This window comes from Somniosus microcephalus, unplaced genomic scaffold (assembly GCF_052327205.1).
Source record: "Somniosus microcephalus isolate GS21.2 unplaced genomic scaffold, FLI_Smic_1.0 unresolved_chr4, whole genome shotgun sequence".
Classification (NCBI taxonomy): domain Eukaryota; kingdom Metazoa; phylum Chordata; class Chondrichthyes; order Squaliformes; family Somniosidae; genus Somniosus; species Somniosus microcephalus.
In genome coordinates this window covers 43,522,885-43,661,834 of record NW_028225182.1, presented here as the reverse complement: position 1 = coordinate 43,661,834, position 138,950 = coordinate 43,522,885, and the positions used below count along the sequence as shown (strand labels likewise).

Here is a 138,950-nt window from a genome sequence, read left to right as displayed (position 1 = left end):
TGAGGGGTGGAGATCGGCGAGGAGTGACGCTCAGTGAGGAGTGGAGTTCAGTGAGGAGTGGAGCTCAGTGAGGAGTGATGCTCAGTGAGGAGTGACGCTCAGTGAGGAGTGACGCTCAGAGAGGAGTGGAGCTCAGTGTGGAATGATGCTCAGTGAAGGGTGACGCTCAGTGAGGAGTGGAGCTCAGTGAGGTGTCATGTTCATTGTGGAGTGAAGCTCGGTGAGGAGTGACGCTCAGCGAGGCGTGGTGCTCCATGAGGAGTGGCGCTCAGTGATGCTTGACGCTCAATGAGAAGTGGAGCTCAATGAGGAGTGACGCTCAATGAGAAGCGGAGCTCAGTGAGGAGTGACGCTCAGTGAGAAGTGGAGCTCAGTGTTGAGTGGAGCTCAGTGAGGAGTGACGCTCAGTGAGGAGTGGAGCTCGGTGAGAGGAGTTGCTCAGTGAGGAGCGGAGCTCAGTGAGGAGTGACGCTCAGTGAGGCGTGGAGCTCGGTGAGAGGAGTTGCTCAGTGAGGAGTGAAGCTCAGTGAGGAGTGGGGCTCAGAGAGTAGCGGAGCTCAGTGAGGAGTGGAGCTCAGTGAGGGGGGGAGCTCAGTGAGGAGTGGAGCTCAGTGAGGAGTGACGCTCAGTGAGAAGTGGAGCTCGATGAGAAGTGGAGCTCGGTGAGGAGTGGAGCTGTGAGGAGTGACGCTCAGTGAGGAGTGACGCTCAGTGAGGAGTGACGCTCAGTGAGGAGTGGAGCTCAGTGAGGAGTGGAGCTCAGTGAGGAATGACGCTCAGTGCGTAGTGACGCTCAGTGAGGAGTGGGGCTCAGTGAGTAGTGACGCTCAGTGCGGAGTGACGCTCATTGAGGAGTGATGCTCAGTGTGATAAAAATGATAACTTCCGGGAAGTTATGTCATCACTTCCTGTGAACTATGAACTATGAACTGTGTACATACCTCACTTCCTGTCATATGTCACTTCCTGTTGGACTGGTATAAATACTGGTCTGTTCAGTATTGTAAGAGGCTTCTACCAGAGGCATGGTAAAGACCTCTCTTGTGTATATAGTGTGTTTATAAGTTACTTAAAGCTTACTTTAAAGTTACTTGATCGTAAGTCTCCTTTTTCTTACATCAATTTAAGTAACTTAATATTTACACTGACAAATACTAGACCTTCAGACAAACTCGGAAGTTAAGGATCCAGGGAACCACCCATCATGGAGAAAATCCTTAGACCTATTCGTCTGGACTTGGACCCGAATACACCAGCAGCTGGCAGGGTATGGAAGCATTGGTATCGTACTTTTGAGAATTTTCTGGATGAATGTAAAGCGGATGCTCCTGCTAAATTGAAGATACTTGTCAATTATGTGACCCCAAAAGTGTTCGAATATGTTGATGACTGGGATAATTACGAAGAGGTGATTCGGGCACTTAAGAAACTGTATGCGAAGACCCCAAATGAGGTCTATGCTAGACATCTACTGGCCACAGCCCGACAAGGGCCAGGGGAATCAATTGACGAACTCCTGCAAGAACTTCTCAGGCTCAGCGTAGATTGTAACTTTCAGGCAGCCTCAGCTGAGCTGTACCGCCAAGAAATGATTCGTGATGCTTTCATCTGCGGGATTGCCTCTCCATTTATACGCCAGCGTCTACTAGAAAGTAAAACACTTGAGCTACAAAAAGCTTTTGACCTAGCTTGTTCGCTGGATTTGGCAAAGAGAAATGCAGACCTCTATCAGCTGCCCAGATCTCGATCTGCTGCTGTAGCTGCAACCAGACAATTCAAGCGGTCTCAGGTGAACCCTATCATGGGGGAATCTAATTCTGATAATTCTGATGAAGAAGAGGAGGACGACCCCACTTTAGCAGCCTCTTGGCAATCTAGGAAGGAATGCTTCTTTTGTGGAGATGCTTTTCACCCTAGGAAAACCTGCCCTGCTCGCAATGCAATCTGCAGTTATTGCGGGAAAAAAGGACACTTTGCTAAAGTTTGCCTATCAAGGGCCTCTACGAGGGCCAATCCAGCTAAGGCCTACAGAACTGCCCCAATTAGGGCCTATCAAGATGCTCCAGCTAGGACCTATCAAGCTTCCTCTCGAGCTCTCTCCCGAAGAAGCACACCGAGAGTTTTAGCCACTCTCTGTGCAACGACACCAATTACAGCTGCTTGCCCACAGAACCTGTCTCATGCAGCCACAAAAATTTCAATTAAAGGGCATACCTTAGATGCCTTAATTGACTCAGGAAGTACTGATAGTTTCATTAAGGAACAGATTGTTGCGAAATTGAAACTACATGTCTTCCCATCGGACCAGGCAATTGCGATGGCCCAGTCATCACTTAATACCAGAATCTCCGGCTTTTGTGTTGTTGATATGACACTTCATGGTCGTATGTATCCCTCCACCCGACTTTCGGTGCTCAAGGACTTATGTAGTGATCTCCTCTTAGGGCTGGACTTCCAAAAACAGCATAAGAAACTCACCATTGAGTTTGGTGGATCCAAACCCGGACTTACTATTTCTAATATACCGTCTAAATTACCATTTTGTGCATTATCAGCAGCTTCACTTGATGAACCCTCATTATTTGCCAATATTCCGCCTCCATGCCAACCGATAATAACGAAATCGCGGTGCTTTAATCAGGAAGACCAATCTTTTATTGCGGCTGAAATCTCTCGACTTCTAGCAGAGGATATCATTGAACCATATTCGTCGCCCTGGCGGGCTCAAGTCGTCATTGTCAAGAACCCTCTAAAACCTCACAAACAACGACTATGCATCGATTATTCGCAAACCATCAATCAATATACCGACTTGGACGCCTACCCATTGCCACGCATTGATGATATGGTTAATAAACTGGCCGAATACAAAGTGTTCTCAACTTACGATTTAAAAAGTGCCTATCATCAGTTACCCTTGAAGGTCTCAGATAAGCAGTACACAGCCTTTGAGGCTAATGGACGGCTGTACCAATTTCGTCGCCTCCCATTCGGGGTTACTAATGGAGTGGCTGTCTTTCAACGGGCAATGGATGGCCTGGTTAAGCAGGAAAACCTAAGGGACACTTTTCCCTATCTTGATAACATTACCATTGCAGGTCACGATCAACAGGAACACGACTCCAACCTCCAAAAATTTCGGGATGCCCTCCATCGCCGTAATTTGACCCTGAATGAATCCAAATCTGTTGAGTCGCAACCGACCATCAACATCCTTGGCTACTGCGTAGGCAATGGTATCATTAAGCCAGACCCAGAAAGACTTCGCCCGCTCCAAGAGCTCCCGTCACCTAAGAATCCGGCTTCTTTACGTCGGGCTCTCGGTCTGTTTGCATACTACGCTAAATGGATTCCTCATTTTTCGGACAAAATCCAACCCTTGCTGCATGCTAGATCATTTCCACTGGGAACAGCGGCTGTTGCAGCCTTTAACCTTCTCAAAAAACAGTTGGAGAAAGCGGCTCTTCACTCCATTGATGAGAATCTCCCTTTCGTGGTTGAATGTGATGCCTCGGAGGTGGCGATCTCGGCTACTCTGAATCAGGAAGGTCGTCCTGTAGCATTTATGTCCAGGACCTTACAAGGTGCCGAGCTACATTATCCTCCGGTTGAGAAAGAAGCCACAGCCATCATAGAGGCAGTACGGAAGTGGAACCATTTTCTAGCTCGCCAGCACTTTACATTGATCACGGACCAACAATCAGTCGCCTTCATGCTCGATAATCGAAAACGAACCAAAATTAAGAATAATAAAATACAACTTTGGAGGATGGAACTGGCCTCTTTTGGTTATACCATTCTCTATCGGCCTGGCAAGGAGAATGTGGCCCCGGACACCCTCACACGGGCATTCTGCTCCACTATGTCATCCTCCACTCTCATGGATGTCCACAATGGTTTGTGTCATCCTGGCGTTACGCGCATGCTACATTTCGTACGATCACGGAATCTCCCTTTTTCCACTGGAGATGTAAAGAAAATATGCTCAGAATGCCGGCTTTGTGCGGAATTAAAACCTCAGTTCTTCCGCCCCTCAGATGGTATACTCATACATGCAACCCAACCGATGCAACGACTTAGCATCGATTTTAAGGGCCCAGTGCCCTCTTCAACTCGGAACACATATTTGCTCACCATGATCGACGAATATTCACATTTTCCGTTTGCCTTCCCCTGCTCCAATATGCTGGCGTCCACAGTAATCTGCTGCCTTGAGCAGGTATTTTCTCTCTGTGGCATGCCGGCTTATATTCACTCAGATCGGGGTCCATCCTTTATGTCAAGGGAACTCAAGGACTACCTCTCAGAACGGGGAATTGCTACAAGCAAAACAACACCATACCATCCCATCGGAAATGGGCAGGTAGAGAGGTATAACGGTATCATCTGGAATTCCGTACGTCTCGCTTTAAGATCTCAGGGCCTACCAGACCAGCAATGGGAAACAGTGCTTCCGGATGCATTGCACTCTATACGGTCCCTGCTTTCTACAGCCACAAATACTACACCTCATGAGCGGTTCTTTGGATTCCAGCGTCGCTCATCTCATGGGACATCACTCCCGTCATGGCTAACTACTCCTGGACCTGTATTACTCCGAAGATACGTTCGGACGTCTAAAAATGACCCTCTCGTAGACGAGGTCGAACTAACCGATGCCAACCCCACCTATGCAAACATACAATATTCCGACGGCCGAGAATCTACCGTATCATTACGGGATCTGGCTCCCTGCCCACCAGGACCTAGTGGGACATCGGGTGATGGCATTTCACCAGGAAACTCTTGGGACCTATCGGGTACCCTTCTCCAGGATCCTGATCGGACACCAACTAGCTTGGTGCCGGTAGAACCCCGTGCTCAAGGTTGCGACCCTCCCAGTACCGCGCATGAAAGTACTGATCCACCACAGACCAGCTCTGCACCTCCCTCTGAACAGAGGCAGTCCGACTTTGAACCTATTGGGGCTCGTACTCGAAGCCATGATCTCCCCGACCCTTCACAGGGCAATCCAGGCCACACAGACTCTGACCAATGGCCAACCGCATGTAAGCGGACCAGCGACCCTCTACGACGGGAATCCAAACGGGTGCGACTCTTCCTTGTTCGGCGGCTGCGGACCAAAAGGTAGACCACAGCCTCCTAATCCTGCAGGAGGGAAGAATGTGATAAAAATGATAACTTCCGGGAAGTTATGTCATCACTTCCTGTGAACTATGAACTATGAACTGTGTACATACCTCACTTCCTGTCATATGTCACTTCCTGTTGGACTGGTATAAATACTGGTCTGTTCAGTATTGTAAGAGGCTTCTACCAGAGGCATGGTAAAGACCTCTCTTGTGTATATAGTGTGTTTATAAGTTACTTAAAGCTTACTTTAAAGTTACTTGATCGTAAGTCTCCTTTTTCTTACATCACTCAGTGAGGAGTGACGCTCAGCGAGGAGTGGAGCTCGGTGAGGAGTGATGCTCAGTGAGGAGTGACGCTAAGTGTGGAGTGGAGCTCAGTGAGGAGTGATGCTCAGTGAGGAGTGACGCTAAGTGTGGAGTGTTGCTCAGTGAGGAGTGACGCTCAGTGATGAGTGACGCTCAGTGAGGAGTGACGCTCATTGAGGAGTGGAGCTCAGTGATGAGTAAAGCTCGGTGAGAAGTGGAGCTCAGTGATGAGTGACGCTCAGTGAGGAGTGGAGCTCGGTGAGAGGAGTTGTTCAGTGAGGAGTGGAGCTCAGTGAGGAGTGGGGTCAGTGAGGAGTGAAGCTCAGTGAGGAGTGGAGCTCAGTGAGGGGTGGAGCTCAGTGAGGAGTGGAGCTCGATGAGAAGTGGAGCTCAGTGAGGAGTGACGCTCAGTGAGGAGTGATGCACAGTGAGGAGTGTAGCTCAGTGAGGAGTAGAGCTCAGTGAGTGGTGACGCTAAGTGAGGAGTGGAGCTCAGTGAGGAGTGATGCACAGTGAGGAGTGGAGCTCGATGAGGAGTGACACTCAGTGAGGAGTGAAGCTCAGTGAGGAGTGACGCTCAGTGAGGAGTGACGCTCAGTGAGGAGTGGAGCTCAGTGTGGAATGATGCTCAGTGAAGGGTGACGCTCAGTGAGGAGTGGAACTCAGTGTGGTGTGATGCTCATTGTGGAGTGAAGCTCGGTGAGGAGTGACGCTCAGCGAGGCGTGGAGCTCCATGAGGAGTGACGCTCAGTGATGCTTGACACTCAATGAGACGTGGAGCTCAATGAGGAGTGACGCTCAATGAGGAGTGACGTTCAGTGAGGAGTGGAGCTCAGTGAGAGGAGTAGCTCAGTGCTGAGTGGAGCTCAGTGAGGAGTGACGCTCAGTGAGGCGTGGAGCTCGGTGAGAGGAGTTGCTCAGTGAGGAGTGGAGCTCAGTGAGGAGTGACGCTCAGTGAGGAGTGAAGCTCAGTGAGGAGTGGAGCTCAGTGAGGAGTGGAGCTCAGTGAGGGGGGAGCTCAGTGAGGAGTGGAGCTCAGTGAGGAGTGGAGCTCAATGTGGAGTGGAGCTCCGTGAGGAGTGACGCTCAGTGAGGAGTGGAGCTCAGTGAGGAGTGATGCTCAGTGAGAAGTGGAGCTCGATGAGAAGTGGAGCTCGGTGCGGAGTGACGCTCAGTGAGTAGTGACGCTCAGTGCGGAGTGACGCTCAGTGAGGAGTGATGCTCAGTGAGGAGTGATGCTCAGCGAGGAGTGGAGCTCGGTGAGGAGTGATGCTCAGTGAGGAGTGACGCTAAGCGTGGAGTGGAGCTCAGTGAGGAGTGTTGCTCAGTGAGGAGTGACGCTCAGTGATGATTGACGCTCAGTGAGGAGTGACGCTCATTGAGGAGTGGAGCTCAGTGATGAGTAAAGCTCGGTGAGGAGTGACGGTCAGCAAGGAGTGGAGCTCAGTGATGAGTGACGCTCAGTGAGAAGTGGAGCACAGTGAGGAGTGACGCACAGTGAGGAGTGACGCTCAGTGAGGAGTGGAGCTCAGCAAGGACTGACGCTCAGTGAGGAGTGATGCTCAGTGAGGAGTGGAGCTCAGTGAGGAGTGACGCACAGTGAGGAGTGACATTCAGTGAGGAGTGGAGCTCAGTGAAGAGTGGAGCTCAGTGAGGATTGACGCTCAGTGTGGAGTGGAGCTCGGTGAGGAGTGGAGCTCAGTGAGGAGTGATGCTCAGTGAGGAGTGACGCTCGGTGTGGAGTGGAGCTCAGTGAGGAGTGTTGCTCAGTGAGGAGTGACGCTCAGTGAGGAGTGGAGCTCGGTGAGAATTGGAGCTTGATGAGGAGTGACACACAGTGACGAGTGAAGCTCAGTGAGGAGTGACGCTCAGTGAGGAGTGACGCTCATTGAGGAGTGGAGCTCAGTGATGAGTAAAGCTCGGTGAGAAGTGGAGCTCAGTGATGAGTGACGCTCAGTGAGGAGTGGAGCTCGGTGAGAGGAGTTGTTCAGTGAGGAGTGGAGCTCAGTGAGGAGTGGGGTCAGTGAGGAGTGAAGCTCAGTGAGGAGTGGAGCTCAGTGAGGGGTGGAGCTCAGTGAGGGGTGGAGCTCAGTGAGGAGTGGAGCTCGATGAGAAGTGGAGCTCAGTGAGGAGTGACGCTCAGTGAGGAGTGATGCACAGTGAGGAGTGTAGCTCAGTGAGGAGTAGAGCTCAGTGAGTGGTGACGCTAAGTGAGGAGTGGAGCTCAGTGAGGAGTGATGCACAGTGAGGAGTGGAGCTCGATGAGGAGTGACACTCAGTGAGGAGTGAAGCTCAGTGAGGAGTGACGCTCAGTGAGGAGTGTAGCTCAGTGAGGAGTGGAGCTCGGTGAGGAGTGATGCTCAGTGAGGAGTGGAGATCGGTGAGGAGTGACGCTCAGTGAGGAGTGGAGTTCAGTGAGGAGTGGAGCTCAGTGAGGAGTGATGCTCAGTGAAGAGTGACGCTCAGTGAGGAGTGGAGCTCAGTGTGGAATGATGCTCAGTGAAGGGTGACGCTCAGTGAGGAGTGGAACTCAGTGTGGTGTGATGCTCATTGTGGAGTGAAGCTCGGTGAGGAGTGACGCTCAGCGAGGCGTGGAGCTCCATGAGGAGTGACGCTCAGTGATGCTTGACACTCAATGAGACGTGGAGCTCAATGAGGAGTGACGCTCAATGAGGAGTGACGCTCAGTGAGGAGTGGAGCTCAGTGAGAGGAGTAGCTCAGTGCTGAGTGGAGCTCAGTGAGGAGTGACGCTCAGTGAGGCGTGGAGCTCGGTGAGAGGAGTTGCTCAGTGAGGAGTGGAGCTCAGTGAGGAGTGACGCTCAGTGAGGAGTGAAGCTCAGTGAGGAGTGGAGCTCAGTGAGGAGTGGAGCTCAGTGAGGGGGGAGCTCAGTGAGGAGTGGAGCTCAGTGAGGAGTGGAGCTCAATGTGGAGTGGAGCTCCGTGAGGAGTGACGCTCAGTGAGGAGTGGAGCTCAGTGAGGAGTGATGCTCAGTGAGAAGTGGAGCTCGATGAGAAGTGGAGCTCGGTGCGGAGTGACGCTCAGTGAGTAGTGACGCTCAGTGCGGAGTGACGCTCAGTGAGGAGTGATGCTCAGTGAGGAGTGACGCTCAGCGAGGAGTGGAGCTCGGTGAGGAGTGATGCTCAGTGAGGAGTGACGCTAAGCGTGGAGTGGAGCTCAGTGAGGAGTGTTGCTCAGTGAGGAGTGACGCTCAGTGATGATTGACGCTCAGTGAGGAGTGACGCTCATTGAGGAGTGGAGCTCAGTGATGAGTAAAGCTCGGTGAGGAGTGACGGTCAGCAAGGAGTGGAGCTCAGTGATGAGTGACGCTCAGTGAGAAGTGGAGCACAGTGAGGAGTGACGCACAGTGAGGAGTGACGCTCAGTGAGGAGTGGAGCTCAGCAAGGACTGACGCTCAGTGAGGAGTGATGCTCAGTGAGGAGTGGAGCTCAGTGAGGAGTGACGCACAGTGAGGAGTGACATTCAGTGAGGAGTGGAGCTCAGTGAAGAGTGGAGCTCAGTGAGGATTGACGCTCAGTGTGGAGTGGAGCTCGGTGAGGAGTGGAGCTCAGTGAGGAGTGATGCTCAGTGAGGAGTGACGCTCGGTGTGGAGTGGAGCTCAGTGAGGAGTGTTGCTCAGTGAGGAGTGACGCTCAGTGAGGAGTGGAGCTCGGTGAGAATTGGAGCTTGATGAGGAGTGACACACAGTGACGAGTGAAGCTCAGTGAGGAGTGACGCTCAGTGAGGAGTGACGCTCAGTGAGGAGTGGAGCTCAGTGAGGTGTGACGCTCAGTGAGGAGTGGAGCTCGGTGAGAGGAGGAGCTCAGTGATGAGTGGAGCTCAGTGAGGAGTGGGGCTCAGTGAGTTGTGGAGCTCAGTGAGGAAGGGAGCTCAGTGAGGAGTGACGCTGGGTGAGGAGTGACGCTCAGTGAGGGGTGGAGCTCGGTGAGGGGTGGAGCTCAGTGAGGAGTGACGCTCAGTGAGGAGTGGTGTTCTCTGTGGAGTGATGCTCAGTGAGGAGTGACGCTCTCGGAGGAGCGATGCTCTGTTAGGAGTGACGCTCAGTGAGGAGTGGCGCTCAGCGAGGAGTGATGCTCAGTGAGGAGTGGAGCTCTGTGTGGAGTGATGCTCAGTGTGGAGTGACGCTCTCGGAGGATTGATACTCTGTGAGGAGTGACGCTCAGTGAGGAGTGATGCTCAGTGAGGAGTGACGCTCAGTGAGGAGTGGAGCTCAGTGAGAGGTTAGGCTCAGTGAGGAGTGGAGCTCAGTGAGGAGTGGAGCTCAGTGAGGAGTAAAGCTCAGTGAGGAGTGGAGCTCAGTGAGGAGTGGAGCTCATTGAGGACTGACGCTCAGTGAGGAGTGGAGCTCAGTGAGGAGTGGGGCTCAGTGGGGTGTGAAGCTCAGTGAGGAGTGGAGCTCAGTGAGGAGCGGAGCTCAGTGAGGAGTGGAGCTCAGTGAGGAGTGGAACTCAGTGAGGAGTGGAGATCAGTGAGGAGTGGAGCTCAGTGTGGAGTGATGCTCAGTGAGGAGTGACGCTCTCTGAGGAGTGATGCTCTGTGAGGAGTGACGCTCAGTGAGGAGTGGAGCTCGATGAGGAGTGGAGCTCAGTGAGGTGTGGAGCTCAGTGAGGAGTGGAGCTCAGTGTGGAGTGACGCTCTCGGAGGATTGATACTCTGTGAGGAGTGACGCTCAGTGAGGAGTGATGCTCAGTGAGGAGTGACGCTCAGTGAGGAGTGGAGCTCAGTGAGAGGTTAGGCTCAGTGAGGAGTGGAGCTTAGTGAGGAGTGGAGCTCAGTGAGGAGTGGAGCTCAGTGAGGAGTGATGCTCAGTGAGGAGTGGAGCTCGATGAGAAGTGGAGCTCGGTGAGAAGTGACGCTCAGTGTGGAGTGGAGCTCAATGAGGAGTGGAGCTCAGTGCGGAGTGACGCTCAGTGATGAGTGACGCTCAGTAAGGAGGGACGCTCAGTGAGGAGTGACGCTCAGTGAGGAGTGGAGCTCAGTGAGGAGTGGAGCTCAGTGAGGAGTGACGCTCAGTGTGGAGTGGGGCTCAGTGAGTAGTGACGCTCAGTGAGAAGTGACGCTTAGTGAGGAGTGATGCTCAATGAGGAGCGACGCTCAGTGAGGAGTGGAGCTCGTTGAGGTGTGGAATCAGTGAGGAGCGAAGCTCGGTGAGGAGTGACGCTCAGTGACGAGTGAAGCTCGGTTAAGAGTGACGGTCAGCGAGGAATGGAGATCAGTGAGGAGTGACGCTCAGTGAGAAGTGGAGCTCAGTGCGGAATGACGTTCAGTGAGAAGTGGAGATCAGTGTGGAGTTGAGCTCAGTGAGGAGTGACGCTCAGTGAGGAGTGGAGCTCGGTGAGAGGAGGAGCTCAGTGATGAGTGGAGAACAGTGAGGAGTGGGGCTCAGTGAGGAGTGAGGCTCAGTGTGGAGTGACACTCAGTGAGTTGTGGAGCTCAGTGAGGAAGGGAGCTCAGTGAGGAGTGACGCTGGGTGAGGAGTGATGCTCAGTGAGGAGTGGAGCTCGGTGAGGAGTGGAGCTCAGTGAGGAGTGATGCTCAGTGAGGAGTGGTGTTCTGTGTGGAGTGATGCTCAGTGAGGAGTGACGCTCTTGGAGGAGTGATGCTCTGTGTGGAGTGACGCTCAGTGAGGAGTGGATCTGAGTGAGGAGTGGAGCTCAGTGAGGACTGACACTCAGTGAGGAGTGGAGCTGAGTGAGGAATGGAGCTCAGTGAGGAGTGGAGATCAGTGAGGAGTGGAGCTCAGTGTGGAGTGATGCTCAGTGAGGAGTGATGCTCTCTGAGGAGTGATGCTCTGTGAGGAGTGACGCTCAGTGAGGAGTGGAGCTCGATGAGGAGTGGAGCTCAGTGAGGTGTGGAGCTCAGTGAGGAGTGGAGCTCAGTGAGGAGTAAAGCTCAGTGAGGAGTGGAGCTCAGTGAGGAGTGATGCTCAGTGAGGAGTGGAGCTCAGTGAGGAGTGACGCTCATTGAGGAGTGGAGCCCAGTGAGGAGTGATGCTCAGTGATGAGTGGAGTTTTGTGAGGCGTGACGCTCAGTGATGTGTGATGCTCAATGAGAAGTGGAGCTCAGTGAGGAGTGAGGCTTAGTGAGAAGTGCAGCTCAGTGAGGAGTGGGGCTCAGTGAGGAGTGAAGCTTAGTGAGGAGTGGAGCTCAGTGAGGAGCGGAGGTCAATGAGGAGTGGGGCTCAGTGAGGAGTGGGGCTCAGTTAGGAGTGAAGCTCAGTGAGGAGTGGAGCGCAGTGAGGAGTGGAGCTCAGTGAGGAGTGGAGCTCGATGAGACGTGGAGATCGGTGAGGAGTGACGCTCAGTGAGGAGTGTAGCTCAGTGAGGAGGGACGCTCAGCGAGGAGTGGGGTTCAGTGAGTAATGACGCTCAGTGAGGAGTGGGGCTCAGTGAGTAGTGACGCACAGTGAGGAGTGACGCTCAGTGAGGAGTGACGCTCAGTGAGGAGTGGAGCTCGGTGAGGAGTGGAGATCAGTGAGGAGTGAAGCTCGGTGAGGTGTGATGCTCAGCGAGGAATGGAGCTCAGTGAGGAGTGGAGCTCAGTGAGGAGTGACGCTCAGTGGGAAGTGGAGCTCAGTGCGGAATGACGCTCAGTGAGAAGTGGAGATCAGTGTGGAGTTGAGCTCAGTGAGGAGTGACGCTCAGTGAGGAGTGGAGCTCGGTGAGAGGAGGAGCTCAGTGATGAGTGGAGCTCAGTGAGGAGTGTCGCTCAGTGAGTTGTGGAGCTCAGTGAGGAAGGGAGCTCAGTGAGGAGTGACGCTCAGTGAGGAGTGACGCTCTCGGAGGAGTGATGCTCTGTGAGGAGTGACGCTCAGTGAGGAGTGGAGCTCAGTGAGGAGTGACGCTCAGTGAGGAGTGTAGCTCAGTGAGGAGTGGAGCTCAGTGAGGAATGGAGCTCAGTGAGGAGTGGAGCTCAGTGAGGAGTGGAGCTCAGTGAGTTGTGGAGCTCAGTGAGGAAGGGAGCTCAGTGAGGAGTGACGCTCAGTGAGGAGTGACGCTCAGTGAGGAGTGATGCTCTGTGAGGAGTGACGCTCAGTGAGGAGTGGAGCTCAGTGAGGAGTGGAGCTCAGTGAGGAGTGGAGCTCAGTGAGGAGTGACGCTCAGTGAGTCATGGAGCTCAGTAAGAAGTGGAGCTCAGTGAGTAGTGACGCTCAGTGAGGAGTGGGGCTCAGTGAGGAGTGACGCTCAGTGAGGAGTGACGCTCAGTGAGGAGTGACGCTCAGTGAAGAGTGTAGCTCAGTGAGGAGTGTAGCTCAGATGGAGTGACGCTCAGTGAGTTGTGGAGCTCGGTGAGGAGTGGAGCTCAGTGAGGAGTGACACTCAGTGAGGTGTGGAGCTCGGTGAGGAGTGGAGCTCAGTGAGGAGTGACACTCAGTGAGGAGTGACGCTCAGTGAGGAGTGGAGCACGATGAGGATTGGAGCTCAGTGAGGAGTGACGCTCAGTGAGGAGTGACACACAGTGAGGAGTGACGCTCAGTGAGGAGTGACGCTCAGTGAGGAGTGGAGCTCAGTGAGGAGTGGAGCTCAGTGAGGAGTGACGCTCAGTGTGGAGTGGGGCTCAGTGAGTAGTGACGCTCAGTGAGGAGTGATGCTCAGTGAGGAGTGACGCTCAGTGAGGAGTGGAGCTCGGTGAGGCGTGGAGCTCAGTGAGGAGTGGAGCTCAGTGAGGAGTGACGCTCAGTGAGGAGTGACGCTCAGTGAGGAATGACGTTCAGTGAGGAGTGGAGCTCAGTGAGGAGTGAAGCTCGGTGAGGAGTGACGCTCAGCGAGGAATGGAGCACAGTGAGGAGTGACGCTCAGTGAGGAGTGACGATCAATGAAATGTGGAGCTCAGTGAGGAATGACGCTCAGTGAGGAGTGACGCTCATTGAGGAGTGGCGCTCAGTGAGGAGTGGAGCTCGGTGAGGAGTGGACATCAGTGAGGAGTGAAACTCACTGAGGAGTGACGCTCATTGAGGAGTGGAGCTCATTGAGGAGTGGAGCTCGATGAGGAGTGGAGCTCAGTGAGTAGTGAAGCTCGGTGAGGAGTGACGCTCAGTGAGGAGTGGCGCTCAGTGAGGAGTGGAGCTCGATGAGTAGTGGAGCTCGGTGAGGAGTGACGCTCAGTGAGGAGTGGCGCTCGGTGAGGAATGGAGCTCGATGAGGAGTGGAGCTCGGGAGCAGTGATGCTCAGTGAGCAGTGGAGCTCGATGAGGAGTGACACGCAGTGAGGAGTGACACTCAGTGAGGAGTGACACTCAGGAGTGGAGCTCAGTGAGGAGTGACGCTCATTGAGGAGTGGAACTCAGTGTGGAGTGGAGCTCGGTGAGGAGTAACGCTCAGTGATGATTGGAGCTCGGTGAGGAGTGGAGCTCACTGAGGATTGACGCTCAGTGAGGAGTGGAGCTCGGTGAGGAGTGACGCTCAGTGAGGAGTGGGGCTCAGTGAGGAGTGATGCTCAGTGAGGAGAGGAGCTCAGTGAGGAGTGACGCTCAGTGAGTTGTGGAGCTCAGTGAGGAATGGAGCTCAGTGAGGAGTGACGCTCGGTGAGGAGTGACGCTCAGTGAGGAGTGAAGCTCAGTGAGGAGTGGAGCTCAGTGAGGAATGGAGCTCAGTGTGGAGTGATGCTCAGTGAGGTGTGACACTCTCTGAGGAGTGATGCTCTGTGAGGAGTAACGCTCAGTGAGGAGTGGAGCTGAGTGAGGAGTGGAGCTCAGTGAGGAGTGACGCTCAGTGAGGAGTGTAGCTCAGTGAGGAGTAGAGCTCAGTGAGGAATGGAGCTCAGTGAGGAGTGGAGCTGAGTGAGGAATGACGCTCAGTGAGGAGTGACGCTCAGTGAGGAGCAAAGCTCAGTGAGGAGTGGAGCTCAGTGAGGAGTGACACTCAGTGAGGAATGACGCTCATTGACGAGTGGAGCTCAGTGAGCAGTGACGCACAGTGAGGAGTGGGGCTCAGTGAGGAGTGACGCTCGGTGAGTAGTGGAGCTCAGTGAGGTGTGACGCTCAGTGAGGAGCGACGCTCAGTGAAGAGCGAAGCTCAGTGAGGAGTGATGCTCAGTGAGGAGTGAAGCTCGGTGAGGAGTGACGCTCAGTGAGAAGTGGAGCTCTGAGGAGTGATGCTCAGTTAGAAGTGAATATCAGTGTTGAGTGGAGCTCAGTGGGGAGTGACGCTCAGTGAGGAGTGGAGCTCGGTGAGCGGAGTTGCTCAGTGAGGAGTGGAGCTCAGTGAGGTGTGGGGCTCAGTGAGGTGTGGGGCTCAGTGAGGAGTGAAGCTCAGTGAGGAGTGGAGCTCAGTGAGGAGCGGAGCTCATTGAGTAGTGGAGCTCAGTGAGGAGTGGAGCTCAGTGAGGAGTGACGCTCAGTGAGGAGTTGAGCTCGATGAGAAGTGGAGCTCGGTGAGGAGTGACGCTCAGTGAGGAGTGGAGCTCGAGGAGGAGTGGAGCTCAGTGAGGAGTGGACCTCAGTGAGAAGTGGAGTTCAGTGATGAGTGACGCTCAGTGAGGAGTGGAGCGCGATGAGAAGTGGAGCTCGGTGAGGAGTGACGCTCAGTGAGGAGTGACGCTCAGTGAGGAGTGACACTCAGTGAGGAGTGACGCTCAGTGAGGAGTGGAGCTCGGTGATGAGTGGAGCTCAGTGAGGAGTGACGCACAGTGAGGAGTGGAGCTCAGTGAGGAGTGGCGCACAGTGAGGAGTGGAGCTCAGTGAGGAGTGGAGCTAATTGAGGAGTGATGCTCAGTGAGAAGTGACGCTCAGTGAGGAGTGATACTCAGTGAGGTTGGACGCTCAGTGAGGAGTGGAGCTCGGTGAGTGGTGACGCTCAGTGAGGAGTGGGCTCAGTGAGTAGAGACGCTCAGTGAGGAGTGATGCTCGGTGAGGAGTGATGCTCAGTGAGGAGTGACGCTCAGTGAGGATTGATGCTGAGTGAGGAGAGACGCTCAGTGAGGAGTGATGCTCAGTGAGGAGTAACGCTCAGCGATGAGTGGAGCTCAGTGAGTAGTGAAGCTCGGTGAGGAGTGACTCTCAGTGAGGAGTGGAGCTCAGTGAGGAGTGACGCTCAGTGAGGAGTGACACTCAGTGAGGAGTGACACTCAGTGAAGAGTGACACTCAGTGAGGAGTGACACTCCATGAGGAGTGGAGCTCAGTGAGGAGTGACGCTCAGTGAGGAGTGGAGCTCAGTGAGGAGTGGAGCTCGGTGAGGAGTAACGCTCAGTGATAATTGGAGCTCGGTGAGGAGTGGAGCTCACTGAGGAGTGACGCTCAGTGAGGAGTGGAGCTCGGTGAGGAGTGACGCTCAGTGAGGAGTGGGGCACAGTAAGGAGTGATGCTCAGTGAGGAGTGGAGCACAGTGAGGAGTGACGCTCAGTGAGTTGTGGAGCTCAGTGAGGAAGGGAGCTCAGTGAGGAGTGACGCTCATTGAGGAGTGCAGCTCGGTGAGGAGTGGAGCTCAGTGAGGAGTGATGCTCAGTGAGGAGTGGAGCTCTGTGTGGAGTGATGCTCAGTGAGGAGTGACGCTCATTGAGGAGTGCAGCTCGGTGAGGAGTGGAGCTCTGTGTGGAGTGATGCTCAGTGAGGAGTGACGCTCTCGGAGGAGTGATACTCTGTGAGGAGTGATGCTCAGTGAGGAGTGGAGATCAGCGACGAGTGGAGCTCAGTGAAGAGTGGAGCTCAGTGAGGAGTGACGCTAATTAAGGAGTGGAGCTCAGTCAGGAGTGATGCTCAGTGAGGAGTGAAGCTCTGTGAGGAGAGACGCTCAGCGAGGAGTGGAGCTCCGTGAGGAGTGGCGCTCAGTGATGCGTGACGCTCAATGTTAAGTGGAGCTCAGTAAGGAGTGATGCTCAGTGAGGAGTGGAGCTCGGTGAGAGGAGTTGCTGAGTGAGGAGTGGAGCTCAGTGAGGAGTGGGGCTCAGTGAGGAGTGGAGCTTAGTGAGGAGTGGAGCTCAGTGAGGAGTGGAGCTCAGTGAGGAGTGGAGCTCGATGAGAAGTGGAGCTCGGTGAGTAGTGACGCTCAGTGAGGAGTGGAGCTCAATGAGGAGTGGAGCTCAGTGCGGAGTGACGCTCAGTGAGGAGTGACACTCAGTGAGGAGTGACGCTCAGTGAGGAGTGGAGCTCAGTGAGGAGTGTAGCTCAGTGAGGAGTGACGCTCAGTGTGGAGTGGGGCTCAGTGAGTAGTGACGCTCAGTGAGAAGTGGGGCTCAGTGAGTAGTGATGCTCAGTGTGGAGTTACGCTCAGTGAGGAGTGACGCTCAGTGAGGAGTGATGCTCAGTGAGGAGTGGAGCTCAGTGAGTAGTGACGCTCAGTGAGGATTGACCCTCAGTGAGGAGTGATGCTCAGTGAGGAGTGGCGCTCAGTGAGGAGTGGCGCACAGTGAGGAGTGGAGCTCAGTGAGGAGTGGAGCTAATTGAGGAGTGATGCTCAGTGAGAAGTGACGCTCAGTGAGGAGTGATACTCAGTGAGGTTTGACGCTCAGTGAGGAGTGGAGCTCGGTGAGTGGTGACGCTCAGTGAGGAGTGGGCTCAGTGAGTAGAGACGCTCAGTGAGGAGTGATGCTCGGTGAGGAGTGATGCTCAGTGAGGAGTGACGCTCAGTGAGGATTGATGCTGAGTGAGGAGAGACGCTCAGTGAGGAGTGATGCTCAGTGAGGAGCAACGCTCAGCGATGAGTGGAGCTCAGTGAGTAGTGAAGCTCGGTGAGGAGTGACTCTCAGTGAGGAGTGGAGCTCAGTGAGGAGTGACGCTCAGTGAGGAGTGACACTCAGTGAGGAGTGACACTCAGTGAAGAGTGACACTCAGTGAGGAGTGACACTCCATGAGGAGTGGAGCTCAGTGAGGAGTGACGCTCAGTGAGGAGTGGAGCTCAGTGAGGAGTGGAGCTCGGTGAGGAGTAACGCTCAGTGATAATTGGAGCTCGGTGAGGAGTGGAGCTCACTGAGGAGTGACGCTCAGTGAGGAGTGGAGCTCTGTGTGGAGTGATGCTCAGTGAGGAGTGACGCTCTCGGAGGAGTGATACTCTGTGAGGAGTGATGCTCAGTGAGGAGTGGAGATCAGCGACGAGTGGAGCTCAGTGAAGAGTGGAGCTCAGTGAGGAGTGACGCTAATTAAGGAGTGGAGCTCAGTCAGGAGTGATGCTCAGTGAGGAGTGAAGCTCTGTGAGGAGAGACGCTCAGCGAGGAGTGGAGCTCCGTGAGGAGTGGCGCTCAGTGATGCGTGACGCTCAATGTTAAGTGGAGCTCAGTAAGGAGTGATGCTCAGTGAGGAGTGGAGCTCGGTGAGAGGAGTTGCTGAGTGAGGAGTGGAGCTCAGTGAGGAGTGGGGCTCAGTGAGGAGTGGAGCTTAGTGAGGAGTGGAGCTCAGTGAGGAGTGGAGCTCAGTGAGGAGTGGAGCTCGATGAGAAGTGGAGCTCGGTGAGTAGTGACGCTCAGTGAGGAGTGGAGCTCAATGAGGAGTGGAGCTCAGTGCGGAGTGACGCTCAGTGAGGAGTGACACTCAGTGAGGAGTGACGCTCAGTGAGGAGTGGAGCTCAGTGAGGAGTGTAGCTCAGTGAGGAGTGACGCTCAGTGTGGAGTGGGGCTCAGTGAGTAGTGACGCTCAGTGAGAAGTGGGGCTCAGTGAGTAGTGATGCTCAGTGTGGAGTTACGCTCAGTGAGGAGTGACGCTCAGTGAGGAGTGACGCTCAGTGAGGAGTGGAGCTCAGTGAGTAGTGACGCTCAGTGAGGATTGACCCTCAGTGAGGAGTGATGCTCAGTGAGGAGTGGCGCTCAGTGAGGAGTGTAGCTAGGTGAGGAGTGGAGCTCAGTGAGGAGTGAAGCTCGGTGAGGAGTGACGCTCAGCGAGGAATGGAGCTCAGTCAGGAGTGACGCTCAGTGAGGAGTGACGCTCAATGAAGAGTGATGCTCAGTGAGTCGTGGAGCTCAGTGAGGAGTGATGCTCAGTGAGAAGTGGAGCTCAGTGAGGAATGACGCTCAGTGAGAAGTGGAGATCCGTGTGGATTGGAGCTCAGTGAGGAGTGACGCTCAGTGAGGAGTGGAGCTCGGTGAGAGGAGGAGCTCAGTGATGAGTGGAGCTCGATGAGGAGTGGAGCTCAGTGAGGAGTGACGCTCAGTGTGGAGTGACGCTCAGTGAGGAGTGGAGGTCAGTGCGGAGTGACGCTCATTGAGGAGTGGAGCTCAGTGAGGAGTGGGGCCCAGTGAGTAGTGACGGTCAGTGAGGAGTGATGCTCAGTGAGGAGTGGCGCTCAGTGAGGATTGGAGCTCGGTGAAGAGTGGAGCTCAGTGAGGAGTGACGCTCAGTGAGGAGTGGAGCTCGGTGAGGAGTGACGCTCAGTGAGGAGTGACGCCCAGTGAGGAGTGGAGCTCGGTGAGGAGTGATGCTCAGTTAGGAGTGGAGCTCGATGAGGAGTGGAGCTCGATGAGGAGTGACGCTCAGTGAGGAGTGGAGCTTGGTGAGGAGTGGAGCTCGGTGAGGAGTGACGCTCAGTGAGGAGTGGGGCTCATTGTGGAGTGATGCTCAGTGAGGAGTGGAGCTCAGTGAGGAATGGAGCTCAGAGAGGATTGACGCGCAGTGAGGAGTGAAGCTCAATGAGGAGTGGAGCTCAGTGAGGAATGGAGCTCAGTGAGGAGTGCAGCTCAGTGAGGAATGACGCTCAGTGAGGAATGACGCTCAGTGAGGAGGGACGCTCAGTGAGGAGTGACGCTCAGTGAGGAGTGGAGCTCAGTGAGAAGTGGAGCTCAGCGAGGAGTAAATCACAGCGAGGAGTGGAGCTCAGTGAAGAGTGACACTCAGTGAGGAATGACGCTCATTGAGTAGTGGAGCTCAGTGAGGTGTGACGCTCAGTGAAGAGTGACGCTCAGTGGGAAGTGGAGCTCAGTGCGGAATGACGCTCAGTGAGAAGTGGAGATCAGTGTGGAGTTGAGCTCAGTGAGGAGTGACGCTCAGTGAGGAGTGGAGCTCGGCGAGAGGAGGAGCTCAGTGATGAGTGGAGCTCAGTGAGGAGTGTCGCTCAGTGAGTTGTGGAGCTCAGTGAGGAAGGGAGCTCAGTGAGCAGTGACGCTCAGTGAGGAGTGACGCTCTCGGAGGAGTGATGCTCTGTGAGGAGTGACGCTCAGTGAGGAGTGGAGCTCAGTGAGGAGTGACGCTCAGTGAGGAGTGTAGCTCAGTGAGGAGTGGAGCTCAGTGAGGAATGGAGCACAGTGAGGAGTGGAGCTCAGTGAGGAGTGGAGCTCAGTGAGTTGTGGAGCTCAGTGAGGAAGGGAGCTCAGTGAGGAGTGACGCTCAGTGAGGAGTGACGCTCAGTGAGGAGTGATGCTCTGTGAGGAGTGACGCTCAGTGAGGAGTGGAGCTCAGTGAGGAGTGGAGCTCAGTGAGGAGTGACGCTCAGTGAGTCATGGAGCTCAGTAAGAAGTGGAGCTCAGTGAGTAGTGACGCTCAGTGAGGAGTGGGGCTCAGTGAGGAGTGACGCTCAGTGAGGAGTGACGCTCAGTGAGGAGTGACGCTCAGTGAGGAGTGTAGCTCAGTGAGGAGTGTAGCTCAGATGGAGTGACGCTCAGTGAGGTGTGGAGCTCGGTGAGGAGTGGAGCTCAGTGAGGAGAGACACTCAGTGAGGAGTGACGCTCAGTGAGGAGTGGAGCACGATGAGGATTGGCGCTCAGTGAGGGGTGATGCTCAGTGAGGAGTGACACACAGTGAGGAGTGACGCTCAGTGAGGAGTGACGCTCAGTGAGGAGTGGAGCTCGGTGAGGCGTGGAGCTCAGTGAGGAGTGGAGCTCAGTGAGGAGTGACGCTCAGTGAGGAGTGATGCTCAGTGAGGAATGACGTTCAGTGAGGAGTGGAGCTCAGTGAGGAGTGAAGCTCGGTGAGGAGTGACGCTCAGCGAGGAATGGAGCACAGTGAGGAGTGACGCTCAGTGAGGAGTGACGATCAATGAAATGTGGAGCTCAGTGAGGAATGACGCTCAGTGAGGAGTGACGCTCATTGAGGAGTGGCGCTCAGTGAGGAGTGGAGCTCGGTGAGGAGCGGACATCAGTGAGGAGTGAAACTCAGTGAGGAGTGACGCTCATTGAGGAGTGGAGCTCATTGAGGAGTGGAGCTCGATGAGGAGTGGAGCTCAGTGAGTAGTGGAGCTCGGTGAGGAGTGACGCTCAGTGAGGAGTGGCGCTCGGTGAGGAATGGAGCTCGATGAGGAGTGGAGCTCGGGAGCAGTGATGCTCAGTGAGCAGTGGAGCTCGATGAGGAGTGACACGCAGTGAGGAGGGACACTCAGAGGAGTGGAGTTCGGTGAGGAGTGACGCTCATTGAGGAGTGGAACTCAGTGTGGAGTGGAGCTCGGTGAGGATTAACGCTCAGTGACGATTGGAGCTCGGTGAGGAGTGGAGCTCACTGAGGATTGATGCTCAGTGAGGAGTGGAGCTCGGTGAGGAGTGACGCTCAGTGAGGAGTGGGGCTCAGTGAGGAGTGATGCTCAGTGAGGAGAGGAGCTCAGTGAGGAGTGACGCTCAGTGAGTTGTGGAGCTCAGTGAGGAATGGAGCTCAGTGAGGAGTGACGCTCGGTGAGGAGTGACGCTCAGTGAGGAGTGAAGCTCAGTGAGGAGTGGAGCTCAGTGAGGAGAGGAGGTCAGTGTGGAGTGATGCTCAGTGAGGTGTGACACTCTCTGAGGAGTGATGCTCTGTGAGGAGTAACGCTCAGTGAGGAGTGGAGCTGAGTGAGGAGTGGAGCTCAGTGAGGAGTGACGCTCAGTGAGGAGTGTAGCTCAGTGAGGAGTAGAGCTCAGTGAGGAATGGAGCTCAGTGAGGAGTGGAGCTCAGTGAGGAATGACGCTTAGTGAGGAGTGATGCTCAGTGAGGAGCAAAGCTCAGTGAGGAGTGGAGCTCAGTGAGGAGCGACACTCAGTGAGGAATGACGCTCATTGACGAGTGGAGCTCATTGAGGAGTGGAGCTCGATGAGGAGTGGAGCTCAGTGAGTAGTGAAGCTCGGTGAGGAGTGACGCACAGTGAGGAGTGGGGCTCAGTGAGGAGTGACGCTCAGTGAGGAGTGGAGCTCGGTGAGTAGTGGAGCTCAGTGAGGTGTGACGCTCAGTGAGGAGCGACGCTCAGTGAAGAGCGAAGCTCAGTGAGGAGTGATGCTCAGTGAGGAGTGAAGCTCGGTGAGGAGTGACGCTCAGTGAGAAGTGGAGCTCTGAGGAGTGATGCTCAGTTAGAAGTGAATATCAGTGTTGAGTGGAGCTCAGTGGGGAGTGACGCTCAGTGAGGAGTGGAGCTCGGTGAGCGGAGTTGCTCAGTGAGGAGTGGAGCTCAGTGAGGTGTGGGGCTCAGTGAGGTGTGGGGCTCAGTGAGGAGTGAAGCTCAGTGAGGAGTGGAGCTCAGTGAGGAGCGGAGCTCATTGAGTAGTGGAGTTCAGTGAGGAGTGGAGCTCAGTGAGGAGTGACGCTCAGTGAGGAGTTGAGCTCGATGAGAAGTGGAGCTCGGTGAGGAGTGACGCTCAGTGAGGAGTGGAGCTCGAGGAGGAGTGGAGCTCAGTGAGGAGTGGACCTCAGTGAGAAGTGGAGTTCAGTGATGAGTGACGCTCAGTGAGGAGTGGAGCGCGATGAGAAGTGGAGCTCGGTGAGGAGTGACGCTCAGTGAGGAGTGACGCTCAGTGAGGAGTGACACTCAGTGAGGAGTGACGCTCAGTGAGGAGTGGAGCTCGGTGATGAGTGGAGCTCAGTGAGGAGTGACGCACAGTGAGGAGTGGAGCTCAGTGAGGAGTGGAGCTAATTGAGGAGTGATGCTCAGTGAGGAGTGATACTCAGTGAGGTTTGACGCTCAGTGAGGAGTGGAGCTCGGTGAGTGGTGGCGCTCAGTGAGGAGTGGGCTCAGTGAGTAGAGACGCTCAGTGAGGAGTGATGCTCGGTGAGGTGTGATGCTCAGTGAGGAGTGACGCTCAGTGAGGATTGATGCTGAGTGAGGAGAGACGCTCAGTGAGGAGTGATGCTCAGTGAGGAGTAACGCTCAGTGATGAGTGGAGCTCAGTGAGTAGTGAAGCTCGGTGAGGAGTGACTCTCAGTGAGGAGTGACACTCAGTGAGGAGTGACACTCAGTGAGGAGTGACACTCAGTGAGGAGTGACACTCCATGAGGAGTGGAGCTCAGTGAGGAGTGACGCCCAGTGAGGAGTGGAGCTCGGTGAGGAGTGATGCTCAGTTAGGAGTGGAGCTCGATGAGGAGTGGAGCTCGATGAGGAGTGACGCTCAGTGAGGAGTGGAGCTCGGTGAGGAGTGGAGCTCGGTGAGGAGTGACGCTCAGTGAGGAGTGGGGCTCATTGTGGAGTGATGCTCAGTGAGGAGTGGAGCTCAGTGAGGAATGGAGCTCAGAGAGGATTGACGCGCAGTGAGGAGTGAAGCTCAATGAGGAGTGGAGCTCAGTGAGGAATGGAGCTCAGTGAGGAGTGCAGCTCAGTGAGGAATGACGCTCAGTGAGGAATGACGCTCAGTGAGGAGGGACGCTCAGTGAGGAGTGACGCTCAGTGAGGAGTGGAGCTCAGTGAGAAGTGGAGCTCAGCGAGGAGTAAATCACAGCGAGGAGTGGAGCTCAGTGAAGAGTGACACTCAGTGAGGAATGACGCTCATTGAGTAGTGGAGCTCAGTGAGGTGTGACGCTCAGTGAAGAGTGACGCTCAGTGGGAAGTGGAGCTCAGTGCGGAATGACGCTCAGTGAGAAGTGGAGATCAGTGTGGAGTTGAGCTCAGTGAGGAGTGACGCTCAGTGAGGAGTGGAGCTCGGCGAGAGGAGGAGCTCAGTGATGAGTGGAGCTCAGTGAGGAGTGTCGCTCAGTGAGTTGTGGAGCTCAGTGAGGAAGGGAGCTCAGTGAGCAGTGACGCTCAGTGAGGTGTGACGCTCTCGGAGGAGTGATGCTCTGTGAGGAGTGACGCTCAGTGAGGAGTGGAGCTCAGTGAGGAGTGACGCTCAGTGAGGAGTGTAGCTCAGTGAGGAGTGGAGCTCAGTGAGGAATGGAGCACAGTGAGGAGTGGAGCTCAGTGAGGAGTGGAGCTCAGTGAGTTGTGGAGCTCAGTGAGGAAGGGAGCTCAGTGAGGAGTGACGCTCAGTGAGGAGTGACGCTCAGTGAGGAGTGATGCTCTGTGAGGAGTGACGCTCAGTGAGGAGTGGAGCTCAGTGAGGAGTGGAGCTCAGTGAGGAGTGGAGCTCAGTGAGGAGTGACGCTCAGTGAGTCATGGAGCTCAGTAAGAAGTGGAGCTCAGTGAGTAGTGACGCTCAGTGAGGAGTGGGGCTCAGTGAGGAGTGACGCTCAGTGAGGAGTGACGCTCAGTGAGGAGTGACGCTCAGTGAGGAGTGGAGCACGATGAGGATTGGCGCTCAGTGAGGGGTGACGCTCAGTGAGGAGTGACACACAGTGAGGAGTGACGCTCAGTGAGGAGTGACGCTCAGTGAGGAGTGGAGCTCGGTGAGGCGTGGAGCTCAGTGAGGAGTGGAGCTCAGTGAGGAGTGACGCTCAGTGAGGAGTGATGCTCAGTGAGGAATGACGTTCAGTGAGGAGTGGAGCTCAGTGAGGAGTGAAGCTCGGTGAGGAGTGACGCTCAGCGAGGAATGGAGCACAGTGAGGAGTGACGCTCAGTGAGGAGTGACGATCAATGAAATGTGGAGCTCAGTGAGGAATGACGCTCAGTGAGGAGTGACGCTCATTGAGGAGTGGCGCTCAGTGAGGAGTGGAGCTCGGTGAGGAGCGGACATCAGTGAGGAGTGAAACTCAGTGAGGAGTGACGCTCATTGAGGAGTGGAGCTCATTGAGGAGTGGAGCTCGATGAGGAGTGGAGCTCAGTGAGTAGTGGAGCTCGGTGAGGAGTGACGCTCAGTGAGGAGTGGCGCTCGGTGAGGAATGGAGCTCGATGAGGAGTGGAGCTCGGGAGCAGTGATGCTCAGTGAGCAGTGGAGCTCGATGAGGAGTGACACGCAGTGAGGAGGGACACTCAGAGGAGTGGAGTTCAGTGAGGAGTGACGCTCATTGAGGAGTGGAACTCAGTGTGGAGTGGAGCTCGGTGAGGATTAACGCTCAGTGACGATTGGAGCTCGGTGAGGAGTGGAGCTCACTGAGGATTGATGCTCAGTGAGGAGTGGAGCTCGGTGAGGAGTGACGCTCAGTGAGGAGTGGGGCTCAGTGAGGAGTGATGCTCAGTGAGGAGAGGAGCTCAGTGAGGAGTGACGCTCAGTGAGTTGTGGAGCTCAGTGAGGAATGGAGCTCAGTGAGGAGTGACGCTCGGTGAGGAGTGACGCTCAGTGAGGAGTGAAGCTCAGTGAGGAGTGGAGCTCAGTGAGGAGAGGAGGTCAGTGTGGAGTGATGCTCAGTGAGGTGTGACACTCTCTGAGGAGTGATGCTCTGTGAGGAGTAACGCTCAGTGAGGAGTGGAGCTGAGTGAGGAGTGGAGCTCAGTGAGGAGTGACGCTCAGTGAGGAGTGTAGCTCAGTGAGGAGTAGAGCTCAGTGAGGAATGGAGCTCAGTGAGGAGTGGAGCTCAGTGAGGAATGACGCTCAGTGAGGAGTGATGCTCAGTGAGGAGCAAAGCTCAGTGAGGAGTGGAGCTCAGTGAGGAGCGACACTCAGTGAGGAATGACGCTCATTGACGAGTGGAGCTCATTGAGGAGTGGAGCTCGATGAGGAGTGGAGCTCAGTGAGTAGTGAAGCTCGGTGAGGAGTGACGCACAGTGAGGAGTGGGGCTCAGTGAAGAGCGAAGCTCAGTGAGGAGTGATGCTCAGTGAGGAGTGAAGCTCGGTGAGGAGTGACGCTCAGTGAGAAGTGGAGCTCTGAGGAGTGATGCTCAGTTAGAAGTGAATATCAGTGTTGAGTGGAGCTCAGTGGGGAGTGACGCTCAGTGAGGAGTGGAGCTCGGTGAGCGGAGTTGCTCAGTGAGGAGTGGAGCTCAGTGAGGTGTGGGGCTCAGTGAGGTGTGGGGCTCAGTGAGGAGTGAAGCTCAGTGAGGAGTGGAGCTCAGTGAGGAGCGGAGCTCATTGAGTAGTGGAGTTCAGTGAGAAGTGGAGCTCGGTGAGGAGTGACGCTCAGTGAGGAGTGGAGCTCGAGGAGGAGTGGAGCTCAGTGAGGAGTGGACCTCAGTGAGAAGTGGAGTTCAGTGATGAGTGACGCTCAGTGAGGAGTGGAGCGCGATGAGAAGTGGAGCTCGGTGAGGAGTGACGCTCAGTGAGGAGTGACGCTCAGTGAGGAGTGACACTCAGTGAGGAGTGACGCTCAGTGAGGAGTGGAGCTCGGTGATGAGTGGAGCTCAGTGAGGAGTGACGCACAGTGAGGAGTGGAGCTCAGTGAGGAGTGGAGCTAATTGAGGAGTGATGCTCAGTGAGGAGTGACGCTCAGTGAGGAGTTATACTCAGTGAGGTTTGACGCTCAGTGAGGAGTGGAGCTCGGTGAGTGGTGGCGCTCAGTGAGGAGTGGGCTCAGTGAGTAGAGACGCTCAGTGAGGAGTGATGCTCGGTGAGGTGTGATGCTCAGTGAGGAGTGACGCTCAGTGAGGATTGATGCTGAGTGAGGAGAGACGCTCAGTGAGGAGTGATGCTCAGTGAGGAGTAACGCTCAGTGATGAGTGGAGCTCAGTGAGTAGTGAAGTTCGGTGAGGAGTGACTCTCAGTGAGGAGTGACACTCAGTGAGGAGTGACACTCAGTGAGGAGTGACACTCAGTGAGGAGTGACACTCCATGAGGAGTGGAGCTCAGTGAGGAGTGATGCTCAGTGAGGAGTGGAGCTCAGTGAGGAGTGGAGCTCGGTGAGGAGTAACGCTCAGTGATAATTGGAGCTCGGTGAGGAGTGGAGCTCACTGAGGAGTGACGCTCAGTGAGGAGTGGAGCTCGGTGAGGAGTGACGCTCAGTGAGTTGTGGAGCTCAGTGAGGAAGGGAGCTCAGTGAGGAGTGACGCTCATTGAGGAGTGCAGCTCGGTGAGGAGTGGAGATCAGTGAGGAGTGATGCTCAGTGAGGAGTGGAGCTCTGTGTGGAGTGATGCTCAGTGAGGAGTGACGCTCTCGGAGGAGTGATACTCTGTGAGGAGTGATGCTCAGTGAGGAGTGGAGATCAGCGACGAGTGGAGCTCAGTGAGGAGTGGAGCTCAGTGAGGAGTGACGCTAATTAAGGAGTGGAGCTCAGTCAGGAGTGATGCTCAGTGAGGAGTGAAGCTCTGTGAGGAGAGACGCTCAGCGAGGAGTGGAGCTCCGTGAGGAGTGGCGCTCAGTGATGCGTGACGCTCAATGTTAAGTGGAGCTCAGTAAGGAGTGATGCTCAGTGAGGAGTGGAGCTCGGTGAGAGGAGTTGCTGAGTGAGGAGTGGAGCTCAGTGAGGAGTGGGGCTCAGTGAGGAGTGGAGCTCAGTGAGGAGCGGAGCTTAGTGAGGAGTGGAGCTCAGTGAGGAGTGGAGCTCAGTGAGGAGTGATGCTCAGTGAGGAGTGGAGCTCGATGAGAAGTGGAGCTCGGTGAGTAGTGACGCTCAGTGAGGAGTGGAGCTCAATGAGGAGTGGAGCTCAGTGCGGAGTGACGCTCAGTGAGGAGTGACACTCAGTGAGGAGTGACGCACAGTGAGGAGTGGAGCTCAGTGAGGAGTGTAGCTCAGTGAGGAGTGACGCTCAGTGTGGAGTGGGGCTCAGTGAGTAGTGACGCTCAGTGAGGAGTGGGGCTCAGTGAGTAGTGACGCTCAGTGAGGAGTTACGCTCAGTGAGGAGTGACGCTCAGTGAGGAGTGGAGCTCAGTGAGGAGTGACGCTCAGTGAGGAGTGACCCTCAGTGAGGAGTGATGCTCAGTGAGGAGTGGCGCTCAGTGAGGAGTGGAGCTAGGTGAGGAGTGGAGCTCAGTGAGGAGTGAAGCTCGTTGAGGAGTGACGCTCAGCGAGGAATGGAGCTCAGTCAGGAGTGACGCTCAGTGAGGAGTGACGCTCAATGAAGAGTGATGCTCAGTGAGCCGTGGAGCTCAGTGAGGAGTGACGCTCAGTGAGAAGTGGAGCTCAGTGAGGAATGACGCTCAGTGAGAAGTGGAGATCCGTGTGGATTGGAGCTCAGTGAGGAGTGACGCTCAGTGAGGAGTGGAGCTCGGTGAGAGGAGGAGCTCAGTGATGAGTGGAGCTCGATGAGGAGTGGAGCTCAGTGAGGAGTGACGCTCAGTGTGGAGTGACGCTCAGTGAGGAGTGGAGGTCAGTGCGGAGTGACGCTCATTGAGGAGTGGAGCTCAGTGAGGAGTGGGGCCCAGTGAGTAGTGACGCTCAGTGAGGAGTGATGCTCAGTGAGGAGTGGCGCTCAGTGAGGATTGGAGCTCGGTGAAGAGTGGAGCTCAGTGAGGAGTGACGCTCAGTGAGGAGTGGAGCTCGGTGACGAGTGTAGCTCAGTGAGTAGTGAAGCTCGGTGAGGAGTGACGCTCAGTGAGGAGTGACGCTCAGTGAGGAGTGGAGCTCGGTGAGGAGTGATGCTCAGTTAGGAGTGGAGCTCGATGAGGAGTGGAGCTCACTGAGGAGTGACGCTCAGTGAGGAATGGAGCTCGGTGAGGAGTGGAGCTCGGTGAGGAGTGACGCTCAGTGAGGAGTGGGGCTCATTGTGGAGTGATGCTCAGTGAGGAGTGGAGCTCAGTGAGGATTGACGCGCAGTGAGGAGTGAAGCTCAATGAGGAGTGGAGCTCAGTGAGGAATGTAGCTCAGTGAGGAGTGTTGCTCAGTGAGGAGTGACGCTCAGTGAGGAGTGACGCACAGTGGGGAGTGACACTCATTGAGGGGTGGAGCTCATTGAGGAGTGGTGCTCAGTGAGTAGTGAAGCTCGGTGAGGAGTGATGCTCAGTGAGGAGTGGAGCTCGGTGACGAGTGGAGCTCAGTGAGGAGTGACGCTCAGTGAGGAGTGGAGCTCGGTGAGGAGTAACGCTCAGTGACAATTGGAGCTCGGTGAGGAGTGGAGCTCACTGAGGAGTGACGCTCAGTGAGGAGTGGAGCTCGGTGAGGAGTGGAGCTCGGTGAGGAGTGACGCTCTCGGAGGAGTGATACTCTGTGAGGAGTGACGCTCAGTGAGGAGTGTAGCTCAGTGAGGAGTGGAGCTCAGTGAGGAGTGGAGCGCAGTGAGGAATGACGGTCAGTGAGGAGTGACGCTCATTGATGCGTGACGCTCTGAGGAGTGACACTCAGTGAGGAGTGGAGCTCAGTGAGGAGTAAAGGTCAGTGAGGAGTGGAGCTCAGTGAGGAATGGAGCTCAGTGAGGAGTGGAGCGCAGTGAGGAATGATGCTCAGTGAGGAGTGACGCTCAGTGAGGAGTGGAGCTCAGTGAGGAGTAAAGGTCAGTGAGGAGTGGAGCTCAGTGAGGAATGGAGCTCAGTGAGGAGTGGAGCGCAGTGAGGAATGACGCTCAGTGAGGAGTGACGCTCAGTGATGAGTGACGCTCAGTGAGGAGAGCAGCTCAGTGAGGAGTGGAGCTCAGTGAGGAGTGACACTCAGTGTGGATTGACGCTCATTGAGGAGTGGAGCTCAGTGTGGAGTGACGCTCAGTGAGGAGTGGAGCTCAGTGAGGAGTAAAGGTCAGTGAGGAGTGGAGCTCAGTGAGGAGTGACACTCAGTGTGGATTGACGCTCAGTGAGGAGTGGAGCTCTGTGAGGAGTGACGCTCAGTGAGGAGTGGAGCTCCGTGAGGAGTGATGCTCAGTGATGCGTGACGCTCAATGTGAAGTGGAGCTCAGTGAGGAGTGACGCTCAGTGAGAAGTGGAGCTCAGTGAGGAGTGACGTTCAGTGAGAAGTGGAGCTCAGTGTTGAGTAGAGCTCAGTGATGAGTGATGCTCAGTGAGGAGTGGTGCTCGGTGAGGAGTGGAGCTCAGTGAGGAGCGGAGCTCAGTGAGGAGTGGAGCTCAGTGAGGAGTGGAGCTCAGTGAGGAGTGACGCTCAGTGAGGAGTGGAGCTCGATGAGAAGTGGAGCTCGGTGAGGAGTGACGCTCAGTGAGGAGTGGAGCTCAATGAGGAGTGGAGCTCAGTGCGGAGTGACGTTCAGTGAGGAGTGACACTCAGTGAGGAGTGACGCTCAGTGAGGAGTGACGCTCAGTGAGGAGTGGAGCTCAGTGAGGAGTGGAGCTCAGTGAGGAGTGACGCTCAGTGTGGAGTGGGGCTCAGTGAGTAGTGACGCTCAGTGAGGAGTGGGGCTCAGTGAAAAGTGACGCTCAGTGAGGAGTGACGCTCAGTGAGGAGTGGAGCTCGGTGAGGAGTGGAACTCAGTGAGGAGTGAAGCTCGGTGAGGAGTGACGCTCAGTGAGGAGTGAAGTTCGGTTGGAAGTGACGCTCAGCGTAGGAATGGAGATCAGTGAGGAGTGACGCTCAGTGAGAAGTGGAGCTCAGTGCGGAATGACGCTCAGTGAGAAGTGGAGATCAGTGTGGATTTGAGCTGAGTGAGGAGTGACGCTCAGTGAGGAGTGGAGCTCGGTGAGAGGAGGAGCTCAGTGATGAGTGGAGCTCAGTGAGTAGTGGGGCTCAGTGAGGAGTGAAACTCAGTGAGGAGTGGAGCTCAGTGAGGAGTGACGCTCAGTGAGTTGTGGAGCTCAGTGAGGAAGGGAGCTCAGTGAGGAGTGACGCTGGGTGAGGAGTGACGCTCAGTGAGGAGTGGAGCTCGGTGAGGAGTGGAGCTCAGTGAGGAGTGATGCTCAGTGAGGGGTGGAGCTCTGTGTGGAGTGATGCTCAGTGAGGAGTGACGCTCTCGGAGGAGTGATGCTCTGTGAGGAGTGACGCTCAGTGAGGAGTGGGGCTCGGTGAGGAGTGGAGCTCAGTGAGGAGTGAAGCTCGGTGAAGAGTGACGCTCAGCGAGGAATGGATCTCAGTGAGGAGTGACGCTCAGTGAGGAGTGACCCTCAATGAAGAGTGATGCTCAGTGAGTCGTGGAGGTCAGTGAGGAGTGACGCTCAGTGGGAAGTGGAGCTCAGTGAGGAATGACGCTCAGTGAGAAGTGGAGCTCAGTGAGGAGTGAGGCTCAGTGAGGAGTGGAGCTCGGTGAGAGGAGGAGACCAGTGATGAGTGGAGCTCGGTGAGTAGTGACGCTCAGTGAGGAGTGGGGCCCAGTGAGTAGTGACGCTCAGTGAGGAGTGATGCTCAGTGAGGAGTGGCGCTCATTGAGGAGTGGAGCTCGATGAGGAGTGGAGCTCAGTGAGTAGTGGAGCTCGGTGAGGAGCGGACATCAGTGAGGAGTGAAACTCAGTGAGGAGTGACGCTCATTGAGGAGTGGAGCTCATTGAGGAGTGGAGCTCGATGAGGAGTGGAGCTCAGTGAGTAGTGGAGCTCGGTGAGGAGTGACGCTCAGTGAGGAGTGGCGCTCGGTGAGGAATGGAGCTCGATGAGGAGTGGAGCTCGGGAGCAGTGATGCTCAGTGAGCAGTGGAGCTCGATGAGGAGTGACACGCAGTGAGGAGGGACACTCAGAGGAGTGGAGTTCAGTGAGGAGTGACGCTCATTGAGGAGTGGAACTCAGTGTGGAGTGGAGCTCGGTGAGGATTAACGCTCAGTGACGATTGGAGCTCGGTGAGGAGTGGAGCTCACTGAGGATTGATGCTCAGTGAGGAGTGGAGCTCGGTGAGGAGTGACGCTCAGTGAGGAGTGGGGCTCAGTGAGGAGTGATGCTCAGTGAGGAGAGGAGCTCAGTGAGGAGTGACGCTCAGTGAGTTGTGGAGCTCAGTGAGGAATGGAGCTCAGTGAGGAGTGACGCTCGGTGAGGAGTGACGCTCAGTGAGGAGTGAAGCTCAGTGAGGAGTGGAGCTCAGTGAGGAGAGGAGGTCAGTGTGGAGTGATGCTCAGTGAGGTGTGACACTCTCTGAGGAGTGATGCTCTGTGAGGAGTAACGCTCAGTGAGGAGTGGAGCTGAGTGAGGAGTGGAGCTCAGTGAGGAGTGACGCTCAGTGAGGAGTGTAGCTCAGTGAGGAGTAGAGCTCAGTGAGGAATGGAGCTCAGTGAGGAGTGGAGCTCAGTGAGGAATGACGCTCAGTGAGGAGTGATGCTCAGTGAGGAGCAAAGCTCAGTGAGGAGTGGAGCTCAGTGAGGAGCGACACTCAGTGAGGAATGACGCTCATTGACGAGTGGAGCTCATTGAGGAGTGGAGCTCGATGAGGAGTGGAGCTCAGTGAGTAGTGAAGCTCGGTGAGGAGTGACGCACAGTGAGGAGTGGGGCTCAGTGAGGAGTGGAGCTCGGTGAGTAGTGGAGCTCAGTGAGGTGTGACGCTCAGTGAGGAGCGACGCTCAGTGAAGAGCGAAGCTCAGTGAGGAGTGATGCTCAGTGAGGAGTGAAGCTCGGTGAGGAGTGACGCTCAGTGAGAAGTGGAGCTCTGAGGAGTGATGCTCAGTTAGAAGTGAATATCAGTGTTGAGTGGAGCTCAGTGGGGAGTGACGCTCAGTGAGGAGTGGAGCTCGGTGAGCGGAGTTGCTCAGTGAGGAGTGGAGCTCAGTGAGGTGTGGGGCTCAGTGAGGTGTGGGGCTCAGTGAGGAGTGAAGCTCAGTGAGGAGTGGAGCTCAGTGAGGAGCGGAGCTCATTGAGTAGTGGAGTTCAGTGAGGAGTGGAGCTCAGTGAGGAGTGACGCTCAGTGAGGAGTTGAGCTCGATGAGAAGTGGAGCTCGGTGAGGAGTGACGCTCAGTGAGGAGTGGAGCTCGAGGAGGAGTGGAGCTCAGTGAGGAGTGGACCTCAGTGAGAAGTGGAGTTCAGTGATGAGTGACGCTCAGTGAGGAGTGGAGCGCGATGAGAAGTGGAGCTCGGTGAGGAGTGACGCTCAGTGAGGAGTGACGCTCAGTGAGGAGTGACACTCAGTGAGGAGTGACGCTCAGTGAGGAGTGGAGCTCGGTGATGAGTGGAGCTCAGTGAGGAGTGACGCACAGTGAGGAGTGGAGCTCAGTGAGGAGTGGAGCTAATTGAGGAGTGATGCTCAGTGAGGAGTGACGCTCAGTGAGGAGTTATACTCAGTGAGGTTTGACGCTCAGTGAGGAGTGGAGCTCGGTGAGTGGTGGCGCTCAGTGAGGAGTGGGCTCAGTGAGTAGAGACGCTCAGTGAGGAGTGATGCTCGGTGAGGTGTGATGCTCAGTGAGGAGTGACGCTCAGTGAGGATTGATGCTGAGTGAGGAGAGACGCTCAGTGAGGAGTGATGCTCAGTGAGGAGTAACGCTCAGTGATGAGTGGAGCTCAGTGAGTAGTGAAGTTCGGTGAGGAGTGACTCTCAGTGAGGAGTGACACTCAGTGAGGAGTGACACTCAGTGAGGAGTGACACTCAGTGAGGAGTGACACTCCATGAGGAGTGGAGCTCAGTGAGGAGTGATGCTCAGTGAGGAGTGGAGCTCAGTGAGGAGTGGAGCTCGGTGAGGAGTAACGCTCAGTGATAATTGGAGCTCGGTGAGGAGTGGAGCTCACTGAGGAGTGACGCTCAGTGAGGAGTGGAGCTCGGTGAGGAGTGACGCTCAGTGAGTTGTGGAGCTCAGTGAGGAAGGGAGCTCAGTGAGGAGTGACGCTCATTGAGGAGTGCAGCTCGGTGAGGAGTGGAGATCAGTGAGGAGTGATGCTCAGTGAGGAGTGGAGCTCTGTGTGGAGTGATGCTCAGTGAGGAGTGACGCTCTCGGAGGAGTGATACTCTGTGAGGAGTGATGCTCAGTGAGGAGTGGAGATCAGCGACGAGTGGAGCTCAGTGAGGAGTGGAGCTCAGTGAGGAGTGACGCTAATTAAGGAGTGGAGCTCAGTCAGGAGTGATGCTCAGTGAGGAGTGAAGCTCTGTGAGGAGAGACGCTCAGCGAGGAGTGGAGCTCCGTGAGGAGTGGCGCTCAGTGATGCGTGACGCTCAATGTTAAGTGGAGCTCAGTAAGGAGTGATGCTCAGTGAGGAGTGGAGCTCGGTGAGAGGAGTTGCTGAGTGAGGAGTGGAGCTCAGTGAGGAGTGGGGCTCAGTGAGGAGTGGAGCTCAGTGAGGAGCGGAGCTTAGTGAGGAGTGGAGCTCAGTGAGGAGTGGAGCTCAGTGAGGAGTGATGCTCAGTGAGGAGTGGAGCTCGATGAGAAGTGGAGCTCGGTGAGTAGTGACGCTCAGTGAGGAGTGGAGCTCAATGAGGAGTGGAGCTCAGTGCGGAGTGACGCTCAGTGAGGAGTGACACTCAGTGAGGAGTGACGCACAGTGAGGAGTGGAGCTCAGTGAGGAGTGTAGCTCAGTGAGGAGTGACGCTCAGTGTGGAGTGGGGCTCAGTGAGTAGTGACGCTCAGTGAGGAGTGGGGCTCAGTGAGTAGTGACGCTCAGTGAGGAGTTACGCTCAGTGAGGAGTGACGCTCAGTGAGGAGTGGAGCTCAGTGAGGAGTGACGCTCAGTGAGGAGTGACCCTCAGTGAGGAGTGATGCTCAGTGAGGAGTGGCGCTCAGTGAGGAGTGGAGCTAGGTGAGGAGTGGAGCTCAGTGAGGAGTGAAGCTCGTTGAGGAGTGACGCTCAGCGAGGAATGGAGCTCAGTCAGGAGTGACGCTCAGTGAGGAGTGACGCTCAATGAAGAGTGATGCTCAGTGAGCCGTGGAGCTCAGTGAGGAGTGACGCTCAGTGAGAAGTGGAGCTCAGTGAGGAATGACGCTCAGTGAGAAGTGGAGATCCGTGTGGATTGGAGCTCAGTGAGGAGTGACGCTCAGTGAGGAGTGGAGCTCGGTGAGAGGAGGAGCTCAGTGATGAGTGGAGCTCGATGAGGAGTGGAGCTCAGTGAGGAGTGACGCTCAGTGTGGAGTGACGCTCAGTGAGGAGTGGAGGTCAGTGCGGAGTGACGCTCATTGAGGAGTGGAGCTCAGTGAGGAGTGGGGCCCAGTGAGTAGTGACGCTCAGTGAGGAGTGATGCTCAGTGAGGAGTGGCGCTCAGTGAGGATTGGAGCTCGGTGAAGAGTGGAGCTCAGTGAGGAGTGACGCTCAGTGAGGAGTGGAGCTCGGTGACGAGTGTAGCTCAGTGAGTAGTGAAGCTCGGTGAGGAGTGACGCTCAGTGAGGAGTGACGCTCAGTGAGGAGTGGAGCTCGGTGAGGAGTGATGCTCAGTTAGGAGTGGAGCTCGATGAGGAGTGGAGCTCACTGAGGAGTGACGCTCAGTGAGGAATGGAGCTCGGTGAGGAGTGGAGCTCGGTGAGGAGTGACGCTCAGTGAGGAGTGGGGCTCATTGTGGAGTGATGCTCAGTGAGGAGTGGAGCTCAGTGAGGATTGACGCGCAGTGAGGAGTGAAGCTCAATGAGGAGTGGAGCTCAGTGAGGAATGTAGCTCAGTGAGGAGTGTTGCTCAGTGAGGAGTGACGCTCAGTGAGGAGTGACGCACAGTGGGGAGTGACACTCATTGAGGGGTGGAGCTCATTGAGGAGTGGTGCTCAGTGAGTAGTGAAGCTCGGTGAGGAGTGATGCTCAGTGAGGAGTGGAGCTCGGTGACGAGTGGAGCTCAGTGAGGAGTGACGCTCAGTGAGGAGTGGAGCTCGGTGAGGAGTAACGCTCAGTGACAATTGGAGCTCGGTGAGGAGTGGAGCTCACTGAGGAGTGACGCTCAGTGAGGAGTGGAGCTCGGTGAGGAGTGGAGCTCGGTGAGGAGTGACGCTCTCGGAGGAGTGATACTCTGTGAGGAGTGACGCTCAGTGAGGAGTGTAGCTCAGTGAGGAGTGGAGCTCAGTGAGGAGTGGAGCGCAGTGAGGAATGACGGTCAGTGAGGAGTGACGCTCATTGATGCGTGACGCTCTGAGGAGTGACACTCAGTGAGGAGTGGAGCTCAGTGAGGAGTAAAGGTCAGTGAGGAGTGGAGCTCAGTGAGGAATGGAGCTCAGTGAGGAGTGGAGCGCAGTGAGGAATGATGCTCAGTGAGGAGTGACGCTCAGTGAGGAGTGGAGCTCAGTGAGGAGTAAAGGTCAGTGAGGAGTGGAGCTCAGTGAGGAATGGAGCTCAGTGAGGAGTGGAGCGCAGTGAGGAATGACGCTCAGTGAGGAGTGACGCTCAGTGATGAGTGACGCTCAGTGAGGAGAGCAGCTCAGTGAGGAGTGGAGCTCAGTGAGGAGTGACACTCAGTGTGGATTGACGCTCATTGAGGAGTGGAGCTCAGTGTGGAGTGACGCTCAGTGAGGAGTGGAGCTCAGTGAGGAGTAAAGGTCAGTGAGGAGTGGAGCTCAGTGAGGAGTGACACTCAGTGTGGATTGACGCTCAGTGAGGAGTGGAGCTCTGTGAGGAGTGACGCTCAGTGAGGAGTGGAGCTCCGTGAGGAGTGATGCTCAGTGATGCGTGACGCTCAATGTGAAGTGGAGCTCAGTGAGGAGTGACGCTCAGTGAGAAGTGGAGCTCAGTGAGGAGTGACGTTCAGTGAGAAGTGGAGCTCAGTGTTGAGTAGAGCTCAGTGATGAGTGATGCTCAGTGAGGAGTGGTGCTCGGTGAGGAGTGGAGCTCAGTGAGGAGCGGAGCTCAGTGAGGAGTGGAGCTCAGTGAGGAGTGGAGCTCAGTGAGGAGTGACGCTCAGTGAGGAGTGGAGCTCGATGAGAAGTGGAGCTCGGTGAGGAGTGACGCTCAGTGAGGAGTGGAGCTCAATGAGGAGTGGAGCTCAGTGCGGAGTGACGTTCAGTGAGGAGTGACACTCAGTGAGGAGTGACGCTCAGTGAGGAGTGACGCTCAGTGAGGAGTGGAGCTCAGTGAGGAGTGGAGCTCAGTGAGGAGTGACGCTCAGTGTGGAGTGGGGCTCAGTGAGTAGTGACGCTCAGTGAGGAGTGGGGCTCAGTGAAAAGTGACGCTCAGTGAGGAGTGACGCTCAGTGAGGAGTGGAGCTCGGTGAGGAGTGGAACTCAGTGAGGAGTGAAGCTCGGTGAGGAGTGACGCTCAGTGAGGAGTGAAGTTCGGTTGGAAGTGACGCTCAGCGTAGGAATGGAGATCAGTGAGGAGTGACGCTCAGTGAGAAGTGGAGCTCAGTGCGGAATGACGCTCAGTGAGAAGTGGAGATCAGTGTGGATTTGAGCTGAGTGAGGAGTGACGCTCAGTGAGGAGTGGAGCTCGGTGAGAGGAGGAGCTCAGTGATGAGTGGAGCTCAGTGAGTAGTGGGGCTCAGTGAGGAGTGAAACTCAGTGAGGAGTGGAGCTCAGTGAGGAGTGACGCTCAGTGAGTTGTGGAGCTCAGTGAGGAAGGGAGCTCAGTGAGGAGTGACGCTGGGTGAGGAGTGACGCTCAGTGAGGAGTGGAGCTCGGTGAGGAGTGGAGCTCAGTGAGGAGTGATGCTCAGTGAGGGGTGGAGCTCTGTGTGGAGTGATGCTCAGTGAGGAGTGACGCTCTCGGAGGAGTGATGCTCTGTGAGGAGTGACGCTCAGTGAGGAGTGGGGCTCGGTGAGGAGTGGAGCTCAGTGAGGAGTGAAGCTCGGTGAAGAGTGACGCTCAGCGAGGAATGGATCTCAGTGAGGAGTGACGCTCAGTGAGGAGTGACCCTCAATGAAGAGTGATGCTCAGTGAGTCGTGGAGGTCAGTGAGGAGTGACGCTCAGTGGGAAGTGGAGCTCAGTGAGGAATGACGCTCAGTGAGAAGTGGAGCTCAGTGAGGAGTGAGGCTCAGTGAGGAGTGGAGCTCGGTGAGAGGAGGAGACCAGTGATGAGTGGAGCTCGGTGAGTAGTGACGCTCAGTGAGGAGTGGGGCCCAGTGAGTAGTGACGCTCAGTGAGGAGTGATGCTCAGTGAGGAGTGGCGCTCAGTAAGGAGTGGAGCTCGGTGAGGAGTGGAGCTCAGTGAGGAGAGACGCTCATTGAGGAGTGGAGCTCAGTGAGCAGTGGAGCTCAGTGAGCAGTGGAGCTCAGTATGGAGTGGAGCTCGTTGAGGAGTGGAGCTCAGTGAGGAGTGGGGCTCAGTGAGGAGTGTAGCTCAGTGAGTAGTGAAGCTCAGTGAGGAGAGACACTCATTGAGGAGTGGAGGTCAATGAGGAGTGACGCTCAGTGAGGAGTGGAGCTCGCTGAGGAGTAACGCTCAGTGACGATTGGAGCTCGGTGAGGAGTGGAGCTCACTGAGGAGTGACGCTCAGTGAGGAGTGGAGCTCGGTGAGGAGTGATGCTCAGTGAGGAGTGGAGATCAGTGAGGACTAACGCTCAGTGAGTTGTGGAGCTCAGTGAGGAATGGAGCTCAGTGAGGAGTGACGCTCAGTGAGGAGTGACGCTCAGTGAGGAGTGGAGCTCGGTGAGGAGTGACGCTCATTGAGGAGCGCAGCTCGGTGAGGAGTGGAGCTCAGTGAGGAGTGATGCTCAGTGAGGAGTGGAGCTCAGTGAGGAGTGACGCTCATTGAGGAGTGGCGCTCAGTGAGGAGTGGAGCTCAGTGACGAGTGGAGCTCAGTGAAGAGTGACGCTCAGTGAGGAGTGTAGCTCAGTGAGGAGTGGAGCTCAGTGAGGAATGGAGCTCAGTGAGGAGTGGAGCGCAGTGAGGAATGACGCTCACTGAGCAGTGACGCTCAGTGAGGAGTGACGCTCAGTGAGGAGTGGAGCTCAGTGAGGAGTGGAGCTCAGTGAGGAGTGGAGCTCAGTGAGGAGTGACGCTCAGTGAGGAGTGCTGCTCAGTGAGGAGTGGAGCTCAGTGAGGCGTGGAGCTCAGTAAGAAGTGGAGCTCAGTGATTAGTGACGCTCAGTAAGGAGTGGATCTCAGTGAGGAGTGACACTCTGTGAGGAGTGATGCTCAGTGAGGAGAGACGCTCATTGAGGAATGACGCTCAGTGAGGTGTGGAGCTCGGTGAGCAGTGGAGCTCAGTGAGGAGTGACGCTCAGTGAGGAGTGGAGCTCGGTGAGGAGTGACGCTCAGTGAGGAGTGGAGCTCAGTGAGGAGTGACACTCAGTGTGGAGTGACGCTCAGTGAGGAATGGAGGTCAGTGCGGAGTGACGCTCAATGAGGAGTGGAGCTCAGTGAGGAGTGGGGCCCAGTGAGTAGTGACGCTCAGTGAGGAGTGATGCTCAGTGAGGAGTGGCGCTCAGTGAGGAGTGGAGCTCGGTGAAGAGTGGAGCTCAGTGAGGAGTGACGCTCAGTGAGGAGTGGAGCTCGGTGACGAGTGAAGCTCAGTGAGTAGTGAAGCTCGGTGAGGAGTGACGCTCAGTGAGGAGTGACGCTCAGTGAGGAGTGGAGCTCGGTGAGGAGTGATGCTAAGTTAGGAGTGGAGCTCGATGAGGAGTGGAGCTCACTGAGGAGTGACGCTCAGTGAGGAGTGGAGCTCGGTGAGGAGTAGAGCTCGGTGAGGAGTGACGCTCAGTGAGGTGTGGGGCTCATTGTGGAGTGATGCTCAGTGAGGAGTGGAGCTCAGTGAGGATTGACGCGCAGTGAGGAGTGAAGCTCAATGAGGAGTGGAGCTCAGTGAGGAATGTAGCTCAGTGAGGAGTGGAGCTCAGTGAGGAATGACGCTCAGTGAGGAATGACGCTCAGTGAGGAGGGACGCTCAGTGAGGAGTGACGTTCAGTGAGGAGTGGAGCTCAGTGAGGAGTGGAGCTCAGTGAGAAGTGGAGCTCAGCGAGGAGTAAATCTCAGTGAGGAGTGGAGCTCAGTGAGGAGTGACACTCAGTGAGGAATGACGCTCATTGAGTAGTGGAGCTCAGTGAGGTGTGACGCTCAGTGAGGAGTGATGCTCAGTGAGGAGTGGAGCTCAGTGAGGAGTGATGCTCAGTGAGTTGTGGAGCTCAGTGAGGAAGGGAGCTCAGTGAGGAGTGACGCTGGGTGAGGAGTGACGCTCAATGAGGAGTGGAGCTCGGTGAGGAGTGGAGCTCAGTGAGGAGTGATGCTCAGTGAGGGGTGGAGTTCTGTGTGCAGTGATGCTCAGTGAGGAGTGACGCTCTTGGAGGAGTGATGCTCTGTGAGGAGTGACGTTCAGTGAGGAGTGGAGCTCAGTGAGGAGTGGAGCTCAGTGAGGACTGATGCTCAGTGAGGAGTGGAGCTCAGTGAGGAATGGAGCTCAGTGAGGAGTGGAGCTCGATGAGGAGTGGAGCTCAGTGAGGAGTGACGCTCAGTGAGGAGTGACACTCAGTGAGGAGTGACGCTCAGTGAGGAGTGATGCTCAGTGAGGAGTGACGCTCAGTGAGGAGTGGAGCTCAGTGAGGAGTGGAGCTCAGTGAGGAGTGATGCTCAATGAGGAGTGACACTCAGTGAGGAGTGATGCTCCGTGAGGAGTGACGCTCAGTGAGGAGTGGAGCTCAGTGAGGAGTGGAGCTCAATGAGGAGTGATGCTCAGTGAGGAGTGGGGCTCAGTGTGTAGTGACGCTCAGTGAGGAGTGGGGCTCAGTGAGTAGTGATGCTCAGTGAGGAGTGACGCTCAGTGAGGAGTGATGCTCAGTGAGGAGTGACGCTCAGTGAGGAGTGGAGCTCGGTGAGGAGTGGAGCTCAGTGAGGAGTGAAGCTCGGTGAGGAGTGACGCTCAGCGAGGAATGGAGCTCAGTGAGGAGTGACGCTCAGTGAGGAGTGACGCTCAATGAAGAGTGATGCTCAGTGAGTCGTGGAGCTCAGTGAGGAGTGACGCTCAGTGAGAAGTGGAGGTCAGTGAGGAGTGACGCTCAGTGAGGAGTGGCGCTCAGTGAGGTGTGACGCTCAGTGAGGAGTGGGGCTCCATGAGTAGTGACGTTCAGTGAGGAGTGGGGCCCAGTGAGGAGTGTTGCTCAGTGAGGAGTGGCGCTCATTGAGGAGTGGAACTCGGTGAGGAGGGTAGCTCAGTGAGGAGTGTTGCTCAGTGAGGAGTGACGCTCAGTGAGGAGTGACGCTCAGTGGGGAGTGACACTCATTGTGGAGTGGAGCTCATTGAGGAGTGGAGCTCCGTGACGAGTGGAGCTCAGTGAGGAGTGACGCTCAGTGAGGAGTGGAGCTCGGTGAGGAGTGGAGCTCACTGAGGAGTGACGCTCAGTGAGGAGTGGAGCTCGGTGAGGAGTGGAGCTCGGTGAGAAGTGACGCTCTCGGAGGAGTGATACTCTGTGAGGAGTGACGCTCAGTGAGGGGTGGAGCTCAGTGAGGAGTGACACTCAGTGAGAAGTGGAGCTCAGTGAGGAGTAAAGGTCAGTGAGGAGTGGAGCTCAGTGAGGAATGGAGCTCAGTGAGGAGTGGAGCGCAGTGAGGAATGATGCTCAGTGAGGAGTGATGCTCAGTGAGGAGTGGAGCTCAGTGAGGAGTAAAGGTCAGTGAGGAGTGGAGCTCAGTGAGGAGTGGAGCTCAGTGAGGAGTGACACTCAGTGTGGATTGACGCTCATTGAGGAGTGGAGCTCAGTGTGGAGTGATGCTCAGTGAGGAGTGGAGCTCAGTGAGGAGTAAAGGTCAGTGAGGAGTGGAGCTCAGTGAGGAGTGACACTCAGTGTGGATCGACGCTCAGTGAGGAGTGGAGCTCTGTGAGGAGTGACGCTCAGTGAGGAGTGCTGCTCAGTGAGGAGTGGAGCTCAGTGAGTAGTGATGCTCAGTGAGGAGTGATGCTCAGTGAGGAGTGACGCTCAGTGAGGCATGACGCTCAGTGAGGTGTGGTGCTCAGTGAGTAGTGATGCTCAGTGAGGAGTGATGCTCAGTGAGGAGTGACGCTCAGTGAGGTGTGGAGCTCAGTGAGGAGTGGATCTCAGTGAGGAGTGATGCTCAGTGAGGAGTGGAGCTCATTGAGGAATGACGCTCAGTGAGGAATGTAGCTCAGTGAGGAGTGGAGCTCGGTGAGGAGTGGAGCTCGGTGAGGAGTGGAGCTCAGTGAGGAGTGGAGCTCAGTGAGGAGTGATGCTCAGTGAGGAGTGACGCTCAGTGTGGTGTGGAGCACAGTGAGGAGTGGATCTCAGTGAGGAGTGATGCTCAGTGAGGAGTGACGCTCAGTGAGGTGTGGAGCTCAGTGAGTAGTGGATCTCAGTGAGGAGTGATGCTCAGTGAGGAGTAGAGCTCATTGAGGAATGACGCTCAGTGAGGAATGTAGCTCAGTGAGGAGTGGAGCTCGGTGAGGAGTGGAGCTCAGTGAGGAATGACGCTCAGTGAGGAGTGGAGCTCAGTGAGGAGTGATGCTCAGTGAGGAGTGGAGCTCAGTGAGGAGTGCTGCTCAGTGATGAGTGACGCTCAGTGAGGTGTGGAGCTCAGTGAGGAGTGGAGCTCAGTGAGGAGTGAGGCTCAGAGAGGAGTGAAGCTCTGTGAGGAGAGACGCTCAGCGAGGAGTGGAGCTCCGTGAGGAGTGACGCTCAGTGATGCGTGACGCTCAATGGGAAGTGGAGCTCAGTGAGGAGTGACGCTCAGTGAGAAGTGGAGCTCCGTGAGGAGTGACGTTCAGTGAGAAGTGGAGCTCAGTGTTGAGTAGAGCTCAGTGATGAGTGATGCTCAGTGAGGAGTGGTGCTCGGTGAGGAGTGAAGCTCAGTGAGGAGTGAAGCTCAGTGAGGAGTGGAGCTCAGTGAGGAGCGGAGCTCAGTGAGGAGTGGAGCTCAGTGAGGAGTGACGCTCAGTGAGGAGTGGAGCTCGATGAGAAGTGGAGCTCGGTGAGGAGTGACGCTCAGTGAGGAGTGGAGCTCAATGAGGAGTGGAGCTCAGTGCGGAGTGACGCTCAGTGAGGAGTGGGGCTCAGTGAGTAGTGACGCTCAGTGAGGAGTGACGCTCAGTGAGGAGTGGAGCTCGGTGAGGAGTGGAACTCAGTGAGGAGTGAAGCTCGGTGAGGAGTGACGCTCAGTGAGGAGTGAAGCTCGGTTGGAAGTGACGCTCAGCGTAGGAATGGAGATCAGTGAGGCGTGACGCACAGTGAGAAGTGGAGCTCAGTGCGGAATGACGCTCAGTGAGAAGTGGAGATCAGTGTGGATTTGAGCTGAGTGAGGAGTGACGCTCAGTGAGGAGTGGAGCTCGGTGAGAGGAGGAGCTCAGTGATGAGTGGAGCTCAGTGAGGAGTGGGGCTCAGTGAGGAGTGAAGCTCAGTGAGAAGTGGAGTTCAGTGAGGAGTGACGCTCAGTGAGTTGTGGAGCTCAGTGAGAAAGGGAGCTCAGTGAGGAGTGACGCTGGGTGAGGAGTGACGCTCAGTGAGGAGTGGTGCTCAGTGAGGAGTGATGCTCAGTGAGGGGTGGAGCTCTGTGTGGAGTGATGCTCAGTGAGGAGTGACGCTCTCGGAGGAGTGATGCTCTGTGAGGAGTGACGCTCAGTGAGGAGTGGGGCTCAGTGAGGAGTGGAGCTCAGTGAGGAGTGAAGCTCGGTGAAGAGTGATGCTCAGCGAGGAATGGATCTCAGTGAGGAGTGATGCTCAGTGAGGAGTGACGCTCAATGAAGAGTGATGCTCAGTGAGTCGTGGAGGTCAGTGAGGAGTGACGCTCAGTGGGAAGTGGAGCTCAGTGAGGAATGACGCTCAGTGAGAAGTGGAGCTCAGTGAGGAGTGACGCTCAGTGAGGAGTGGAGCTCGGTGAGAGGAGGAGACCAGTGATGAGTGGAGCTCGGTGAGGAGTGACGCTCAGTGAGGAGTGGGGCCCAGTGAGTAGTGACGCTCAGTGAGGGGTGATGCTCAGTGAGGAGTGGTGCTCAGTAAGGAGTGGAGCTCGGTGAGGAGTGGAGCTCAGTGAGGAGAGACGCTCAGTGAGGAGTGGAGCTCAGTGAGGAGTGGAGCTCAGTAAGGAGTGGAGCTCAGTAAGGAGTGGAGCTCGTTGAGGAGTGGAGCTCGTTGAGGAGTGGAGCTCGTTGAAGAGTGGAGCTCGTAGAGGAGTGGAGCTCGTTGAGGAGTGGAGCTCAGTGAGGAGTGGGGCTCAGTGAGGAGTGTAGCTCAGTGAGTAGTGAAGCTCAGTGAGGAGAGACACTCATTGAGGAGTGGAGGTCAATGAGGAGTGACGCTCAGTGAGGAGTGGAGCTCGCTGAGGAGTAATGCTCAGTGACGATTGGAGCTCGGTGAGGAGTGGAGCTCACTGAGGAGTGACGCTCAGCGAGGAGTGGAGCTCGGTGAGGAGTGATGCTTAGTGAGGAGTGGAGATCAGTGAGGAGTGACGCTCAGTGAGTTGTGGAGCTCAGTGAGGAATGGAGCTCAGTGAGGAGTGACGCGCAGTGAGGAGTGACGCTCATTGAGGAGCGCAGCTCGCTGAGGAGTGGAGCTCAGTGAGGAGTGATGATCAGTGAGGAGTGGAGCTCAGTGAGGAGTGACGCTCATTGAGGAGTGGCGCTCAGTGAGGAGTGACGCTCATTGAGGAGTGGAGCTCGGTGAGGAGTGGAGATCAGTGAGGAGTGGAGCTCAGTGAGGAGAGATGCTCAGCGAGGAGTGACGCTCAGTGAGGAGTGACGTTCGGTCAGGAATGGAGCTCAGTGAGGAGTGACGCTCAGTAAAGAGTGGAGCTCAATGAGGAGTGGAGCTCACTGAGGAGTGGCGCTCAGTGAGGATTGACGCTCGGTGAGGAGTGGAGCTCAGTGAGGAGTGGAGCTCAGTGAGGACTGGAGCTCAGTGAGGAGTGGAGCTCAGTGAGGAGTGATGCTCAGTGAGGCGTGGAGCTCAGTGAAGAGTGATGCTCAGTGAGGAGTGGAGCTCAGTGAGGAGTGGAGCTCAGTTAGGAGTGATGCTCAGTGAGGAGTGTCGCTCTGTGAGGAGTGGAGCTCAGTGAGGAGTGACGCTCACTGAGGAGTGGAGCTCAGTGAGGACTGGAGCTCAGTGAGGAGCGGAGCTGTGAGGAGTGACGCTCAGTGAGGAGTGGAGCTCAGTGAGCACTGGAGCTCAGTGAGGAGTGATGGTCAGTGAGGAGTGGAACTCAGTGAGGAGTGAAACTCAGTGAGGAATGGAGCTCAGTGAGGAGTGGAGATTAGTGAGGAGTGGAGCTCGGTGAGGAATGGAGCTCAGTGAGAAGTGGAGCTCAGTGAGGAGTGGAGATCAGTGAAGAGTGACGCTCATTGAGGAGTGGAGCTCAGTGAGGAGTGGAGCTCAGTGACGAGTGGAGCTCAGTGAAGAGTGACGCTCAGTGAGGAGTGTAGCTCAGTGAGGAGTGGAGCTCAGTGAGGAATGGAGCTCAGTGAGGAGTGGAGCGCAGTGAGGAATGACGCTCAGTGAGGAGTGGAGCTCAGTGAGGAGTGGAGCTCAGTGAGGAGTGACGCTCATTGAGGAGTGGCGCTCAGTGAGGAGTGGAGCTCAGTGACGAGTGGAGCTCAGTGAAGAGTGACGCTCAGTGAGAAGTGTAGCTCAGTGAGGAGTGGAGCTCAGTGAGGAGTGGCGCTCAGTGAGGAGTGACGCTCAGTGAGGAGTGACGCTCAGTGAGGAGTGGAGCTCAGTGAGGAGTGGAGCTCAGTGAGGAGTGACGCTCAGTGAGGAGTGCTGCTCAGTGAGGAGTGGAGCTCAGTGAGGTGTGGAGCTCAGTAAGAAGTGGAGCTCAGTGAGGAGTGGATCTCAGTGAGGAGTGACACTCTGTGAGGAGTGATGCTCATTGAGGAGAGACGCTCATTGAGGAATGACGCTCAGTGAGGTGTGGAGCTCGGTGAGGAGTGGAGCTCAGTGAGGAGTGACGCTCAGTGAGGAGTGGAGCTCGGTGAGGAGTGACGCTCAGTGAGGAGTGTTGCTCAGTGAGGATTGGAGCTCAGTGAGGAGTGACACTCAGTGAGGAGTGACGCTCAGTGAGGAGTGACGCTCAGTGAGGAGCGGATCTCCGTGAGGAGTGGAGCTCAGTGAGGATTGACACTCAGTGAGGAGTGATGCTCAGTGAGGAGTGACGCTCAGTGCGAAGTGGAGCTCAGTCAGGAGTGACGCTCAGTGAGGAGTGGAGCTCAGTGAGGAGTGGAGCTCAGTGAGGACTGGAGCTCAGTGAGGAGTGATGGTCAGTGAGGAGTGGAGCTCAGTGAGGAGTAACGCTCAGTGAGGAATGGAGCTCAGTGAGGAGTGGAGATTAGTGAGGAGTGGAGCTCGGTGAGGAATGGAGCTCAGTGAGAAGTGGAGCTCAGTGAGGAGTGGAGATCAGTGAGGAGTGACACTAAGTGAGGAGTGGAGCTCAGTGCGGAGTGGAGCTCGGTGAGGAGTGATGCTCAGTGAGGCGTGGAGCTCGGTGAGGAGTGAGGCTCAGTGAGGAGTGGAGCTCGGTGAGGAGTAACGCTCACTGAGGAGTGGAGCTCAGTGAGGAGAGACGCTCAGTGAGGAGTGGAGCCCGGTGAGGAGTGGAGGTCAGTGAGGAGTGAGGCTCAGTGAGGAGTGGAGCTCGGTGAGGAGTGACGCTCAGTGAGGATTGGAGCTCAGTGAGGAGAGACGCTCAGTGAGGAGTGGAGCTCAGTGAGGAGTGGAGCTCAGTGAAGAGTGACGCTCAGTGAAGAGTGGAGCTCGGTGAGGAGTGGCGCTCAGTGAGGATTTATGCTCGGTGAGGAGTGGAGCTCGGTGAGGAGTGAAGCTCAGTGAGGAGTGGAGCTCAGTGAGGAGTGACGCTCAGTGAGGAGTGACGCTCAGTGAGGAATGGAGCTCAGTGAAGACTGGAGCTCAGTGAGGAGTGACGCTCAGTGAGGAGTAGAGTTTGGTGAGGAGTGGAGCTCAGTGAGGAGTGATGCTCAGTGAGGAGTGGAGCTCGGTGCGGAGTGACGCTCAGTGAGGAGTGGAGCTCAATGAAGACTGGAGCTCAGTGAGGAGTGACGCTCAGTGAGGAGTAGAGCTCGGTGAGGAGTGGAGCTCAGTGAGGAGTGACGCTCAGTGAGGAGTGGAGCTCGGTGCGGAGTGACGCTCAGTGAGGAGTGGAGCTCAATGAGGAGTGACGCTCAGTGAGGAGTGACGCTCATTGAGGAGTGACGCTCTGTGAGGAGTGGAGCTCAGTGAGGAGTGGAGTTCAGTGATGAGTGATGCTCAGTGAGGACTGGAGCTCAGTGAGGAGTGGCGTACAGTGAGGAGTGACGCTCAGTGAGGAGTGTCTCTCATTGAGGAGCGACGCTCATTGAGGAGTGACGCTCTGTGAGGAGTGGAGCTCAGTGAGGAGTGGAGTTCAGTGATGAGTGATGCTCAGTGAGGACTGGAGCTCAGTGAGGAGTGGCGTACAGTGAGGAGTGATGCTCAGTGAGGAGTGGAGCTCAGCGAGGAGTGGAGCTCAATGAGGAGTGACGCTCAGTGAGGAGTCGAGCTCGTTGAGGAGTGGAGCTCAGTGAGGAGTAGAGCTCGGTGAGGAGTGGAGCTCGGTGAGGAGTGGAGATCAGTGAGGAGTGGAGCTCAGTGAGGAGAGATGCTCAGCGAGGAGTGACGCTCAGTGAGGAGTGACGTTCGGTCAGGAATGGAGCTCAGTGAGGAGTGACGCTCAATGAGGATTGGAGCTCACTGAGGAGTGGCGCTCAGTGAGGATTGACGCTCGGTGAGGAGTGGAGCTCAGTGAGGAGTGGAGCTCAGTGAGGAGTGGAGCTCGGTGAGGAGTGATGCTCAGTGAGGCGTGGAGCTCAGTGAAGAGTGATGCTCAGTGAGGAGTGGAGCTCAGTGAGGAGTGGAGCTCAGTTAGGAGTGATGCTCAGTGAGGAGTGTCGCTCAGTGAGGAGTGGAGCTCGGTGAGGAGTGACGCTCACTGAGGAGTGGAGCTCAGTGAGGACTGGAGCTCAGTGAGGAGCGGACCTGTGAGGAGTGGAGCTCAGTGAGGAATGACGCTCAGTGCGAAGTGGAGCTCAATGAGGAGTGACGCTCAGTGATGAGTGGAGCTCAGTGAGCACTGGAGCTCAGTGAGGAGTGATGGTCAGTGAGGAGTGGAACTCAGTGAGGAGTGACACTCAGTGAGGAATGGAGCTCAGTGAGGAATGGAGCTCAGTGAGAAGTGGATCTCAGTGAGAAGTGACGCTAAGTGAGGAGTGGAGCTCAGTGAGGAGTGGAGCTCGGTGAGGAGTGGAGCTCGGTGAGGAGTGGAGCTCAGTGAGGAGAGACGCTCAGTGAGGAGTGGAGCTCAGTGAGGAGTGGAGCTCGGAGAAGAGTGACGCTCAGTGAGGAGTGGAGCTCAGTGAGGAGAGCAGCTCAGTGAGGAGTGGAGCTCAGTGAGGAGTGGAGCTCAGTGAAGAGTGACGCTCAGTGAGGAGTGGAGCTCGGTGAAGACTGGAGCTCAGTGAGGAGTGACGCTCAGTGAGGAGTAGAGTTTGGTGAGGAGTGGAGCTCGGTGAGGAGTGGAGCTCAGTGAGGAGTGGAGCTCGGTGAGGAGTGGAGCTCGGTGAGTAGTGAAGCTCAGTGAGGAGTGGAGCTCAGTGAGGAGTGACGCTCAGTGAGGAGTGGAGCTCAGTGAGGAATGGAGCTCAGTGAAGAGTGGAGCTCAGTGAGGAGTGGAACTCAATGAGGAGTGAAGCTCAGTGAGGAGTGACGCTCTGTGAGGAGTGGAGCTCAGTAAGGAGTGACGCTCAGTGAGGAGTGGAGCTCAGTGCGGAGTGACACTCAGTGAGGAGTGGAGCTCAATGAGGAGTGAAGCTCAGTGAGGAGTGGAGCTCAGTGAGGAGTGACGCTCAGTGAGGAATGGAGCTCAGTGAGGAGTGACGCTCAGTGAGGAATGGAGCTCAGTGAAGAGTGGAGCTCAGTGAGGAGTGACGCTCTGAGGAGTGGAGCTCAGTGAGGAGTGACGCTCAGTGAGGAGTGGAGCTCGGTGCGGAGTGACACTCAGTGAGGAGTGGAGCTCAATGAGGAGTGACGCTCAGTGAGGAGTGACGCTCTGTGAGGAGTGGAGCTCAGTGAGGAGTGGAGCTCAGTGAGGAGTGACGCTCAGTGAGGAGTGACACACAGTGAGGAGTGAAGCTCGGTGAGGAGTGACGCTCAGTGAGGGGTGGAGCTCAGTGAGGAGTGGAGCTCAGTGAGGAGTGGCGCTCAGTGAGGAGCGACGCTCAGTGAGGAGTGACACTCAGTGAGGAGTGGAGCTCGGTGAGGAGTGACGCTTAGTGAGGAGTGGAGCTCGGTGAGGAGTGACGCTCAGTGAGGAGTGTTGCTCAGTGAGGAGTGGAGCTCAGTGAGGAGTGACACTCAGTGAGGAGTGACGCTCAGTGAGGAGTGACGCTCAGTGAGGAGCGGATCTCCGTGAGGAGTGGAGCTCAGTGAGGATTGACACTCAGTGAGGAGTGATGCTCAGTGAGGAGTGACGCTCAGTGCGAAGTGGAGCTCAGTCAGGAGTGACGCTCAGTGAGGAGTGGAGCTCAGTGAGGAGTGGAGCTCAGTGAGGACTGGAGCTCAGTGAGGAGTGATGGTCAGTGAGGAGTGGAGCTCAGTGAGGAGTAACGCTCAGTGAGGAATGGAGCTCAGTGAGGAGTGGAGATTAGTGAGGAGTGGAGCTCGGTGAGGAATGGAGCTCAGTGAGAAGTGGAGCTCAGTGAGGAGTGGAGATCAGTGAGGAGTGACACTAAGTGAGGAGTGGAGCTCAGTGCGGAGTGGAGCTCGGTGAGGAGTGATGCTCAGTGAGGAATGGAGCTCGGTGAGGAGTGAGGCTCAGTGAGGAGTGGAGCTCGGTGAGGAGTAACGCTCACTGAGGAGTGGAGCTCAGTGAGGAGAGACGCTCAGTGAGGAGTGGAGCTCGGTGAGGAGTGGAGGTCAGTGAGGAGTGAGGCTCAGTGAGGAGTGGAGCTCGGTGAGGAGTGACGCTCAGTGAGGATTGGAGCTCAGTGAGGAGAGACGCTCAGTGAGGAGTCGAGCTCAGTGAGGAGTGGAGCTCAGTGAAGAGTGACGCTCAGTGAAGAGTGGAGCTCGGTGAGGAGTGGCGCTCAGTGAGGATTTACGCTCGGTGAGGAGTGGAGCTCGGTGAGGAGTGAAGCTCAGTGAGGAGTGGAGCTCAGTGAGGAGTGACGCTCAGTGAGGAGTGACGCTCAGTGAGGAATGGAGCTCAGTGAAGACTGGAGCTCAGTGAGGAGTGACGCTCAGTGAGGAGTAGAGTTTGGTGAGGAGTGGAGCTCAGTGAGGAGTGATGCTCAGTGAGGAGTGGAGCTCGGTGCGGAGTGACGCTCAGTGAGGAGTGGAGCTCAATGAAGACTGGAGCTCAGTGAGGAGTGACGCTCAGTGAGGAGTAGAGCTCGGTGAGGAGTGGAGCTCAGTGAGGAGTGACGCTCAGTGAGGAGTGGAGCTCGGTGCGGAGTAACGCTCAGTGAGGAGTGGAGCTCAATGAGGAGTGACGCTCAGTGAGGAATGACGCTCATTGAGGAGTGACGCTCTGTGAGGAGTGGAGCTCAGTGAGGAGTGGAGTTCAGTGATGAGTGATGCTCAGTGAGGACTGGAGCTCAGTGAGGAGTGGCGTACAGTGAGGAGTGACGCTCAGTGAGGAGTGTCGCTCATTGAGGAGTGACGCTCATTGAGGAGTGACGCTCTGTGAGGAGTGGAGCTCAGTGAGGAGTGGAGTTCAGTGATGAGTGATGCTCAGTGAGGACTGGAGCTCAGTGAGGAGTGGCGTACAGTGAGGAGTGATGCTCAGTGAGGAGTGGAGCTCAGCGAGGAGTGGAGCTCAATGAGGAGTGATGCTCAGTGAGGAGTCGAGCTCGTTGAGGAGTGGAGTTCAGTGAGGAGTCGAGCTCGGTGAGGAGTGGAGCTCGGTGAGGAGTGGAGATCAGTGAGGAGTGGAGCTCAGTGAGGAGAGATGCTCAGCGAGGAGTGACGCTCAGTGAGGAGTGACGTTCGGTCAGGAATGGAGCTCAGTGAAGAGTGACGCTCAATGAGGATTGGAGCTAACTGAGGAGTGGCGCTCAGTGAGGATTGACGCTCGGTGAGGAGTGGAGCTCAGTGAGGAGTGGAGCTCAGTGAGGAGTGGAGCTCGGTGAGGAGTGGAGCTCAGTGAGGAGTGGAGCTCAGTGATGAGTGGAGCTCGGTGAGGAGTGATGCTCAGTGAGGCGTGGAGCTCAGTGAAGAGTGATGCTCAGTGAGGAGTGGAGCTCAGTGAGGAGTGGAGCTCAGTTAGGAGTGATGCTCAGTGAGGAGTGTCGCTCAGTGAGGAGTGGAGCTCGGTGAGGAGTGACGCTCACTGAGGAGTGGAGCTCAGTGAGGACTGGAGCTCAGTGAGGAGCGGAGCTGTGAGGAATGGAGCTCAGTGAGGAATGACGCTCAGTGCGAAGTGGAGCTCAGTGAGGAGTGACGCTCAGTGATGAGTGGAGCTCAGTGAGCACTGGAGCTCAGTGAGGAGTGATGGTCAGTGAGGAGTGGAACTCAGTGAGGAGTGACACTCAGTGAGGAATGGAGCTCAGTGAGGAATGGAGCTCAGTGAGAAGTGGATCTCAGTGAGGAGTGACGCTAAGTGAGGAGTGGAGCTCAGTGAGGAGTGGAGCTCGGTGAGGAGTGGAGCTCGGTGAAGAGTGGAGCTCAGTGAGGAGAGACGCTCAGTGAGGAGTGGAGCTCAGTGAGGAGAGCAGCTCAGTGAGGAGTGGAGCTCAGTGAGGAGTGGAGCTCAGTGAAGAGTGACGCTCAGTGAGGAGTGGAGCTCGGTGAAGAGTGATGCTCAGTGCGGAGTGGAGCTCAGTGAGGATAGCAGCTCAGTGAGGAGTGGAGCTCAGTGAGGAGTGGAGCTCGGTGAGGAGTGGAGCTCGGTGAGTAGTGAAGCTCAGTGAGGAGTGGAGCTCAGTGAGGAGTGACGCTCAGTGAGGAGTGGAGCTCAGTGAGGAATGGAGCTCAGTGAAGAGTGGAGCTCAGTGAGGAGTGGAGCTCAATGAGGAGTGAAGCTCAGTGGGGAGTGACGCTCTGTGAGGAGTGGAGCTCAGTAAGGAGTGACGCTCAGTGAGGAGTGGAGCTCGGTGCGGAGTGACACTCAGTGAGGAGTGGAGCTCAATGAGGAGTGAAGCTCAGTGAGGAGTGGAGCTCAGTGAGGAGTGACGCTCAGTGAGGAATGGAGCTCAGTGAGGAGTGACGCTCAGTGAGGCATGGAGCTCAGTGAAGAGTGGAGCTCAGTGAGGAGTGACGCTCTGAGGAGTGGAGCTCAGTGAGGAGTGACGCTCAGTGAGGAGTGGAGCTCGGTGCGGAGTGACACTCAGTGAGGAGTGGAGCTCAATGAGGAGTGACGCTCAGTGAGGAGTGACGCTCTGTGAGGAGTGGAGCTCAGTGAGGAGTGGAGCTCAGTGAGGAGTGACGCTCAGTGAGGAGTGACACACAGTGAGGAGTGAAGCTCGGTGAGGAGTGACGCTCAGTGAGGAGTGGAGCTCAGTGAGGAGTGGAGCTCAGTGAGGAGTGGAGCTCAGTGAGGAGCGACGCTCAGTGAGGAGTGACACTCAGTGAGGAGTGGAGCTCGGTGAGGAGTGACGCTTAGTGAGGAGTGGAGCTCAGTGAGGAGTGACGCTCAGTGAGGAGTGGAGCTCAGTGAGGAGTGACGCTCAGTGAGGAGTGACACACAGTGAGGAGTGGAGCTCGGTGAGGAGTGACGCTCAGTGAGGAGTGGAGCTCAGTGAGGAGTGGAGCTCAGTGAGGAGTGAAGCTCAGTGAGGAGTGATGCTCAGTGAGGAGTGGAGCTCAGTGAGGAGTGGAGCTCAGTGAGCTCAGTGAGGAGTGGTGCTCAGTGAGCTCAGTGAGGAGTGGAGCTCAGTGAGGAGTGACGCTCAGTGAGGAGTGAAGCTCAGTGAGGAGTGGAGCTCGGTGAGGAGTGACGCTCAGTGAGGAGTGACGCTCAGTGAGGAGTGGAGCTCGGTGAGGAGTGACGCTCACTGAGGAGTGGAGCTCAGTGAGGACTGGAGCTCAGTGAGGAGCGGAGCTGTGAGGAGTGGAGCTCAGTGAGGAATGACGCTCAGTGCGAAGTGGAGCTCAGTGAGGAGTGACGCTCAGTGAGGAGTGGAGCTCAGTGATGAGTGGAGCTCAGTGAGCACTGGAGCTCAGTGAGGAGTGTTGGTCAGTGAGGAGTGGAACTCAGTGAGGAGTGACACTCAGTGAGGAATGGAGCTCAGTGAGGAATGGAGCTCAGTGAGAAGTGGATCTCAGTGAGGAGTGACGCTAAGTGAGGAGTGGAGCTCAGTGAGGAGTGGAGCTCGGTGAGGAGTGGAGCTCGGTGAGGAGTGGAGCTCAGTGAGGAGAGACGCTCAGTGAGGAGTGGAGCTCAGTGAGGAGTGGAGCTCGGAGAAGAGTGACGCTCAGTGAGGAGTGGAGCTCAGTGAGGAGAGCAGCTCAGTGAGGAGTGGAGCTCAGTGAGGAGTGGAGCTCAGTGAAGAGTGACGCTCAGTGAGGAGTGGAGCTCGGTGAAGAGTGATGCTCAGTGCGGAGTGGAGCTCAGTGAGGATAGCAGCTCGGTGAGTAGTGAAGCTCAGTGAGGAGTGGAGCTCAGTGAGGAGTGACGCTCAGTGAGGAGTGGAGCTCAGTGAGGAATGGAGCTCAGTGAAGAGTGGAGCTCAGTGAGGAGTGGAGCTCAATGAGGAGTGAAGCTCAGTGAGGAGTGACGCTCTGTGAGGAGTGGAGCTCAGTAAGGAGTGACGCTCAGTGAGGAGTGGAGCTCGGTGCGGAGTGACACTCAGTGAGGATTGGAGCTCAATGAGGAGTGAAGCTCAGTGAGGAGTGGAGCTCAGTGAGGAGTGACGCTCAGTGAGGAATGGAGCTCAGTGAGGAGTGACGCTCAGTGAGGAATGGAGCTCAGTGAAGAGTGGAGCTCAGTGAGGAGTGACGCTCTGAGGAGTGGAGCTCAGTGAGGAGTGACGCTCAGTGAGGAGTGGAGCTCGGTGCGGAGTGACACTCAGTGAGGAGTGGAGCTCAATGAGGAGTGACGCTCAGTGAGGAGTGACGCTCTGTGAGGAGTGGAGCTCAGTGAGGAGTGGAGCTCAGTGAGGAGTGACTCTCAGTGAGGAGTGACACACAGTGAGGAGTGAAGCTCGGTGAGGAGTGACACACAGTGAGGAGTGAAGCTCAGTGAGGAGTGGAGCTCAGTGAGGAGTGGAGCTCAGTGAGGAGCGACGCTCAGTGAGGAGTGACACTCAGTGAGGAGTGGAGCTCGGTGAGGAGTGACGCTTCGTGAGGAGTGGAGCTCAGTGAGGAGTGACGCTCAGTGAGGAGTGGAGCTCAGTGAGGAGTGACGCTCAGTGAGGAGTGAAGCTCAGTGAGGAGTGGAGCTCGGTGAGGAGTGACGCTCAGTGAGGAGTGACGCTCAGTGAGGAGTGGAGCTCGGTGAGGAGTGACGCTCAGTGAGGAGTGGAGCTCGGTGAGGAGTGATGCTCAGTGAGGAGTGGAGCTCGGTGAGGAGTGGAGCTCAGTCCGGAGACTGATCTCTTTGTGGAGACGGAGCTCAGTGCAACTGGTCTGTGAGGCGGCAGATTAACATTCATCCTACAGCAAATTATAATTTGTAATTAATTTATTATAATTAGATGTTGGTGTGCAGCTGAAGGAGTAACCTAATTCATATTAAAATTGGAAATTATAATTCCCTTGTTGGGTGCCTGTGCCTCTAATATTCTTCATTATTTATTTCTGTTCAGGTTTTTAGAAATAATCCTGATTTTAAAATAAAGCGAAGCCAACTTTAAAATGATTGCTCACCATCCTTTTAAATTATAACAAGTGGCCTGTGCTTGATCTAATAGTTACTGAGCCTTAGCAACCAGGGGCTCCCTACATTTCATCCCGGGTCCCTGCTGGTAGGTGGTTCTCAGGAGGTGCAGCTCAGGCTATTCAATGTGCCTCAGTGCCAACTAGAGAGAGGGCAAAATCAGCCTGGTTTCCCCACTTAATTGCTGCCTTCCATGGTCGAATAGCTGAAAACTGCCATTGTGCTGGGTCACCCATGAAAAATGAACATTTGGGTGATGTTTTGACACCGCCTGAATTTTAAAATCCTCATCTTTGTTTTCAAGTCCCTCCACGGCCATCAGCCCCCCTCCCTATCTCTGTAACCTCCTCCAGCCCTGCAAGCCTCGGAGATCTCTGCGCTCCTCCAATTCTGGCTTCTTGCGCATCCCCCCAGTTTTAATCGCTGCACCATTGACGGCCGTGCGTTCTCCTGCCAGGGCCCTAAGCTCTGGAATTGCATCCCTAAACCTCTCCGCCTCTCCTCCTTTAAGATGCTCCTTAAAACCGACCTCTTTGACCAAGCTTTTGGTCATCTGCCTTAATATCTCCTTATGTGGCTCGGTGTCAAATTTTGTTTGATAATCGCTCCTGTGAAGTTGCTTGGGGAGCGTTTTACTACGTTAGAGGTGGTGTATAAGTACAACTTGAGGTCTTGAAAGGTGCTGTATACACGTGAGTCCTTCCTTCTAGGTGCTGTTGGAACTCCCTTCCGAGCGTTGACCGCTCCGTATCCTGGTTCCTTATTACACGGGGAGGTTGGCATCTGTCAAACTCCTTTTCCCAGCTCAGCTCAGATGTTAAGATAGACTTGTGGACGACCAACTGCCACTGAAGACCGTGGCAGCGAAAGTCCGCATTACCTGAGCACCTCAAAAGTTCTTGCTGGGCAGTCTGTGGGATTGGCACATGATGATTTCAAACAGCTTTGTGATGAGCATGTGTTGTAAATTGTGTAAACAGGACTAAAAGCAAGGCTATCATCACCGGAAAGTAAAATAGTCGAATGCGTAAGAGTCATTCAGCCGTACCTGTAACGGTCTGGAAGATGTCGGCTTGGTCACTTATGTTTAGGGGAATGGGAAGTTTATGACGGCAATAAAATAATTAGAACAGTTAAGTTAATGTTTGTCGGGCTTATTCTGTTGTCACGGGTAGGCATCTTTGATGTACTATGGTTTATTGGTGGTGCGCATGGCATGCAGCGATCAAAGGTGAAATTTGGCATAAGAGATGTGAGCGGACCACCGTTTAACAGCTCGCACGGGAACCGTGAAGTGTGGTGTCTCATAGAGCTCTGGTACTGGTTGGACGGAGTTTCAATTAAATCCTGATCCTGCATTTCTACAACTGAGTGTGTATGCGATCTGGCGTTTAAGGCAACGAGATGAAAAAAGAACAAGAAAGTGGCCCAACATGGACGCACTCGGGATGAGAAAACAGGAGCTGGAGGTATGACGGGGAATAATAAAAGAACACCCACACACTGAGCCACTGAACCAGCAGCGACGCCTCCCCTCTGAATTTCCATTATGATTTTATTGATGCTGAGCAGAATGATTCACTCAGTTGGAATTTGGATGCTGAGAAATACATATTTTTTTCTGAATGAGTAACATAAGAGCAGAGCAGGCCTTGAGGCAGAAGGAGGTCCTTAGCTCACCTCAACACATCTCTTGGTAACGTCGCAAAGCGCCTCATGCAGAGGGCTACATTTTCGCAACCCCCCGACCCGCTCAGAGTTCCTTGCGCCAAGAATTCATTGGCCGATACCAGGGGATGGTCGCCCCACCCCCTCAGAGCTAACGAGGGGAGGGGAAATCAGCCAGGGTTCCCACTCCATCCAGGGCCGCCTCCCCTCCCCCTCCCCCCCCCCACCCCCCCGCCTTGCGGGTAAGTGACATGTGTCAGCATCGAGCGAGATCAGAAACATAGAAACAAAGAAGATAGGAGCAGGTGTAGGCCATTCGGCCCCTCGAGCCTGCTCCGCCATTCAATGCGATCATGGCTGATCATCCAAATTCAGTACCCTGTCCCTGCCTTCTCCCCATATCCCTTGATCCCTTTAGCCTTAAGAAATATATCCAACTCCTTCTTGAATATATTTAATGAATTGGCCTCTACTGCCTTCTGTGGTAGAGAATTCCACAGGTTCACCACTCTCTGGGTGAAGAAATTCCTCCTCATTTCTGTCCTAAAAGGCCTACCCCTTATCCTTAGACTGTGACCCCTGGTTCTGGACACCCCGACCATCGGGAACATCCTCCCTGCATCTAGTCTGTCCAGTCCTGCCAGTATTTTATAAGTTTCAATGAGATCCCCTCTCATTCTTCTAACTCCAATGAGTATAAGCCCAATCGACCCAATCTCTCCTCATACGTCATTCCTGCCATCCCAGGTATCAGCCTGGTGAATCTTCTCTGAACTCCTTCCATGGCAAGAACATCCTTCCTCAGGGTCGGGCTCGGCTGTAATGCCCCCCATGGTCGACAGCTCTTCTTCCAATAGTGACCCGTCCACCTGAACAGGGCAGATCAGTTTTTACCAAGTATTACAAGGTATTTACTGCACAGAAACAGGCCATTCGGCCCAACTAATCCATGCTGGTGTTTATGCTCCCAACGAACCTCCTCCCACCCCTCTTTTTGAGGATGTAACTGGTAAAATAGATAAGGGAGAACCAGTGGATGTGGTGTATTTGGACTTTCAGAAGGCTTTCGATAAGGTCCCACATAAGAGATTAGCATGCAAAATTAAGGCACATGGGATTGGGGCCAAGGTATTGACTTGGATAGAGAACTGGTTGGCAGACAGAAAGCAAAGAGTTGGAATAAACGGGTCATTTTCCAAGTGGCAGGCAGTGACTAGTGGGGTACCGCAAGGATCGGTCCTAGGACCCCAGCTGTTCACAATATATATTAATGATCTGGGCGAGGGAATTGGATGTAATATCTCCAAATTTGCAGACGACACAAAGCTGGGTGGGAAGGTATGCTGTGAGGAGGATGTCGTGAAACTCCAGTACGATTTGGACAGGTTGGGTGATTGGGCAGAAACATGGCAAATGCACTATAATGTGGATAAATGTGAGGTTATCTACTTTGGTGGCAAAAACAGGAAGGCAGATTATTATTTGAATGGCAATAGATTGGGAGAAGGGGAAGTGCAAAGAGACCTGGGTGTTCTTGTGCACCAGTCGCTGAAGGTAAGCATGCAGGTGCAGCAGGCGGTTAAGAAGGCAAATGGTATGTTGGCCTTCGTAGCAAGAGGGTTCGAGTACAGGAACAAGGATGTCTTGCTACAGCTGTACAGGGCCTTGGTGAGACCACACCTTGAGTATTGTGTGCAGTTTTGGTCGCCTTACCTGAGGAAGGACATTCTTGCCATGGAGGGAGTGCAGCGAAGATTCACCAGACTGATACCTGGGATGGCAGGAATGACGTATGAGGAGAGATTGTGTCGATTGGGCTTATACTCACTGGAGTTTAGAAGATTGAGAGGGGATCTCATCGAAACCTATAAAATTCTGTCAGGCCTGGACAGACTAGATGCAGGAAGGATGTTTCTGATGGCCGGGGAGTCCAGAACCAGGGGTCATAGTCTAAGGGTAAGGGGTAAGCCATTTAGGACTGAAATGAGGAGGAATTTCTTCACCCAGAGAGTGGTGAACCTGTGGAATTCTCTACCACAGAGGGCGGTGGAGACCAGTTCATTAAATATATTCAAGACGGAGTTGGATATATTTCTTAAGGCTAAAGGGATCAAGGGATATGGGGAGAAGGCAGGGACAGGGGACTGAATGTGAATGATCAGCCATGATCTCATTGAATGGCGGAGCAGGCTTGAGGGGCCGAATGGCCTACTCCTGCTCCTATCATCTATGTTTCTATGTTTCATCTCACCACATCAACGTAACCTTCTATTCCTTTCTCCCTCATACGTTTATCTCGCTTCCTCTTAACTGCATCTCTGCTATTCACCTCAACCACTCCCTGTGGCAGCGAGCTCCACATTCTCACCACTCTCTGGGTAAAGAAGTTACTCCTGAATGCCCTATTGGATTTATTAGTGACTATCTTAATTTTAAGGCCCCTAGTTCTGGTGGAAATATCTTGTTTACATCTACCCTAACAAACCCCTTCATCATTTTAAAGCCCTCTATCAGGTCACCCCTCAGCCTTCTCCCTGCCTGTTCAATCTTTCCTGGTATCATTCTAGTAAAACTTTTTTGCACCTTCTCCAGTGCCTCGATATCCTTTCTATAATAATTAACATCTCACCCGAAAGACGGCACCTGCGACAGTGCGGCACTCCCTCCGTGCTGCACTGGGAGCGTCAGCCTGGATTATGTGGTTGGAGTCCTGAGGTGGGACTTGAACCCACGACCTACTGACTCAGAGGCGAGAGTGCGATCCACCAAGAGGCAGAGAGGGAAATTGAAACAGAGATAGTGAGATAAAGGAAGTGAGAGGGAAGCAGGAGTCACACACCACTGAGGGAGGAGGATAGTAAGATTTACGCAGCGAGTTATGCCTGAAAGGGCGGTGGAAGCAGATTCAAGAGTAACTTTCAAAAGGGAATTGGATAAATACTTGAAAAGGAAAAATTTGTAGGGCTCTGGGGAAAGAGCAGGGGGGGAGTGGGACTAATTGGAGAGCTCTCTCAAAGAGCCGGAACAGGCACGATGGGCCGAATGGCCTCCTTCTGCGCTGTATCATTCTATGAAAGAGAGCGAGAGATAGAGAGAACTAGGCAGATACCCACTGATAATAAACATCCAAAAACGAGCACTAAACTTCCTAAATCACCTCAAATCTAGCTCCCCAGACACCCTTCATTTCAAAGCCTTTCAGACCCAAGAGCTAAACCCAGAAAAGAGTCCCCTGAGTCAGCTGCTACTGAAACTAAGTACTCAGCCGGACCCTGACCAGCCCCAGACCAACACAGCCGTCCAAACACCAATCCGAGTGAACCAAATCATTAAACAATGCAAAGAAACCTACCTGGAACATTGGAACAAAATAACCGAAAGCCAAAGCAGATTAGAATGTTACCGGGCCCTAAAAAGAGAATATAAACTGGCAGACTACCTCACGACCATCAGAGACACAAAACAGAGACAGACCCTCACCAGGTACAGACTAAGCGACCACCAACTGGAAATTGAAAAAGGCAGATACAAGAAATCCTGGCAGCCTAGAGAGAATAGAATATGCGATCAATGTCTGGCCGGCGAGGTTGAAACAGAAATGCATTTCCTCCTAAAATGCGAAAAATTCAACACATCAAGAAACATATTATTCAACAAGCTAAGCCAAACAACCCCAGATTTCAAGGAATTGGATGACCTGTCAAAATTGAGATTAGTCCTGGGAGAAGGAGACAGACCATACCTTGGGGCCAAATATGTAACAACATGTCACAACCTGAGGACTGTTTAAAATTAAGACTGTTTAAAATTAATATTGAACGTACCAAATGAAGTACAAAGACTGTTTAAAATTAATATTGTTTAAAAGTAATATTGTATGTACCCAACAAATGTCAAATCGATTGACACCTACAGAATGTTTGAAAATGTACCTTTTTGCTATGTAAACTTTGGCAATATGGTTCTCTGTAAACTTTCATGCCAATAAAGCATTTGAATTTGAATTTGAATTTGAAATTTGAGTGAGATAGAAAGAAAGAGGTAGATAGAAAGAGAGCGAGAAATAGAGAGATAGAGTTAGAGAGAGAGGGAGAAAGAGGTAGAGAGAAAGAGAGCGAGAAATAGAGAGATAGAGTTAGAGAGAGAGGGAGAAAGAGGTAGAGAGAAAGAGAGCGAGAAATAGAGAGATAGAGTTAGAGAGAGAGGGAGAAAGAGGTAGATAGAAAGAGAGAAAGAGAGCGAGAAATAGTGAGAAAGAATTGAAAGAGATTGATAAAGGGTGATAAGGAAAGAGATAGAGAGATAGCAAAAGAAAGAGAAAGTAAGAGATAGAATGAGCAAGAGAGTAAGAGAGATAGAAAGAGGTAGATAGAAAGAGAAAGAGAGAAAGTAAAGCGAGAGATTGGTAAAGAAATTGGGAGAGTTAGAGAGATAGGTAGGGAGAGAGGGAAAGAGTAGAAAGAGAGATTAACAAAGAGAGATAGAGCAATAGATAGGGAGAGAGGGAAAGCGAAAGGAGATATAGAGAGAGGGACAGGGGAAACAGAGAGAGAAAAGTGCTCAATGAAAATGCAAATCCACTGGACGGAGGCTGCAGTGCCTGGTCTGATTGATGTCTGTGGAGGAGAAAGATAGAGAGAGGAGGGGAGCGCCTCCGCACTCATTGTCCAAGATACAGACCAAAGCTTTGAAGAGGTAATGAAGGTTTGAATGGGTTTTGATTTTTCGAAGTGGCGGGGGGGGGGGGGGGGGGGGGGGTGGGGGAGCTCATCTGTATTCAGGATCCATCGGCTCCGGGTTATATTTGGGAGAGATACGGTCTCCTGAGGCTGGTGACTCACCCACTGCAAACCTCTCTGTGCGTCAGTACTGCTACACGTAGAGGGGGGGCAATTGAAAGGTCTTCACAACATTAATTGCACCAGCTTATGGGAATAGACAGAAAGTGAGAGAGAATTTCTAATGCACCTCAATGCAGCAGGGCTTTGAATGCAAGATGCGGACCACCCCTCAGGGTATAGTTTCCCTCTTTGCAAAATAAATCAAAACTCTTCCACCTCAAATGTTTTTTTTAAAGACGAGGGAGACGGATTCGCGGGTTGCAAGGCGTGTGAATTACATTGAAACTGAGCCGATCAAAAATAGCAATTGCACACACACACACACACACCCCGTATAAAGCAAGAATTGAAACCGACCGGGGCAATTGTTTCGGTCACGTTTTGCAAAATTGATTGAAATGCATCCATTCAATTGCAACCCGTCAGCCCTGAGCTCCTGCCCCCCTCCCCCTGATAGCAGTGGCTGGGTGGGCAAATTCTGCTTGCAAAATATAGATTATGTCCCCCCCCCCCCCCACTCCTCCCCACCACGCCCTGAAAATATGACACAGCCACTGGGGACCCCCTTTCAGCTATTGAGACATTTATGGGGACTCCAACCTCTGCACATAAGAACATAAGAAATAGGAGCAGGAGTAGGCCATCCGGCCCCTCGAGCCCACTCCACTATTCAATAGCATAGTGGTTAGCACTGTTGCCTCACAGCGCCAGGGACCCGGGTTCGAATCCGGCCTCGGGCGACTGTCTGTGTGGAGTTTGCACATTCTCCCCGTGTTTGCGTGGGTTTCCTCCGGGTGCTCCGGTTTCCTCCCACAGTCCAAAGATGTGCGGGTTAGGTTGATTGGCCATGATAAAAATTGGCCCTTAGTGTTAGGGGGAATTAAATACGTGGGGTTACGGGGTTACGGGGATAGAGCTTGGCTGGGATGGCTGTCGGTGTAGGGACCGGGTGCTAGGGTTTGGATGATCAGCCATGATCTCGTTGAATGGCGGAGCAGGCTCGAAGGGCCGAATGGCCTACTCCTGCTCCTATCTTCTATGTTTCTATGTAACTCCACTTTCCCGCCCGCTCCCCATAACCCTTGACTCCCCCGTAGCTCAAATATTGACACGCTTCCAGTGACGCCTCCATAAATACTTCCAGGATCCCCCCCCCCACCCTGAATAGAATGCATTTAAAGGGAAGCTAGATAAACGCATGAGGGAGGAAGGAGTGGAAGGTTACGTTGATGGGGTTGAGATGAAGAGGGGTGGGAGGAGGCTCATGTGGAGCAGAAACACCGGCACAGAAGGGATATGAGGATCGGGCGGGAAATTGGAGTTGAGGTAGAAGATCAACCATGAGCTTGTTGAATGGCGGAGCAGGCTCGAGGGGCCGAATGGCCTGTTTCTCTGCTGTAAATTCTAATGTAATACAACGCATTCCTGGGGACCCCTTGCAAACCCTGACACATTTAAAGGGATCCCCTGCAAATACTAATATACTCCAGGGGGGAGCCATTTAACGGAGACACTGGCCCAAGTTAGATGAGCGGGTGAACGCCCCGGGCGAGAGGAATGTGGCGCTGACCCGTTGAGTGTGTCCGTTTATATAGCGCCTTTCACCACCTCAGGACGTGACGTCCCAAAGCGCTTCACAGCCAATGAAGTACTTTCGAAGTGTTGCAATGTAGGAAACGCAGCAGCCAAGTTGCGCACAGCAAGCTCCCACAAACTTCTTAGGCAGTCCCTCGGAACCGAGGATGACTTGCTTCCACACTAAAAATGAGTTCTCAGGTGACTGATGAGTCCAATGCGGGACCTACAGTCTCTGTCACAGGTGGGGCAGACGGTGGTTGAAGTGGGTGGGGTGCTTGGGTTGACGTGCGCCCCTTGCGCTGCATGCGCTTGGCTTCCGCTTGCTCCCGGCGAAGAGACTCGAGGTGTTCGGCGCCTTCCTGGATGCTTCGCCTCCACTTTGTGCGGTCTTGGGCCAGGGATTCCCAGGTGTCGGTGGGGGATGTTGCACTTTTTCAAGGAGGATTTGAGGGTGTCCTTGAAGCGTTTCCTCTGCCCACCTGGGGCTGTCTTGCCATGTCGGAGCTCTGAGTAGAGCGCTTGTTTTGGGAGTCTCGTATCGGGCATGCGGACAATGTGGTCCATCGGAGCTGATCAAGCGTGGTCAAAGCTTCGATGCTGGGGATGTTGGCCTGAGCGAGAACACTGACGTTGGTGCACCTATCCTGCCAATGGATTTGCAGGATCTTGCGGAGGCAGCGTTGGTGGTACCTCTCCCGTGCTTTGAGGTGCCTGCGTATATGGTCCATGTCTCTGAGACATATGGGAGGGCGGATATCACTACTGCTCTGTAGACCATGAGCTTGGTGCTGCTTGGCCCACAAACAGCAATGTGATAATGACCGGATAATCATTTTTTAGTTGAGGGATAGATATTGGCCCCTGGACACCGAGGAGAACTCCCCTGCTCTTCTACGAAATAGTGGCCGTGGGATCTTTTTCGTCCACCTGAGAGGGCAGACGGGGCCTCGCCTTAATGTCTCATCTGAAAGACAGCACCTCCGACAATGAAATGTCAGCCTGGATGGATGGGGTGCACAGTGGTTCCTCAACCCCATTCTAGCCGGCTTCCAGTCCTCCAATACCTTAAACTTAAAATCACTCATCATTGTGTTTAAATCCGTCCATGGCCTCGTTAATGAAATGTTGGCCTGTATCACAAGGGGACTGGAGTACGGCCGAGACGGTCCGGTGCTGAGCGCGCTCTCCCTGCTTCGGGCGGCCAGCTCTCGCCGCTCGATCCCGCAACCGGAGCGAAGTGCTCGGCGAGTCGGGCAGAGGCAGCGCAGCGCGACAAGCAGCAGCAGCAGCCACGCCGACCCGCTGGAGCACGTCGGCCGGCAGCTCCTCGGCGGGAAGGAATTCCGACTGGGAGGAGGGGAGCCGAGCATGGCGGCCAGAGGCCGGACCGTGAGAGGGAGAAGCAGGCCCCGGGCCGTCGGACCGTGGAGCCGGCGACGGTGAGGAGGAGGCCGCGGCGACCGGGGCATTCACATCCCGATGATGTGTTCGGCGAGTCGGGCGGAGGCAGCGCAGCGCAACGAGTAACAGCAGCAGCCACGACAACCCGTTGCAGCACGTCGGCCGGCAGCTCCTTGGCGGGAAGCTCGCAGTCCGACTGGGAGGAGGGGAGCCGGGCATGGCAGCCAGAGGTCGGATCGTGAGCGGGAAAGCAGGCCACCACTTGGAGCCGGCAACAGTGAGGAGGGGGCCGCGGTGACGAGGAGGATGAAGCGGCTGAGGGACATCGTGCTCCCACTGCCACGGGAAGCCATTGTATTGACTTTCTGAACGCGGCGCTGTATGTATAGCTGACGCGTCCCAACGGGGAGTAAGCATTCTATTGTAATTGTACTTGTACTGGTTACACATGGCAAATAAAATTGAATTGAATTGAACTAAGGGACGGAGCTATGCTACAGTTGTATAAAGTTTTGGTCAGACCCCATCTGAAGTCACTGCGTTCAGTTCTGGGCTCCGCACCACAGGAAGGATATACTGGCCTTGGAGGGAGAGCAGCGTAGATTCACCAGAATGATACCGGGGCTAAAAGGGTTAAATTCCGAGGACAGATTGCACAGACTGGGCTTGTATTCCTTCGAGTTTAGAAGATTAAGGGGTGATCTAATCGAGGTATTTAAGATAATTAAAGGGTTATGACGTAATAAAGACTCACTACGCACTTGGTTGAACATAAAGCAAGGCTTTAATCGACTTGTAACAAAACATGGAGGTCTAGTTAGTAGTCACTAGCTTCCTCTTTCCAGATTGTCTCCGGTCAAGCTGGGCCCACGCCCGAGTATTTATACTCCTCGGGCGCCGCCCTCAGCTGGCCGTTCAGTAGTACTTCCTGAGTTACTTCTTGTAGAAGTTGCGATTTATGACAGGTTAGATAGGGTAGGATGGATGAGATAGAGAGAAACTATTTCCTCTGGTGGGGAGAGTCCAGAACAAGTCCTTAAAATTAGAGCCAGGCCGTTCAGGGGTGATGTCAGGAAGCACGTCTTCACACAAAGGGTACTGGGAATCTGGAACTCTCTCCCCCAAGATGCTGTTGAGGCTGGGGGTCAGTTGAAAATTTCAAGTTCAGAGATAGATTTTTGTTGGGTAAAGGTATGAAGGGATATGGAGCAAAAGGCAGGTAAATGGAGTTGAGGTCACAGATCAGCCACGATCTAGTCCAATGGTGGGACAGGCTCGAGGGGCTGAATGGCCTCCACTTGTTCTATGTTCCCTCCCTATCTCTTCAGCACTACAACCCCACCCCTCTTCCAAATTCTCGGCTCCTCTAACTCTGGCCGCTTGTGCAGCCCCCCCACCTCCACCTCTTCTTGTCTGATTTCTGCTCCCGTGAAGCGCCTTGGGACATTATGCTATGTGAAAGGCGCTGTATAAATGCGTTATGAGCACAAAAGTCTAGGCTGACGCTCCCAGTGCCAGTACTGAGGGAGTGCCGCACTGTCGGAGGTGCCGTCTCTCGGATGAGCCGTTGAACCGAGGCCCCGTCTGCTCTCTCAGGTGGACGTAAAAAAATCCCACGGCCACTATTTCAAAGAAGAGCAGGGGGGGAGTTCTCCCCGGCGTCCTGGGGTCAATATTTATCCCTCAATCGACATCACTGAAAAAACAGATTATCTGGTCATGATTACACATTGCTGTTTGTGGGAGCTTGCTGTGCGCAAATTGGCTGCTGCGTTTCCTACATTACAACAGTGAGTGACTCCACTTCAAACAGTACTTCATTGGCTGTAAAGCGCTTTGAGATGTCCGGTGGTCGTGGAAGGCGCTATATAAATGCAAGTCTTTCTTTTTAGCATTTCAAATGGTTGGCATAGAAATACACGGAAACTGACAAGGCAGAGGGATTATGAATAATTAACAGCAGAACATAGCCATGGGACAATGGACAGGATGAGGGACACAATCCACAAAAAGCAAAGATCAAAATCCCGGAATCGCGCGAGATGAAAACAGATCTTTGATTTATTCGCTCGCCATGAGCTGGGAGCATTAACCATTAACCCATCCCAGTGACGCTGATCTGTTGCAACAGGTCTGTCGGCACTTTGTAAAGGATTACTGCGCCGAAATTAACTCCGAAACTGACCCAGATGCACAGGGCTTCCTCTGCCAGAGTAGCTGCGCACTCCGTGCCTGGGCAAGATCATCCCTGCCCGTCAGAGCTGTAAACAGATGAGTCATGGGTCCAAGGTCTGATTAGAATACAGAAGAGCCCCAGGAATGAGATTGTGCGAGGTCCCTGATCGGACGTGAGATGCATTGTGTGTTGTGTCTGGTGTCTGTCTCACTCTACAGTCCCTGTGTCTGGTGTCTGTCTCACTCTACAGCCCCTTTGTCTGGTGTCTGTCTCACTCTACAGTCCCTTTGTCTGGTGTCTGTCTCACTCTACAGTCCCTTTGTCTGGTGTCTGTCTCACTCTACAGCCCCTTTGTCTGGTGTCTGTCTCACTCTACAGCCCCTGTGTCTGGTGTTAGTCTCGCTCTACAGCCCGTGTTTGCTGTCTCTGGGATCTGGAGTCTGTCTCACTCCCCAGCCACTGCGTCTGGTGTCTGTCTGCAGCCCCTGTGTGGTAGGTCTGGGGTCTGTCTCACTCTACAGCCACTGTGTCTGATGTCTGTCTCGCTCTACAGCCCCTGTGGGTTGGGTCTAGGGTCTGTCTCCATCTACAGCCACTGTGTCTGGTGTCTGTCTCGCTCTACAGCCCGTGTTTGCTGTCTCTGGGGTCTGGAGTCTGTCTCACTCCTCAGCCACTGCGTCTGGTGTTTGTCTGCAGCCCCTGTGTGGTAGGTCTGGAGTCTGTCTCACTCCGCAGCAACTGGGGTCTGGGGTCTGGAGTCTGTCTCACTCCCCAGCCACTGCGTCTGGTGTCTGTCTGCAGCCCCTGTGTGGTAGGTCTGGGGTCTGTCTCACTCTACAGCCACTGTGTCTGGTGTCTGTCTTGCTCTACAGCCCCTGTGGGTTGGGTCTGGGGTCTGTCTCTCTCCCCAGCCCCTGAGGTCTGGGTATCTGGGGACTCGGGTCTGTCTCACTCCCCAGCCCCTGAGGTCTGGGGTCTGGGGACTCGGGTCTGTCTCACTCCACAGCCCCTGAGGTCTGGGGTCTGGGGCCTCGGGTCTGTCTCACTCCCCAGCCCCTGAGGTCTGGGGTCTGGAGTCTGTCTCACTCCCCAGCCCCTGCATCTGGTGTTTGTCTACAGCCCCTGTGTGTTGGGTCTGGGGTCTGTCTCACTCCCCAGCTCCTGATGTCTGGGGTCTGTCTCACTCCCCAGCCCCTGGGGTCCGGGGACTGGTGTCTGTCTCACTCCCCAGCTGCTGGGGTTTAGGGTCTGTCTACAGCCCCTGTCTGTTGGGTCTGCTGTCTGTCTCACTCTACAGTCCCTGTGTCTGGTGTCTGACTCACTCTACAGCCCCTGTGTGTTGGGTCTGGGGTCTGTCTCAATCTACAGCCACTGAGTCTGGTGTCTGTCTCACTCTACAGCCACTGTGTCTGGTGTCTGACTCACTCTACAGCCCCTGTGTGATGGGTCTGGTGTCTGTCTCACTCTACAGCCACTGTGTCTGGTGTCTGACTCACTCTACAGCCATTGTGTGTTGGGTCTGGGATCTGTCTCTCTCCCCAGCCACTGTGTCTGAGGTCTGGGGTCTGTCTCACTCCCCAGCCCCTGAGGTCTGGGGTCTGGGGACTCGGGTCTGTCTCACTCCCCAGCCCCTGAGGTCTGGGGTCTGGAGTCTGTCTCACTCCCCAGCCCCTGCACCTGGTGTTTGTCTACAGCCCCTGTGTGTTGGGTCTGGGGTCTGTCTCACTCCCCAGCTCCTGATGTCTGGGGTCTGTCTCACTCCCCAGCCCCTGAGGTCTGGGGTCTGGGGACTGGTGTCTGTCTCACTCCCCAGCTGCTGGGGTTTAGGGTCTGTCTACAGCCCCTGTCTTTTGGGTCTGCTGTCTGTCTCACTCGACAGTCCCTGTGTCTGGTGTCTGACTCACTCTACAGCCCCTGTGTGATGGGTCTGGTGTCTGTCTCACTCTACAGCCACTGTGTCTGGTGTCTGCCTCACTCTACAGCCATTGTGTGTTGGGTCTGGGATCTGTCTCTCTCCCCAGCCACTGTGTCTGAGGTCTGGGGTCTGTCTCAATCTACAGCCCCTGCGTCTGGTGTCTGTCTACAGCCTCTGTGTGTTGGGTCTGGGGTCGGTCTCACTCCCCAGCTCCTGAGGTCTGGGGTCTGGAGACTGTCTCACTCCCCAGTCCCTGCGTCTGGTGTATGTCTACAGCCCCTGTATGTTGGGTCTGGGGTCTGTCTCACTCCCCAGCCCCTGTGTCTGGTGTCTGTCTCACTCTATAGCCCCTGTGTGCTGTCTCTGGAGTCTGGGGTCTGTCTCACTCCCCAGCCCCTGTGTCTGGCGTCTGTCTCGCTCTATAGCCCCTGTGTGCTGTCTCTGGAGTCTGGGGTCTGTCTCACTCCCCAGCCCCTGGGGTTTGGGGTCTGTCTACAGCCCCGTGTGTTGGGTCTAGGGTCTGTCTCACTCCCCAGCCCCTGAGGTCTGGGGACTGGGGTCTGTCTCACTCTACAACCACTGTGTCTGGTGTCTGTCTCGCTCTGTAGCCCCTGTGTGCTGTCTCTGGAGTTTGGGGTCTGTCTCACTCCCCAGCCCCTGAGGTCTGGGAACTGGGGTCTGTCTCACTCTACAGCCACTGTGTCTGGTGTCTGTCTCGCTCTATAGCCCCTGTGTGCTGTCTCTGGAGTCTGGGGTCTGTCTCACTCCCCAGCCCCTGGGGTTTGGGGTCTGTCTACAGCCCCGTGTGTTGGGTCTAGGGTCTGTCTCACTCCCCAGCCCCTGAGGTCTGGGAACTGGGGTCTGCCTCACTCTACAGCCACTGTGTCTGGTGTCTGTCTCACTCTACAGCCCCTGTGTGCTGTCTCTGGAGTCTGGGGTCTGTCTCGCTCCCCAGCCCCTGAGGTCTGGGGTCTTGGGACTGGTATCTGTCTCACTCCCCAGCTCCTGGGATTTAGGGTCTGTCTACAGCCCCTGTGTGTTGGGTCTAGGGTCTGTCTCACTCTACAGCCACTGTGTCTGGTGTCTGTCTCGCTCTATAGCCCCTGTGTGCTGAGACTGGAGTCTGGAGTCTGTCTCACTCCCCAGCTCCCCTTTTATTGGAACTGTTGCCCTCTTTATATGTTCCATGTAAACAGCGCTATTTCTCTCCTTCTCTGTGCAAAGGTTAATGCAAGTCTGTGTTGGAAATAATGTTTGTTGTATTTTCCATAAAGGTCACCATGTGATTAAAATAAAGACTGGCACATCCCATAAATTTCACATTTATTGTGCTGAACTTTATCTTAAAGCATGTCTGTTTTTAATGATTTGATTAGAAGCCCATGCAGCACATTAAACACCCACTTCCTCCACCACCACCGACACACCGTGGCTGCAGTATGTACTATTCAAAGGATCATCCCCGCTCCTCTTCGGATAGTGCTGTGGAATCTTTCACGTCCATCTGAGAGGGCAGATGGGGCTCTTGGTTTAACATCTCATCCGAAAGACGGCACCTCCGACACTGCAGCACTCCCTCAATGGTAGGCACTGGGAGTATCAGCCTAGTCAAGTTCCATGGGGCGGGACTTGAACCCACGACCTATCTGACTCAAAGGCGAGGGTTCGGCCCACTGAGCCATGGCCAGAGTAGAGAGATCAAGGGGAAGGGTTGGCAGGGTGTGACGGAGAGCGGAGGAGGCCGTGGGTATTGTAGTGTATGTACCTTTAAGGGGAGAACTACTTTTTACAGCTCCTGTATACTGTAGTACCGGCAGTGACCACACCTGTATATAATAATAATAATTCAACGTTATTGTCATTGTACAATGCACAAGTACATGAACAATGAAATGTGATCTTGCAAGCTCCCATGAGTCCAGTACAAATAACATTAACATTAAACGTAAATAGCACCATCCTGGGAGAAGCAAAGCTGCTGCGTCTGTGCGCGCTGCCTTTCCATTTCCACCATTCCTCCTGTCTGACAATCTTCAGCCCAACGCCCAGGCCTGCTCACCAGCCGCCCCTCCCGGGGCTCCTTCCGTGACCTTCTCACCAACCGCCCCTCCTCGGGGCTTCTTCCGTGCCTGGTCTTCCCTGATGGTCACCCCTCCAGGTACTTAACCAGGCCTGGCTCTAGCTTAGCTTCCAAGCCTTGCCAGTGACCCTGTCCCTAGTCCCATATAACCCTGAGTAGGGATCTGTACAGTTAGTTTTAGCGTAACCCTCATCCAGTAAACACCTGTTGATTGTTCTCTGCAGTCTCTTGTCTAGTTATTGAAGGACGCACAACATCAAAATACACGGATTTAACAGGTATGGCAAAGGGAAAGAGGACAGAGCCCGCAGTGAGTTTATCGGGAGCAGAACCTCAGCGTGAACCAGTGAGTGTTCTTCCGAGACTCTTCCAGGATGGGGTTCAAATGGACCGGACCCCTCTTCAAAATGACTGAACTAGGGGAGAGCACTGGATCATGAAGGGTTAAAATCATGAAGGGTTTTGATGGAGTAAATAAGGAGAATCTGTTTCCAACGGCTGAGGGGTCGATAACCAGAGGGCACAGATATAAGGGCAGCACGGTGGCATAGTGGTTAGCACTGTTGCCTCACAGCGCCAGGGACCCGGGTTCGAATCTGGCCTCGGGCGACTGTCTGTGTGGAGTTTGCACATTCTCCCCGTGTTTGCGTGGGGGTGCTCCGGTTTCCTCCCACAGTCCAAAGATGTGCGGGGTTAGGTTGATTGGCCATGATAAAAATTGACCCTTAGTGTTAGGGGCATTAAATACGTGGGGTTACGGGGGTAGGGTGGGATATGTGTTGGTGTAGGCTCGATGGGCCGAAATGGCCTCTATCTGTACTGTGTGATTTCTGTGATAAGGTGACTGGCATAAGAACCAGCAGCAACATGAGGAAAATCTTTTTTACGCAGTGAGTGGTGAGGATTTGGAACGCGCTGCCTGATAGGGTGGTGGATACAGATTCAATAGTAGCCTTCGAAAGGGAATTGGATAAATACTTGAAGGAGAAAAAATTGCAGGGATATGAAGAAAGAACGGGGGAGTGGGACTGACTGGATCGCTCTTCAAAAGAGCCGGTGCAGACTCGACGGGCCAAATGGCCTCCTCCCGCGCTGTGCTATTCAATGATTCTGGTAAAGCTGACTCAAGCATGAAATAAGCAGCCACTTTCTAACACTCAGCTCCTGAAACCCAGCCAACCCTCTCCCACATATCACCTTGGAACAACGGCAGCCTTAGTCGTGGCTGACTAGCATAAATCCTTTTTATAAAGTGTTTACTGTTATTTGTTTTCTGTTAAGGTTGGTCTGCTGAGTGGATGACTCACCGGAGCTGTGGTACAGAGATAGGCATATTTTCAGTCCCTGTTTCCCGAACTGCGGGATCGTGCGGGATGCTTTTTTTGGTCATGTAGTGAACGAATTTATAATTGATAGCCCTGAGCGACTAATTTTCTTCCCTCCCGCCAGTCGTCTCTCGCGAGCATTACGACGTGCAAGATGAGGGAGAACAGTCAAGCCATCATGATCCTCATCTTATTTGGATCAATACTTCAAGGGGAAAAATTGACAGGGCTATGGGGAAAGAGCGGGGGGAGGGGCGCGGGGAGTGGGACTAATTGGGTCGCTCTGCCAAAGAGCCGGCACAGGCACGATGGGCTGAATGGCCTCCTTGGAGGTGGTGCAACGAAGGTTCACTAGATTGATTCCTGGGACACAAAGCTGGGTGGGCGTGTGTGCTGTGAGGAGGATGCCGAGAAACTCCAGGATGATTTGGACAGGTTGGGTGATTGGGCAAAAGCATGGCAGATGCAATATAATGTGGATAAAATGTGAGGTTATCCACTTTGGTGGCAAAAACAGGAAGGCAGATTATTATCTGAATGGCAATAGATTGGGAGAAGGGGAAGTGCAACGAGACCTGGGTGTCCTTGTGCACCAGTCGCTGAAGGTAAGCATGCAGGTGCAGCAGGCGGTTAAGAAGGCAAATGGTCTGTTGGCCTTCGTAGCGAGAGGGTTTGAGTACAGGAACAAGGATGTCTTGCTGCAGTTATACAGGGCCTTGGTGAGACCACATCTTGAGTATTGTGTGCAGTTTTGGTCACCTTATCTGAGGAAGGATGTTCTTGCCATGGAGGGAGTTCAGCGAAGATTCACCAGACTGATACCTGGGATGGCAGGAATGACGTATGAGGAGAGAGTGGGTCGATTGGGCTTATACTCGCTGGAGTTTAGAAGAATGAGAGGGGAATCTCATTGAAACTTATAAAATTCTAACAGGACTGGACAGACTTGATGCAGGAAGGATGTTCCCGATGGTCGGGGAGCCCAGAACCAGGGGTCACAGTCTAAGGATAAGGGGTAGGCCATTTAGGACAAAAATGAGGAGGAATTTCTTCACCCAGAGTGGTGAACCTGTGGAATTCTCTACCACAGAAGGCAGTAGAGGCCAATTCATTAAATATATTCAAGAAGGAGTTGGATATATTTCTTAAGGCTAAAGGGATCAAGGGATATGGGGAGAAAGCAGGGACCGGGTACTGAACTTGGATGATCAGCCATGATCGCATTGAATGGCGGAGCAGGCTCGAGGGGCCGAATGGCCTACTCCTGCTCCTATCTTCTATGTTTCTATGGATGAGAGGGCTGTCCTATGAGGAGAGATTGTGTAGAATGGGCCTGTACTCTCTGGAGTTTAGAAGAATGAGAGATGATCTCATTGAAACATATAAGATTCTGAAGGGGATTGACAGGGTCGATGCTGAGAGGTTGTTTCCCCCTGGCTAGAGTGTCTAGAACTAGGGGGCATAGTCTCAGGATAAGGGGTCGGCCATTTAAGACTGAGATGAGGAAGAATTTCTTCATTCAGAGGGTTGTGAATCTTTGGAATTCTCTGCCCCAGAGGGCTGTGAATGCTGAGTCTTTGAGTGTATTCAAGGCTGAGATCGATAGATTTTTGGACTCTAGGGGAATCAAGGGATATGGGGATCGGGCGGGAAAGTGGAATTGAGGTCGATGATCAGCCATGATCTTACTGAATGGCGGAGCAGGCTCGAGGGGCCGTATGGCCGACTCCTGCTCTTACTCCTTATGTTCTGTGCTGTATCATTCTTTGACACCGGGTAACTCTCCAATTGTCCCCATCACTATGTCTAACTGCCCCTTTGTGGTATTGTACTGGTTAAATTTCTGGACTAATAATCTAGAGAGCGTGACTTTGAATTTAGTTTAAAAACAAATATGAAAGTTAAAAAAAAACTAGTTTCAATTCAAGTGAAGCTGTCGGAATGGGGTAAAAACCTAACTGTTTACTGTCCTTTAGGGAAGGAAGCCTGTCATCTTTACTTGGTCTGGGCCTGTCTGTGACTCCAGTCCCCACACCAACATGGTTGACTCTTAATTGCCTTCTGAAGTGGCCTAGCAAGCCACTCTACGTAGAAGGCCCACCACCACCTTCTCAGTGCTACTAGAGATAGGCAATAAATTAGCCCGCTTGATTGGCACCCCATCCACCACCTTAAACACTCACTCCCTCCACCACTGGCGTACCGTGGCTGCAGTGTGTACCGTCTACAAGATGCACTGCAGCAACTCGCCAAGGCTTCTTCGGCAGCACCTCCCAAACCCCCGACCTCTACTACCTTGAAGGACAAGAGCAGCAGGCGCATGGGAACACCGCCACCTCCAAGTTCCCCTCCCAAGTCACACACACCATCCTGACTTGGACGTATATCGCAGTTCCTTCATCGTCACTGGGTCAAAATCCTGGAACTCCCCCCCCCGACAGCACTGTGGGAGTACCTTCACCACACGGACTGCAGCGGTTCAAGAAGGCGACTCACCACCACCTTCTCGAGGGCAATTAGGGAACGGGCAATAAATGCTGGCCCTGCCAGCGACGCCCACATCCCAGGAACGAATTTAAAAATGCCAGCCTCGCCAACAACACCCGTATCCTGAGAACGATGTTTATTTAAATCTCTCTTTCCAGCAAATATGGCAAATATTATGGTCTCCGTGTTATAAAAAGGACTGGAGAAGGTGCAAAACAGATTTAAAAGTATGATACTACAACTGAGATGTTAGAACTATCAGGAAAGGCTGAACAGGCGGGGGCTCTTTTCTCTAGAAAAGACAAGGCTGAGGGGTGACCTGATAGAAATCATTAAAAATTGTGAAGGGGTTCGATAGGGTAGACATAGAGGAGATGTTTCTACTTGTGGGGGCGTCGCAGGGGCCGTAAATATAAGCTAGTCACCAATAAATCCAATCGGGAATTCAGGAGAAACGTCTTTACCCAGAGAGAGTGGTGAGAATGTGGAACTCGCTCCCGCAGGGAGTGGTTGAGGCGAATAACAGAGATGCATTCAAGGGGAAGCTGTATAAACACACAAGGGAGAAAGGAATAGAAGGTTAAGTTGATGTGGTGAGAGGAAGAAGGGGTGGGAGGAGGCTCGTGTGGAGCATCGATGCTGGTAGGGACACAATGGTCTGTTTCTGTGCTGCAGATTCTGTGTAAAAACAATCGGGACGCTTGCCGAGATTTGACACACGGCCAGCTGCTTCGCAGGGCCGACAGATGGAGAAGTTCACAGAGTGAGCAAATATTCGCAGCACACAGCAAGTGTTGGCCAAACAAGTCGAGGGTCCCTCATTGCGCGCCGCGCGGGCAAGTGCCAGCTGCTCTGGTTGTTATGGCAACCGGCTATTGGTGAGCAGCGACCAGAGAGAGTGTCGGGGCTGGTAATGGAACCAGCTGGCGAGCTTCTCGCCTCCAGCTCAGTGAAGACCCCCCCCCCCGCCCCCCCCGCCCCCCGCTTACCTCCGCCACGACTATCTCGGCCCAGTTTTTCATTTCTCTCCCGAAGGTCCCGGCTCTTGCTGAGACCCCAGTCCTGCAGGAACGTTAGGAACAGGAGGAGGTCATTCAGCCCCTCGAGCCTGCTGCGCCATTCAGTTAGAACACGGCTGATCTGTACCTCAACCCCATTCTTTTTCATACGGCCTCCCTTACCTAACAAAATTCTATCAGTCTCGAAAGCTCCAGTTGACTCCCAGCATCCACAGCCTTTTGGGAGGAGAGAGTTCCCGATTTCCACCACTCTTTGTGTGAAGAAGTGCATCCTGACATCACCCCTGACTGAACGGCCTCGTTCTAATCTTAAGATTATGCCCCCTTGTTCTGGACTTCCCCACCAGAGGAAATAGTTTCTCTCGATCTACCTTATCGAATCTTTTAATCAACTTAAACACCTTGATTAGATCACCCGTTAATCTTCTATACTCAAGTGACTACAGGCCCAGTCTATACAACCTGCCTGGGGTTTACGTTCCAATGGGGCTCAATTTACGCTCTTATGCCTGTATGTTTTCCCGGAACTTATCATTTTCAGGAAAGGCTCTTTATCCTTGTTTTCAAATCGCTCCCCTTCCCTCACCCCTCCCTATCTCTGTAACCTCCTCCAGCCCTACAACCCTCTGAGATCTCTGCTCTCTTCCGATTCTGGCCTCTTTCGCAACCCCGATTTTCTTCGCTCCACCATTGGTGGCCGTGCCTTCAGCTGCCAAGGCGCTAAACTCTGGAATTCCCTCCCTAAACCGCTCCGCCTCTCTACCTCTCTTTCCTCCTTTAAGACGCTCCTTAAAGCCTACCTCTTTGACCAAGCTTTTGGTCCTCTGTCCTAATGTCTCCTTTTGTGGCTCAGTGCTAAGTTTTGCTTGGTAGCGCTCCTGCGAAGCGCCATGGGAGGTTTTACTATGTTAAAGGCACTATATAAATGCAAGTTGTTGTTGTTGGCTGTTGTGTCTCAAGGGGTTTTATACCCTTACCTATATAACAATTAAGAAGGACTCCGGGGTGGAGAGTTTAGTTAACGGCCATTTTATTTACAATGTGCTTCTTCACTCAATGCACTACATTTCTCATAGTGCATTGCAAATCACCACTACGGTATCCCATGTGGGACAATTCTAATACACATTCAAAATACACAACATATTCCTCCCCCTTAAAATAGAATGTCCACAAAACAGAATAACTGAAAATGACTATAACTTTGGAAGAGAGGGTAGACTGCCTCTACATTCCGCTAACCCTGGGGATTATTCTGCCCCATGCACACCGGTTAGCACTAACTGTAACTAAGGCGCTCTGGAGGCTGCCTTTCTCTTTGGGGGTAATGCCTAGTCTCAGGAGCACGCTCTGGCTGGCTCTCCCGTGACCCTGCAGGCGTGGCTTCCTCCCTCGATGGCACAAGAGTGGATGGTGCCACCGTCTCAGGGTCGGACGACCAGCCCCTGCTGGAGCCCCCAGCAGGTCCTTGATCCTCTGTTTCTTGGGTTACCTGTGGCGACTGTCTTGGCAGTCTATATGCTGTCTCCATGTTCGGTCATCTCCGGTGCGGACTCGGTATGAAACGGGGCCCGTCTTTTGAATGACCGTAGCCGGGACCCACCGCTCCGGGGTGGTGTAGTTACGCACGAGGACTTTGTCCCCCACCACAAAGTGTCGTTCTTTGGACCTCTGAGCTCGTCTGCTGACTTGATCCTGCTGATTGGCGTGCACCACTGCTTCTGTGGACGTTGGCCTCAGCAGGTCAAGGCGTGTCCGTAGCTGCCTTCCCATGAGTAGGTAAGCAGGAGATTGTAAAGTCTGTGGGTTGTGCAGTTAATAAATACACAGACTTCAGAAGTAACAAACAAACAGGTCTTTACTATTCGAAGGTCCGGGCGAATCTGCTCCAGCAATCCTGCTACAACACTTATATACTGGTGTGGTCACTATCGGTATTACAGTATACAGAAGCCAAACAAATAGTGCCACACCTAAAGTAGTTCCCTTAAAGGTGAACGGTTACATTCAATAGTTCCCTTAAAGATAGACGGGTACATACACTACAATCCTCCCTTTTTAGCTTATTACTTACAGAGTCCCCGTTAAACATACATATCTTCAACTTCCTATAAAACAAATTACAGATATAATCTCGGTGGAGTCAATGTCATATAAAACAATTTACAAATATAATCTCGGTGGAAACAGTTCACAGGTTCAGTCTCTGCGGAAACAGTTCATAGATTCAGTCTCTGATCTTGACTCATTCCGAACAACATTTCTTTGGTGTAGCCGGTTCACCTGGCTAGCGTGACTCCTCCATAGCCTTTTTCTTGACGTAACAGCTTGAACTTTCGTCCTGTTGAACCAGCAGTGCGGACTTTTACAACCAACTGGCTGTCTTGACATTTTCCAGTTTTTCAACTAATTTAGCTCCTTTCGTAATGTCCCGCCTGGAATGGTAGAAGTGCTAATATTTTAGACAGTTATTATCTTCTGCTTCTTCTTTTTCTTTTCTGCCTTTTTGAAACTCTCGGAGCTCCTTTCTCGGCTGCCAGCTGTAGCGCCACCAACTCTCTATGTTCCTTAGACCTTAAGTGCTTCATCCGGATTTCAGCACTTTAAGAGTTTTCATCACAAGCTGGGCAGACCACATCCTCGTAATATTCAGTGTCACTCAACAGGTCATGGTAATATTCGGGTTCGTCCTGAGTTAGGCCAGTGAGAGAGACTTCTTCTTCCTCCTCACCCGTCTGGACGTTAGCTGACGGTGGTTCCTTCCCTAAACATCTTTCTTGAAAAGCCTTCTTCATGCATTCATATTCATCCCGCTCTTCCTGGGTTATCTGCCATTCCTTCACGACGGACCTCATTTGTGAGTTCAATACCTTCCTTTCCATCGGTAATTGCGTTATCAGGCTATTTAACCCTTCTACTGAAGTAACGGTTTCCACATTCTTCTGTTCACCTTGACGTGATTCCATGTACTTTTGGCATCCTTGTAAAATTTGTGTTGCCACCTCAGCTATCTCCGTGACTTTTGAGAGCTCCGAACTCGTTCCCCCTGAAGATTGAAGCTCGTGTTCAGATTGTTCCCCTTGCAGAGTCTTGTCCTTCAGCATATGAAGGAGTTGGCTGACCGTTAACTCTTCCCTGGGAACATGGTGGATCAGAGTCTTCTCCATTTCATCCACCTCTTTCTCCAATACTTCCACCTTACGTTCCTCTTGAACTTTGGCTTTCAGCGCTCGGAAAAGTTGCGCCCTGATGCTCTCTAGTTCATGTTCAGGGACCATTCTTACAGTGTCCTGTTCTTCCACTGAAAGGATTCCCAGTTGAATCTGTTCTTCAAGTTGTTGAACCTCGGTCATTGCCGCCTCATATTTGTCTTGGGTGTCCTTCAATGTTTTTATAAGTTCTTGGACATCCTGTCTTTCATGCTCTGCCATGATTTTCACCTCTAATTTCTCATCTATGGATGGAGCTTCTATCGATGAGTCTGTCTTGGCCTTGAGCTCATCAAGAATTTCCTGCAGCCTTTGGACTTCTTGCTCATGTTCAACCTTTAGTTGTTCATATGCTTCTACTGAAACTAGCTTTTCGGAGGCTGCCGAGTTAACCCCCTCCAGAATTGTAGCCTGGGCCTGTTCATACTGTTCTTTCAACTTCTCACACTCTGCTTGTAAGGAGTCGTAGAGAAGAACTGGAATAAAATCCTGGCTCCCTGAAGATTCCTCTTCCTTTGGTTCATTCTGTAAATATTCTAGTTCCTGAACAGCATCAGGGGAATGTGATTGGTATTTGACCACGATGGCTCTATGGTCGCTCTCTGCTTGAGCTAGCTGTCTCTGTAGTCTTTCCAGGTTCTCCCATTCGGTGTCCCAGAACTTTTCCATATTTTTCATCTCTTGTACGAGACGGTCACTCAACTGTTCTAATTGTTGTCGTACTTTGACATAAGTTTGCGTCCGAGCTCGGTGTTCTTCCGTCATGGATGAATCCTTTGCTTGAACAGGCTCAGAATTCTCTGTCAACCTGGAGTTCTGCTCTGCAGCTTTATTCTTCTTGGTACCATAAGTCCTTCTGCATGTCTTCGTTTTCTTTCCCATCGTCGGCAAGTCCCTTTTAGCCTTGTCTTCCATATTCGACTTGGTCTTATCATCATCCATTTCAGAATCTGAGCTAATAGCTTGCACCGAGTCCTCCCTCATTATGGCTTTTAGGTAATGCCATTCCATGTCTATTTTCTTAATCCACTCCCGTCCTAGAAGTGGTGGTCCTCCCTCAGGTAATACATACAAGTTCATTCTTGGGTGTTCTTTACCCCTATCTCTCACCTTGACTCTTATTTTCCCCACGGGGTATACGTTATGCCCCGTGTATGTCTGTAATACGAACTTGGTATTTCTTAAAGGTATGTGAGAGAATAGCCGGTGGTAGTCCCTTCGGTTGATGACTGATAGAGCTGATCCAGTGTCCAGCTCCATTCTTACTTGGACTCCAGCTATTTTTAGTATGACCCAGATGGCCTGTAGATCCGTTTCTTTACCCACATTGTGGATTCTCAGACTACCCAGCTCCTGGTTGTTTGGGTCTGAGTCTGAATTCTGTTCGTCTGAACTCTTCTCAGCCACCTTGTGTACCTTGTTGTACTTTTCTTGTGGTGGCTTCCTTTGATTATTGGTCTTTTTCCCGGACCGGCATACCTTCGCGATGTGACCCAGTTTGCCACATTTCCTACACTCTTGGTTCTTAAAACAGCATTGATTCTGGTCATGCGTTGTCTTCCCACAACGGTAGCATTTTGTTGTGCTTGAAGTAATTTGGTCCACCCCGAGTGCCGCCGCCTTTAGTTGCATTTCCGCCGTTCCTTTCGCTGCGGCTTCGTGCGATGCAGCTATAAGGACAGCCCTGTCCAGTGTGAGGTCGTTCTCTTCCAGTAGTCGCTTCTGCGTCCCTTCTTTGGACAATCCGCATACAAACTTGTCCCGCAGCGCTTCTGTCAGATTCCCTCCGAACTGGCAGTATTTCGCTAGCCTACGCAGTTCGACCAAGTATTCCGCATTGCTTTCGTCTTTCTTCTGCGTTCTTGCGTAGAATTTGAATCGTTCAGCCAGCATCAGCGGTGTGGGGTTCAAGTGGTCCTTCAGCACAGCCACAATCTCTTCGAAGGTCTGATCCGCTGGTTTATTTGGTGCTATTAGATGCTTCAAGAGCCCGTATGTTTTTGCCCCCATCGAGTTTAGCAATGTTATCGCCTTGTCGTCTTCCTCTATTTTGTTGGCTTCGCAATAGATCTCTATGCGTTCCACGTACGTGGCCCAGTCTTCTATTTCAGAATCAAAGTCGTTAATATTCCCTCGCTTAGGCATCTTTCTTCCCTTGGGAGCAGCACCAGTATTTCTTTAAGTATTCTTATTTATTTGTTTGTTTCTAAGATGGCGGTTTTCCCGCAAAATCGGCGGTTTCCCGCTCTTTCCTTCTCTCCCCGCCCACTTCAATGGCGGTATGTCAATCAAGATGGCGGTTTTCCCGCGAAAATGCCGGTTTCCCGCTCTTCCTTTCTCGCCCCGCCCACTTTAATGGCGGTTTCCCGCTTCTGGCGTCTTCTCCGCCTAATGGCGGCTTCCCGCGCTTCTTCCCGGTGGAAGGGGTACGCTTCCCCCACAGCGGACAGGTTCAGCCGCTGGCTGGCTACCACACAGCTCCCCTTACTCGGCTATGTCTTTTCCTCCCGCCCGCACGGCTCTACCGGCGCTGGGTACACCCCGTTAACGGAGGACAGTTCAGCCGCTGGACTGGCTCTCGCGCAGTCTCTCTCTCCGTACCCGGCTCTGTCGCTCTCTCACCCGCACGTTCGGTGCTACTGGCCCTGGGTACCCCGTTGGTGGAGAACAGCTCAGCCGCTGGACTGGCTCTCGCGCAGTCTCTCACCCCGTTTTCGGCTGTGTCTCTCACCCACTCCCGCACGTTCGGTTTTGCCGGCTCTGAGTACCCCGTTGGTGGAGAACAGCTCAGCCGCTGGACTGGCTCCTCGCAGTCTCTCTCTCCGCACCCGGCTCTCACCCGCACGGTTCCCGTTCGCCTCCCCAGCCCTCTCGCAGACCGGTGTTTCCCTCCCCGGCTGCGGCTGGGTTTCTCTTCCCGCGCCTACTCGCAGGCTCAGCGCTTTGTGGCTGCGGTCGCTGCCCGGATTTTTCCCGCCGATCGCGGTCCGGCTGTCACCCAACGCCGTTGGACCCGACTTTTGGCCGGCACAGCTCCCCCTCGACCGAGGTCGAGTGCTCTGCCCTTATCCTCCGGATACTTCTACACCTTCCCCTACTCACAGTCTCTTCGGCCGCCTTGTTTCTTGCTGGTCGGCTCACTCCGCACCGTGGCAGAAGGGTAGTCAGTGCCTGTTGCTGATACAGCTTTTGTTGTTAGTCTTCCTGCTTTCTGTTGTTGCAGCCTCGTGTTTTCTTTTGGTAGCACGACGAGGGCGGTTGTCTCTCTTCGACGCTCTTTGTTGCTTTTGGTAGTCTTGCCGCAGGGTACGATTGGACTCGTCGCCACTGTAAAGTCTGTGGGTTGTGCAGTTAATAAATACACAGACTTCAGAAGTAACAAACAAACAGGTCTTTACTATTCGAAGGTCCGGGCGAATCTGCTCCAGCAATCCTGCTACAACACTTATATACTGGTGTGGTCACTATCGGTATTACAGTATACAGAAGCCAAACAAATAGTGCCACACCTAAAGTAGTTCCCTTAAAGGTGAACGGTTACATTCAATAGTTCCCTTAAAGATAGACGGGTACATACACTACAGAGATGCTCCAGTCGTAGCATGAGGCGTGTTTCGGTATTTCAGCAAGAAAGCATTCAGGCGCTGCTTTAGAGGAGCATTACTTCTTGCCGCTTTCAATGCGCGTTTCAGCATTCTGACAAATCTCTCTGCCAATCCATTCGTGGATGGATGATAAGGCGCGGAGAATGTGTGATGGATTCCATTGCTCTTGAGGAACTCCTCCATCTCCTGGGATGTGAACTGTGTTCCATTGTTGGTTACGATCTGCTCCGGCAGACCAAATCGCCCGAACACCTCTCTCAGAGTCTCGATGGATTTCTCCGTAGTGGTAGTGGACATTACTGCAACCTCCGGCCATTTGGAATGGGAGTCCACCGCGACCAGGAACATCGCTCCTTCCACTGGTCCCGCGAAGTCCAGATGGATCCATTGCCACGGTGTCACCGGCCATTCCCATGGATGCAGTGGCGCTGCTCTTGGCATATCCCTGGTTGGTTCGCATGATGGGCATGATTTCGCTTCAACTTCAATTTCATGATCCAGACCGGGCCACCAGAAGTAACTTCATGCCAGCTCCTTCATCCGGACAATATCACAATGTCCTGAGTGCAGCTCGTTGAGGACATGTTTCCGCAGCTTTGGTGGTATGATCACTCGCATGCCCCAAAGGAGGCATCCTGACGTGACAGACAACTCCTTCCCTCTTGACAGGTAAGGTAGGAGCTCAGGTGGTGCGTCTGACACCCGTGATCTGTCTCCTCGCATCACCCGATCCAGCACCTTGGATAGCATAGGGTCCACTCTGGTCTCTTTCTTGACCTGCCGGGCCATGACAGGGGCATTGCTCACCATGTCAAAGTAGAAAATCTTCTGCTCACAGCCTTCAGAGGGCACAGGCAGCGGAAGTCTTGACAATCCATCCGTATTGCCATGTGCTGCTGACCTCCGGTATTTGATGTTGTAATTGTGAGCGCTTAACATCAGCGCCCAGCGCTGCATCCTGCACGCTGCCAGGGAGGGTATTCCTGTGTGTGGACCAAAGATCGATGTCAGAGGACGATGATCCGTCGGCAAGGTGAATTTCCTTCCGAACAAGTAGTGATGGAACTTTTTGATTCCAAAGATGATGCCCAAAGCCTCTTTTCCGATCTGCGGGTATTTCACCTCCGCCTTGCTCAGGGACCTTGACGCAAATGCAGTCGGCTTCTCTTCGCCTGAGGGAAAGATGTGGGCACGACCGCGCCAACGCCATAAGGCGACGCGTCACAGGCCAGCTGAATCTGCAAAGATGGGTCAAAGTGCGTCAACACTCTGGGGTCAGTCAAAGCTGCTTTGGCTTTCTTGAATGCAGCTTCGCACTCCTTCGTCCACGCCCAGGCCTTGCCCTGACACAGCAACTCATGTAATGGCTTCAACAGTGATGCCAGCTGTGGAATAAACTTTCCGTAATAGTTCAGGAAACCTAAGAATGACCGCAGCTGGCCGACATTTGTAGGTGCAGGAGTGTCGGCAATGGCTTTCACTTTCGACGGTGCTGTGTGTAGGCCGTCCGCGTCGATGACATGGCCTAGGTACTCCACTGATGGTTTGAAAAATTCACATTTGTCCTTGCGAACGCGTAAGCCATATTCTTCAAGTCTTCCCAGTGTCTTCGTCAGGTTCTGCAGATGCTCGTTGTCGTCCTTTCCTGTGACAAGGATATTGTCGAGATAACATTGTACCCCATGGAATGCCGCTTAAGATCTGGTCCATAGCCCGCTGAAACAATGCTGGTGCTGATGTTATACCAAAGGGTAGGCGGCAGTACCTGTAGAGGCCCTTGTGGGTGGTGATGGTGAGGTGCTTCTGTGAGTCCTCTTCTACATGCATCTGCAAGTAGGTTTGGCATAGATCAATCTTGCTAAACTTCTGACCGCCTGCTAGACCCGCGAAAAGATCTTCAATGATGGGGAGGGGGTACTGTTCAGCTGAGAGCACAGGATTCACTGTTACTTTGAAATCTCCACATAAGCGAACCGCGCCGTCACTCTTCATCACTGGTACCACGGGCGTGGCCCACTCACTGTGCGAAACCGGCACCAGGACCCCTATCTTGACCAGACGCTCCAGGTCAGCCTCCACCTTTGGTCTGAGGGCGTAGGGAATGTTCCTGGCCTTCAGGAATCGTGGCTGGCTGTCAGGCTTCACCTTGAGTTTGACCGTAATCCCCTTCATACTCCCCAATTCTCCGTCAAAGACAGCCGCATGCTTTGTCAACACTGCCGCTAGCCCCGCCTCTTCGACTGACACCGCATTCACTTTTTTCCAATCCAGATGAATTTTCTCCAAACATGGCCTGCCCATCAGGGATGGATAGTCACCCTTGACCACATAAACTGGCAGCATCACGGTTTGTCCATTAAGCTCCACCTTGACCTCCGTCTTACCCAGCATTGGGACTGTTTCCCCAGTGTAGGTCTTTAAGATGAGCTTGGCCGGCGTCAGTGATAGGTGGTTCAGTTTTTCTTTGAGTAGCTTCTCTGAAATCAAGGAGACAGCGGCCCCCGTATCCAGCTCCATTTTGACCGGTATTCCCTTTAGTAGTGGAGTGACTCCATAGCCTGATGAGCCTCCATTCACCGTTAACACATGGAGATTCAGCTCCCCATCAGAGTCTGTGTCACTGTCTTCCTGTTCTTGTTTCACCATGTGTAGGTTTTTCTTTTTAGAACGCCAGTTGGATGTGTTTCCTTGTTTGTTTTTGTGTGTCTCTGTGTAGGATTGTTTGCTTTGCCCTTTACACACACGTTCAATGTGTCCTTTCTTTTCACATTTCTGACAGGTCAGGTCTTTACACCAGCAGTCAGATGGCTGATGACCTGACCTTCCACATCTGTAACACTCTCTGGCGCCCCTTGCATGCTTCTCCGGTGTAGCTGCTACCCTGTGCACTCTTGTTGCAGCCCCCAACAGCTGTGCATCTTTAGCTGCTAACTCCATAGACACAGCGAGCTCCACTGCTGATTTAAGCGTCAGTTTGTCAGTCGTGAGCAAGCGCTTCTGTGTTGCTTCACATCTTAATCCACACACGAACCTATCACGGACAGTGTCATTTAGAGTTTCACCAAACTCACAATGCTCAGTTAGCTTCTTTAGCGCTGCAACATATTCGGCTATGGACTCACCCTCCCCTTGGTTTCGTTTGTGAAACCTGAACCTCTCGGCAATCAGCAACGGCTTGGGTGCGAAATGTATTTCCAAAACTTCCACAATTTGATCATATGTCTTAGCGCCGGGCTTATCCGGGTGCATCAAACTCCGTAACAAGCCAAATGTTTTTGCTCCGATCACACTGAGGAACGTCGCCACTTTCACGTCATCTTTAATGCCATTTGCAGTCATGAAAAATCCGAAACGCTCTGTATAAGCCCGCCATTGCTCCGCCGTTTCATCAAATGGTCCAAACGCTCCGGTTAGCATAGCCATTTTGTTTTTTGTTTTTTTTTGTTTTTTTTATTGTTACAGTCCTTTTCCTCCACTTCGTTTCACTGTATCGTTACTCTCCCCCTTCTTATTTGTGTAACACATGAACCGCCACCTTTATGAGGCGATTGCATCAGCACTAAACTGCGGGCGCGCCATTAAGAAAAGACAGGAACTTCTTACTTTAAACATCGCCGATTCCAGTGCAAAGTGATGCGCAAGTCCGTCATCCTCGTCGCCAGTTTTGTTGTGTCTCAAGGGGTTTTATACCCTTACCTATATAATAATTAAGAAGGACTCCGGGGTGGAGAGTTTAGTTAACGGCCATTTTATTTACAATGTGCTTCTTCACTCAATGCACTACATTTCCCATAGTGCATTGCAAATCACCACTACGGTATCCCATGTGGGACAATTCTAATACACATTCAAAATACACAACATTGACAAATCGACACTGTGCATTTCCATTGCTTTCATATCCTGACCCAAAACACTGCGTGAATTTGTATTAAGAAAATCTGTTTCACATTTAAGCACTGCACTAACATGCCCTAGCAGAAAGCCATACACCACATCGAACTACTGGAGCTAAAAGGGTTAAATGACGAGGACAGGTTGCACAGACTGGGCTTGTCCTCCCTCGAGTATAGAAGATTAAGGGGTGATCTAATCGAGGTGTTTACGACGATTAAAGAGTTGCTAGGGTAGCCAGAGATAGGTAGATATTTCCTCTGATGGGGGGGGGGGAGTCCAGAACAAGGGGGGCGTAACCTTAAAATTAGAGCCAGGCCGTTCAAGGGGTAATGTCAGGAAACACTTCTTCACACAAAGGGTGGTGGAAATCTGGAACTCTCTCCCCCAAAAAGCTGTTGAGGCTGGGAGCCAATTGAAAATTTCAAAACTGAGATTGATAGATTTTCATTGGGTAAGGGAATTAAGGGTAATGGAACCAAGGCGGGTAAACATAGAGATAGGAACAGGAGTAGGCCATTCGGCCCTTCGAGCCTGCTCCGCCATTCAATGAGATCATGGCTGATCTTCGTCTGAGATCATAGCTGATCTTACCAGTTCAGTACCCCGTCCCCGCCTTTTCTCCGTAACCCTTAATCCCCTTAGCCTTCAGAAATATATCCAATTCTCTCTTGAAAATATTTATTGAATTAGCCTTCACAGCCCTCTGTGGCAGGGAATTCCACAGGCTCACCACTCTTTGAGTGAAGAAATTCTTCCTCATCTCTGTTTTAAATGATTTGCCCGCTATTTTTAGACTGTGGCCCCTGGTTCTGTGCTCCCCGGCCATTGGAAACATTCTCTCTGAATTCAGCCTGTCCAGGCCTGCCATAATTTTATATGTTTCGATGAGATCCCCTCTCAATCTTCTAAACTCCAGTGAGTACAAGCCCAAACTATTTAATCTCTCTTCGTAGGTCATTCCCGCCATTCCAGGTATCAGCCTGGTGAATCGCCGTTGCACTCCCTCCATGGCAAGAACATCCTTCCGCAGATGGGGCGACCAAAACTGTACACAATACTCCAGATGCGGTCTCACCAGCACCTTGTACAGCTGTAGTAAGGTATCCCTATTCCTATACTCGAACCCCCTTGATATGAAGGCCAACATACCATTTGCCTTCTTGATCGCCTGTTGCACCTGCATGCTCTCCTTCAGTGACTGGTGCACAAGAACACCCAGGTCCCTCTGCACTTCCCCATCTCCCAATCTATTGCCATTTAGATAATAATCTACCCTCCTGTTTTTACCCCCAAAGTGGATAACCTCGCATTTATCCACATTATAGTGCATCTGCCACGTATCTGCCCATTCCCCCAACCTGTCCAAATCGCACTGTAGCCTCCTGACATCCTCATCAGAGCCCACCCCTCCTCCTAGTTTAGTGTCGTCAGCGAATTTGGAAATATTGCATCCAATTCCCTGATCCAGATCATTTATATATATTGTGAACAGCTGGGGTCCCAGGACAGATCCTTGCGGCACCCCGCTGGTCACTGCCTGCCACTCCGAAAACGAGCCGTTTATTCCAACTCTCTGTTTTCTATCCGCCAGCCAGTTCTCTATCCACGTTAATACTTTGCCCCCAATCCCATGAGCCTTAATTTTGCATGATAATCTTTTGTGTGGAACCTTATCGAAGGCTTTCTGGAAGTCAAGGTACACCACATCCACTGGCTCTCCCCCATCTATTTTACCAGTTACTTCCTCAAAAAATTCCAGCAGATTAGTCAAACACGATTTACCCTTTGTAAATCCATGTTGACTCTGTCCGATCCTTTCCCCATTTGTCAAGTGCTCCGCTATTTTATCCTTAATAATGGACTCTAGCATTTTGCCCACAACCGATGTAAGGCTTACTGGTCTATAATTCCCTGCTTTCTCTCTACCCCCCTTTTTAAATATTGGGGTAACATTAGCTACCCTCCAATCCACGGGTACTGTTCCCGAGTCAATGGAGTTCCGGAAGATGATCCTTAGAGCATCTGCTATCTCCAGGGCCACCTCCTTAAGTACCCTAGGATGTAGTTTATCAGGCCCCGGGGATTTGTCGGCCTTCAGTCCCCTCAACTTACCCAACACCATATCCCTAGAGATACTAATTTCTGTCAGCTCCTCCCTCTCATTAGTCCCTATGTTTGCCGATATTCCTGGGAGGTTATTTGTGTCCTCCTTTGTGAATACAGAACCAAAGTATGAGTTTAATTGGTCTGCCATTTCCTTATTCTCCATTATATATTCTCCCGAATCGGACTGCAAGGGACCGACTTGGGACTTTACCAGTCTTTTCCTCCTGATATACCGATAAAAGCTTTTGCAGTCTGTCTTTATGTTTGCTGCAAGTTTACTTTCGTATTCTATTTTCCCCTTCCTGATTAATCCCTTTGTCCTCTTTTGCTGTATCTTGTACTGCCCCCAATCTTCCGGTCTGGTGCTTTTTTTTGCCAGTTGATATGCCCTTTTTTTTGATTTTATGCTGTCCCTAATTTCCCTCGTTATCCACGGTTGAGTCACCTTTTTAGGTTTATTTTTATGCCAAACCGGTATAAACATGTTCTGGAATTCTTCCATTCTATCTTTGAATGCTTGCCATTGTCTCTCCACTGTCAATCCCCCCAGAAACACCACCCAATCAATCTTACCCAATTCCCGTCTCATACCCTCGTAATTCCCTTTATTTAAGTTCTGGACCTTAGTCTCTGATTCAATTTCCTCACTCTCCATCTCGACTGAGAGCTCGATCATATTATGATCGCTCTGACCCAAGGGGCCTCGTACAAGAAGATTGCTGATAAGTCCCTTCTCATTGCACAATACCCAGTCTAAAATGGCCTGATCTCGAGTCGGCTCCTCGACATATTGGTCCAGATAACCGTCCCGAAAACATTCCAGGAATTCCTCCTCCTCAGAATTTTTACTAATTTGGGTAGTCCAATCAATATGTAAATTAAAGTCACCCATGATGACAGCTGTGCTCTTATCGCACGCTTCTCTAATTTCCCTTTTTATGCCTTCTCTCACCTCCATATTACTATTTGGAGGCCTATATATCACACCCACTAACGTTTTCCTCCCCTTGCTATTTCTCATTTCTACCCATACAGATTCCGTTTCATCCGAGTTAATATCCTTCCTTTCCATTGCATTAATCCCCTCCTTTACCAGCAATGCTACCCCACCTCCCCTACCTTTTTGCCGATCCTTCCTAAATATTGTATATCCCTGGATGTTAAGTTCCCAGCCTTGCCCACCCTGCAGCCACGTTTCTGTAATCCCAATCAAATCATACTTGTTTACCTCTATTTCCACAACTAATTCATCCACCTTATTCCTAATGCTTCTAGCATTAAGATACAAAGCCTTCAGGCTTGCTTTTTTCACACTCTCATTATGAATTAGTTTGGCCCTTTGTGTTTCTCTCCTTTGCTTATTGCTTCTCACCTTTCTACCATCTATTTCTGACTTCATATGACTTCCCTCTTTTCCACTACCTAGGTTCCCATCCCCCTGCCAAATTAGTTTAAATCCTCCCGAACCGCCCTAGAAAATATTACCCCGAGGACATCGGCTCCCTCACAGTTCAGGTGTAGACCGTCCCCTTGGTACAGGTCACTCCTCCCCAAGAACTGGTTCCAATGCCTCAAGAATTTAAATCCCTCTCCCTTGCACCACTGCTCAAGCCACGTATTTAGCTTATCTATCTTACTCTCTCTAAACTTATTAGCTCGTGGCACTGGTAGCAATCCAGAGATTACTACCTTTGAGGTCCTACTTTTCAATTTAGCTCCTAACTCCCTAAATTCAGCTTGTAGGACCTCCTCCCTCTTTTTACCTACATCGTTGGTACCTACATGTACCACGACAACTGGCTGATCCCCCTCCCCCTTCAGAATGCTCTGCACCCGCTCCGAGACATCCTTGACCCTTGCACCAGGGAGGCAACATACCATCTTGGAGTCTCGGTCTCGGCCACAGAAACTCCTATCTATCCCCCTTACAATTGAATCCCCTATCACTATAGCCCTATCCCTCTTTTTCCCGCCCTTCTGTGCAGCAGAGCCAGTCATGGTGCCCTGAACCTGGCTGCTGGTGCCTTCCCCTGATAAGTCATCTCCCCCAACAGTACCCAAAACGGTAAACCTGTTTTGGAGGGAGATGACCGCAGGTGACTCCTGCACTACCTTCCTGCCTTTACCCTGCCTTTTGGTCACCCATTTACTGTCTGAGCTAGCCTTTACCTGCGGTGTGACCAACTCACTGAATGTGCTATCCACAACATCCTCAGCATCGCGTATGCTCCAGAGTGAGTCCATTCGCAGCTCCAGCGCCGCCATGCGGTCTGCTAGGAGCTGCAGCTGGACACACTTCCTGCACACATAGTTGTCAGGGACAGTGTCCCTGATTTCCCACATGGCACAGGAGAAGCATGACACGGGTCCGAGCTGCCCTTCCATGACTTAACCCTTACAATACCCTTTTATTTACTACGATTTAGCTTAATTATTGAATTCTACTTAGAATAAGTTTGTGAAAGTACTCACCAACCAGTCACCTACCTGTTTTCTGGTGTTGTATTTTCACTGCCGCCTCCTGTCCTGGAACCTTTTCCACCTAGGTTAGGCTCCTGAAATAAAATAAATTGAACCTACCTTTTCAACTTCCCCTAACCCCTAAAAGGTTAGAGGAGGTGGAAGGGTGGGAGACACTACACTGTAGTGTTTCGGGTTTAGCAACAGCTCCACCTATATAAGAGTTACTGGCCTCCTGCTCTCCCGACTGCACCAGCTGCTCCCTGGTGACGTCACACACTGATTACTATTTACCCCTCTCCTCTGCTGTTGATTTGGTACGCCTCGCAACTGCCGCCGGTTTTTAAGCCGGCCTCCTCCTCGCTGCTCTCTGCTGCTCCGAGTGGTCGGGCCTCGCAACTGCCGCCGGTTTTTAAGCCGGCCTCCTCCTCGCTGCTCTCTGCAGGCCTCGGTGCTCGCGCCGGTTTTTATACCGGGCTCCTCCTCGCCTCACTGCTCCCTGGAACTGGTCGGGCCTCGGTGCTCGCGCCGGTTTTTATACCGGGCTCCTCCTCGCCTCACTGCTCCCTGGAACTGGTCGGGCCTCGGTGCTCGCGCCGGTTTTTATACCGGGCTCCTCCTCGCCTCACTGCTCCCTGGAACTGGTCGGGCCTCGGTGCTCGCGCCGGTTTTTATACCGGGCTCCTCCTCGCCTCACTGCTCCCTGGAACTGGTCGGGCCTCGGTGCTCGCGCCGGTTTTTATACCGGGCTCCTCCTCGCCTCACTGCTCCCTGGAACTGGTCGGGCCTCGGTGCTCGCGCCGGTTTTTATACCGGGCTCCTCCTCGCCTCACTGCTCCCTGGAACTGGTCGGGCCTCGGTGCTCGCGCCGGTTTTTATACCGGGCTCCTCCTCGCCTCACTGCTCCCTGGAACTGGGTAGATTGGAGTTAAGATACAGCTCAGCCATGAACAGGCTTGAGGGAGCTGAATGGCCTCCTCCTGTTCCAATATCAATTCAATTCAATTCAATTCAATTTTATTTGTCATATATGCAGCAGACGTGTGTACTGCACAATGAAATGTTGATTTTTATGAGTCCTCCCAACATTGGAATAAATATGGCATAACAATGATAGAAATACTAATAGAAATACAGTATTAATAAATAAAACAACAGTAATAAATAATAATAAATTATTCGTTCATGAGTCTTATGGCCTGGGGGTAGAAGCTGTTTCGAAACCTGCTGGTACGAGACCGAATGCTCCGATATCTCTTACCGGACGGGAGCAGGGCGAAGAGGTTGTGGCTGGGGTGGCTGGCGTCTTTAATGATTCTCAGGGCCTTCCCCCGGCACCTCTCGGGGTAGATATCCTGCACAGCAGGTAGTTTAATTCCTATAGTATGTTGTGCAGCTTTTACCACCATCTGTAGAGCCTTGCGGTCTGTGGCGGTGCAGTTGCCATACCAGGTAGTGATGCAGCCGGACAGGATACTCTCGATGGTGCACCGGTAGAAGTTGGTGAGAATCTGGGGGGGCCATTCCAAATTTCTTCAGTCTCCTGAGGAAGAACAGGCGTTGGCATGCCTTCTTGGTTACAACGTCGATGTGATGGGACCACGTTAAGTCCTCCGTAATGAATACACCCAGGAATTTGAAGCTGCTGACCCTCTCCACCTCAGCCCCTTCGATGTAGATTGGGGTGTGTCCCTCCCCCTGCCGCTTCCTGTAGCCCACGATCATCTCCTTTGTTTTGCTGATGTTGAGGGAGAGGTTGTCGTACTTGCACCATTCTGCTAGGGCTCTTACCTCCTCCCTGTAACCATCGTCTCGTCGCCATCTGTGATCAGGCCTACAACGGTAGTGTCATCAGCAAACTTGATGATGGAGTTGGAGTTGTGCGTGGCCACGCAATCGTGAGTAAACAGGGAGTACAGAATTTCCTATGAACTCTGATTTGGGTAATTGTGGTGCAAACAGAAGGGGGTAGAATCTATTTTTCAGTTCACTGAGCACTAAACATTCCCACGTCACAAGCAATTAGAATTTTTAACACAACTTAATGGAGCAATGCAGTTGCTTAATGATTGTGTGAGTCACACTGCAGCAGCCATGATTACTGCTCTGACTGAACTCCCAGCTCCTACCGTACCTGCGATGCATCTGGCAAGGCTCCCTCCCCAGCTATTGTAATATAGAGCTTTAGCTAAAGTTTAAAGTTCTCATCTTTGTGCTGAAATCCCACCACGATATTGCCCATTCTTACCTACGTTTTGCTTACAGTTCTGTGAAGTGCCTTGGGACATTTTTCGATGTTAATGATGCTATATAAATGCACCTTGTTGTTAGTAGCCTTATCTGTCTCGTTACATGGGGTATTTGGGCTTACGTGTCTCATTAGATGGGGTATTTGGTCTCACGTGTCTCGTTACATGGGGTATTTGGTCTCACGTGTCTCATTAGATGGGGTATTTGGTCTCACGTGTCTTGTTACATAAGAACATAAGAAATAGGAGCAGGAGTAGGCCATTCGGCCCCTCGAGCCTGCTCCGCCATTCAGTGAGATCATGGCTGATCTTCTGCCTCAACTCCATTCACCGGCCCTATCGCCATATCCCTTGATGCCCTTACTAGTCAGAAATCTATCCACTTCTGTTCTGAATATACCCAATGACTGAGCCTCCACAGCCCTCTGGGGTAGAGAATTCCAAAGACTCACCACCCTCTGTGTGAAGAAATTTCTTCTCATCACAGTCCTGAATGGCCTACCCTTTATCCTGAGGCTGTGGCCCCTGGTTCTGGACTCCCCAGCCAAGGGAAACATTCTCCCAGCATCCATCCTATCAAGCCCTGTAATAATTTTGTATGCTTCAATGAGACCCCCTCTCATTCTTCTGAATTCAGAGAATACAGGCCTAGTTTACTCAACCTCTTCTCATACGACAGACCCGCCATCCCAGGAATCAATCTCGTGAACCTTCGTTGCACTCCCTCTATGGCAAGGAGACCAAAATTGTACACAGTACTCCAGGTGTGGTCTCACCAAGGCCCTATATAATTGGAGTAAGACTTCTTTACTCCTGTACTCAAATTCTCTTGTAATGAAGGCCAGCATACCATTTGCCTTCCTAATGGCTTGCTGCACCTGCACATTCACTTTCAGTGACTCATGTACAAGGACACCCAGGTCCCTTTGAGCATCTGCATTCCCCAATCTTTCACCATTTAGGAAATACTCTGCCTTTCTTTTTTTTCTACCAAAGTGGTTAACTACATATTTATCCACATTATATTCCATCTGCCATGTTCTCGCCCACTCATTGAGCCTGTCGAGATCCCCTTGAAGCCTCTTCACATCCTCTTCGCAACTGACACTGCCACCTAGCTTTGTATCATCAGCAAATTTGGAAATGTTACATTTAGTCCCCTCATCTAAATCATTGATATAGATTGTGAATAGCTGGGGCCCAAGCACCGATCCTTGCGGTACCCCACTAGTCACAGCCTGCCATCCTGAAAAAGACCCATTTATCCCTACTCCTTGTTTTCTGTCTGTTAACCAATTCTCAATCCATTACCCCCAATTCCATGTGCCCTATTTTGCTCACCAACCTCTTGCGTGGGACCTTGTCGAAGGCCTTCTGAAAATCCAGATACACCACATCTACCAGTTCCCCTTTGTCTACTCCACTAGTTACATCTTCAAAGAAGTCCAATAGGTTTGTCAAACAAGATTTCCCTTTCATAAATCCATGTTGACTCTGCCCAATCTTACTACAGGTAGACTATCCTTTATCCGAACTTCCGAAAACCGAAAACCTCTGAAAACCGAAAGTTTTTTCGTTCAGCGTAAGTCGTGCGCACGACATGACCCGAGTGGCGCAAAACATGACAGGAGTGGTACTCCGGGGCCCAGAACAAGAATTCCTGCAGATTGTCGACACGCCGGCCTTCGCTCTCGATGTTAAGTGTGACTGAGGGAGCTCTGCCTTTCCCTGTGAGCAGGGCAGAGGGTCACAGAGTTCCCTCCTGGGTAGGAGATTGCAGGCCGAGCCGGGCAGTGTGAAGGAGGTACCGGGAGAGTGAACCCAACAATACAGCGGCCCGTCCGATAGCTGCAGTGGCCCGTCCGATATTCTTTTCTCCCCCGCCCCCAACCTGATTTGCGGGCCAGCTTAGCGTAGGAGTCAGCCGACATCCAGCTTTCCCACAACTGGTGGCGGCAGTCGAGCCCCAGGCCCCCGCTAAGTCAAGGAATTCAGAGAAGCAGGAAGGGGAATGAGACACGGAACAGTCGCAAGAGGTAGCCTGAACTTTTAAAATTTATATTTATTACAAATACTAATTACCAAATTAATTTAATGTTCAGAGTTTCCCAGTCTGAAATAATACCTTCTGAAATCCGAAAATTTCCGAATACCGAAACACAGCTGGTCCCAAAGTTTTCGGATAAGGGATAGTCAACTTGTATTAGTTTCTCAGTGCCCAGTTATTGTATCCTTTATAATAAATTCCAGCATTTTCCCAACTACTGATGTGAGGCTAACAGGTCTGTAGTTCTCCATTTTCTCTCTCCCTCCTTTCTTAAATAGCGGGTTTACATTTGCTATCCTCCAATCTGCAGGAACCATTCCAGAATCTATAGAATTTTGGAAGATGACAACCAATGCGTCCACTACCCCAATGGCCACCTCTTTCAAAACCTAGGATGTAGGTCATTAGGTTCTTGGGATTTATCGACTTTTAGTCCCATTAATTTTGCTAGTACTGTATTTTTACTATTAATTTTTTTAAGTTCCTCATTCTCGCCACACCCTTGGTTTTCTCGTAGTTCTGGGAGGTTTTATGTGTCTTCCTCCGTGAAGACAGAAACAAAGTATTTATTTAATTTCTCTGCCATTTCCTCATTCCCCATTATAAATTCTCTCGTCTCTGACTGTAAAGGACCTACAATTACCTTTGCCAGCATTTCCCTTTTCACGTACCTATAGAAGCTTTTAAAATCCGTTTTTATATTTTTCGCTAGTGTGTGCTCATATTACATTTTCCATTTCTCTATCAATTTCTTGGTCCCCCTTTGCTGATTTCTATAAAGATACCAATCCTCAGGCTGACCGCTTTTTCTGGCAACTTTATAAGCTTCCTCCTTTGACTTAATACTAGCTTTAATTTCTTTTGTTAGCCATGGTTGGATCACTTTTCCTGGGACACATGTGGTATTTGGTATGTGTCTCGTTAGATGGGGTATTTGACCTCACGTGTCTCATTAGATGGGGTATTTGGTCTCACGTGTCTCATTAGATGGGGTATTTGGTATCATGTATCTCGTTAGATGGGGTATTTTGTCTCACGTGTCTCGTTAGATGGGGTATTTGGTCTCACGTGTCTCGTTAGATGGGGTATTTGGCCTCACGTGTCTCATTAGATGGGGTATTTGGTCTCACATGCCTCGTTACATGGGGTATTTGGTATCATGTATCTCGTTAGATGGGGTATTTGGTCTCACGTGTCTCGTTAGATGGGGTATTTGACCTCACGTGTCTCGTTAGATGGGGTATTTGGTCTCACGTGTCTCGTTAGATGGGGTATTTGGTCTCACGTGTCTCATTAGATGGGGTATTTGGTCTCACGTGTCTCGTTAGATGGGGTATTTGGTCTCACGTGTCTCGTTAGATGGGGTATTTGGTCTCACGTGACTCGTTAGATGGGGTATTTGGTCTCACATGTCTCATTAGATGCGGTATTTGGTCTCACGTGTCTCGTTAGATGGGGTATTTGGTCTCACATGTCTCATTAGATGCGGTATTTGGTCTCACGTGTCTCGTTAGATGGGGTATTTGGTCTCACGTGTCTCGTTAGATGGGGTATTTGACCTCACGTGCCTCGTTAGATGGGGTATTTGGTCTCACGTGTCTCATTAGATGGGGTATTTGGTCTCACGTGTCTCGTTAGATGGGGTATTTGGTCTCACGTGTCTCGTTAGATGGGGTATTTGGTCTCACGTGTCTCGTTAGATGGGGTATTTGGCCTCACGTGTCTCATTAGATGGAGTGTTTGGTCTCACGTGTCTCGTTAGATGGGGTATTTGGTCTCACGTGTCTCGTTAGATGGGATATTTGGTCTCACGTGTCTCGTTAGATGGGGTACTTGACCTCACGTGTCTCGTTAGATGGGGTATTTGACCTCACGTATCTCGTTAGATGGGATATTTGGTCTCACGTATCTCGTTAGATGGGGTATTTGACCTCGTGTCTCGTTAGATGGGGTATTTGGTCTCACGTGTCTCGTTAGATGGGGTATTTGACCTCACGTATCTCGTTAGATGGGGTATTTGGTCTCACATGTCTCGTTAGATGGGGTATTTGACCTCACGTATCTCGTTAGATGGGGTATTTGGCCTCACGTGTCTCGTTAGATGGGATATTTGGTCTCACGTGTCTCGTTAGATGGGGTATTTGGTCTCACGTGTCTCGTTAGATGGGATATTTGGTCTCACGTGTCTCGTTAGATGGGGTATTTGGTCTCATGTATCTCGTTAGATGGGGTATTTGGTCTCACGTATCTCGTTAGATGGGGTATTTGGTCTCACGTGTCTCATTAGATGGGGTATTTGGTCTCACGTGTCTCGTTAGATGGGGTATTTGGTCTCACGTGACTCGTTAGATGGGGTATTTGGTCTCACGTGACTCGTTAGATGGGGTATTTGACCTCGCGTGTCTCGTTAGATGGGGTATTTGACCTCACGTGTCTCGTTAGATGGGGTATTTGACCTCGCGTGTCTCGTTAGATGGGGTATTTGGTCTCACGTATCTCGTTAGATGGGGTATTTGACCTCGCGTGTCTCGTTAGATGGGGTATTTGACCTCACGTGTCTCGTTAGATGGGGTATTTGGTCTCACGTATCTCGTTAGATGGGGTATTTGACCTCACATGTCTCGTTAGATGGGGTATTTGGTCTCACGTGTCTCATTAGATGGGGTATTTGGTCTCACGTGTCTCATTAGATGGGGTATTTGGTCTCACGTGTCTCGTTAGATGGGGTATTTGACCTCGCATGTCTTGTTAGATGGAGTATTGGGTCTCACGTGTCTCGTTAGATGGGGTATTTGGTCTCACATGTCTCGTTAGATGGGGTATTTGGTCTCACATGTCTCGTTAGATGGGGTATTTGGTCTCACGTGTCTCGTTAGATGGGGTATTTGTTCTCACGTATCTCGTTAGATGGGGTATTTGACCTCACATGTCTCGTTAGATGGGGTATTTGGTCTCACATGTCTCGTTAGATGGGGTATTTGGTCTCACATGTCTCGTTAGATCGGGTATTTGACCTCACTTATCTCGTTAGATGGGGTATTTGGTCTCACATGCCTCGTTAGATGGGGTATTTGGTCTCACGTGTCTCGTTAGATGGGCTATTTGACCTCACATGTCTCGTTAGATGGGGTATTTCACCTCACATATCTCGTTAGATGGGGTATTTGGTCTCACATGTCTCGTTAGATGGGGTATTTGGTCTCACGTGTCTCGTTAGATGGGGTATTTGACCTCACTTATCTCGTTAGATGGGGTATTTGGTCTCACGTGTCTCGTTAGATGGGGTATTTAGTCTCACGTATCTCGTTAGATGGGGTATTTGACCTCACATGTCTCGTTAGATGGGGTATTTCACCTCACTTATCTCGTTAGATGGGGTATTTGGTCTCACGTGTCTCGTTAGATGGGGTATTTGGTCTCACGTGTCTCATTAGATGGGGTATTTGGTCTCACGTGTCTTGTTAGATGGGGTATTTGACCTCGCGTGTCTCGTTAGATGTGGTATTTGGTCTCACGTGTCTCGTTAGATGGGGTATTTGACCTCGTGTCTCGTTAGATGGGGTATTTGGCCTCACGTGTCTCGTTAGATGGGGTATTTGGCCTCACGTGTCTCGTTAGATGGGGTATTTGGCCTCATGTGTCTCGTTAGATGGGGTATTTGGTCTCACGTGTCTCGTTAGATGGGCTATTTGACCTCACATGTCTCGTTAGATGGGGTATTTCACCTCACATATCTCGTTAGATGGGGTATTTGGTCTCACATGTCTCGTTAGATGGGGTATTTGGTCTCACGTGTCTCGTTAGATGGGGTATTTGACCTCACTTATCTCGTTAGATGGGGTATTTGGTCTCACGTGTCTCGTTAGATGGGGTATTTAGTCTCACGTATCTCGTTAGATGGGGTATTTGACCTCACATGTCTCGTTAGATGGGGTATTTCACCTCACTTATCTCGTTAGATGGGGTATTTGGTCTCACGTGTCTCGTTAGATGGGGTATTTGGTCTCACGTGTCTCATTAGATGGGGTATTTGGTCTCACGTGTCTTGTTAGATGGGGTATTTGACCTCGCGTGTCTCGTTAGATGTGGTATTTGGTCTCACGTGTCTCGTTAGATGGGGTATTTGACCTCGTGTCTCGTTAGATGGGGTATTTGGCCTCACGTGTCTCGTTAGATGGGGTATTTGGCCTCACGTGTCTCGTTAGATGGGGTATTTGGCCTCACGTGTCTCGTTAGATGGGGTATTTGGCCTCACGTGTCTCGTTAGATGGGGTATTTGGCCTCACGTGTCTCGTTAGATGGGGTATTTGGCCTCACGTGTCTCGTTAGATGGGGTATTTGGTCTCACGTGTCTCGTTAGATGGGGTATTTGGCCTCACGTGTCTCGTTAGATGGGGTATTTGGCCTCACGTGCCTCGTTAGATGGGGTATTTGGTCTCACGTGTCTCATTAGATGGGGTATTTGGTCTCACGTGTCTCGTTAGATGGGGTATTTGGTCTCACGTGTCTCGTTAGATGGGGTATTTGGTCTCACGTGTCTCGTTAGATGGGATATTTGGTCTCACGTGTCTCGTTAGATGGGGTATTTGGTCTCACGTATCTCGTTAGATGGGGTATTTGGTCTCACGTGTCTCGTTAGATGGGGTATTTGGTCTCACGTGTCTCGTTAGATGGGGTATTTGGCCTCACGTGTCTCGTTAGATGGAGTGTTTGGTCTCACGTATCTCGTTAGATGGGGTATTTGACCTCACGTATCTCGTTAGATGGGGTATTTGGTCTCACGTGTCTCGTTAGATGGGGTATTTGACCTCACGTATCTCGTTAGATGGGGTATTTGGTCTCACGTGTCTCGTTAGATGGGATATTTGGTCTCACGTGTCTCGTTAGATGGGGTATTTGACCTCACGTGTCTCGTTAGATGGGGTATTTGACCTCACGTATCTCGTTAGATGGGATATTTGGTCTCACGTGTCTCGTTAGATGGGGTATTTGACATCACGTGTCTCGTTAGATGGGGTATTTGGCCTCACGTGTCTCGTTAGATGGGGTATTTGGTCTCACGTGTCTCGTTAGATGGGGTATTTGGTCTCATGTATCTCGTTAGATGGGGTATTTGGTCTCATGTGTCTCGTTAGATGGGGTATTTGGTCTCACGTGTCTCATTAGATGGGGTATTTGGTCTCACGTGTCTCGTTAGATGGGGTATTTGGTCTCACGTGTCTCGTTAGATGGGGTATTTGGTCTCACGTGACTCGTTAGATGGGGTATTTGACCTCGCGTGTCTCGTTAGATGGGGTATTTGACCTCACGTGTCTCGTTAGATGGGGTATTTGACCTCGCGTGTCTCGTTAGATGGGGTATTTGGTCTCACGTATCTCGTTAGATGGGGTATTTGACCTCGCGTGTCTCGTTAGATGGGGTATTTGACCTCACGTGTCTCGTTAGATGGGGTATTTGGTCTCACGTGTCTCGTTAGATGGGGTATTTGGTCTCACGTATCTCGTTAGATGGGGTATTTGACCTCACATGTCTCGTTAGATGGGGTATTTGGTCTCACGTGTCTCATTAGATGGGGTATTTGGTCTCACGTGTCTCATTAGATGGGGTATTTGGTCTCACGTGTCTCGTTAGATGGGGTATTTGACCTCGCATGTCTTGTTAGATGGAGTATTGGGTCTCACGTGTCTCGTTAGATGGGGTATTTGGTCTCACATGTCTCGTTAGATGGGGTATTTGGTCTCATATGTCTCGTTAGATGGGGTATTTGGTCTCACGTGTCTCGTTAGATGGGGTATTTGTTCTCACGTATCTCGTTAGATGGGGTATTTGACCTCACATGTCTCGTTAGATGGGGTATTTGGTCTCACATGTCTCGTTAGATGGGGTATTTGGTCTCACATGTCTCGTTAGATCGGGTATTTGACCTCACTTATCTCGTTAGATGGGGTATTTGGTCTCACATGCCTCGTTAGATGGGGTATTTGGTCTCACGTGTCTCGTTAGATGGGCTATTTGACCTCACATGTCTCGTTAGATGGGGTATTTCACCTCACATATCTCGTTAGATGGGGTATTTGGTCTCACATGTCTCGTTAGATGGGGTATTTGGTCTCACGTGTCTCGTTAGATGGGGTATTTGACCTCACTTATCTCGTTAGATGGGGAATTTGGTCTCATGTGTCTCGTTAGATGGGGTATTTAGTCTCACGTATCTCGTTAGATGGGGTATTTGACCTCACATGTCTCGTTAGATGGGGTATTTCACCTCACTTATCTCGTTAGATGGGGTATTTGGTCTCACGTGTCTCGTTAGATGGGGTATTTGGTCTCACTTATCTCGTTAGATGGGGTATTTGGTCTCACGTGTCTTGTTAGATGGGGTATTTGACCTCGCGTGTCTCGTTAGATGTGGTATTTGGTCTCACGTGTCTCGTTAGATGGGGTATTTGACCTCGTGTCTCGTTAGATGGGGTATTTGGCCTCACGTGTCTCGTTAGATGGGGTATTTGGCCTCACGTGTCTCGTTAGATGGGGTATTTGGCCTCACGTGTCTCGTTAGATGGGGTATTTGGCCTCACGTGTCTCGTTAGATGGGGTATTTGGCCTCACGTGTCTCGTTAGATGGGGTATTTGGTCTCACGTGTCTCGTTAGATGGGGTATTTGGCCTCACGTGTCTCGTTAGATGGGGTATTTGGCCTCACGTGTCTCGTTAGATGGGGTATTTGGTCTCACGTGTCTCGTTAGATGGGGTATTTGGTCTCACGTGTCTCGTTAGATGGGGTATTTGGTCTCACTTGTCTCGTTAGATGGGGTATTTGGTCTCACGTGTCTCGTTAGATGGGGTATTTGACCTCACGTGTCTCGTTAGATGGTGTATTTGAGCTCACATGTCTCGTTAGATGGGGTACTTCACCTCACTTATCTCGTTAGATGGGTATTGGGTCTCACGTGTCTCGTTAGATGGGGTATTTGGTCTCACGTGCCTCGTTAGATGGGGCATTTGGTCTCACGTGTTTCGTTAGATGGGGTATTTGGTCTCACGTGTCTCGTTAGATGGGGTATTTGGTCTCACGTGTCTCGTTAGATGGGGTATTTGGTCTCACGTGTCTCGTTAGATGGGGTATTTGACCTCACGTATCTCGTTAGATGGGATATTTGGTCTCACGTGTCTCGTTAGATGGGGTATTTGACCTCACGTGTCTCGTTAGATGGGGTATTTGGTCTCACGTGTCTCGTTAGATGGGGTATTTGGTCTCACGTGTCTCGTTAGATGGGGTATTTGGTCTCACGTGTCTCGTTAGATGGGCTATTTGGTCTCACGTATCTCGTTAGATGGGGTATTGGTCTCACGTGTCTCGTTAGATGGGGTATTTGGTCTCACGTGTCTCGTTAGATGGGGTATTTGGTCTCACGTGTCTCGTTAGATGGGGTATTTGACCTCACGTGTCTCGTTAGATGGGGTATTTGGTCTCACGTGTCTCGTTAGATGGGGTATTTGGTCTCACGTGTCTCGTTAGATGGGGTATTTGGTCTCACGTGTCTCGTTAGATGGGGTATTTGACCTCACGTGTCTCATTAGATGGGGTATTTGATCTCACGTGTCTCGTTAGATGGGGTATTGGTCTCACGTATCTCCTTAGATGGGGTATTTGGTCTCACGTGTCCCGTTAGATGGGGTATTTGGTCTCACGTGTCTCATTAGATGGGGTATTTGGTCTGACCTGTCTCATTAGATGGGGTATTTGGTCTCACATGACTCATTAGATGGGGTATTTGGTCTCACCTGTCTCATTAGATGGGGTATTTGGTCTCACATATCTCCTTAGATGGGGTATTTGGTCTCACGTATCTCATTAGATGGGGTATTTGGTCTCACATATCTCCTTAGATGGGGTATTTGGTCTCACGTGTCTCGTTAGATGGGGTATTTGGTCTCACGTATCTCGTTAGATGGGGTATTTGACCTCACGTGTCTCGTTAGATGGGGTATTTGGCCTCACGTGTCTCGTTAGATGGGGTATTTGGTCTCACGTGTCTCGTTAGATGGGGTATTTGGCCTCACGTGTCTCATTAGATGGGGTATTTGGTCTCACGTGTCTCGTTAGATGGGGTATTTGGCCTCACGTGTCTCGTTAGATGGGGAATTTACCCCCACCTGTCTTGTTACATGGGGTATTTGGTCACACGTATCTTGTTAGATGGGGTACACAGCCTCTTGCTTGGCAAAGGTAACAACATTCACTGAGTAATTAGGTTATCCATTTTCCCTCTCTTGTGCATTGCCTTACACCTACGGCATTACTAAATACCTTCTGACACTCATTCATTCATTCATTGTATAAGGTACTACCTCTCTTCTCGCATTCAACTGGCCGCCTTCTTCAGTTTCGCTTGCAAATTTGTCCAGCTAGAATGATATTAATTAATGTTGCAGTGCGGGCATTAAATTAGCTTCAGATATCTATCCCAACGGGTCTCGACAACTCCCAGTGGCAATGTCTCTCATGCACCATCAACCGGTGTAAGGACATTTCTCATAACCTGTCTCCTCACTTGCGCAGTGACAAATTTAAATTGATGAACCTTGTCCCTGTCTCCCCGACCAGCGGAAATAGTCTCTGCTCTGGGGGGAATAGTCCCAGTGTCTCAAATCTCTTCTCTTACGTCCTCCATGGGAGAACCATCATTCAACATTTCGTACAACCCAACATCTTTAATATTAAATTCTCCTCCAACATCAGCACAACTTATCAATTATGCCACTTGCACCGGAATCAATTTTTCTAATTACCTCACTTAATTCAATCACCGCCTGCGCTAATTAATTATTGCTTCTGGTTGAATGTCACTTCTCCCCATCTGTCGTCCTGGTCCATGAGATCTTTCGGCTCCTCCGATTTGCTCTTCTAATCTTTCCTATTTTCACAGTGCTTTACTGATTCGTCACATCAAGCTTGTTCCCTGGTTTTCATCACTTTTTTGGGGTTAATCATTCTGCTCATTGAGGAGAGGGGGCAGGGGGTTGCTGGAACACTGTTACATTTTAGGCATTCACTGTCCCATCAAACACTCCCAGGGCAGGCACAGCACGGGTTAGATACAGAGTAAAGCTCCCTCAACACTGTCCCATCAAACACTCCCAGGGCAGGTACAGCACGGGTTAGATACAGAGTAAAGCTCCCTCTACACTGTCCCATCAAACACTCCCAGGGCAGGTACAGCACGGGTTAGATACAGAGTAAAGCTCCCTCTACACTGTCCCATCAAACACTCCCAGGGCAGGTACAGCACGGGTTAGATACAGAGTAAAGCTCCCTCTACACTGTCCCATCAAACACTCCCAGGGCAGGTACAGCACAGGTTAGATACAGAGTAAAGCTCCCTCTACACTGTCCCATCAATCACTCCCAGGGCAGGTACAGCACGGGTTAGATACAGAGTAAAGCTCCCTCTACACTGTCCCATCAAACACTCCCAGGGCAGGTACAGCACGGGTTAGATACAGAGTAAAGCTCCCTCTACACTGTCCCATCAAACACTCCCAGGGCAGGTACAGCACGGGTTAGATACAGAGTAAAGCTCCCTCTACACTGTCCCATCAAACACTCCCAGGACAGGTACAGCACGGGTTAGATACAGAGTAAAGCTCCCTCTACACTGTCCCATCAAACACTCCCAGGGCAGGTACAGCACGGGTTAGATACAGAGTAAAGCTCCCTCTACACTGTCCCATCAAACAGTCCCAGGGCAGGTACAGCACAGGTTAGATACAGAGTAAAGCTCCCTCTACACTGTCCCATCAATCACTCCCAGGGCAGGTACAGCACGGGTTAGAAACAGAGTAAAGCTCCCTCTACACTGCCCCATCAAACAGTCCCAGGGCAGGTACAGCATGGGTTAGATACAGAGTAAAGCTCCCTCTACACTGTCCCATCAAACACTCCCGGGGCAGGTACAGCACGGGTTAGATACAGAGTAAAGCTCCCTCTACATTGTCCCATCAAACACTCCCAGGCAGGTACAGCACGGGTTAGATACAGAGTAAAGCTCCCTCTACACTGTCCCATCAAACACTCCCAGGACAGGTACAGCACGGGTTAGATACAGAGTAAAGCTTCCTCTACACTGTCCCATCAAACACTCCCAGGGCAGGTACAGCACGGGTTAGATAGAGTAAAGAGCCCTCTGCACTGTCCCATCAAACACTCCCAGGGCAGGTACAGCACGGGTTAGATACAGAGTAAAGCTCCCTCTACACTGTCCCATCAAACACTCCCAGGACAGGTACAGCACGGGTTAGATACAGAGTAAAGCTCCCTCTACACTGTCCCATCAAACACTCCCAGGACAGGTACAGCACGGGTTAGATACAGAGTAAAGCTCCCTCTACACTGTCCCATCAAACAGTCCCAGGGCAGGTACAGCACAGGTTAGATACAGAGTAAAGCTCCCTCTACATTGTCCCATCAAACACTCCCAGGCAGGTACAGCACGGGTTAGATACAGAGTAAAGCTCCCTCTACACTGTCCCATCAAACACTCCCAGGGCAGGTACAGCACGGGTTAGATACAGAGTAAAGCTTCCTCTACACTGTCCCATCAAACACTCCCAGGGCAGGAACAGCACGGGTTAGATACAGAGTAAAGGAGGGATGCACTGCAGCAACTTGCCAAGGCTTCTTCGGCAGCACCTCCCAAACCCGCGACCTCTTCCACCTAGAAGGACAAGGGCAGCAGGCACATGGGAACACCACCAGCTTCAAAGTTCCCCTCCAAGTCACACACCATCCTGACTTGGAAATATATCGTCGACCCTTCATCGTCACTGGGTCAAAATCCTGGAATTTCCTACTTAACAACACTGTGGGAGTTCCTTCACCACACGGGCTGCAGGGGTTCAATGAGGCGGCTCACCACCACCTTCTCAAGGGCAATTAGGGATGGGCAATAAATGCTGGACTTGCCAGCGACACCCACATCCCATAAATGAATAAAAAACAAGATCCAGGCGAAGGCATAACGAGCTCTTGGTGACTAACACTGGGGCGAGACGTGGGCTAGTGCTGACTCACATTGTCACGGCGGGGGTGTGGGGCTGCAGCCATCGCTCACGGCAACAGAAGCTGGCAGAGCTGACAATGATGAGACAAAGGGCCCCTTTTTCTCATCCTGACAACACACAGACAGCGCAGGAGGACGTCCGCATTAACATTTTGTTACGGCTGCCCTGGGTTCGTCGGGTGGATGTGGTGGGGAACCTGGCCTGGGATGCTGCATTGAACGGCGATTGGGCTACTCACAAATCCACTGGGCATAGCTGTTGTCCCATGCTAGGAATCCATGCCGGGTTTTCTTTACTACCCGACTCAACAACTGTTCTGCAGCGCTTTTAGCATAGTTAAATGTCCCAAGGCCTTTCAGAGGAGCGATTATCAAACAATATTTGACACCCAGCCACATAAGGAGATATTAGGACAGGTGACCAAAAGCTTGGTCAAAGAGGTGAGTTTTAAGGAGCGTCTTAAAGGAGGAGAGAGAGAGGCGGAGAGCTTTAAGGAGGCAATTCCAGAGCTTGTGGCCTAGGCAGCTGGAGGCACGGCCGCCACTGGTGGAGTGATGAAAATCGGGGATGCTCGAGAGGCCAGAATATGAGGAGCGCAGAGATCTCGGGGGGGGTGGGGTGGTTTGTAGGGCTGGAGGAGGCTACAGAGATAGGGAGGGGACGAGGCCATGGAGGGGTTTGAAAACAAGGAGGACGAGAATTTTAAAATCGAGGCATTGCCAGAACAGGAGCTAATGTAGGTCAACAAGGACAGGGGGTGATGGGGTTCGGGGTGAGTGCGGTTCGCGGAGGGTGGGGTTCGGGGTGAGTGGGGTTCGGGGTGAGTGGTGTTTGGGGTGAGTGCGGTTCAGGGAGGGTGGGGTTCGGGGTGAGTGGTGTTTGGGGTGAGTGGGGGTGAGTGGGGTTCGGGTGAGTGGGGTTCGGGGTGAGTGGGGTTCGGGGTGAGTGCGGTTCAGGGAGGGTGGGGTTCGGGGTGAGTGGGGTTCGGGGTGAGTGGGGTTCGGGGTGAGTGGGGTTCGGGGTGAGCGGTGTTCGGGGTGAGCGGTGTTTGGGGTGAGTGAGGGTGAGTGGGGTTCGGGTGAGTGGGGTTCGGGGTGAGTGGGGTTCGGGGTGAGTGGGGTTCGGGGTGAGTGGGGTTCGGGGTGAGTGCGGTTCAGGGAGGGTGGGGTTCGGGGTGAGTGGGGTTCGGGGTGAGTGGGGCTAGGGGTGATGGGGTTCGGGGTGAGTGCGGTTCAGGGAGGGTGGGGTTCGGGGTGAGTGGTGTTTGGGGTCAGTGGGGGTGAGTGGGGTTCGGGGTGATGGGGTTCGGGGTGAGTGCGGTTCAGGGAGGGTGGGGTTCGGGGTGAGTGGTGTTTGGGGTCAGTGGGGGTGAGTGGGGTTCGGGGTGAGGGGTTCGGGGAGGGTGGGGTTCGGGGTGAGCGGGGTTCGGGGTGAGCGGGGTTCGGGGTGAGCGGGGTTCGGGGTGAGTGGGGTTCGGGGGGAGTGGGGTTCGGGGTGAGTGGGGTTCGGGGTGGGGTGAGTGGGGTTCGGGGTGAGTGGGGTTCGGGTGAGTGGGGTTAGGGGTGAGTGGGGTTCAGGGTGAGTGGGGTTCAGGGTGAGTGGGGTTCGGGGTGAGTGAGGTTCGGGGTGAGTGCGGTTCAGGGTGAGTGGGGTTTGGGATGAGTGGGGTTCGGGATGAGTGGGGTTCGGGTGAGTGGGGTTCTGGTGAGTGGGGTTCGGGTGAGGGGTTCGGGGTGAGTGGGGTTGGGGGTGAGTGGGGTTCAGGGTGAGTGGGGTTCAGGGTGAGTGAGGTTCGGGGTGAGTGCGGTTCAGGGTGAGTGGGGTTTGGGATGAGTGGGGTTCGGGATGAGTGGGGTTCGGGGTGAGTGGGGTTCGGGTGGGTAGGGTTCAGGTGAGTGGGTTTCGGGTGAGTGGAGTTCGGGTGAGTGGGGTTCGGATGAGTGGAGTTCGGGTGAGTGCGGTTCGGGTGAGTGCGGATCGGGGCGGGTGGGGTTCGGGGTGAGTGGGGTTCGGGTGAGTGGGGTTCGGGGTGAGTGGGGTTCGGGGAGGGTGGGGTTCGAGGTGAGTGAGGTTCGGGTGAGTGGGGTTCGGGGTGAGTGAGGTTCGGGTGAGTGGGGTTCGGGGTGACTGGGGTTCGGGATGAGTGGGTTTCGGGTGAGTTGAGTTCGGGTGAGTGGGTTTCGGGTGAGTGGAGTTCGGGTGAGTGGGGTTCGGGTGAGTTGGGTTCGGGTGAGTGGGGCTCGGGTGAGTGGGGTTCGGGTGAGTGGAGTTCGGGTGAGTGAGGTTCGGGTGAGTGGGGTTTGGGGTGAGTGGGGTTTGGGGTGAGTGGGGTTTGGGTGAGGGGTTCGGGTGAAGGGTTCGGGTGAGTGGGGTTCGGGTGAGGGGTTCAGGGTGAGTGGGGTTTGGGGTGAGTGGGGTTCGGGGAGGGTGGGGTTCGAGGAGGGTGGGGTTTGGGGAGGGTGGGGTTCAGGGTGATTGGGGTTCGAGTGAGTAGGGTTCGGGATGAGTGGGGTTCGGGGTGAGTGGGGTTCGGGGAGAGTGAGCTTCAGGGAGAGTGGGGTTCAGGGAGAGTGGGGTTCGGTGTGAGGGGTTCGGGGAGGGTGGGGTTCGGGGTGAGTGAGGTTCGGGTGAGTGGGGTTCGGGGTGAGTGGGGTTCGGGATGAGTGGGGTTTGGATGATTGGGGTTCGGGTGAGTGAGGTTCGGGGTGAGTGGGGTTCGGGATGAGTGGGGTTCGGGTGAGTGGGTTTTGGGTGAGTGGAGTTCGGGTGAGTGGGGTTCGGATGAATGGGGTTCGGGTGAGTGAGGTTCGGGTGAGTGGGGTTCGGGGTGAGTGGGGTTCGGGTGAGTGGTTCGGGTGAGTGGGGTTCGGGTGAGGGGTTCGGGGTGAGTGGGGTTTGGGGTGAGTGGGGTTCGGGGAGGGTGGGGTTCAAGGAGGGTGGGGTTCGGTAAGGGTGGGGTTCAGGGTGAGGGGTTCGGGGTGAGTGGGGTTCGGGGAGAGTGAGGTTCAGGGAGAGTGAGGTTCGGGGAGAGTGGGTTTCGGCGTGAGTGGGGTTCGGGGAGGGTGGAGTTCTGGGTGAGTGCGGTTCATGGTGAGTGGGGTTCGGTGTGAGTGGGGTTCAGAGTGGGGTTCAGGGTGAGTGGGGTTCGGGGTGAGTGCGGTTCGGGGAGGGTGGTGTTCGGGGTGAGTGGTGTTCGGGGTGAGTGGGGTTCGGGGTGAGTGGGGTTTGGGGTGAGTGGGGTTCGGGATGAGTGGGGTTCTGGTGATTGGGGTTCGGGTGAGTGGGGTTCGGGGTGAGTGGGGTTCGGGTGAGTGGGGTTTGGAATGAGTGGGGTTCGGGTGAGTGGGTTTCGGGTGAGTGGAGTTCGGGTGAGTGGGGTTCGGATGAGTGGGGTTCGGATGGGTGGAGTTCGGGTGAGTGAGGTTCGGGTGAGTGGGGTTCAGGGAGGTTGGGTTCGGGGTGAGTGGGGTTCGGGTGAGTGGAGTTTGGGTGAGTGGGGTTCAGATGAGTGGGGTTCGGGTGAGTGAGGTTCGGGTGAGTGGGGTTCGGGCTGAGTGGGGTTCGGGTGAGTGGGGTTCGGGTGAGGGGTTCGGGGTGAGTGGGGTTTGGGGTGAGTGGCGTTCGGGGAGGGTGGGGTTCGGGGAGGGTGGGGTTCGGGGTGAGTGGGGTTCGAGTGAGTATGGTTCGGGGTGAGTGGGGTTCGGGGTGAGTGGGGTTCGGGGAGAGTGAGGTTCGGGGAGAGTGGGGTTCGGCGTGAGTGGGGTTCGGGGTGAGTGGGGTTCGGGGTGAGTGGGGTTCGGGGTGAGTGGGGTTCGGGGTGAGTGGGGTTCGGGGTGAGTGGGGTTCGGGATGAGTGGGGTTCTGGTGATTGGGGTTCGGGTGAGTGGGGTTCGGGGTGAGTGGGGTTCGGGTGAGTGGGGTTTGGAATGAGTGGGGTTCGGGTGAGTGGGTTTCGGGTGAGTGGAGTTCGGGTGAGTGGGGTTCGGATGAGTGGGGTTCGGATGGGTGGAGTTCGGGTGAGTGAGGTTCGGGTGAGTGGGGTTCAGGGAGGTTGGGTTCGGGGTGAGTGGGGTTCGGGTGAGTGGAGTTTGGGTGAGTGGGGTTCAGATGAGTGGGGTTCGGGTGAGTGAGGTTCGGGTGAGTGGGGTTCGGGCTGAGTGGGGTTCGGGTGAGTGGGGTTCGGGTGAGGGGTTCGGGGTGAGTGGGGTTTGGGGTGAGTGGCGTTCGGGGAGGGTGGGGTTCGGGGAGGGTGGGGTTCGGGGTGAGTGGGGTTCGAGTGAGTATGGTTCGGGGTGAGTGGGGTTCGGGGTGAGTGGGGTTCGGGGAGAGTGAGGTTCGGGGAGAGTGGGGTTCGGCGTGAGTGGGGTTCGGGGTGAGTGGGGTTCGGGGTGAGTGGGGTTCGGGGTGAGTGGGGTTTGGGGTGAGTGGGGTTCGGTGTGAGTGGGGTTCAGGGTGAGTGGGGTTCAGGGTGAGTGGGGTTTGGGTGAGTGGGGTTCAGGGTGAGTGGGGCTCGGGGTGAGTGGAGTTCGGGGTGAGTGGGGTTTGGGAAGGGTGGGGTTCGGGGAGGGTGTGGTTCGCGGTGAGTGGCGTTAGGGGAGGGTGGGGTTCGGGGTGCGTGGGGTTCGGGCTGAGTGGGCTTCGGGGTGAGTGGGGTTCGGGTGAGTGGGGTTCGAGGAGGGTGGGGTTCGGGGTTCGGGGTTCAGGGTGAGTGGGGTTCGGGTGAGGGGTTCGGGGTGAGGGGTTTGGGTTGAGTGGGGTTCGTGGTGAGTGGGGTTCGGGGTGAGGGGTTTGGGTTGAGTGGGGTTCGTGGTGAGGGGTTCGGGGTGAGTGGGGTTCGGGTGAATGGGGTTCAAGGAGGGTGGGGTTCGGGGTGAGTGGGGTTCGGGTGAGTGGGGTTCAGGGTGAGTGGGGTTCGGGTGAGGGGTTCGGGGTGAGTGGGGTTCGGGGTGAGGGGTTCGTGGTGTTTGGGGTTCGGGGTGAGTGGGGTTCGGAGTGAGTGGGGTTCAGGGTGAGTGGCGTTCGTGGTGAGTGGGATTCGGGTGGGTGGGGTTCGGGTGAGTGGGGTTCGGGTGAGTGGGGTTCGGGGTGAGTGGGGTTCAGGGAGGTTGGGTTTGGGGTGAGTGGGGTTCGGGGAGGGTGGGGTTCAGGGTGCGTGGGGTTCGGGCTGAGTGGGCTTCGGGGTGAGTGGGGTTCGGGTGAGTGGGGTTCAAGGAGGGTGGGGTTCGGGGTGAGTGAGGTTCGGGTGAGTGGGGTTCAGGGTGAGTGGGGTTCGGGTGAGGGGTTTGGGGTGGGTGGGGTTTGGGTTGAGTGGGGTTCGTGGTGAGTGGGGTTCGGGGTGAGTGGGGTTCGGGTGAGTGGGGTTCGAGGAGGGTGGGGTTCGGGGTGAGGGGTTCGGGTGAGTGGGGTTCAGGGTGAGTGGGGTTCGGGTGAGGGGTTCGGGGTGAGTGGGGTTCGGGGTGAGTGGGGTTCAGGGTGAGTGGGGTTCAGGGTGAGTGGGGTTCGTGGTGTGTGGGGTTCGGAGTGAGTGGGGTTCAGGGTGAGTGGCGTTCGGGGTGAGTGGGATTCGGGTGGGTGGGGTTCGCGTGAGTGGGGTTCGGGTGAGTGGGGTTCGGGGTGAGTGGGGTTCGGGGTGAGTGGGGTTCAGGGTGAGTGGGGTTCGTGGTGTGTGGGGTTCGGGGTGAGTGGGGTTCGGAGTGAGTGGGGTTCAGGGTGAGTGGCGTTCGGGGTGAGTGGGATTCGGGTGGGTGGGGTTCGGGTGAGTGGAGTTCGGGTGAGTGGCGTTCGGATGAGTGGGGTTCGGATGAGTGGAGTTCGGGTGAGTGGGGTTCGGGCGAGTGGAGTTTGGGTGAGTGGGTTTCGGATGAGTGGGGTTCGGGTGAGTGAGGTTCGGGTGAGTGGATTTCAGGGTGAGTGGGGTTAGGGTGAGGGGTTCGGGTGAGGGGTTCGGGTGAGTGGGGTTCGGGTGAGGGTTTCGGGGTGAGTGGGGTTTGGGGTGAGTGGGGTTCGGGGAGGGTGGGGTTCGAGGAGGGTGGGGTTCTGGTAGGGTGGGGTTCAGGGTGAGGGGTTTGGGTGAGTAGGGTTCGGGCTGAGTGGGGTTCGGGGTGAGTGGGGTTCAGGGAGAGTGAGGTTCAGGGAGAGTGGGGTTCGGGGAGAGTGGGGTTCGGCGTGAGTGGGGTTCGGGGAGGTTGGAGGTCTGGGTGAGTACGGTTCACGGTGAGTGGGGTTCGTGGTGAGTGGGGTTCGGAGTGAGTGGTGTTCGGGGTGAGTGGGGTTCGGGTGAGTGGTGTTCGGGGTGAGTAGGGTTCGGGGTGAGTGGGGTTTGGGGTGAGTGGGGTTCGGGGTGAGTGGGGTTCAGGGTGAGTGGGGTTCGGGGTGAGTGGGGTTCGGGGTGCGTGGGGTTCGGGTTGAGTGGGCTTCGGGGTGAGTGGGGTTCGGGTGAGTGGGGTTCGAGGAGAGTGGGGTTCGGAGTGAGTGGGGTTCGGGTGAGTGGGGTTCAGGGTGAGTGGGGTTCGGGTGAGGGGTTCGGGGTCAGTGGGGTTTGGGGAGGGTGGGGTTCGGGTGAGTGGGGTTCGGGGTGAGTGGGGTTCGTGGTGAGTGGGGTTCGGGGTGAGTGGGGTTCGGAGTGAGTGGGGTTCAGTGTGAGTGGCGTTCGGGGTGAGTGGGTTTTGGGGTGAGTGGGGTTCGGGGAGGGTGTGGGGTGACCCTTCCAGGGGCGGGGTGGCCCTTCTGGGAGCGGGGTGGCCTTCCGGAGGTGGGGTGGCCTTTCTGGGGCCGGTGTGGCTCTTCTGGGAGTGGGGTTTGGGATGAGTGGGGTTCGGGTGAGTGGGGTTCGGGGCGGGTGCGGTTCGGGGCGGGTGGGGTTCGGGTGAGTGGTTCGGGGCGAGTGTGGTTCGGGGAGAGTGCGGTTCGGGGTGAGTGGGGTTCGGGGCGTGTGGGGTTCGGGTGAGAGGTTCAGGACGGGTGGGATTTGGGGTGAGTGGTGTTCGGGGTGAGTGGTGTTCGGGGTGAGTGGGGTTCAGGGTGAGTGGGGTTCGGGGGGAGTGGGGTTCGGGGAGAGTGGGGTTCGGCGTGAGTGGGGTTCGGGGTGAGTGGGGTTCGGGGAGGGTGGGGTTCACGGTGAGTGGGGTTCGGGGTGAGTAGGGTTCGGGGTGAGTGGGGTTTGGGGTGAGTGGGGTTCGGGGTGAGTGGGGTTCGGGGTGAGTGGGGTTCGAGGAGGGTGGGGTTCGGGGAGGGTGGGGTTCGGGGTGAGTGGGGTTCGGGGTGAGTGGGGTTCGGGGAGGGTGGGGTTCGGGGTGAGTGGGGTTCGGGTGAGTAGGGTTCGGGGTGAGTGAGGTTCGGGGTGAGTGGGGTTCGAGGAGGGTGGGGTTCGGGGAGGGTGGGGTTCGGGGTGAGTGGGGTTCGGGTGAGTAGGGTTCGGGGTGAGTGGGGTTCGGGGTGAGTGGGGTTCGGGGAGGGTGGGGTTCACGGTGAGTGGGGTTCGGGGTGAGTAGGGTTTGGGCTGAGTGGGGTTTGGGGTGAGTGGGGTTCGGGGTGAGTGGGGTTCGGGGTGAGTGGGGTTCGAGGAGGGTGGGGTTCGGGGAGGGTGGGGTTCGGGGTGAGTGGGGTTCGGGTGAGTAGGGTTCGGGGTGAGTGAGGTTCGGGGTGAGTGGGGTTTGGGGTGAGTGGGGTTCGAGTGGGTGGCGTTCGGGTGAGTGGGGTTCGGGGAGGGTGGGGTTCGGGGTGAGTGGGGTTCGGGGTGAGTGGGGTTCGGGTGAGTGAGGTTCGGTGAGTGGGGTTCGGGGTGAGTGGTGTTCAGGTGAGAGGGGTTCGGGGTGACTGGGGTTCGGGTGAGGGGTTCGGGTTGCGTGGGGTTCGGGGTGAGTGGGGTTCGGAGTGAGTGGGGTTCAGGGTGAGTGGTGTTCGGGGTGAGTGGGGTTTGGGGTGAGTGGGGTTCGGGGAGGGTGTGGTTCGGGGTGAGTGGGGTTCGGGGAGGGTGGGGTTCGGAGTGAGTGGGGTTCGGGTGAGTGGGGTTCGGGGAGGGTGGGGTTCGGGGTGAGTGGGGTTCGGGTGAGTGGGGTTTGGGGAGGGTGGAGTTCGGGGTGAGTGGGGTTCGGGTGAGTGGGGTTCGGGGAGGGTGGAGTTCGGGGAGAGTGGGGTTCGGGTGAGTGGGGTTTGGGGAGGGTGGAGTTCGGGGTGAGTGGGGTTCGGGTGAGTGGGGTTTGGGGAGGGTGGAGTTCGGGGTGAGTGGGGTTCGGGTGAGTGGGGATCGGGGAGGGTGGGGTTCGGGTTGAGTGTGGTTCGGGGTGAGTGTGGTTCGGGGTGATTGGGGTTTGGGGAGGGTGAGGTTCGGAGTGAGTGAGTTTCGGGGTGAGTGGGGTTCGGTGTGAGTGGGGTTCGGGGTGAGTGGGGTTCGGGGTGAGTGGGGTTCAGGGTGAGTGGGGTTCGGGTGGGTGGGGTTCGGGTGAGTGAGGTTCGGGTGAGTGGGGTTCGGGAAGGGTGTGGTTTGGGGTGAGGGGTTCAGGGTGTGTGGGGTTCAGGGAGAGTGGGGTTCGGGGAGAGTGGGGTTCAGGAAGAGTGGGGTTCGGGGTGAGTGGGGTTCGAGGTGAGTGGGGTTCGGGAAGGGTGTGGTTCGGGGTGAGTGGGGTTCAGGGTGAGTGGGGTTCAGGGAGGGTGGGGTTTGGGTGAGTGGGGTTCGGGGAGAGTGGGGTTCGGGGTGAGTGGGCTTCGGGGTGAGTGGGGTTCGGGGTGAGTGGGGTTCGGGTGAGTGGGGTTCGAGGGGATTGGTGTTCGGCGTGAGTGGGGTTTGGGGAGGGTGGGGTTCGGGGTGAGTGGGGTTCGCGGTGAGTGGGGTTCGGGGCGAGTGGGTTTCGGGGCGAGTGGGTTTCGGGGCGAGTGGGGTTCGGGGTGAGTGGGGTTCGGGGAGAGTCGGGTTTGGGTGAGTGGGGTTCGGGGAGGGTGGTGTGCGGGGTGAGTGGGATTCGGGGTGATTGGGGTTCACGGAGGTTGGGGTTCGGGGTGAGTGGGGTTCGGGGTGAGCGGCGTTCGGGGTGAGCGGTGTTCGGGTGCATGGGGTTCGGGGTGGCCGGGGTTTGGGGAGAGTGGGGTTCCTGGAGATTGGGGTTCAGGGTGAGTATGGTTCGGGAGAGTGGGGTTCGGGCTGAGTGAGGTTCGGGGAGGTTGGGGTTAGGGGTGAGTGGGGTTCGAGTTGGGTGGGGTTCGGCTGGGCGGGGTTCGGGGTTCGGGGTGAATGGGGTTCGGGGAGGTTCGGGGTGAGTGGGGTTCGGGGGGAGCTGGATTCAGGGAAGATGGGGTTCGGGGTGAGTGGGGCTCGGGTGGAGCGGGATTCAGGGAAGGTGGGGTTACGGGTGAGTGGTGTTCGGAGGGAGTGGGGTGACCCTTCCGGGGGCGGGGTGGCCCTTCTGGGAGCGGGGTGGCCTTTCGGAGGTGGGGTGGCCTTTCCGGGAGTGGGGTTCAGGGTGAGTGGGGTTCGGGTGGGTGGCGTTCGGGTGAGTGGGGTTCGGGGAGGGTGGGGTTCGGGGTGAGTGGGGTTCGGGTGAGTGGGGTTCGGATGAGTGAGGTTCGGTGAGTGGGGTTCGGGGTGAGTGGGGTTCGGGTGAGAGGGGTCCGGGGTGAGTGGGGTTCGGGTGAGGGGTTCCGGGTGCGTGGGGTTCGGGGTGAGTGGGGTGCGGAGTGAGTGGGGTTCGGAGAGAGTGGGGTTCAGGGTGAGTGGTGTTCGGGGTGAGTGGGGTTTGGGGTGAGTGGGGTTCGGGGAGGGTGTGGTTCGGGGTGAGTGGGGTTCGGGGAGGGTGGGGTTTGGGGTGAGTGGGGTTCGGGTGAGTGGGGTTTGGGGAGGGTGGAGTTCGGGGTGAGTGGGGTTCAGGTGAGTGGGGATCGGGGAGGGTGGGGTTCGGGGTGAGTGGGGTTCGGGGTGAGTGGGGTTCGGGTGAGTGGGGATCGGGGAGGGTGGGGTTCGGGGTGATTGTGGTTCGGGGTGAGTGGTGTTCGGGTTGAGTAGGGTTCGGGGTGAGTGGGGTTCGGGGTGAGTGGGGTTCGGGGTGAGTGGGGTTCAGGGTGAGTGGGGTTTGGGGAGGGTGGGGTTCGGAGTGAGTGAGTTTCGGGGTGAGTGTAATTCGGGGTGAGTGGGGTTCGGGGTGAGTGGGGTTCGGGGTGAGTGGGGTTCGGGTGAGTGGGGTTCGGGGAGAGTGGGGTTCGGTGAGTGGGTTTCGGGGTGAGTGGGGTTCAGGGTGAGTGGGGTTCGGGTGGGTGGGGTTCGGGGTGAGTGGGGTTCGGGGAGAGTGGGGTTCGGGTGAGTGGGGTTCGGGGTGAGTGGGGTTCAGGGTGAGTGGGGTTCGGGTGGGTGGGGTTTGGGTGAGTGAGGTTCGGGTGAGTGGGGTTCGGGGTGAGTGGGGTTCGGGGAGAATGGGGTTCGGGGTGAGTGGGGTTCGAGGTGAGTGGGGTTCGGGAAGGGTGTGGTTCGGGGTGAGTGGGGTTCAGGGTGAGTGGAGTTCGGGGTGAGTGGGGTTCGGGGTGAGTGGGGTTCGAGGTGAGTGGGGTTCGGGAAGGGTGTGGTTCGGGGTGAGTGGGGTTCAGGGTGAGTGGGTTTCGGGGAGGGTGGGGTTTGGGTGAGTGGGGTTCGGGGAGAGTGGGGTTCGGGGTGAGTGGGCTTCGGGGTGAGTGGGGTTCGGGGTGAGTGGGGTTCGGGTGAGTGGGGTTCGAGGGGATTGCTGTTTGGCGTGAGTGGGGTTTGGGGAGGGTGGGATTCGGGGTGAGTGGGGTTCGGGGAGGGTGGTGTTTGGGGAGGGTGGGGTTCTGGGTGAGTGGGGTTCGGGGGGTTGGGGGTGATTGGGGGTCGGGGGGTTGGGGTTCGGGGTGAGCGGGGTTCGGGGTGAGCGGCGTTCGGGGTGAGCGGTGTTCGGCTGCATGGGGTTCGGGGTGGGCGGGGTTTGGGGAGAGTGGGGTTCGTGGAGATTGGGGTTCAGGGTGAGTATGGTTCGGGAGAGTGGGGTTCGGGGTGAGTGGGGTTTGGGGACGTTGGGGTTAGGGGTGAGTGGGGTTCGGGTTGGGTGGGGTTCGGGTGGGCGGGGTTCGGGGTGAGCGGGGTTCGGGGTGAATGGGGTTTGGGGAGGTTCGGGGTGAGTGGGGTTCGGGGGGAGCGGGATTCAGGGAAGGTGGGGTTCGGGGTGAGTGGGGTTCGGGTGGAGCGGGATTCAGGGAAGGTGGGGTTACGGGTGAGTGGTGTTCGGAGGGAGTGGGGTTTGGGGCGAGTGGGGTTCAGGGTGAGTGGGGTTCGGGGAGAGTGGGGTTCGGGGCGAGTGGGGTTCGGGGTGAATGGGGTTCGGGGTGAGTGGGGTTCGGGGAGGGTGGGGTTCGGGGTGAGTGGGATTCGGGGTTCGGGGTGAGTGGGGTTCGGGGAGGGTGGGGTTCGGGGTGAGTGGGATTCGGGGTGAGGGGTTCGGGGTGAGTGGGGTTCGGGGAGGGTGGGGTTCGGGGTGAGTGGGTTTAATGGCAGGCAGGGTTCGGGGCGAGTGGAGTTCGGGGAGAGTGGGGTTCGGGGAGAGTGGGGTTCGGTGTGGGTGGGGTTCGGAGCGGGCGGGGTTCGGGGAGAGTGGGGTTCGGGGTGAGTGGGGTTCAGGGAGAGTGGGGTTCGGGGCGAGTGGGGTTCGGGGCGAATGGGGTTCGGGGTGAGTGGGGTTCGGGGAGGGTGGGGTTCGGGGTGAGTGGGATTCGGGGTGAGGGGTGAGTGGGGTTCGGGGAGGGAGGGGTTCGGGGTGAGTGGGTTTAATGGCAGGCAGGGTTCGGGTGAGTGGGGTTCGGGGAGGGTGCGGTTCGGTTGAGTGGGGTTAACGGCGGGCGGGGTTCGGGGAGGTTTGGTTTCTGGAAGTGTGGGTTCGGTGTAAGTGGGGTTCGGGGTGACTGGTTTTCGGGGAGGTTGGGTTTCGGGGAGGGTCGGTTCGGGGTGAGTCGGGTTCGGGGAGTGTGGGGTTTGGGGTGAGTGTGGTTAACGGCGGGCGGGGTTCGGATGAGTGGGGTTCAGGGAGGGTGGGGTTTGGGGTGAGTGGGGTTAACGGCGGGTTGGGTTCGGGGAGGTTGGGTTTTGGGGAGGGTGGGGTTTTGGGTGAGTGGGGTTCGGGGTGAGTGAGGTTCAGGGAGGGTGGGGTTCAGGGTGAGTGGGGTTCGGGGAGGTTGGGTTTCGGGGTTGTTGGGTTTGGAGTGAGTGGGGTTAACGGCTGGCGGGGTTCGGGGTGATGTGTGAGTTGAGATACGGGCAGCCGAAACTCCCCAATGAGTCAGTTCTCCATGCTGCTACCTCTTTGGTGGATGGTCCCTGAACTGAAAGACTAGGGACTGTCATTAGTGGCTGTTTGTGATGTTCACAAATTAATGCGCGCACTGATTTAAACGTTAGGTGTGGCCTCGTCCTTTTGTTGGACCATGAGGACACTCACAGTTAGAGTCCATGAGTGTAGCCCAGGGCATAGCGGGCTGTACCCGGTCTGTGGGCTCAAGAGAATCATAGAAATTTATGGCACAGAAGGAGGTCATTCGACCCATCGTGTCTGTGCTGCCCTGAAAGGAGCGATCCAGCCTCATCCCACTTTCCAGCTCTCGGTCCGTAGCCCTGCAGGTTTCAACACTTCAAGTGTGATGAGGGTTTCTGCCTCTCCCACCCTTTCAGGCAGTGAGTTCCAGACCCCCACCACCCTCTGGGTGAAAAAGCTTCTCCTCAACTCCCCTCTAATCCTTCTACCAATTACTTTAAATCTATGCCCCCTGGTTATTGACCTCTCTGCTGGGGGAAATAGGTCCTTCCTATCCACTCTATCTGGGCCCCTCATAATTTTATACACCTCAATTAAATCTCCCCTCAGCCTCCTCCGTTCCAAAGAAAACAACCCCAGCCGATCCAATATTTCCTCATAGCTAAAATTCCCCAGCCCAGGCAACATCCTCGTAAATCTCCTCTGCACCCTCTCTAGTGCGATCACATCTTTCCTGTAATACATCTGAACACCAGCTTATGAGTGAGACAAAGTCTAGCTCCATCCAGAGGCTGTTTTTTTTAATTCGTTCCTGGGATGTGGGCATCGCTGACAAGGCCAGCATTTATTGCCCATCCCTAATTGCCCTCGAGAAGGTGGTGGTGAGCCGCCTTCTTGAACCGCTGCAGTCCGTGAGGTGAAGGTGCTCCCACAGTGCTGTTAGGGAGGGAGTTCCAGGATTTTGACCCAGCGACGATGAAGGAATGGCGATATATTTCCTAGTCAGGATGGCGTGTGACTTGGAGGGGAACTTGGAGGTGGTGGTGTTCCCATGCGCCTGCTGCCTTTGTCCTTCTAGACGGTAGAGGTCGCGGGTTTGGGAGGTGCTGCCGAAGGAGCTTTGGCGAGTTGCTGCAGTGCATCTTGTAGATGGTACACACTGCAGCCACGGTACGCCGGTGGTGGAGGGAGTGAATGTTTAAGGTGCTGGATGGGGTGCCAATCAAGTGGGCTTCTTTGTCTGGATAGTGTCGAGCTTCTTGAGTGTTGTTGGAGCGGCACCCATCCAGGCAAGTGGAGAGTATTCCATCACACTCCTGACTTGTGCCTTGTAGATGGTGGAAAGGCTTTGGGGAGTCAGGAGGTGAGACACTCGCCGCAGAATACCCAGCCTCTGACCTGCTCATGACCACCAGATGTCTCAAAACGCTTTACAGCCAATGAAGTACTTTTGAAGTGCAGTCACTGTTGGAACGTAGGGAAACGCGGCAGCCAATTTGCGCACAGCAAGGTCCCACAATGTGATCTCATAGAAACGTATAAAATTCTTTGAGGGCTTGACTGGGTAGATACTGAGAGGCTGTTTCCCCCTGGCTGGGGAGTCTCGAACCAGGGGTCACAGCCTCAGAATAAGGGGTCGGCCATTTAAGACTGAGATGAGGAGGAATTTCTTCACTCGGAGGGTGGTGAATCTTTGGAATTCTCTACCCCAGAGGGCTGTGGATGCTGAATCGTTGAATGTATTCAAGGCTGAGATCGATAGATTTTTGGACTCTAGGGGAATCAAGGGATAGGGCGGGAAAGTGGAGTTGAGATCAAAGATCAGCCATGATCTTACCGAATGGCGGAGCAGGCTCGAGGGGCCGTATGGCCTTCTCCTGCTCCTGATTCTTATGTTCTTAGACGACCACTTCATCTGATTTTTTTGTGATGTTGGCTGAAGGATAAATATTGGCCAGAACATTGTCATTCTACATTGTCTGCTGTGCAGGGGTTGGGAGGAGTGTTTTTTTTTGCATGAGAGTTGTGAATTTTGCCAGCTAGTCCTATGTTAAGTAATTAATTTATCCACACCTTTCATTACTTTATGGGATGAGAACTGGTGAATCTTTGGCTGCTGTAGTAACGCCTTCCTGCCAGTAGCTGGCGCTATTTTGTGGCCTTCAATGATTGGATCGCTTGTTCCTGGGGACGCGTCGCCACCTGCTGGCGGTGCAGTGGTATGGCAGAAGCAGCAACTCTCCTGTCACAGAATCACAGAATCCCCACAGTGCAGATAGAGGCCATTTCGGCCCATCGAGCCTGCACCGACACATATCCCACCCGATCCCCGTAACCCCACATATTTAATCCCCCCTAACACTAAGGGCCAATTTTTATCATGGCCAATCAACCTAACCCGCACATCTTTGGACTGTGGGAGGAAACCGGAGCACCCGGAGGAAACCCACGCAAACACGGGGAGAATGTGCAAACTCCACACAGACTGTCGCCCGAGGCCGGATTCGAACCCGGGTCCCTGGCGCTGTGAGGCAACAGTGCTAACCACTATGCCACCGTGCTGCATTTATATAGCGCCTTTCACGACCACCGGATGTCTCAAAGCGCTTTACAGCCAATGAAGTACTTTTTTGAAGTGGAGTCGCTGTTGTAATGTGGGAAATACGGCTGCCAATTTGCGCACAGCAAGCTCCCGCTAACAGCAATGTGATAATGACCAGGTAATCTGTTTTTGGTTATGTTGGTTTGAGGGAGAAATATTGGAAAGGACACCGGGGATAACTCCCCTTCTTTGAAATAGTGGCCATGGGATCTTTTACGTCCACCTGAGAGGACAGACGGGGCCTCGGGTTTAACATCTCATCCGAAAGACGGCACCTCCGACAGTGCGGCACTCGCTCAGCACTGCACTGGGAGTGTCAGCCTGGCTTTATGTGCTCAAGTCCCTGGAGTGGGGTCTTAAAGGAGATGGGGAGGGGGGGGGGTGAAGAGGTTTAGGGAGGGAATTCCAGAGAGTGGGAGCCAAGGCAGCTGAAGGCAAGTATCGGCTGTGGCTCAGTGGGTAGCACTCTCTCTCTCTCGCGCCTCTGAGTCAGAAGGTTGTGGGTTCAAGTCCCACTCCAGAGACTCGAGCGCAAAAATCTAGGCCGACACTCCCAGTGCCGGTACTGCAGGAGCGCGGTACTGCAGGAGCGCTGCACTGTCGGAGGTGCCGCCTCGCAGATGAGAAGTAAAACCGAGGCCCCGTCCGCTCTCTTAGATGGGCGTAAAAGATCTGACGGTCACCATTCAAAGAAAGGCAGGGGAGTTCTCCCCGGTGTCCTGGGTCAGTTATTATCCCTCAGCTAAAGCCGGTTATCTGGTGGCTGATCTCATTGCTGTGTGTGGGATCTTGCTGTGCTTTGTTTCCCTACAGTACAACAGTGACGACACTTCAAAAGTGCTTTGTGGACTGCGATGCACTTTGGGAGGTCGGGAATGGCGCTGTGAGTAATCTCCTTAGCTTAGCCCAGCGATTAAAGCAGCTGACTTCTGCTCACTTCGGAGAACGATTCATTTTAAGAGAGCAGGCTGTCCCACAGAAAGGCCCGCTTTGGATCTATCACACATTCGTTGAGACTTGCATTTATACAGCACCTTTCGCCAGCTCGGGACGTCCCAAAACTCTTCACAGCCAATGAAGTGCTTTTTTTGAAGTGTAGCCGCTGTTGTAATGTGGGAAACGCGGCAGCTAATTTGTGCACAGCAAGCTCCCACAAACAGCGATGTGATCATGACCAGATATTAAATGGCCCAGGAACTCGGGTCGGGGGCTTCCCGCGGGTGCAAGCCCCCGACCTGCACTTACCTAGCGCGCCGGCCGTTGAGCTGTAGGGCCCGCGTGGAATTCCGATCCGGGGCCTGGTCCAGCTGCCAGCGCACAGTGCTTGTGTATCCCAGGGGCGCAGTTAGTTCGATGCGTCCTCTGGGATCACGTGGGCCAGGGAGAGCCAATCGGAGCAGGGAATGCTCCATTCATAAGTTTGACAGGAAGAGCTGTCAAGACTTATAAATACTACGACCCCAAAATAGCACTAAACCTTCAAATACATTTTTAAAAAACATCATATTTTTAAAATAAACTATAAATTACATGAAATAACTATTTTAAACAATAATTTAAATTTTTGAAAATTTTTTTTTATATTCTAACGGGGCTAAAAATAAACTTACCTTGCTTTAAAGTATTTAAAAATAATAAACCTGTGGAAAAAATGCTTTAATTTTAATTAATTCACCACTTACCTTGTAAAAAGCAGGCCTTACGCCTGCTTTTTACATTTCTAAATTCTGCAGACTTTCCCTCCCGGGAAAACCTGTAAAGAAAACCGCAAGTTCGATGCGCGCGCGCAGCCTCCCCCGCGCACGCGTTTGACCTCTGAACCCCTTCGTTCAGGGGGACGGAAGTGCCGGTTTCCCGCGCATGCGCAGTGCGTGCAGGAAACCGGCACTTCCATCGGGCCTACGGGTGAGTACCCCGTGCGTACTCACCCGGGGGGACCCGAAGTTCTGGGCCAATGCTTTTAGTGATGTTGATTGAGGGATAAATATTGGCCCCAGGACACCGGGGAGAACTCCCCCCTGCTCTTCTTCCAATAGCGGCCGTGGGATCTTTAGTGTCCACCTGAGAGGTCAGACGGAGGCCGCGGTTATAATGTCTCATCCGGAAGACGGCAGCTCCGACACCGGGAGTGTCAGCCTGGGTTATGTGCTCAAGTCTGTGGAGCGGGACTGAACCCTTGGTGGTTTGCCTACCTTTGTACTTTGGGATCTTGAATGGTGTACGTGTTAGGGTCAAAGGGCAAAGACTGAAATCATGTGGTGCAGAATGATGATAAAAGCCATGCCAGGTTCAGAGTCTCATATTCCAAATCCTGCAGCTCACCAACAGGTACTGTAGACAAGAGTAAATGGGCCTCTGTAAGAATGGTTCCAGTATGTCAGTCATAGCCAAATTGGTTTTGGAAATTGAAGATTGGAGAGGCCAGCAGCTAAATTTAACTTTTGGGCATAACAAACAAAACACCAATGTTTTTAAGAGATCGGTAAATCATTTCTGCGAAGAGAAATGTTTCTCGTGGAGAAGGAACACGAAGGGCGCCTGAACAACGTCCGAGGCGAAATTGGGTCATGGCCGTTCTTCAGGCGTCTATGTGTGTAAATCAGGAGCCCGAGCACCTGTTTCAGGCTGGCTCGCCCTGAATTGGGATGCATTGCGGAGTCGGGCCTACTCCGATCAGGCCTCAGGCCTCTAGGCCCCGGAGGAGCACTCCTTTTTTTTCCGTCGTGGGGACGCCGCTTCTCGCCCTCGCCCACCAGGTTTTGCCCAGGGCGGCGTGTGTGCGTCGCAGTGGGGGGGGAGGCTCTGAGTTAGGCGGGCGCCTTGACGTTGACAGCGGGCATCAAAATGGTGGCTGCGGGAAAGGTGCGGCAAGGGAGGCGGTCGTACTGCGAACCGGGCGGGAGGGAGTGACAATTCCCACCCCCTCCTCGGCCGGATAGAATCGAGATCGCGGGCGGGCGAGCCCGGAATCCGGGTGTGAGCCCTGGGACGTGGCACGAGGGAGGGAGAGGGGAGCCAGTAGGAAAGTGCCCCCTTGACCCACAACTAGAATTTCCGGGGACATTATCCGTAGGGACGAATTCCGCCCCCACCCACCCAGCCAGGCCCTGTCGCTCGAACTGAAATTCAATGGGTGGTTGGAGGGGCCTTAAGTTGCGTTGGAAAGGCAAAAGGAGACTTTGGTGGGCTTTGGTCGCGTGGTCCAGAACATCTCGAAAGGTTCCGGCAAACCTCACCTCCGTGCGACGTGACGACTGAAGTCTTGTCCCCTCCGCAGGTCACACCGAGCCTCCGAGATGGAGGGAGCGAGCCACGGGCTGGAGTTCTGCCTTGCCGAGGAGGCCGACTTTGAGCAGGTGATGTCCATCTCCGGGGACGTCTACGGGGGAATCGACTACCTGCCCGTCAGGTACCACGTTTGGCTACGGCAGCCGGCTCGAAGAGTGGTCCTGGCTAAGAGGAAGGGGCAAGTGGTGAGTGTGACCTTCTCCATTTCGCATGGATTGCCCGCGCCTTCTCCTCACCGGCTCCACCCCCACCCCGTGCTCCCCGCCCCCCCCTCCCCCCGCCCCGGTTTTTTCCAACTTTGTTCGAGTCTAGGGCCTATAAATCCGTTTTTCAGGCACTAACCGGCCTACTAAGCCCACCCAATATAGTGGGCAAGAAGCGCGCACTCATTTCTAGCTCTGATCTTCCTCCCCCTGACCTCCGTTCCCCTGCTCCTCCAGTCTCCATTTCCCCGGCATTACCGAGCTCAACCGAGGCCCCGTCTGCCCTAATCTGGTTGACGTAAAAGATCCCACGGCCACTATTGGAGGAAGAGCAGGGAAGTCCTCCTCGGTCTCCCGGCCGATATTTATCCTTCAAGCAACACCTAAAAAAATGGACACTCTGGTATTTATCTCTTTGCTGTTTGTGGGGGCTTGTTGTGCACAAAATGGCTGCTGCGTTTCCTACATTACAGCAGCGACTACACTTCAAAAGTACTTCATTGGCTGTAAAACGATTTCGGGCATCCAGAAGCCACGAAAGGCGCTGTAGAAATGTGAGGCTTTCTTTCTTGAGCTGAAATTCTGCAGTTGAACAATCATTCTCCGCTTAGATTTAAAAATGAAATCACAGGATTTGATTGTAAAGTCCATCAGTCAACCTGCAATAAAGGGTTTATTGTTCGCCTGGAGCTCGGTTCTGGTAAATGTTTAGCTAGAACCGACTTCTTGATGGATACAGTAACATGTACAGGAACACAAAGAGATAGCGACGCCTTTGGTCTGCTTCCTCGTTTCCCGATAAACTATCAGCGGGTGTCAAGAAACAGAGGGAAGGAAAGAAAGAACTTACATTTATATGGCCGTTGCTGTGGGGTCAGCCTTGGGTCAACAGTTCAGTGGTCATGACCCTATCCTGACTTATACTTCCCTGCTTAACAAGCAAGGGATAAAGGCCAATGTTACTACAATATAAAGAGGAATTAATAGTACAATAACGTTAGTAGACTGCGGAACCATGTAAGATTAGGATCACAGGTCACACACAGATTACCCAAAGGGTCTTTGGAGTCGTAAGGCTCTTTATTAAAGAGCTACAGTTTTAAAGCATAATCAGATATTACACCCCCTTCTTCTTCTTAGGCAGGGTCTCGGAACCGAGGATGACTTGCTTCCACATTAAAAATGAGTTCTCAGGAGACTGATGAGTCCAATGTGGGACCTACAGTCTCTGTCACAGACGGTGGTTGATGGGGCTGGTGGGTGGGGTGCTTGGGTTGACGTGCGCTCCTTGCGCTGCTTGCGCTGGGCTTCCGCTTGCTCCCGGCGAAGAGACTCGAGGTGTTCGGCGCCTTCCCGGATGCTTCTCCTCCACTTTGTGCGGTCTTGGGCCAGGGATTCCCAGATGTCGGTGGGGATGTTGCACTTTTTCAAGGAGGCTTTGAGGGTGTCCTTGAAGCGTTTCCTCTGCCCACCTGGGGCTCTCTTGCCATGTCGGAGCTCCGGGTAGAGCGCTTGTTTTGGGAGTCTCGTATCGGGCATATTACACGTGGTTACAATAAGTATAATAGACATTCAACCCGCGACAACAGAGAGCGATCTACAGCCCTGAAGCAGAATGCCACGACCGGATGGACGGACGGTTATATGCCCGATGAGACAGCGTGGAGGTCTCGGGTCAGTGGGTCTCTGCAACCAATAACAGCAGTCACTTCTGTTGATTCATCCCTCAAGCTGTTGGAGGTGTTAGGCATAAGCCAGCATTGATTTCCACCTCAGAGGCTAAATTTGGTCACGGTGTTAGACATAAGCCAGCATTGATTTCCACCTCGAAGAAGCCTTTGCCCCTCACTGTCTGATTCCCTCTCTCGGTCGTCTATATTTATAGTTATTTTGGTGGGCTGGTGATTACCTGGTGTCAGTCATTTGTTCCCCATCTACAGGAAACTTTTTTTTATCCGGCACCGACGGGACCGACGTGGTGCCGGTTCATCAAAAATTCCGGATAACCGAAAGCTATAGTAAAAGATATGGAGCTGAGAGCTCCGTATAAAGCAACAAACCCTGTTGCTTAGCAACAGGTTCAGAACAATGGCCACAAGTTGCAAGCGTCTCTGTAGCTTAGCAACAGCTGCAGCCACACCCTTGCACAGCAACAGATGGAGGAAGGCAAGTAATAAAACTTACCTGAACCTACTCCTGAATTTTGCCGGTTAACCGAGATTTCCGGTTATTTTGGTGCTGGTAAATCGAAAGTTTCCTGTCTAATCCAATTGTGGAGCGGGAAGGCATCCCTCACCCTCCCTTTCTGTATGGCTGACGAGGCCTTTCTCTTACCTTTCTGAGGAATGTTTTGTTATGTTTCTTTAAGAACATTTTATGACTTTGCAGCTCCATTTTGTCGAACTATTGCACCACCGCCCTGTGTTGCCTTGCATTATACGTTCCCTTTATCACTTCCATTTGTCTTTCAGTGTTTGTTATTTGACCTCGCTGGCATTTCAGCCGTATGTTCCCAGCTGTATTTCAGTTTGTTGTCAGCCTCTGTTCTAAGAATTAAAACCCCATCTATGAATCTAACAGCTATTTCTTACAACAGTCTGGTTAACCCTTTCCTTACAGCGCATTGACGGCGGCTGGGAGGATAGGTTCATGAGCAGCCTCCCCATCTCAGTTGCAGGGAGCCGGCACGGGCTCGACGGGCCGAATGGCCTTCTTCCGTGCTGTAACCATTCTATGATTCTGTGGCTCTATGATATGTTCGCTGCGGTCTGAGTTGAATTCCCATGAATGAGCAGCCGCCATCAGTTGCTGGTTGGTCTGTTGGAGTAGCATTTTGACCTGATAGAACATAAGAAATAGGAGCAGGAGTAGGTCACATGGCCCCTCGAGCCTGCTCCGCCATTCAATGAGGTCATGGCTGATCTTCTACCTCATCTCCACTTTCCCACCCGATCCCCATATCCCTCGATTCCCTTAATGTCCAAAATACTATTGATCTCTGTCTTGAATATACTCAACGACGGAGCCTCCACAGCCCCCTGGGGTAGAGAATTCCAAAGATTCACCACCCTCTGAGTGAAGAGATTTCTCCTCATCTCTGTCCTAAATGGCCGACCCCTTATCCTGAGACTGTGACCCCTGGTTCTGGACTCTCCAGCCAGGCGAAAGAACTTGCATTTCTCCAGCGCCTTTCACAACCTCAGGACGTCCCAAAGCGCTTCACAGCCAGTGGAGTACCTTTGAAGTGCAGTCACTGTTGCAATGTAAGGCAATGCGGCAGCCAATGTGCGCACAGCAAGATCCCACACAAACAGCATAGAAACATAGAAGATAGGAGCAGGAGTAGGCCATTCGGCCCCTCGAGCCTGCTCCGCCATTCAATGAGATCATGGCTGATCATCCAAGTTCAGTACCCTGTCCCTGCCTTCTCCCCATATCCCTTGATCCCTTTAGCCTTAAGAAATATATCTAACTCCTTCTTGAATATATTTAATGAATTGGCCTCAACTGCCTTCTGTGGTAGAGAATTCCACAGGTTCACCACTCTCTGGGTGAAGAAATTCCTCCTCATCTCTGTCCTAAATGGCTTACCCCTTATCTTTAGACTGTGATCTCTGGTTCTGGACTCCCCCACCATCGGGAACATCCTTCCTGCATCTAGTCTGTCCAGTTCTGTTAGAATTTTATAAGTTTCAATGAGATCCCCTCTCATTCTTCTAAACTCCAGCGAATATAAGCCCAGTCGACCCAATCTCTCCTCATACGTCATTCCTGCCATCCCAGGTATCAGCCTGGTGAATCTTCGCTGCACTCCCTCCATGGCAAGAACATCCTTCCTCAGATAAGGCGACCAAAACTGCACACAATGCTCAAGGTGAGGTCTCACCAAGGCCCTGTACAACTGTAGCAAGACATCCTTGCTCCTGTACTCGAATCCTCTCGCTATGAAGGCCAACATACCATTTGCCTTCTTAACCGCAATGCGATAAATGAGCAGATAATGGGGCAGTAATTCCTCCCCAAACGCGTGAGTACGGAAGGGGTACTCGCGCGTCTGGCCGAAGGAAATGCTGGTTTTCAGCATGCACAGCGCATGCGCTGAAAACCGGCATTTCCTCTCCTCTAACCCAAGAGTTGAAGAGGCTAGCGCGTGCGCTGTAGGGGGCAGCGCGTGCGTCTTGGATTTCCTCTGTTTTGGGGGATTTGCGCATGTCTAAAGGCCTCCGGTCTTTACGCTTGTAAAAAGCACACGTAAGTATTTATTTTTACAGGTAAGTGGTGTTTTAGTGTAATTTAGAATTTTTTCCCCCACAGGTTTATTATTTTAAAGAATCTACAATAAGGTAAGTTTAGTTTTAGACCCTTTTTATTAAAAATTTATTTTTTTCAAAAAAAAAAATTGTTTAAATTATTTTTTTAAACTTATTTATACTTAATTTAATGATTGGGATGTTTTTTAAATTTTTATTTAAAGTTTAAGTAGTGTTTTGGGCCCCCGTAGTTTTCATGAGTTTGACAGTTCTTACTCTCAAACTCATGAATGAACCTTCCCCTCCCCTGATTGGTTGTACAGTGCTCACCTGATCCCAGCCGGCACATCGCACTAACTACGCCGCTGGATCAGGTAAGCACATCGCGCTGACATCTGAACCGGGCCAGTGACAGGAAATGCAAGCAGGCCCGGGCTTCAGATGTCAGCGCGCAGGGTGAGTGCAGATCGGGGGCTTGCACCCGCGGCAAGCCCCCGACACCAAGTTCTGGGCCATTCTGTATTTTTAGTGAATTGGTTATATATTGGCCAGGACACCGGGGATAACTTCCCCTGTTCTTCTTTGAAATAGAGTAAGAAGCGAATAACTGTGGGATCGCCCTGGGGCACAAATCGGCTGCCAGAATTTCCTACACAACACTTTAAAAGTAGATGGTTGGCGGAGGGGCTCTTGAAAGGTGAAATATAAATGCAAGTTTCTTTCTTTGCTTCTTGCTCCAGCTGTCTTGACGTGAAAGGACTAGGCAGGGAAGTGGGAGACTCAGTCACAGGAGGAGCCCAACGCATCTTGGTACTCTCTCCGGGATCACTCACTCGCACTGGCCATGTGCAATGCCCGTGTAAAGAGCAGAAGATTTACAAGGGGTCATTCCAATGGTTGGCAAGGATGCCTTGACCCTGGGATGCAGCCACCGCTCAGAAGACCCTCCACTTTCCCTGGCTCCTGATCGTTCATGTATCAGCAATGTCAGCTGTGGCTCGGTTGACAGCACACTTCACCTTTGAGTCAGAAGGTTGTAGGTTCATAGTCCCACTCCAGGGACTTGAGCACATAAAGCTAGGCTGACACTCCAGTGCAGTGCTGAGGGAATGTCGCACCGTCGGAGGTGCTGTCTTTCGGATGAGACGTTAAACCGAGGCCTCGTCTGCTCTCTCAGGTGGACGTAAAACATCCCATGGCCACTATTTCGAAGAAGGGCGTGGGAGTTATCTCCGGTTTCCTGGCCAATAGTTATCCCTCAACCAACATAAAACAGATGATCTGGTTGTTATCACATTGCTGTTTGTGGGAGCTTGCTGTGTGCAAATTGGCTGCCGCGTTTCCCACATTACAACAGTGACTACACTCCAAAAATACTTCATTGGCTGTAAAGCGCTTTGAGACGTCCGGTGGTCGTGAAAGGCGCTATAGAAATGCAAGTCTTTTTATCTCGCCCTTGAAGACTGAAGCCATTGTCTTTGGTCCCCGCCACTAACTCCATTCCCCTCCCTGGCCACTGTCTGAGGCTGAACCAGACCGTTCACTAACCTCGGCGCCCTATTTGACCCCGAGCTGAGTTTACATCCCCATTTTCTCTCCATCGCCAAGTCTGCCTGCTTCCACCCCTGTAACACCGCCCGTCTCCGCCCCGCCTCAGCTCATCTGCTGCTGAAACCCTCGTCCACACCCCTCCGGACTCGACTATTCCAATGCTTTCCTGGCTGGCCTCTCACCTACCACCGCCCGAACCCTTAAGCTCATCCAAAACTCTGCTGCCCGTATCCTAACTCCCGTTCACCCATCACCCCCTGTGCTCGCTGACCTACATTGGCTCCCAGTCCGGCAACGCCTCGATTTCAAAATTCTCATCCTTGATTTCAAATCCCTCCGTGGCCTCGTCCCCTCCCTATCTCTGTAACGTCCTCCAGCCCCACAAACCCTTCGAGATCTCTGCGCTCCTCCGATTCTGGCCTCTTGCGCTTCCTGATTTTAATGGCTCCACCACTGGCGGCCGTGCCTTCAGCTGCCTCGGCCCTAAGCTCTGGAATTCCCTCCCTAAACCTCTCTCTCCTCCTTTAAGACGCTCCTTAAAACCTGCTGTTAGTCACCTGTCCTAATATCTCCTTATGTGGCTCAGTGCCATATTTTTATCTGATGACGCCTTGGGGATGTTTTACTATGTTAAAGTCGCTATATAAATGCAAGCTGTTGTTGTTGTCAGGTTGCCCTCGTGTCGGTGAATGTTGTGGATGACGGGCGTACGGCCGTGGTGGAAGGGTTGAGAGTGGCGCCGATAGAAAGGGGCAAAGGTATCGCAGGCCTGATCCAGAGATATAGCTTGGATCTGACCAAGGCCCAGTTCCCGGAGCTGGAAGTGCGGAGGTACATCAGAAATGGCCCGCTCGGACCTGAGGTCCTTGCAAAGTTCCAGTTGATATGTAAACAGGTAACGTCACGCGTCGCGGGCATCGGCTTCTTACCCCGTCTTTTCCCCTGCTGATGCTATGGCAACCCGGGTTTCACCTTGACCTTCCAGGCGGCAGAGGTCGTGAGGATTGGGAGGTGCTGCCAAGGAAGTTTTGGCCAGTTGCTGTAGATAGTGTTAGGGAATGAGTGCTTTGACTTCAAAGTTTATCACAAGGTACAGGAAACTTTCGATTAACCGGCCACTAAATAACCGGAACCCTCTATCCACTGGCAAAATTCAGGCGTCGGTTCAGATAACTTTTTTTACTTTTAGTTACTTTTTTTACTCATTTCTGGCTGTGCAAGCGTGTAGCTGAAGCTGTTGCTAAGCTACAGAGACGCTTGCAAGTTGTGCCGATTGTTTTGAAGCTGTCGCTAAGCAACAGGGTTTGTTGCTTTAGACGGAGCTCTGAGCTCCGTATGTTTTAACTATAGCGTTCGGTTATCCGGCATTGTTGATGGACCGGCACCAGGTCGGTCCCGTCCGTGCCGGATACCAGAAAGTTTCCTGTAATAGGGTAAAAGGCATATTTTTGGCTTCCATAAGAATTAAGCACACAATATAAGACGTAGGACGTCGGAGCAGGAGTAGATCATTCGGCCTCTCGAGCCTGCTCTGCCATTCAATAAGATCATGGCTGATCTTGGCCTCCACTTCCCCGCCCACTCCCCATAACCCTCGACTCCCTCACCTTTCAAAAATCTGTCTCTCTCCACCTTAAATATATTCACTGACTCCACCTCCTCAGCTCTCTGGGGAAGAGAATTCCAAAGATTCACGACCCTCTGAGAGAAGAAATTCCTCCTCATTCCCGATTTAAAAGTGTGCCCCCTTATTCTGAAACTATGCCCCCTAGTTCTAGATTCCCCCATGAGGGGAAACATCCTCTCTGCATCTACCCTGTCAAGCCCCTTCAGAATCTTATATGTTTCAATAAGATCCCCTCTCATTCTTCTAAACTCCAATGAGTATAGGCCCAACCTGCTCAACCTTTCATCATAAGACAACCCCTTCATCCCAGGAATCAACCTCGTGAACCTTCTCTGAACTGCCTCCAATGCAAGTATATCCCTCCTTAAATAAGGAGACCAAAACTGTACACAATGATAACTAATGTTAATAATAATTGCACATCATAGAATCTTACAGCACAGAAACAGGCCACTTGGCCCAACTGGTCTAAGCTGGCACTAATGCTCCACACGAGCCTCCTCTCACCTATTGTGATACAGATCAGCCATGATAGAAACATAGAAACATAGAAACTAGGAGCAGGAGTAGGCCATTCGGCCCTTCGAGCCTGCTCTGCCATTCAACGAGATCATGGCTGATCATCCAAACCCTAGCACCCGGTCCCTACACCGACAGCCATCCCACCCAAGCCCTATCCCCGTAACCCCGTAACCCCACGTATTTAATCCTCCCTAACACTAAGGGCCAATTTTTATCATGGCCAGTCAACCTAACCCGCACATCTTTGGACTGTGGGAGGAAACCGGAGCACCCGGAGGAAACCCACGCAAACACGGGGAGAATGTACAAACTCCACACAGACAGTCACCCGAGGCCGGATTTGAACCCGAGTCCCTGGCGCTGTGAGGCAACAGTGCTAACCACTATGCCACCATGCTGCCCTCTGATCTGATCTGATTTAATGGAGGAGCAGGCTCAATGGGGCTCCTCCTGTTGCAGTGTTCCGTTGGGGTACAATTCTCCGCCTGGATATTAATCCGAAGGGGTGTTGAATTATTGGAATGAAAACCGGCAGAGTTCGACAGCGAGTGGTCGATCCACTCCCGCCAGATTACACCCCACCGAGCGGCGGTAGATGAAAATGGACCCCCATTGCCACCAACGCCAGTGCTGGTGGCTCAGTAGTTAGCACTCTCTCACCGCTGAGTCAGAAGGTCGTGGGTTCGAGTCCCACTCCAGAGGCTTGAGCACATAATCAAGGCTGACACTCCCAGTGCAGCGCTGAGGAAACGCTGCACTGTCGGAGGTGCCATCTTTCGGATGAGGCATTAAACCGAGGCCCCATCTGCTCTCTCAGGTGGACGTAAAAGATCCCGTGGCACTATTGGAAGAAGGGAAGGGGAGTTCTGCCCGGTGTCCTGGGGCCAATATTTATCCCTCAATCAACATCATTAAAAGCAGATTATCTGGTCATTATCACATTGCTGTTTGAGGGAGCTTGCTGCGTGTAAATTGGCTTTTTTTTTGTCCGTTCATGGGATGTGGGCGTCGCTGGCAAGGCCAGCATTTATTGCCCATCCCTAGTTACCCTTGAGAAGGTGGTGGTGAGTCGCCCTCTTCAATCGCTGCAGTCCGTGTGGTGAAGGAACTCCCAAAGTGCTGTTCGGGAGGGAGTTCCAGGATTTTGACCCAGTGACGATGAAGGAATGGCTGATATATTTCCAAGTCAGGATGGTGTGTGACTGGGAGGGTAATTTGGAGGTGGTGGTGTTCCCATGCGCCTGCTGCCCTTATCCTTCTAGGTGGTGGAGGTCGCGGGTTTGGGAGGTGCTGCCGAAGGAGCCTTGGCGAGTTGCTGCAGCGCATCTTGTAGATGGTACACACTGCAGCCACGGTGCGCCGGTGGTGGAGGGAGTGAATGTTTAAGGTGGTGGATGGGGTGACAATCAAGCGGGCTGCTTTGTCCCGGATGGTGTCGAGCTTCTTGAGTGTTGTTGGAGCTGCACTCATCCAGGCAAGTGGAGAGTATTCCATCACACACCTGACTTGTGCCTTGTAGATGGTGGAAAGGCTTTGGCTGCCATGACTACACTTCAAAAAAGTACTTCATTAGCTGTAAAGCTCTTTGGGACGTCCTGAGTTCGTGACAGACGCAACATAAACGCAAGTCTTTGTTTCTTGCTGACAGGAGGTACTAACGCTGCATTTCAAGGCAGAAGAAATCCTCTCAAAGGTGGACGCCATCATCGCCCAGATGAAGGAGAGCGGGACGGAATGGGAAGAGCCCATTCTGCTTCGCGGCGACGACGTCAAGCGTGTGTTTCTGAGCCAGAGGGTGGTGGAGGGCGTGCTGCCGGGGAAGACCATCATTCAGGACTGGGCGCCGTACAAACCATTGGGGGGCAACCTGGAGACCTTACTGAAGCAAGACATAGTCTGGATGGCAGACAGCGAGGAAGAGCCCAGCGTTCTGAGCCTGCGCACTGCCCCCTACAGAATACCCATGGGGCCTGATCACCACCGCCTCAACATCGACATATTCGGGAAGCATTTCCCTCGTGTTCGAGGCCAGTTTCTCGCTCAGCTGCAGATGGCGATTGGCACCTTGCGGGGTCCGGTCTACTGCCTCTTGTACATGGACCCGTCCCTATGGCAAGAAATGCATTCGTTCTGCCAGAGCTCCTTAGGCCTGCAGAACGACAGAAAAGTTGGGGGCCAGTACTTGCTGGAGACAGGGATTTAGGCCATTCGCTGAGCTGATTTGCAGTTGGGGACGAGCAGGCCTTTTGCCCCCCTCTGTTGCTGCACCTTCCCACCACGTGGCTCAGCAGGCCGCACTCTCGCCTTGGAGTCAGGAGGTTGTGGGTTCGAGCGCATAATCCAGGCCGACGCTCCCAGTGATAGTACCGAGGGAGCGCCGCACTGTCGGAGCCACCATCTTTGGGATGAGACATTAAACCCGGGCCCAGTCTGGCCTGTCTCAGTCAATATCAGCTCCCCGTGGTACTATATGAAAAACAGGGAGATCTATCGATGTCCTGGTAAACATTCCCAGCCGCCCAACCACCCCTGCCATCCCCCCCCCCCACACAACCAACAGCATCTGTGGCATCCTGCTGTTCGCACACAATGGCTGCCACATTTGTCTGCTGGGCTGTCACTTTAGGCTGATCGCAGTGCTTAAATCGCAGAATAAAACGTGCCCCATACGCCTCAGGACATAGTGGGTTGCAGAATCAGCCCTATAAGCTCTACAGCGCGATCTCCAGCCCACGGTCCCGTCGAGCAGGGTCCCAGACCCAGAGATCTGCCTCGTGTTGTTACCTCAGCAACGTGCGTGCAACTGCAGCAGATCGATGGGCCGTGTCCAAATGTTTGACGCCGCGCTCTACAAAGTATAAAGTAATTCTTCAATCTTGCGCGCACTTGCTGTTAACTTTCCCATTATAAATTCCTGCGTCAACTTTCACAGTGGGGAATGCCTATGTAAGCGTGTCACGCTGTGATTACACCCTCCCACCAGTGGTGGCGCTGTCGTGCCTCTCCCAGCCCCTCGGCCTTTACTGCAGAGACACTCCAATCAGCTCGACTTCCCTGATTCCTAAAGTGCCTTAAGTTTTTTTTATACCTGTAACTAATGTCAACTCAGAGTATTGTATCAAATGTGATGACTGAATTCTACTACAGGAAACTCTTTTTTATCCGGCACCGACGGGACCGGCGTGGTGCCGGTTGATCAAAAAGTCCGGATTACAGAGAGGTATAGTTAAAAGGTACGAGAGCCCCGTACACGGCCACAGATCCAGGCATCCCTGTTGCATAGCAACAGGTGCAGGAACCCCGGTTACATGGCCACAGATCCAGGAACCCCGGTTACACGGCCACTAATATGAAGTAAAACTTACCTGAACCTACTCCTGAATTTTGCCGGTTAACAGAGATTTCCGGTGCTGGTAAATCGAGAGTTTCCTGTAGTTGGAGAATTTTGCCAGTTAACTTTTATGAAATCAGCAATAAAAGAATTGCCAATGTTTCATTTTATCTGCCTCATCTCTTCCTCCCAGTCATTTTTGATTTCATAGCATCATAGAATGATACAACACAGGAGGCCATTCGGCCCATCTGTTAAATCACCTCTGCACCCTCTCCAAGGTCTTGCCCTCCTTCCTTCCATGATGAGATAATGCATAAACATTTTCTGGGGGTTAACGTAGATACAGTGTTTTATTTACAGTGCATTAAGTGTAGCAAAAGGAAATCTTAGCAATGCGAAATTAAAGAGTCACTAATAAATCCAATCAGGAATTCAGGAGAAACTTCTTTACCCAGAGAGTGGTAAGCATGCAGGTGCAACAGGCGGTTAAGAAGGCAAATGGTATGTTGGCCTTCGTAGCGAGAGGGTTCGAGCACAGGAACAAGGATGTCTTGCTGCAGTTGTATAGGGCCTTGGTGAGACCGCACCTTGAGTATTGTGTGCAGTTTTGGTCGCCTTATCTGAGGAAGGATGTTCTTGCCATGGAAGGAGTGCAGCGAAGATTCACCAGACTGATACCTGGGATGGCAGGAATGACGTATGAGGAGAGATTGGGTCGATTGGGCTTATACTCACTGGAGTTTAGAAGATTGAGAGGGGATCTCATCGAAACCTATAAAATTCTGTCAGGCCTGGACAGACTAGATGCAGGAAGGATGTTCCCGATGGTCGGGGAGTCCAGAACCAGGGGTCACAGTCTAAGGATAAGGGGTAAGCCATTTAGGACTGAAATGAGGAGGAATTTCTTCATCCAGAGAGTGGTGAACCTGTGGAATTCTCTGCCACAGAGGGCGGTGGAGGCCAGTTCATTAAATATATTCAAGAAGGAGTTGGATATATTTCTTAAGGCTAAAGGGATCAAGGGATATGGGGAGAAGGCAGGGACAGGGGACTGAATTTGGATGATCAGCCATGATCTCATTGAATGGCGGAGCAGGCTTGAAGGGACGAATGGCCTACTCCTGCTACTATCTTCTATGTTTCTATGGTGAGAATGTGGAACTTGCTACCACAGGGAGTGGTTGAGGCGAATAGCAGAGATACATTTAAGGGGAAGCTAGATAAGCACATGAGGGAGAAAGGAAGAGAAGGATAGGCTGATAGGGTGAAAAGAAAGAAAGAATATAGCGCCTTTCATGACCACCAGACGTCTTAAAGCGCTTCACAGTCAATGAAGTACTTTTGAAGTACAGTCACTGTTGTAATGTGAGATGAAGAGGGGTGGGAGGAGGCTCGTGTGGAGCATAAACACCGGCACGGACCTGTGGGGCCGAATGGCCTGATTCCGTGCTGTAAATTATATATGTTATGCTGATCTAACCCAGTGATTTGAGCACGTAATCCAGGCCGACACTCCCAGCGCAGTGCTGAGGGAGCGCTACACCGTCGGAGGTGCCGTCTTTCGGATGAGACATTAAACCCGAGGCCCCGTTTGGCTGGTTGAGGTCCATATTAGCATCCCGCGCTACCATTTGAAAAAGCAACGGGGAGTTATATCCTGGTCGATGTGCCCCCTGTTTGTGGGATCTTGCTGTGCGCACAAGTGGGGCCGTCTTTCGGATGAGGCGTTAAACCGCCGCGTCCCCCGTCTGGCCTCTCAGGCGGAAGTAGAAAGATCCTAGGGCCTAGCGCCGAATAATATTTGTCCAAAGGTTCCCCACAAGGAAAAGATGCTTCTTAAAAAGTCATTAAATTTCAAGTTAAAAATACAAGTCTGTCAGCCTAAGGACAGTTTATTAAATATAAACAGCAGATTAGGTACGTGTGTGGGCTGTACGATACTGTGAGGTCACCAGGGGGGTCACCATTTACACAGCGATTCCACTCTTGATGTTCCCATTAATATGGGCGGTAATGAATTTACCAGGCCTGGGTTGCTTGGCAACGCCTGCCTAGGCCCGTAATTACATTCTAGAGAAAGCTATTGATCTGCTTGCGTTTTTAAAATCTAATTAGTAAGCCCACGCTCTCGAGATCCCAGAGGGTGCTGTAGGACGCGCGGAGGGAGCACTGTCGACTAGGCCGAGATTTACTGAGAGATTTGACTCACAGATCAGCCTGCAGCCTTCCTGTCAGTGCACACAAAACGCGAAGGAAAGCGTTGCATAACTGACGGGCGCCAGCACTGGGGGACCTCGCCCCCCCAAGGTACCTTGGGAACGCCAGCGGAAGCTCGGTGCAAACCCTGGTCAATGGGCGCCAATGACAAATGGTCTGGAGAAGGGCCGTGGATATTCTACCCCAGTGATTGCTGCAACTGTTAACACTGGGGTAGAATATCCAAGGCCTTCTCTCTATCTCCACCTAGCTCTTGCTCTCCCTCTCTCTGTCTCTCTCCCTCATTCTCTCTCCCTCTCTATCTCCACCTTGTTCTCTCTCCCCCTCTCTCTCTCCTCTCTTTATCTCCACCCTGCTGTCTGTCTCTCCCTCTCTCATTCTCTCTCCCCTTCTCTTTCTCCCTCTCTCTCTCTATCTCCCTCTCCCCCTCCATTCTCTCTCTATCTCCACCCTGCTCATTCTCTCCTATCTCTCTCTTTTGACCCTGCTCTCGCTCTCTCCTTCTCCCTTGATCTCCACCCTGCTCGCTCTCTCTCCTTCTCTCTCTATCTCCACCCTGCTCTCTCTCCTTCTCGCCCTCTCAATCTCCACCCTGCTATCTCTCTCCCTTTCCCTCTATCTCCACCATGCTATCTCACTCCCTCTCTCCCCCTCTCTCCTATCTCAATCTCCACCCTGCTCTGTCTCTGACTCTCTCTCTGTCTCTATCTCTCTCTATCTCCACCCTGCTCCCTCTTTCCTTCTCTCTCTATCTCTAGCTCCACCTAGCACTCTCTCTCTCTCTCTCTATCCCCACCCTACTCTCCCTCTCTCTCCTTCTCTCTCCCTCTCTCTGTCTCTCTCCCTCCCTCTCTATCTCCACTCTACTCTCTCTCTCTTTCTCTCTATCTCTACCTTGCTCTCTCTCCCTCTTTCTCTCTATTTCCACCCTGCTCTCTCTCTCTCTCTCCTTTCTCTATCTCTACCCTGCGATCTCTCACCCCCTCTCTCTCTATTTCCACCCTGCTCTCCCTCTCTCTCCTTCTCTCTCCTCCTCTCTCGATCTCCACCCTGCTATTTCTCACCCCTCTCCCTTTCTCCACCCTGCTCTCTGTCTATCCCCCTCTCTCTCCCTCTCTTGCTTTCTCCACCATGCTCTCTCCACCCTGCTCTCTCCTCTCTATCTCCACCATGCTCTCTCTCCTCTCTCTCTCCCCTTCTCTCTATCCCTCTCTCCTTCTATCTCCCTCTCTCTACTCTCTCTGTCTCCTTCTCTCTCTGTCTCTCTCTCCCTCTCGCTCCCTCTCTACCTCTCCCTCTCTCTATCTCCACCCTACACCCTCTCTCCCTCCTCTTTCTCCAACCTATTCCCTCTCCCTATCTCTCTCTCTCTCCTTCTATCTCTCCTCTCTCTCCACCCTGCTCTCTCTCTCCCTCTATCCTCACCCTGCTCTGTCTCTCTTTGTCTCTCTCTCTCTCTCCTTCTGTCTGTGTCTCTATGTCCACTCTGCTGTCTCTCTCTCTCCCACTTTCTCCACCCTGCTCTCTCTCCTCTCTCTATCCCTCTCTCTCTGTCTCTCCTTCTCTCTGTCTCCCTCTCCCTCTCGCTCCCTCTCTACCTCTCCCTCTCTCCTCTCTCTCTCTCTATCTCCACCCTACACCCTCTCTCCCCTAGCTCTCTCCTCTCTCTCCACCCTGCTCTCTCTCCTTCTCTCTCTGCTCTCTCTCTCTCTATCCTCACCCTGCTCTTTCTCTCTCTGTCTCTCCTCTCTCTCTCTCCACCCTGCTCTCTCTCTCCCTCTCTCTCTCTGTCTCTATCTCCATCCTGCCCTCTCTCTCTACTGCCAATCTGTATGATGTCTGGAGTGTGGTGTCTGGAGTGTGTGGAGTGCGGTGTCTGGAGTGCGGTGTCTGGAGTTCGGTGTCTGGAGTGCGGTCTCTGGAGTGCTGTGTCTAGAATGTGGCTGGAGTGCTGTGTCTGGCGTGCGGTGCCTGGGGTGTGGCTGGATTGCGGTGTCTGGAGTGTGTCTGGGGTGCCGTGTTTGGAGTGTGTCTGGGGGTGCGGTGTCTGGAGTATGTCTGGGGTGCGGTGTCTGGAGTATGTCTGGAGTGTATCTGTGGTGCGGTGACTGGAGTGTGTCAGGGTGCAGTGTCTGGAGTGTGTCTGGAGTTTGTCTGCAGTGTGTCTGGGGTGCGGTGTCTGGTGTGTGTCTGGGTGCGGTGTCTGGAGTGTGTCTGGAGTTTGTCTGCAGTGTGTCTGGGGTGCGGTGTCTGGAGTTTGTCTGGAGTTTGTCTGGAGTGTGTCTGGGGTGCGGTGTCTGGAGCGTGTCT

The 138,950-nt window shown here is 53.4% G+C and overlaps 1 protein-coding gene across 2 annotated transcripts; it reads left to right on the top strand.

The window, feature by feature from the left end:
• Positions 1-59,899: 59,899 nt before the first annotated feature.
• LOC147090648 (histidine N-acetyltransferase-like) lies at positions 59,900-134,580 on the top strand. Of its 2 annotated transcripts, none has more exons than XM_085977413.1 (4): positions 59,900-60,044; positions 122,926-123,121; positions 129,611-129,835; positions 132,738-134,580. In XM_085977413.1, exons 1-4 carry the CDS (start codon positions 59,962-59,964, stop codon positions 133,290-133,292), a joined length of 1,059 nt encoding a protein of 352 aa, XP_085833539.1. In that variant the 5' UTR covers positions 59,900-59,961; the 3' UTR covers positions 133,293-134,580. The 2 variants fall into 2 exon arrangements, with proteins under 2 accessions (XP_085833539.1, XP_085833540.1); XM_085977414.1 differs by lacking the exon at positions 59,900-60,044 and adding an exon at positions 105,079-105,247.
• Positions 134,581-138,950: the final 4,370 nt, after the last annotated feature.

Bases quoted from the DNA above. Each gene is read 5' to 3' on its own strand.
- LOC147090648 (XM_085977413.1), top strand. From the start codon at position 59,962: ATGTCTGTGGAGGAGAAAGATAGAGAGAGGAGGGGAGCGCCTCCGCAC. The intron at 60,045-122,925 runs GTAATGAAGGTT...TCCCCTCCGCAG, and splicing joins CAGACCAAAGCTTTGAAGAG to GTCACACCGAGCCTCCGAGA. The intron at 129,836-132,737 runs GTAACGTCACGC...TCTTGCTGACAG, and splicing joins TCCAGTTGATATGTAAACAG to GAGGTACTAACGCTGCATTT.